The sequence below is a fragment of the Muntiacus reevesi genome, chromosome 18 (genome assembly GCF_963930625.1).
Source record: "Muntiacus reevesi chromosome 18, mMunRee1.1, whole genome shotgun sequence".
Taxonomy (NCBI): domain Eukaryota; kingdom Metazoa; phylum Chordata; class Mammalia; order Artiodactyla; family Cervidae; genus Muntiacus; species Muntiacus reevesi.
Genome location: NC_089266.1, coordinates 22,192,317 through 22,314,879, shown reverse-complemented (window position 1 = coordinate 22,314,879; position 122,563 = coordinate 22,192,317). Strand labels below are relative to the sequence as shown.

At 39.5% G+C, this 122,563-nt stretch overlaps 3 protein-coding genes and 1 pseudogene across 6 annotated transcripts in view; 1 reads left to right on the top strand and 3 right to left on the bottom strand.

Annotated features, from left to right (window-relative positions):
- Nucleotides 1-8,938: 8,938 nt before the first annotated feature.
- On the bottom strand, nt 8,939-95,780 carry IKZF3 (IKAROS family zinc finger 3). Of its 2 annotated transcripts, XM_065909020.1 has the most exons (7): nt 94,726-95,780; nt 73,242-73,295; nt 71,142-71,243; nt 32,490-32,657; nt 30,328-30,444; nt 20,719-20,835; nt 8,939-11,262 (listed from the first exon to the last, which is right to left on the bottom strand). In XM_065909020.1, exons 1-7 carry the CDS (start codon nt 94,730-94,732, stop codon nt 10,559-10,561), a joined length of 1,269 nt encoding a protein of 422 aa, XP_065765092.1. In that variant the 5' UTR covers nt 94,733-95,780; the 3' UTR covers nt 8,939-10,558. The 2 variants fall into 2 exon arrangements, with proteins under 2 accessions (XP_065765092.1, XP_065765093.1); XM_065909021.1 differs by lacking the exons at nt 30,328-30,444; nt 32,490-32,657; nt 71,142-71,243; nt 73,242-73,295; nt 94,726-95,780 and adding an exon at nt 20,950-21,080.
- LOC136150494 (U2 spliceosomal RNA) lies at nt 39,421-39,598 on the bottom strand (annotated as a pseudogene).
- Nucleotides 95,781-98,437: 2,657 nt separating the features above from the next.
- ZPBP2 (zona pellucida binding protein 2) lies at nt 98,438-107,751 on the top strand. Of its 3 annotated transcripts, none has more exons than XM_065909809.1 (8): nt 98,438-98,666; nt 98,909-98,974; nt 100,121-100,246; nt 100,894-101,055; nt 102,847-103,065; nt 103,589-103,671; nt 104,918-105,098; nt 105,814-107,751. In XM_065909809.1, exons 3-8 carry the CDS (start codon nt 100,168-100,170, stop codon nt 105,906-105,908), a joined length of 819 nt encoding a protein of 272 aa, XP_065765881.1. In that variant the 5' UTR covers nt 98,438-98,666; nt 98,909-98,974; nt 100,121-100,167; the 3' UTR covers nt 105,909-107,751. The 3 variants fall into 3 exon arrangements, with proteins under 3 accessions (XP_065765881.1, XP_065765879.1, XP_065765878.1); XM_065909807.1 differs by having other exon boundaries at nt 98,438-98,775; nt 104,918-105,025; XM_065909806.1 differs by having other exon boundaries at nt 98,438-98,775.
- A 12,926-nt stretch (nt 107,752-120,677) lies between these two features.
- Nucleotides 120,678-122,563, bottom strand: part of GSDMB (gasdermin B) — an 11,320-nt gene continuing 9,434 nt past the window's right edge. The window contains 4 exon segments of the mRNA XM_065910806.1: nt 120,678-120,967; nt 121,415-121,485; nt 121,834-121,999; nt 122,102-122,262. Of these exon segments, the coding sequence (XP_065766878.1) occupies nt 120,824-120,967; nt 121,415-121,485; nt 121,834-121,999; nt 122,102-122,262 (542 nt within the window). The 3' untranslated portion in view covers nt 120,678-120,823.

Genomic DNA, 122,563 nt, shown 5'->3' with positions numbered 1-122,563 from the left:
AGTTTCTGGGAGTCCAAGTGTTCCAGTAGGGGTTTGGGGCAGGCTGGGGGAGCTTTGGGGGGAAGCACTGTCTTTCTCTCTGGGAGTTTGGCATCATGGTGTATTTAGAAAGAGTTTTTCAAGACTGAACCATTGATCTGTTCTGGCAGGCAGAAAAGAGGACCCAGAAAGGTCAGGGGTTGGTCCAACTTGCCCAGCAGCGGGGTGGGCTGAGGGGTGGGATGAGGGGTCAGTGGCAGAACTTCAGTTTTGGGGCTGGGGTATGAGGTGTGCAGTAGTCTCTTCCCACAGAGCTTCCAGCTGGGGTGGGGAGTTGGGGGAGGAGGAAGGAGAAGGAGGAGGGGAATCTTGGGGAAGTTGGGTGTTGCAGACTGGAATCTAGGACCTCAGGGGAGTGGGTGATCCTGGGGGCTAAGTCTGGCCCCCAGGGGTCCCCCATGATCTTTATACAGGAAGGGGTGTTGGGAAGTAGGGGTACCACTTGGGCTGAGAAGTGTTGTGCTGTACCAGGCCCTAATGAGGCCTGAAATTCAACTGCATATGGGTTGAGCTGTGATGGCCTCTAGTGTCCTCTTAGAAGCCCAGGTCTGTCCCACTGAAGGGGCCAGTTTTTCTTTGCTGGGCACCTGGAGGGCCGTTTTATCGAAAACTGTGTTTTCATGGTAAGCAGTTTGTTTTTACTTGGATTGGGTTTATCCTGGGTGGTTTGGGGGAGACTGAGGGAGAGCTGGAGGTCAATGCTATTCCTTTAGGGCCACCCTGTGGATCCCTCTAGGGTCCTCGTAGTGGAGCTGGGCCCTGTGACCCCGGAGTTTGAGGCGAAGCTGTAGGCAGGGACAGAATGGGCCACCTGCACCCCACAAACCTGCAGCCAATGGACGTGTTCCTCTGCATCTAGTGCTCAACTGGTGCCCTGAGTTAGATCCACAGCAGAGTAGAAGTGGGCATTCCTATCTCAGTTTTCCAAAAGATTCCAGGGTGTCTCCTCTCTCCCAGCCTTGGCCCACCCACAACCCTCTTAAACCGATCAGATCAGTCCCATACAGGTTCCCACCTTTTGGTTACCTTCTCCCAAGCTGATCTGTCCCAAACATCCAAGGGATGAGCTGAGGGTGGGAAGGGGCGGCTGGGTGAGTAGGAGTCATCCGGGGACCCATCCGGCAGTAGCTGTGGCTCCGCAACACGTGATCTGCACCCACCGCCCGCCCTTCCTTCTCCTCCCTCCTCTGCCTCCTCTAGATCTCTGGCGCCCGACGGGCCGAACCCTCGCGGAACTGCGGGCGTCTTCAGAGAGCCACCTCCGCCTCTGTGGCGGAAAGGCCGGCCCGCCTTGCCAGGGGGCGCGCTGGATTGGGGAGGGCTGACTTTCAGCTCACCGGGCCCCGCCGAAGCCATCGAAGATGCGCCTTCGATCCCCAGCCAGCAGCAGGAGGCTCGCGCGGCGCCCCAGCAATGAAGCTATCGGTCGCGGAGCATGGGGATTATTAGTTTGTTCTTCATGGAGAGTCGGTGGGCTGGGTGAAGGCCTTTAGAGATCGGGCTGGTGGAGGGAGGTCTGAACACCGCATCCAAGCATCACTGGGCCTCTAGGGGGCGAAGGCCAGGCAAGACCCCGCGGGCGCGACAGGCTCGGGTCTTCCGGCTCCCTGGGACCCGCGCCTGGTCCTCCCGACGGCTCCAAGCAGGCTCAGCGGCGCGGCTGCAGTGACACCCAGTGGCGATGGCGGGAAGTGCAGGCGCCTGTCCCTCGGCTGCAGTTAAGATCCGCGGCTCTCGAGGTTCCCACTCGTGGTTACGAGCGGGCACCCCCAGGAGAGAAGGCCTCGCTTTGCAGACTGCCCCGTGGGGCACTTCCCTTTCCCCTCCCCCAGTTTCCTCCCCTGCAGTCGCCCAAGCGCTGGGAGATCCTGCAAGGCTGCAGTGCCCGGAAGGGCGGGGCGGGGCGCAGCGGCGGCGCTGGGCTGTGACCCGGAGCAGTTTCACTTCTGGATCCTGCTCAGGATGTGATGGGAGAGTACCTGGGCTGGGGGAGGAGGCGGGGGACACACGGCTCGCCGAGGTCCAGCGCTCAGGACCCCGAGTAAAGGATGGGTTTTTACTTCTGGGGTGTCACGCGACCCACGCCTTCCTCCATTTTCCACCCCGCCCCGCGGGTTCCACTCCGCTGTCCCCGGAGCTACGGCTCCTCCCCAGCAGCCGCCGCCTCCGCGGGGGCTGCCGACCCCCGGAGAGGCCCCGAGCGGCGTGGGCGGCAGGAGGAGCGAGCTGTGAAGCCGCAGGCAGGGGGTTAGGCTGCGGGCTGCTGAGACGCCGGGCTGTTTCTCAGAAGTGCAGTTGCCCCTCCCCTCACACCCCCCTCAGCTCCCACCTCGCACCGCACCCCTTCCCCCTGCCCCCACCCCGGCCTTACGCAGCCCTCTCCCAGGAAACCCCATCCCGGGAATCTGATGTCTGGGTTCAGGAAGATTTAAGAGGAGGTCCTGAGAGAGGACGGCGCGGGGCGGGCCGAGATTCAGACCCAACCTCACTGCTCCTATTCCGAGGCTTCCACCATGTCCCCGCACCGCCCCAGCTTGTGGGCCGGGGTTGGCATTTTATAGAACGGGTTCCTGTGACCACTTGGGAAAATCTTAGGCCTCCAGTCTCCTGCCTTCAGCGCCCAGCCTCCTTCCCAGTGCCTGAGTTTGGGGGAGAGACAGAAGAGCGGACAAAACCCTCTTTCTCTCCTATTCTTGTTTCTGGACAATGGGAAAACCCTGGCTAAGGCAGTGGGGTTGAGGCCAGGCTGAGTCTGTTGAAAAGAACTTCAGAAACCCCTGACTCCCGGGCGGGGTAGGGTGGGGGTGAAATCTAGGCGCAGAGGGAGAAACCAAAGTGCCTAGGGTGACCCAGAGAGCGGCAGGGCTGAGGTTGGAACCCAGGAGTCCAGACACTCAGCTGGGAGTCAGTGAGGCCTGCGGTCGTTTTTTGGAGACTTCAGGGCTCTGCTGGATTCAATCAATGACTCGGCCTTCTTTCGCGGGCGCCCACACAGTTTGTGAGGAGAGGGAGGTGGCGGTGCTGAGGATGTGATTCCAGTGGGGGTGGCATGGGGATGGAACCCCTGGAAGGGTGAGCCTGGGGGAGGAGGCGGCATCTGCCCCCCCCCCCCACCCAGTTCCCATCCACCAGCCGCCCCCAGGGCTGTGGTTTATTTGACTAGGCAGCCCTTCTGGGCCCGGGGGTGGGGGGCGCTGGGGGGTTGAGGGGAAAGGTGAGGTGATGGGAAAGGGCTGCTCTGGGGCTCCCTGCCCCCTCAGTCCTGGGGAAGGGGGGATGCTTGACATCACCCGCAGGCCCTCTAACCCCATTCTTTCCACTGCAGGCTCTTTCCTTGGGTATGTTCGGTTATTCTGGGGGAAGGTCTGTTATTTGGGGGGAAGGGAGGCAGCTGCCTACTTCACAGGTCAAGACAGAGTTAAAAACAAAACCGCAGCAAATTCAACACCGTGTCCTTCAGGGACTTTCCATGACACCTTCCTTCCCCCTCTCCCCCAAGCCAGGGAGTACCTCCCCAGAGGGCCTCCCCACCCCAGGTGCAGTGGCTTTTGGCTTTTATGCAAACAACTGTCTGACTGGGAATGCTCCGCAGCCTGACCTTGTGTGTCTTGCTGCAGGAGCTCCTCTGCCAGCCCTCAGCAGGCCTGGCCTTCCCAGGACTCTCACCCTTCGCCCCCAGCGCTTCCTCAGATTCTGGATTCCAGGGGGTGGGAGGGAGACCAGGAAGCTAGGTCCTTGGCCCTCTGCCTGCCCTGGGGTGGCAGTTGCCCGCAGGTGGAGGTTTGCACCGCAGCAGCCAGCCGCCAGGGTGAATGGCCTGGTTGTGTGGAGAGATGGGGGCGGGGGAGGGTGCAGGTGTGGGGTGGCCTCCAAGGCCAGGCCCACCCCGCCGCCTCTACAGCATCCACTCAGCTCCTGAGAGTTAGTAAAGGAAGCTATCCTCAGGCTGGAAGAAAGTCCATTCAGCCCCAACCCCAGCACCAGTCAGCTGCTGAGCTGGCTCCTCAGCCAGCTCCCTCCTCCCTGCCTCCCTCTTTTCTCTCTGAGCTGCTTTGGCTTTGGGAAGGGAGTGAGGATAGGGAAGGCCATCCTCTCCAAGGCTACTGAGTGGCCATTTTTTTTAAATGTATTCAATGCTCCCAAACACTTGCAGGCTGCAAAGCCATTCTTCCCTCCCTGGCCTTAGTGTTGAGACTGGAACACCAGCTGGAGAGCCTCAGGACGGTCTGGTGGTGCTGAAGGAAGGGAGATGGTGCTGAACATGGAACCATGAAAGCTGCTGCCAACCTGGCCCGTTAGCTAGTCCTGAACTTCAGCAGTGTCTTCCTCCCACCTCTTCCCCAGAGGAAGGGCAAGGTGCTCTGGGTGAGACTGAGCAGAAGGCCAGACCAGCTCTCAGACTCTTCTCTGACCTTTTCTGAGACAGAATAGAGGATACCAAGACAGGAAGAGAGCCACATGATCCTGGCACCATTCTCCTTGGAGTTACCCCCACTGCCACCCAGCTTGGGCCTCCCAAGTATCTACAGACTACATCTCAATGTGGTGGCTGAGTTCAACTGCAAATTGAGTTTCCCAGCGTGGATGTTTCTGAGACCCCAGAGATGAAAAAATCAGGAGTTGCCTATCCTTTAGGAAGGATCCCTGCTGGGAAGGGAGGGTGGGGTGGTGTCTTAGAACCGGGAGACACCATGCCCAGTGTGTCGTGCTTGCCATGTCCAGGCGCGCGACCTCCTCAGGTCCCCTTAGTGAGCTAAGGGCCAGTGGACCTAGAGTCCCACCATGGGCACACGGGACCAGCAGCAGGACACCAACGGCAGGTTCAGCAAGACATCAGGCAAGATGTTTTAGTTCAGTGATAATTCTGCTTATCTTAGTATCTGAACTTTAAGAAAGAGCCAGAGGGGCTAAGTTAAGAAAATATTCCTAGGGGCAGAAGGAATTCCATTTTCCGACAACAGCAACGACAGATGACAGGCATGCACCATGACTAATTTTAAACACACCAGTATTTTTTATTTCATTTTTCAATGTAAAAATCAAACATAACAAAGAAACTTTGAAAACTATCAGCAGGGTTGTTTTCAACGCGGGAATGCACTCATTAGGGTTCTGGCAAGGTGAGCATTGCTACATTTCAGAAGCTGAACCTGTACAGTCTTTACAGAGGAGTAGGGCGCTACAGTGCTCCGAGGGGTCAGACTCCAGGTCAAGAGGGAAGGTCACTGCTGGGCAGGGAGGGCATTTCTGAGAAACTCAGACAAGAGTGCTGTGAGCACAGGCTGTGTCAAAACCACTCGGCAAGCTCTCCTTCCCTCACTCCTGGTGGAAAGGCCACCCTGAGCCCCAAACCACGTTCCCTTCTCCCTCCCCCACCCCGTCATTCTGCAGACAAGGGTCATCCACAGACCACACGTGTGGTGGCTTTGGCAGCCAGAAATTAAAAATAAGCTACGGTTTTTCCAGTAGCCAAAATGATCCCTCACCAAAGCTTACAGACTGAGAACTTGAGCATGCAAAACCACAGTCTGGGTAAAGGGATGTCTGCTTTTCAAATGACCTGCTAATTCTTTGCAACCCACAGTAATTTGGTTTCTGTGAACCCACAGAAGCAGGCCCACTGAAAAGGGCCTTGTCTGCTAACCTGGAAAAGTCCTTGTGTAAATGAGTCACTGGCAATGGGATCAGTCATTTTTAAGGCTGCCCCATTTTCCTAACATGTCAAAAGGTCTATTCTCAGCCTTCTTAGGAGAGGAAGAAGCAAAGCTGCCCCCACATACAGAAAATGAAATAGGCCCCACAGATGTGTGACTTGGGCTTGGGAGAAGGTGGGTGACATCATGGAACTGCTCTTGGGCTTTCTGAAGTGAGGTTGATGGATGGATGGATGGTGAGGACCACTTGAGGGAACTAAATCGTTGGGAGAATTAATGGTGGAGGACTCATAAGATGGTGAGCGACCAAAGCCGGTCTGCTTAATCTGACTGCAGAGTCATGAAGTTTCTGTACCGTGTGGGTCATACCCATTGGTTCTAAGGTTCAGCATATTCTTTACTCTTAGGCATTAAAACAACATGAAGCAAACTGTGTGTTCGGGGTAAGTTGCCTCTATTGGCAGGTGAATTTCTATCATGGTCTTAGTATGATTTTTGAATATTTTCCATGTCTTTAAATCCAGATACAGATATATGTGGAAAATCTACAGCCACCCAACATAATCCACTCGCTTCCCCCCAAAAAACAAAGTAATGTTACCTAATAGACAAAATTACATAAAACCTCACAACATCCTTGGGAGGTAGATATTGTTATGTCCTTACATTTTTAAAAATCAAAACATTAACATTCCAGTTTCAAATAACAATTCAATATCAGCATATGACAGTTCACTATTGTAATGTTCAGAGGAAACTTGCATCCAGCTTCTTCAAAGTGCAAAGACCTGTTTCTCATGTTGATGACACGGTGTGGGACAGACTATATACAGCTTGGGTCAACAAAAGTACAGTCTTGCGCTAGGAGCTACACAAGTCCAAAGTCAAGACCTCTCTTGTAGGCTCTTCCAAGTCCACAGTCTCCGACCCTGGGTTCACGGATCATTCTCAGACCTTTTCAGTCATTTAGGCTTAGAGACGAGTCCTTTTCCTGGGATGGCCCAGGTTTTGGTTGGTTTTGGTTTTAGGTCAAAATTGTCCTTTTCACAGGCACTTAAATCCCCAATCATTCTGCTTTTCTGAACTCTGCCTATAGAGAGTCTCTGAATTGTACTTTCTGAGCACAAAAATAGCTCCTGATTCTTTAAAAGATGAGGAGGATCACTGCCTATCTCTTATCTTCTGCACAGCCTGAGTCCATTTTCTAAGGCAAACTTTTCATCACTCCCCTTTCTTTTCTCTTCTTTAACTCAAACTTCTAACTCTGTTTTGTCAAAGAGCCCGGACACTCCGAGGACTCAAATCTTGAGTGTTATAGAGTTTCCAAATCTCCACTAGAGACCAACGTACCTACTCATAGTGAGGTACACTTTAAAGTTACGACTTCAAACACTAAACATTTAACATTTACACTGCAGTCTTACTGCCTGTCCTGGGATATATATCAGAAGTATTGCTTTTTTCCCCTAAAAACATTCTAAACCTCACATTTAGCTGGGGGAAAAAAGCAGAGGAGGGGAATAAAACAGTGATACAGAAGCTCCTTGGAAAAAGCATTATGCAGATGCTAGATTTGTTACTAACACGGTGTTTCAACTGAATAAAATGTGTTTTTAAACATCTCTCTTTGCAGAAGAAATCTGAGGTCATTTTACTTCTGGGTCTGGTAAAATGTTAAATAAGCCTTGCCTTTAAAAGGTGAGACATTTTGTCACTGATAAAGTTGGAAGCTGAGTCAGGAACAGCTTAGAATGGATAACAAAGCATAACATTAGCTAGCTTATCTGTGTCAAGGTTAATATCTTCTTGGAAGAATGATTTAAGGAATCTAAAGACTATTTTTTTCTGGTGGTGGTGTGGAGTGTAATGGGGGAGACACTTCTACCAGGGAACTGAAGGAGGGAACACAGGCAACACTTCAAATAACAACCAAAAATGTTTGGAGAACAGCTCTCTTCCTTTTCCACTCTTTTACCACCTTGGCTGTAAGGGAATTTTTCACAGGTTTGGCTGTTCCTCAGATTTCGGCTTCCTGGGTGTGTGGTAGGGGCCTGGCTAATAAGAGGATTGGGGAAAGTGAAGGAGAAAGAAAACCTACACAGCTCACAGTCACAGGGACTCTGGCTGAGAAGAGGACTGTGCTGTCGGAAGCTGCCGAACACCTCCCTGTAAAGCAGGGTCAGATGTAAATCTTAACCTGCCCTTCTCTCTAGGCATCTTGCTAAGGTTCTTCTTCACCTCCTTCCCCACCCCAAGCAAGGGAGAGGGTTAAGTAGCATAAGGAGTGCCTGCAGAAGTGTTTACCTGTATTGTGGCAACTGCTACATTCCACCCTGTTCAATTTCAAGATAGAAGAATGTGGAGTTTCCACATACACATTTTCTCGGGACTTGACATGTCCCAATCCCAGGCTCAGAATGCAACAGTGAATATGCAGCCTGTGTGAGGGGTCACCTCACTCATAAAACTGACCTCAGAACAATGGAAATCATTCAGAAAATCCATTAGTCACAGAGAAAACCAGGGTCATAGCTACAGAGTCCCCATCTTGGTGGGAAGGGCTTTAGTTTCACTATCTTAAAGTGCAGAAGATGATGTCTTCTCTAAAGACTCTCCGGTGGAAATACTCGCTTTCCCTAGCTTTCTCTTCTGCTAATCCTTGCTTCCGAATTCTCTTCCTTTTGTCCCCTAAAGAGTCAACAGGATGTGTGATATTTCAAAAATATAACAAGCAGCTCCTCTTTCACAATGGGTGTAAACAACCTGGTGTGGCTTGGGGTCTAGGATTACAGACACACAGTGATGTTCAGAATCCCACACACTGAAATCCTTCTAGTCTTCTAGCTGAAATCTCAAACATGTTGGGACTGTTGCCATGGAATTTCACAAAATCTTTTTTTCCTGAGACAGACGCCATGCTACAAAGAAGGATAAGCCATTTGTGCAGTCTGAGGTGGAACATTTAAATTACTGGCAGCACACAGACGCGTTGAGTTTGAGCCTAATGCATAAAGCCCTTTCGAAATATCAAGGCAGATACATAAAACACTATTCTACCAGGAATTGGGGATTCTTGCCTCTGCTAGAAATGTTCACACAACTGACTCTTAATTTGTAAATAGGCTCCAGGAAGTGGTCCCTGGAAGCAGCATTTATTTTTCCTAACACAGTTACTTTCAAAGGAGAGAAAAAATAAGGCTCTGAAGCAGCTGCAGGTGCCAGTTTGTGTGCACACTCGGGGGCAAGATCAAGATACCTTCCTGTTTTTTGTTCTCCCCTTCACACTCACAACTCAGTGGTTAAAGGAAAAACTTAACAATACTATCATTTTCACACCAAAGAAATGTGAAACACATGTTCATATACACACACTCTTCTGCTTAATACCTATACATTAAGAGGTTAAAAAAAATAATAATTGTGGTTACTACACAATCACATAAATTTAAAACTGGAAAAGACCTTAAGAGAACATCAAAATCCAATCCAACCCCTAATTCTGTGGTTGAGGAAACTTAGTTTTAAGAGTTAAGTGATTTGCCCAAAGTCATTCCACTAATTAGTGGCAAACATGGAATTCAGCTAACAGATTGTGTGACCCCTATTCCAGTGCTAATTTTACAATTATCACAGCACTTTTCCTTGACAGCATGTCTCCCATAATTAATGAGAAAGATGTCCAACACATCTGCAGAACCAAGAGCAAGTTGTCAGGAAACTGTGGAATACAACAGCTCCATTTAAAATGTGTGTGGGGGGTGGAACCCCCAACCTGCCTGATGGAGGAGAACCTGCCCGCAGAGGTCCTCTCTCCTCACCCATTCGGAAGCTCAGCTCTGATCATGGTGTCTAGCCTTGATTCCTTCCTGTGGGCTGGGGGAGACTAAGTCATACACTTTGGATTCTTTGGTTTTTGGGTTTTTTTGTCAAGTCATTGGCAAGTTTGCTTTGGGTTTGTACACCAATACTCCACAAAAGGAGATGAAAAACTTCCGGTGGCTTGTTGCTCCCTCTCTCCATCCCTGGTGATGATGCTGAATCACTCCCCACTCAGAACCACGCCTGCCAATTTCCATCGTAGGAAAAGGATGCCATCATCCAAGCAGACAACCTCCTGGAGTTCCAATGACCGTCTATGTTTAAACCACTGGTTCTTCTGATACAGAGTTTCTTCTGTGCCTGGTTTAACCCAAAGCAGCTTTAATGGGAGATGGGAGGATAAAAGTAGAAGCGGAAGTATCATCGGATAACTTGGGTTTTTTTCGCTTGTGTGATAAGAGGTGGCTCTGATGCTTGGAGAGTAGGGGCTTCGGTTTTTGGTAACTTATTTTATGGCTGTTCTTTTCCTTACTGTTAGACTCTAATTTGGGATGGAGAGTTCATATTCTAACCTTTCAAACTTGTGTGAAGTGCAGATGGGCAAGGTTTTCCAGCAAGGTTAGCTGGTCAACAGTTCTTTCTGTGGACCTGAGCATAGGACTATGAGGCTTTTCCACATATGGCCGATGTATTTAGAAAACAATGTTTCACACAGCAAAACCAGGGGACTCTTCTGATTGGCAATAGACTCCAAAGAATGCCTGTCTATTGCTACAAAAGATAATGACCAAATATTTCATTGGCTTTTAAATTTCCCTGATGGGAAAACACAGGTTTCACAAAAGTAGTAACATGATATATCTGCAAACGATTTCTGAATGAGGACAGCATTTCTCTGCTGCCCACGTGAATGTGATCCTTTGGACACTAAAATGGTATAGAAAGGGGTTTGGAACTGAGTTTGAGAGTGATTTGGCAAGTGGCATTATCAGTTTTTAAAAATGATATGGAATGATCAGGTAACAATTATCTCTGGGCCTGGATGTTCATTTCAGCATGGCTCTGTGTTCTCCCCTGGCTATATGAGACGAGAACTCATAACGATCATGGCTTCGATATCCACACATGTTACACTCAAAAGGGTCACGAAAGCCGTGGCAACCCATGTGAATAGTGAACATAACGTAATCCAGGAAGAGGACTCGGCAGTGGTCACACCGGTACACATCCGTCACCTCCCCTTCTTTGTTGATCACTTTGATGGAGTCTCTTGGGCAGATGGGTGGGGGCTTGAGGAGTTCATAAGAGCGGGGGCCCTCCTTCAGAAGCGGCATCCCATTGCGGACCCGAGGAGGGACCATGGGATTTTGCTGGTAGATGTGATTCTGGCGTTCCTCGTGGTTGCTGTCAGTGTCCGTGGAGTCGTGGCCACTGTTGGTAGGGGACAGGCCTCTTTCAGAAGGCAGACTCTTCTCTGGCAGGTGGATGTTCTTCTTTTCCAGCTCCTGGGGGGCACCATTTGGCATCTCGGCGCGGGTGAGGGCTATGGGGTACATGCTGCTGATAACCGGGACCATTTCTGAGGTGGGAGCAGGTGGCGTCTGGACCAAGGGGCGCAGGGCTTCGGCCCCTAGATAGCTGATGGCGTTATTGATGGCCTGGTCCATCATTCGGGTCTGGATCATCTCGCTCTCCTTCTCGTACATGTAGCTAGGATTATAGCTGACATCAAAGCAGTGGCGCTTCTCACCTACAACAAGGGAAAGAAACGGTGACAAAAGGAACAACACAAAAGCACGGAGTTTTAAAAATGATTTTCTGGAGCCCTTGAGAAATGAGGAAGGACAAGTTGCCTGCTTAAGAACACTCAGCCCAGGCGAAATGGTCCTGCACGGTGCTGAAGTCTCAAGGGACAGTGGTTGACAGCACATGTTTGGACAGTCAAAATAACTGAAACCAGCAGGCAAGAGGGAGTCAGAGATGTCACTAAGTTGAGGCTACAATGTGAGTTGTTTTCTCTGCTCATGTCAGAGGGGAACCCTGGAGAAAAGAAGCAAGAGAACAGTAGGAGGGGGCTTAGGAGTGGGCGGGGAGTTGCCAGTGTCAGGAGCGTGGGGGCTTCTGCATCTCTACTGTTCGTGAACTCTGAAGATGCAGTCCATTCCTGAACTCTTAGTTTGCTTGTTCTTTTCTGCTTGTAATACTAGGGAGCCAGGGGGCCGGATGTGCTGCAAAAAGTGGGGATGCTCTGACCTCGGCAGTTTTTTAAATAGCTGCAGAGGCAGAAAAAATAGCCCCCAAAACTCCAACTTACCACTCCCGAAACACATCGGTCATTAGATTGACTGAGATTTAAATAAAAGCACATCAAAGGCAGGGGGTTTTAGAAAGGCTCTCTTGATGAAAGATCATGATGTTTGTCCTCATAAAGTGTGTTATTCTTCTTTTGTTTGAAAAGATGTGTCATTGATACATATGTGATCATCAGGACTTATCTCACACTTAACTGAAAAATTTATTTGTGGTCACCCTTTCCTACTTCTCATGTCAAACTGCTGAGAAATTTTGAAAACAGAGTTTAGCCACCTTCAGGGCGTGTGGGTGTTCTGGTTTGAAAACAGGCTCTTTGGCCACGGGGAAGGCAGAAGTTGGGTCTGCAGTGATGGCAGGTGAGCTCAATGGTGAGTGGCTGGTGGAGGCACAAGAAAGTGGGGAAGACATGTCAAGGGCTGGAAGTGAGGCCAAGGTTACTCCTGATGCTTTTTCATTCTGTAGACACTGGATGCTGAGTGATTTGTTAAACGATAACCTCTCTTCCCTAACATTTTCAAAGCATGTTATGATTCCAAAACTTGTCACTGCCACACAGTAAAGGCTTCAGGCAGGAAAAAACACAAAAAGACAAAAGGGACTGAAAGAACCGGCTTCTGTTCTTGAGGACTCGCCGCCAACCAAGGGAGAGAGAAGCAAGAGTTGGAGAGCTGGGACTGGAGAAAAATAAATGCTAAAAGTTTAGAAAGGGCTGCCTTGCTCTACAGAAGCTTTTATTCTAAATGCCATGTCTGAGGCATTTAAGCGGGGATGGGGGAACATGTCTTCTGTAAAAATGATTATAAGGCAAGGGCAGGGCAGTCTGGCACAAACTATCTATTTAAATGTTAAGGGAATACAAAAACTTCAGGAGTACTTTCGGAAGAGAAAGCATTCTTGGAAAATCTAAAGTTTGAGAAGGGTCTGGATGAATTGGTTGGATTTTAGATTTTCAGAGAGGCAGAAGAGACATCCTAATTGAGACATGAGTATGAATCAAGTCAGACATGAGGGACCATCCAAGACATGAGCAGGGAGGAATGAGAGAGTCTGGATACAGTATCAGGAAGTACGGCACAAAGGATTTCTCAGACTTCACTTATTCCTCCGCACCGCGCATGAGCAACGCCCCAGGGCAGTGCGGTGGTTGAGAGCAAGAGCTCCAGAGTCAGACGGTATGGATTTGCTGCTGCCTCACCATTACTAAAGGTGTGAGCAGGGGTAAGTTCCTTGACCTGTCTGTGGCTTCGTGTCCTCGTGTAAAATGGGGGTGATGATTGTATCTACCTGAACTAGTAAGAGCTTGGAACAGTACCAGGCACACTGAAGCACTCAGGAGACATTAGGGTTTTTTTAATTTGGTTTGAATTGGCTTGCGTTTTCTTTCCTTTTTTGCTAAAAGAAATTTGTTTTTTTAAGGAAACTTTATATCACCAACATAAATGGAAAACCAGAGTCACTTGCCACAAATAGAAGGTTAACTATAAAAAATAAAGACAACGAAACACAGCAGTTTATTAAAGTTTGATCAGATACTGTAAGTACCTGTAGACAAAGATCCCCTCTTTCTTTGCTAAAAATAGAGTTTACCGAGTGTGCGATTAGTGTTGAAGACAACTAACATCTATAAAGTCTAAATCTTTCTCCTTGGTATCATCAGGAAGATTCAAAGAGAACTAAAAAGAAAATAATTTTCTGACCACATAGATCAAGGTTTTCAAATGCCCTGTGAGCCTCCTAGCCTTTTGCCTCCAACATTTTGGGGAATGTTGAAAAAAGGTAACACATGGTGGGACCAAATGATGCCCACTCTGAACAATCAACAAGCAGTAGGGCTTAGATCTGGACAATGGCAAACCTCTAATGTTCTGGAGCAAGACAGGCTTGCGGTCAGAATGTTATTTTAAGGATATTAAAGTAACAGCAATGTGTAAGGTGGACCAGAACAGTGAGAAGTTGGAGACAGAAAGACTTGCTAAAAGACCTAATCAGACGGATTTGTCCTGCATCCCCCCTACCTTAAGGCCAACTTGACAGCTTCCAGACAAATACCTGAGAGAAAAAATATGCCAAGAAAATCACCGGGCCTTAACTACTCAATAAAAAGGAACAGAAACAAAGACCTTTGCCAAAGTAATCAATAGTTCTTCTTTCAAGGGCCAGACTGGCTGTGTCTCTGATCAGAGCTCTTTGGAAGAATGAGACTGGAATACTTGAAAGCTGGCTTAAGTCACAAATATTCATTCCCCTGAAAGTGACACAGAAATGATGAGCTTTGGTTTCCTGGCCTTTTCAAGGTTACTGATGATTTTCCAGTGGAGCTAACTCTACTCAGTTCCTCCAAATACTAGGAATCTCTGGAAGTCTTTTTATATTTTTGCCTATCAGAGAGGCTATAGAAACTTTCTGAGGTGGGGCAGACACATCCCAACCTCTGCTTTTATCATTTCTCCCAAGAGTTTGTTTCGCCTGCTTAGGCCAACGATTTCACAGTCTCTACCACCTGCAGCACATGTCAAAAAACAGCTGAGTGCTAAGGTTGTAAGAGGCAAAACAGCAAGAGGAAAATCAGCTCTGGATGTGGAAATATGCGACTGTGTTCTGTGGTTAACGCAGACCATTGTTCATTTTTAAGAAGATGGGAGAGCCTCAGATCTTCACGTGCACGCAACCTGCCCTCATCAGATCCCCTCATCTCCGAGTTACCGTAACTTGAGTAGTGCAGATGATTATCAGTCACCTGTAGACACGATGACTCAATGTGTATGAAACTCAGGAGGGGTAAGCTACAGTAATTGAAAAGCCAGCAGCTCACGTTTCTTTAGTAACACACTCATAAAAAAGGTTAGTCAAACCACAAGAGTGTAACTGCTCCCAAACCTGCTCAGAGCCTCCAGTCCAGCTTCTAGTCAAAATCAAACCACACCTCTGTGTGATTAATGAGAGCAGCTTCGGGCTGAAGTGGAGGTTTTCTTCCAATGAGAATACAAATGGCAACAACAAGTCCTAAGTTTAGAAACCCAGGCTGTCTCATTGGGCTGTTCCCTACCTGTGATTCCTTTTAAAGGTGTCAATCCCTACTGCCTAGTCTTCTGGTAACCCTGAACTGAGCATCTGCCCATCCTGAGTTGTGGCAATGTGGTGAGGGCATATGGTCTTTGGCTGCTAAGTGCCAACCTGAAAGTACATCCTAGCCTAGAGCTAAAAGGGACCTTAGCCGGGCATGTGGATTCAGACTTCTGCCTTGGGCATCCAGGGACAAGATCCACCCCTCTAACCTGGTTACTTCTCTGCTTCACAGTACCAAGCACTGGCCTTATGTGTAAACACTAAGAAGAATAGCTACTATTTATTGAGCCCTACTATATACCCAGTGCCGTCCTAGGTACTTAGTATATTGTCTCATTTAACCTAAGATAAATTATCATCTCGTAGTCAGATGAAGGACTTAAGGCACAAACAAGTTGACTGATTCGCACAGGATGCTCAGCTGGTAAATGGAGATGTGACCCATGGGACCATATACTTCAGTAAGTGTCTGAGCATTAACTGTTTCATGGCTGCTACCTCACCCCTGTCTCAATCCCACCACCAGCAATGACTCTGGATTCTCTGCTGGGATGGTTTCCCTAAGCATAGAAAAGCAACTATGCTTTGTTCTATATGGACCAGGACCATGCACTCAATAAAGATCTAGATGCGTAGAGCATGATGTCCATAAGTGCTTAACAGAGTCCTGGCACATGTGAGCACTCAATAAGTGGTAGATTTATTATTGTTGTTGTTGTTAGCTTCATACCATGGTAGGTGCTTTGAAGAATACAAACTTAATTGCAATCCAACAGGAGATGTAGCATGTGCACAATTTCCTTTCATATTAGTGTACTTAATACTACGTGGTGGGACAAAGTATAGAGTAGCCAAGATAGCAGAGACAGGAAAATACACACCACACCTCAAATATGCCAGATAACATGGGACAAATACTAATTTATTCTTCCTCTAAAGTCTGCTTGAAATCTGAGGTGGTGGAAGTGATGGTGGCGGAGACAGTTACATACATCACGAAAAGCAGACTGTTAAACCCGCCTGGATTGCAGGGGGAGGACAGAGAGAGGACTCAGGACAGTATGGGAATGTAGACCACGTGGAGGTTTAGGGCAGATGGGAGGGAGGGCATTCCAGACAGCGAGCATGGAAAGAATGATAACATAGAAGTGGGAGTAGTTCATTACGGCTGAATTAAAAGATTAGTTGGCTGAAATGATACATTTAGAAAAGACAACTTAGAGACAGATTGTGAAAGGCTCAGAACGCCTGGGTGGTTTAGATTTTATTCTGATGAGAAGCCATTGAAAGATTTTTTTTTTTTTTTGATGAGGAGGAGAAATGATTTTGACATTAGAAAAATAACAATTCCGATGTGATAGTCATCACAACAGGGTAATGTGAAACATCAGAGTTTTCATTAAGTCTTTAAGCGTCTTCAAATCACTTAATTGTATCTGCTGATACCTTCATACCATTTCCCACATGTATCATCGCTTACTCTTACTCCAAGCACATATCCTCCCCCTAGAAAAGGGCAGGTAAGTAGGGTAAATGGAATATCTGATGATGGTGATGGCTCTGATCTCACTCTAAGTGAGACTGAAGTGGCTAACACCCCTTCCAGGAGGAGAACAGAGGGTAGGAAGCCACAGAACAAGAAGCAGGAAGGAGGAGAGAGAAAAGAGAGAGTTGTGGGGGTGGCGGTGAGGAAAACGGAGCTGGAGACCACGTTCGGTGCTGCAGAAGCCTTTGTCCTCTGTGAGTCACCGTGAAGGGCTTCTGGTTGTCATCTGCCCTGATGGAGTCACCACAGCTCTTTTCTCAAGAAAACACACCCTTAAGAGAGAATGACTGGCCTTCGTCAAGAATTTTTCTTCCACCCGCTTTCAGGGACTAGATCCTCCCCTTTTCAAAGCCCCTGTGTAGCGCACGTGACATGGACGGCTCCGGGTGACTTTCTGCGGAAGGAAGGCCTTGCACTGTAGCACATTATAGACCCAGGCTCTGGCCCTGCTCTGTCCCCTGCTAGCTGCATCTCTCCATCCTTCCCATCCCCCTTCCTCCCTTAATGGACGAACTTCACCTACTGGTTCCTAATATTCCTTCAAGCTCAAAAAGGCTATGACTTTGGATGCTTATAGGATTAGGGATTTTGGCCCTTTGGGAAAGGACGGGAGGACATACTTTTTGCTTTTAGAAATAGGCATTAAAACTGCTTCCTGTCACCCTGTTAACCAAAGCAGACAATTTCTCATTAGTTCTTTCACAGGGAGAACCGACAGTGTTTGCTGAAGTGTCAAAACCTCATGACATGTTTACCAGGCGTGAGTGAGATCTTTTTTCATGTTCTTTTCAACGTGGAAACTTCCTTTAATAAAGTAATACATGAAATTAAAAAAAAAAAATAGGGAGATGCTATGGTAACCACTTTGGTCTGAATAACACATCTGTTTTTGGAGAAAGAATGAAAATCAGAAAAAGAAATATGCAGAAATGTAGTCATTTTCCTCCTCCCTCCAGGAGAGAAATCTGGCCTCTATTTTGAGCCAAGTATTTGAAGATGGCCTAGTTAGAAGTATAGTCAAGCAAGTCTGTAACCGGAGAATAAGATTCAGAGAAAAGACAGTCCCTAAGGGGGTTAGGTGCTAAAAGCAAGGTCTTCTTGTCCTTTGGAAAGAACAACTAAGAAGAATTATTTTGATGATGTAAAGATGCTGATTTCTAATGAATGTGTGTCAATTTATTTCCCATTTTATAGAAAGTGATACAACATTTCTTGGAGAATTAAAAAAAGGTGATTTCATTTTTCTCCTCCTTGGGTGATTTAATTTTACTCTTACTCTTCAACAGAGGCATGTTTCTGTGTTTCTAAATGCATTTAGACAATACAATCCATCCTGCTTCCTCAGTTCATCTCTAATGGGTGAACATGCTTTCTACAGGTAATTATCTCAAGCCTGTTAGGAAAGTAACAGGCTGACCTGATGGTATAATCTTCACCTTTACCCTCACAGTTCAAGAGGTCAGAGAAGCCAAGGCTGGTCTGGAAGCTGTGCAACCATCAGCCAGGATTAAAGGGAGTGACTCATTCTTCCTTCACATTTTACCCATTGCCATTTGCCTGGCAGCTGAATCCTTTCAGAAAATGGTGCCTTGGAGAGGAAATAGAGGAGAGAAAAGAGGGAGGGAAGATATTAGCTCCACATGTCTTATATCACTACATCCTGAATACTGCATGGTGTCATAATGTTCCTTTAGTTCCCCTTTGAAATTATTCTTTTCTATCAAAAAGGTTGATTAAGTTAAGTGATTCAGAGAGTTTTATTTTTTAAAAAAATCTCTTAAGGTTCAGGGTATAAGCTAATGCTAGAAGATGAGAACAGTGCTCAGGAACCAGACTATCACACACATGGCGGGAGCTCTATAGACATTTGCATGATAAATGAATGGAGAAAAAGAGTGGACGAATCAGTAGTAATATACTAAGTAAAATACATAAATGTTGAACTAATGTAGCTGTTTTATAGATACTCATGTTAAATGACATCTTTCTAAAAAAAAACCCCTAAATCATATGATATGGTTTATAACATACAACAAACATATAATAACATATCATATCTATACAATCTTGAGAAAAAAGTGATCTGAAGTTATACATATTGACTTAAAGTGGTGCTCATAATTGCTGGCTTTTATACCTCGTCTTAACCGACTTACAGAACGATGGAGCTGGGAGGGACCTTCTCCATCACTCCATCACCTGTTCAGTCTATTTATTTCACAGATGAGGAAACAGAGGCCCAGAAAGGTTATGTGATTTGTCTAAACACACACAAGTTAAGAAATGACTTAACTGGAATCAGAACCTGGTCTTCTGGCTCCTAATCCAGTGCTCTTCCTACTGCATATTATCACAATTAAAAAAAAAAAAGTTCCCCCAGATATTCAGGGCCCCAAAGTCCTGAAGTTGCTGCCTCAGCTCAAATCAAGAGCTAACTCGACTGGTTTCCTGATGCCACCACAGACAGAACATGATGGTTCAGAATATGAGAGAACATGATGGTTCAAAATATGAGAGAAATCAGTACCTACCAGATCAGCATTTCTCCTGAGTCTGGAAATGGAAGAGTGAAAACCTTCTGGTCTTAAACAAACGGAACGGATCCCTGATGCAGTAAGTAAAATGGCATGGACTTGCACATATGAAACGTGTGTTTTTAAACCCATGAAAATACCAAAACAACTTATTAAGTAGGCCTTTAGTTCAAGGACAGGTTTAAGGAAATTATATGAACTAAGTACCTTCTCTCATATTTTAATTCTCTTAGACCAACATGCATTGACCATAAGTGGATTGAAATTAAGTCACTTTACATTTTTTTCTTCCCCATTTCTCCCCACGTTCCTTCGTCTACATCAGCTGCAGCCATTTCTACAGTCAAAACATCCCCCAAATTACATTACACTCACGGCAGAGAAGAATAATTCAAGCTTCCTTTTGTACTCCACCCAGAACCTCTTTACACAAGTACAGCTCAAAAGATGTATGAGCAATATTTTAATATAATGTCATGGTGTCATGATTTGTCCACTGTGCCTAAACTCCATATGGAAATCACTGTATGTCCTCTGACACTTCCCTCCAGGAAAGGGAAGATGGTAATGAGGAAAGAGTCTCTCTAAACTGAAATGCACCAACTTTAGTCTGACATGATTTATTCTTACAATAACTAAAAGGATACAAAAACTTCTCAGCCAATCAACATAAAATAAATAAGCATAAACACCAAACTGGGTAGCTCTGAAATATATGGGTTCCTTCAATATATCTCCATAATTCACATAAAATTAAAAAACTAATCAGACCAGAATTTAGAAATTATCTAGACCAGAATAAAATTTAATCAGATTAAAAAACCAGGCAGGTGTTTGATATCTGTAAAAGCTATTGAAAAGAATAAACACAAAAGAACTGAAGTAAAAAATCAATAGTAGCAACAGCTTTGGAAAAACAGACTGACAGGGTTCTAAAATATTATTGGTGTTGAGGAAGGTCTATTTTTGTGTGATAACTATTTTTGTTCAATATCACTGACTTTCAATTTATAGCAAAACCGATACATTCAATTCAGCTGCCTACTCCACAAATACAAATCTATTTTAAATATCATAGTCACATTTATGTAAACATCTGGGAGAGTTCAACAAAATATTTTTGCCATTTGGCAGTCCTAACACTTTAACGGACATAATTATTTCTTAGCCATCTCATTCTTGCTATGTTTTTTGACAATGTGAAAACCAATGGTATAAAAATTAACTCCAGTAAGACAAGTGACTAAATCAAACCTTGTTATTTAAATCTATGCATTCTCAACCACATTCTTTTAAAACCAATTCTCAATCAAATTCAAGAAAATATAGCAATACATTTTAGAGCCTGAAAAAAGTTTGAGCATGATAAGGGAACCAACTTGTAAAATATAATTACAAAAGATTACAAAAATGCTATCTTGAACATCTTACTGGTGTAAATTGCACAAACTCTCTCATGCAACATATGTCATTCAAAATAAAGAGGAAGGAACAGCATTTCTAACACCAACTTCATTAAGATACTGGATACCAAATACTCCTCCCTTTAGTAGTTAATATTTTTTTAGTTAAAAATGTTTTATTTTATTTGCTCTAGTTATCAAAGTGAATCCCAAAGAATAAAACTTGCAAATGGAAAAATCGATTAACAGAGATTAAAGTAGGAAAGGCCTGGGTAGTAAGCATCCTATGTTATCTCATTCAAACTATCTGCTAACAACAGCAGGAAAAAGGGTTGTATTCTTACCAATGAATTTCTGAGGCATTGAGCTTTTTCGCTTTGCCACATTGCTTGCTAATCTGTCCAGAACGAGAGCTCTTTCACTTCCCATCTCTGCTTTGATGTGTCTTGCCTCCACACTTGCTGGTTTGGAAAAATGAAAAAAGAAGAGGGAAAAGAACACGATGATAAATGGAGAGAAAAAGAAATACACTGGAAGGAAAACTGTCAGAGGTCTGATGCAAACTCTGTTGTTACCTGTTATTACTGCTCAGATTCTTGCTTGGGGTACCTGCTGTGGTCAGTGAAGCCAACACCAGGGCACATTCAAATCTTGCAGTCTTATGCTGACATGGGAAAGCCCGACCCATCCCCAACCAGTACCTTCATTAGCAAGAGGAAGTATTAAATAAACAGCCTGGACGTGGTTGGTTGCAAAAAGATAGATAGATGGAGATCTTCTAACCCCCGATCAGCCTTCTTTCTGATTCTGAGTAACTGCGTGTGACACCTGCAGACTGATATAATTCTTCTTAACAACTTTGAAAAAAAAAAAAAAAGGATGGTGCCCCAGATTTACTGCTCTGTTTATGTTAATAGCACTTTTGAAAATAGATACACTTACCCAGACAGCAAGAAATCTACTCAGTGATTTGTGTATTGAAATTCTGAGTGGTTTTTTCTTTTTCTTTTTCTTTTTTTTCCAGCATGCTCCTTTCAGTTCCTATCTTTTAAATTCTATTTTTCTGGTCTCGGCATTGTCTGTTTCTTATGCTCTTCACATTTCAAAATTGTCTCGGTTAAAATTTCCCTGAGCAACACTTCTGTCTTGAAATTATAGAGCAATTTGTATAATGGATCTGTATAATATTTCTAATGAAAAATGTGAATAAAAACTGCCTAACAATATGGTCTGATTGTCAATCCACAAAGAGACCTTCAAGTGGTAGAAGTCTGTAATTCTCAGACCTGCCTGAATATTAGAATCACCTGAAAAGCATATAAGACACACTTATGCCCGGGTCCCCTTTCAGATTAGTTAAATCAGGATCTCTGGTGTAGGGGCCTAGGCAACAGTATTTTTAAAGCTTTCCAGATGATTTTTAAGATGCAGCAAGAATTGAGAAGCACTGAAATAATATATAAATAGTGCCGACATAGAATCAAACTGGAATAAATGTAGTATAATTTAGTCTGGTATAGCACGCAGTACCCAATAAGAGTTTACATCTGAAGTTCAAAGAGACACCGGCTGCTCTACATACAAGGCTTTAAATTTTAACATATAGGAGTCAGTAAACTTTTTCTATAAAGGGTCAGAGAGTATTTTAAACTTTGTGGGACACATAGAGTCTCTGTTCCTACTCTTTGGTTCTCCCTTACACTTTACAAATGTTTAGTCCTAATGTGCACAAGTAGGTTGCTGACTGCATTTGGCCTGAGGGTCATAGTTATGCACACCCCTGCCCTAAGCAAACACGTTGTGAGGCTACAAACATTTCTCTCTGTTTTATCATAAGCATTTCCGGAGGTCCAAACTAAATGAAGTATCCATACATTCCCAATGTCTCTAAGGAAGAAGAAACTGAAATCAGTTTATGGGGCTAGAGTAAAAAGCAAGTGATGAGTGCAGAGTGGAATTTCCCACCCCCCCCCCCCAAATATATAAACAGATTTAGGAATTGTCAGTACTCATTGTGCAGTTAAAAGTTTACTGTATGAAGTTTACTGTATGCAGTTAAAAGTTTACTGTATGAAGTTTACTGTATGCAGTTAAAAGTTTACTGTATGAGTTTACTGTAAGAAGAGATTCTAGGGAGATGGTGAAGGACAGGGAAGTCTGCTGTGCTGGGGTCACAAAGAGTCGGACATGACTGAGCAACTGAACAATGACAACTATATACAGAAATAATGTTCCAAGTTTCGTGGTCTCTGGGACATTCAGAACCACAAATGGACGTGCCCAGAGAGAAGAAAACTGGTCATCTCTGCAGCAAATGAAAGACAAAGAAAGACCTCAAGGGCAAGACTGTCAAGAATAGTCAGGGTGAGAGATCAGAGCCAAATCAGAAAAAAAGAATTCAAAGTATTAAATAGTTTTCATTTTACTATTGGCACCTTTTTGGTTTTGCTTTTTAAAAACTCCTTGCCAGTCATTACACAATAAATTATAAAATTCAATTCAAGAATAAAGTTCAAGAATAAAATGAAATCTGGCTCCAAAAATGAATAAGAGAAGAGATTGATGACAATGACCATATTTACTAGACTTTGTTTCTTATCAAAAATAATTCTGTGCTCTAAAGAAATAAATCCCAGCCTCCAGTTTAAGCTATAATAACACTGTTTGTATAAATGAAGATAAGAAGGATCCAAATAAGGGGGATGGGCAGCTTTGGGGCTAGTGGTAAAGCACTGTGACTTCAGCTGACAGATCGCTGTAAATAACAGGTACTTTAGTGACAGGACGCTGCTGTTGAGCGAAATGGGTCAAATTCTGTCCAGCAAAAGGATAGGTTTAAATGACCAAACAGGAAACTATTATACATATTATTTCCTTTCACACAAACCACCACCAGATGTGGCACTACCCAGAGCCCCAAGAGCAGAGAGATGAAAGACAAAGGCCTGGGATTTGAAGTAAGCTCCTGAGGCTGTTATAAGGAGGCTTTTCTTAGGAGTGTCAAAGAGGCAGCTCAGTTTGTGCTTTGACTTGGTTCCAGCAAGCTTGAGGGGATTAAATCTAGGTAAGGTCCTCCCCCACCCCACTCCTGCCCCCCGTATTTATTATCAGAAAGATTCATAGTAAAATAAGAATGAAAAACAGTACTTTGGGAATTTTAAGCTTTCTCCCCATCTCACCACTACTCTTTTTCAGTCTTTCAGTCACTCCTCTAACGGCCCCGTTATCACCCAGAGATTTGTCAGTCCCAGGACTTCCTGCAAGCATTATGCTGTCAGTTTGGTTTTCCCGTTTAGCTCTCAGGAGTCCAAAGTCACCATCAATCACCACAAGCATCTTTCTGAGGACACATATTCTATATACTCTATATCTGGGAGGCTGCAAAGGCGGGTATACAATGACCTGAATAACGTAATTGGGGCATGTCACTAAATGGCAACCTTTAGAGATAACATCATCTTTTATCCCTGGTTACTCACCAAGCTTGTCTTGACAGTCATTTCTAGGTAAATCATACTCTGGAAATCAGTGACCAAATGCCTGACATTTAAAAAGATAAAATTCTGGAGTGTTTATGGACACATAGATAATTCGAGGCAAACGGGGAGACTCTCCCATACTCCACAACTCTGATTTGATTGAAAAGAGTCCTCTGAAACTACTAATCTTCTTTTCTTTTGCCATTCCAAGAGGCCTGTGGGATCTCAGCTCCTCAACCAGGGACTGAACCCCCACCCCCTGCATTAGAAGGCAGATTCTTAACCCCTGGACCACCAGGGAAGTCCCTGAAACTCCTAATCCACAGGGCTGCCATCTACCAACACCCTCCTGCAGGGCCATTCACTCAAAATATCAGCTTCATGATGCCAAGTCTCAGTGTATATGTGCACATACTCTAGAGATTAAGGTAATCTTAACTAAATTAACTGTGTTTTCCAATTGGCAAGTTAGGCACAGGCTACAGTTTCCATTGATTATGGTATACTCTCATTTTCTTACCCCAACCTTTCAGTCTACTGCCTTGCAGTTATTGGACAACTGCTGTACTAAATGATGCACCCTGTAAAACACAAAGAACTGCTTTGGAGTCAAGACAATCTCTTTGGGATTACAAGGAGTCTAAGCAGTAGACTGAAAGGGAAAAAAAAAGGACTTGGCGTTTGGTCCTCTGCTTCAACTTTAAGACCCAACTGTCTATTTATACAAACAGTCTAGACTTGTTATCTTGCCACATCATGTCTCAGAATTTAAGTAGAGGGAAACCAGTTTGGCAAGATAGTAAGGGAACAAGATAATGGGTTTAAATGACGAAATAGGAAATCCGTTCCTGGGTGGTGTTTGGCAGTTTAATGTTGCAAGGGGTGGGTGTGGGGAATATGGGATGGTGGCAAGGAACAATTTGCACACTTGGTTCATCAGTGAGCATAGGAGTAGGACTAATTCTGGGTTAGTTCCCCTTCATGTTATTTGCTACTTGTTACTTTGACTTGGTTCCAGCAACCTTGAGGGGATTAACAGGGGAGATAACCATTTTCATTAGCAAAATGATTTTAATGACATGTTGGAAAAATAAGTAATAAAACTCATACGAAATCAAAATTATAGAATAAGTTACTGTCTTTAATCTCTGTACAAGTGTTAATAGTTCATCTGGTTTTTAGTTAACTGGTTGCATGATGTCATTTCTATTTCAAAGTGATTGTAGATTTAACTATATAATTTGTTGTGTTTTTGTTCAAAATCCTTCATTAGATCTTGAAGTGTTAAATGGAGCTCAAATAAGAGGCATTGCTTCCTGTCTCTTCTATAGTGTGGTCAGCCAGTAGCTGATGGAGAGTAGAACAAAGGGGTGATATTATGCAATAAGAATTGTCTAACAAGAGATTGCTATCAAAGACCAAGCCAGGTTCTAACAAAAATGTTGCATAAAACCGTTGCCTTTTTGAGCATGTACAATGAATACTACTTGTGAGTTAGTATTGACTTTCTAAAAAGAATAATCTGTTGGGAAAATAGACATTTAAAACATTTTCAGCTTTTTCTTTGGACTGCTATTTGGTAAAAGTACGGATTTTTTCTGAAATTCTCATGCTTGTATTATCTCAACCACAGCAATGAGGACGAAGATAAAAGGTTTTGACTTCTAGATTCATAAATAAATATAATTATTCAATTACTTTAAAAATCTTGTTATTGCTAGAACTCATTGTCATACAAAAATATGTCCCAATCCAAGTATTCATAATTTGTGTGAAATGAGGCTAAATGAATTTCTATACCAGCTGTTAGTCCCTTTCTGGAATAAGGATCAAGCTAATGAGAAAATGAAATCTGTGGTTGTCTATATTCATTCTTCTTTTCATATATACTCCATTAAGACAGCAGAATTGGGAGTATCTTGATGATGTCTGGTATAGAAACTTGAGCTGAAGTAACATTATTACATGTGTCTCTGTTAGACCTTTATATTATATTAATAGATCCAGTGCTCAATCCCTTGTTGGACTGAGTTCTTTGAGGGTAGGGGTTTAACCTCCACTCATCTTTACAAATAGCTCTGACACAGAGCCTGGCCCATGAGAATGCCACGAATGCTATCAGAACAAAAGAAAATGATCAGCAAAGGCAGGAGTCTTGTTGTCCAACAAGATCTTCTTTTGCAGACTGGTCTCCAGTCCAAGGTCTTTTCATCTGTCCTGCTTCCATGAGGGCCTGATTCCTGACTGGGGCAGGTTTGTCCCAAGGCTCAGCTCTCACAGTATGCTGCAGTTCAACTTACAAGAAGCACTTGATGAATAGTTGGATGGCATCACCAATTCAATGGACAAGAACTTGGGAGAATTCCAGGAGATGGTGAGGGACAGGGAGGCCTGATGTGCTGCAGTCCACAGGGCCGCAAAGAGTTGAACATGACTGAGCGACTGAACAACACCACTTGATGAATAAGTGCCACATCCACAGGAGAACATCATCCCTTTAAAAGCCAGTGATGGGATTTCCTCAATGCTACAGGGGGTGAGAATCCACCTGACAATGCAGGGGACACAGGTTCGATCTCTGGTCGGGGAATATTCCACAAGCTGCGGAGCAACTGCTGAGCCAGCGCTCTAGACCCACAAGCCATAACTACTGAGCCCGTGAGCTGTAACTACTGAAGCCTGCGCACTCTAGAGCCTGTGTTCCACAACAAGAGAAGTCACCACAATGAGAAGCCTGTGCATTGCAATGAAGAGTAGCCCCAGCTCACTGCAACTAGAGAAAGCCCAAGTGTGGCAATGAAAACTCAGTGCAACCATAAAAAAGAGAAAAAGGAAAAAAACCTAGAGATAAAGGAGTAAAAGGTACCACTGGTGACACTATATTGGTCAGGTTCAAAATGGAACACTATGTCCAGACCTGGACTCCCAATTCTAAGAAGGAATTGAAATAGAATATCATGTAGGGACCTGTGACAATAATCAAAGGATTGGCTTGTGTTCGATCAAAGATTCTTTATATTTTAGATTTTAGAAAAAATCATGAGAACTCTTTGAAATATCAAAGATAAACATGACAAGCAGTGTTTAACCATTCTTGATTAAACTGTGACTTTATACATTTTCTAACCTGAAACCACCATAACAATATATTTGTTTTTTTTTAAATCAAAACTTGCTGACTTAGTTAGCCTTTTATTTTTTTGCTGAGACTTTAAGTGTTTTGCATGCATTCATCAAACCAACCTATGAAATGCAAATTAACTCAACCTCTGTATTTCAGTATTTCCTGAATCACTTTATACCACTGAAGATAACAAAAAAAAATTCTTTGAACACTTTTCTTTTTTAAAATTTAATTTAATTTATTTATGTTTGGCTATGTTAGGTCTTCACTGCTGCTTGGGCTTTTCTCTAGTTATGGCAAGCAGGGACTACTCCTTAGTTGTGGTGTGTGGGCTTCTCATTGCAGTAACTTCTCTTGAGCACAGGCTCTAGGATGTGTGGGCTTTAGCGGCTGGGGCTTATGGGCCCATGCTCTAGAGCACAGGCTCCATAGTTGTGGTGCACGGGGTTAGTTGCTCTGAGGCATGTGGGAACTTCCCAGATCAGGGTTCGAACCCGTGTCTCCTGCATTGGCAGTCAGATTCTTTACCACTGAGCCACCAGGGAAGCCCCTCTATCACCATTTTTCTAATTTGAAATTCCTAAAAAGGTCATGGGGGTAGGAAGTAAGGTGGTAACCTTTCTTCAAAATCACTAATTTTGAACTTATTGTTCATAGCGGATATTTTACTCATGTTTTCCCCTACTTCCAGGACAATCAAGACATATATACATACGAAAGTGTCTATTAATTAGTATGTGTGTTATTCTACTTTTGCTAACTAAATAATATATGACCTTCAAAAACACATAACTAATACAGTCATTTTTCCAAAAGTAGAAAAAAACTAAATGCCCATTAACTAATAAATGAATGGATAAAATGCAGTGAATCCATATAATAGAATATTATTCAGCTATAAAAAGGAATGAAGTGCTACCACATGGATGAACCCTGAAAACAATATGCCGAGTGAAAGAAGGGAGATATAAAAGGCTACACAGTTTATGATTCTATTCATGTGACAAGTTCAGAATAGGCAAATTCTTAGAGACAGAAAGTAAATTAATGGTTGATGGGGGCTGAAGAGCGGGGGAACAGGAGTGACTGATAAGGGGTACAGGGTTTCTTTCGAAGTGACAAAAATGTTATGAAATTAGAGTGGTGATGGTTGTATAACTTTTTGAATACATTAAAAACCACTGAATTGTACACTTTAAAAGGGTGAATTTAATGGCATATGAATTATGTTCCAATATGTCTTTGAAAATGAAAAAATAGCTAATCATGAAAACAACAAAAGTTCTATTGATTTTTAAGCAAGTCATTGAATTTTTGATGAGTTTCGGTATTCTCAACTCTAAAATGAAGAGGTGGGATCAGATGCTCTCTTTAATTTGTCTTGCTTTAAATATTAATGATTCTACTTGGAATATAAGTTTCATAACTTGAGAATTTCTCACAGTAAGAGCTTTGTCTATTGTCTGAAATATGGAACTTCAAGTAACGATGCCCAGCTGACTAAGCTTAAGCATGTTGCTTAAAGATGTCAAAACCTAAGTTTTAGGTTTTTAAGAGTAAACATTTCTCTTTAGAAATAAGAAGGAAATACAACTCCTTGATAAAACTAAACATGCCATCAGGATAAAAAGCAGAAGCAGTGCACACCAATGGAATTCAGTTGGCCAGCTCCTACCACCATAAAATAGGCTTTATCTAAAACAAAAGTTTCCTTTCACTCAAAACGGGTACAGTTAAACTACTCAAGATTTCCACTCCATTTTTCCTGAGTTTCACATTATTTCTGTCACATTTTTGTAGTCTTTCTGTTTTAGAATTTTCAAACTATTCAATTGCAACTACTACCATCAAGCACCAGATCCCATGAGGATTGATACTTACTCTAAATAAGCAACTGGTTCAAGTAACCAAATAAAAATAGCAGGCAATCCAAGCTGCAGAACCAGTGAAATGAAAGTCGCTCAGTCATGTCCAGCAACCCTATACAGTCCATGGAAATCTCCAGGCCAGAATACTAGAGTGGGTTGCCATGCCCTCCTCCAGGGGAATCTTCCCAACCCAGGGATCGAACCCAGGTCTCCCACATTGCAGACAGATTCTTTACTGTCTGAACCACTAGGAAAGCCTAAGAATACTGGAGTGGGTAGCCTATCCCTTCTCTGAGGGATCTTTCTGACTCAGGAATTGAACCGGGGTCTTCTGCATTGTGGGCAGATTCTTTACCAACTGAGCTACCAGTGAGAAAGCCCAACCAGGTTGATGGTCAATTATATGGGTCAAAGGACAACTGCAGGGATGTTACACAAAAAGGTTTCAGGTCGTTTCAACTCAAGAATGAAAGGAAATAAAACCACAACTGATACACGGGAAGACATCTGGTGTTTCAACCAATTGCCACCAGGCATGTAATTCAAAACATGGAATAAAATATGAAATTCCCAGAGCCAACTATAAACATCACAATAAATCATATGAGTGGACAAGTACATGATTTGGGGGCCCTGTGCAAAGAAAATCCTTGTGGTTTTAATGAACTCTGCCCTAGCCACCCCTCAAGCTGCTTCTACCCTCAATCTTTGCCATTTCAGTTAATGGCAACTGCATTCTTCATCACATTGCACATCAATCTGTTAAGAAATCCTGCTGGTTCTATCTTTATACTATATAGAGTTAGAACACTTTGCACCACCTCTACAATTGCCAAGACAATTTTCTCTTGCTTGAATTATTGCAATGGCCTCCTAACTGGACTCCCCAGTTTCTAATCTTGCTCCCAATACAACCTATTCTCAGTAGCAACTAGAGTGATTTTTTTTTCAAATGAGAAGTCCAATCATGTCACCTCTCTGTTCAAAACCTTCTGAAGATTTTTAATTTCACTTAGAGTAAAAGCCAATATCTTTACAATGGCCTACAAGGCCTGGTAAGATCTGGTTTCCTATTTCCTCTCTGGCCTCACGTCCCATTACTCACTTTCTTCCAGCCACACAGGATTACTTACACTTCTTTGAATTCAAGCCCCAGGGCCTTTGCACTTGCTTTTTCCTAGTGATCTGCAGGGCTCTCCCCTCATGCTTTTAAGTCTGTTAAAAGGTCAGCTGGCTGATGGTTCTAACTCACCTTCAGCCCCCAGTACCTGCTTTATTTTTCTCAATAGCAATTACTGCCTTACAAAACATCAAACAAAACTGTATGTTACTTTTTCATTTTGTTTCTAGTCTGTTTTTCCCAATGAGAATATAAACTCCATGAGGGCAGGTTTTTTTGTATTTTGTTTACTATTGCAACCTAACACCTAGAACAGCAGGTGCTCACTAAATATGTCCAGAACAGGTGTTGCATGAACTCACCAGTCTCACCCAGGTCAGTGCTCTGAAGAAATGTACGGCAGCGCTCCTTGTGCTCCTCAAGGGAACTTCTCTGCTTGTAACTCCTTCCGCAAAACTCACATTTATAAGGTTTCTCAACTATAAGGAGAGCAACAAGGGGCACTCAGTGACCCTCAGGGGTTACAGAACAAACGGTGTATTGGGGCCCTGTGAAAACTGTCCCGTAGGAAGGAGACTGCTGAGAGAAGTCAGAGAACTTGGATACTTGTGCATCTACATTACTTTTAAATTCAGTAAACTGAAACAAGGTTATAGCCTATGATTGATTGTCATGTACTCTTTGAAAGGATAGGTTCCTTCCACAAATGAAAGGATTTAGACTTAATGACTATCCTAGAGCACAGTGTTTTGGCTCCAAATCCAATCTTGCTTCTTCAGGAAAAAAGTACAAAAAGGAATATTTTATTTTTCAAGGAGATTCGTGTGGTTTAAGAATGAAGTAGGAAAAAAAAAAAAAAAAAAAAGAATGAAGTAGGAAGAGATCCTGTATTCTGTGACATCCAGCTGGCTGTAAATAAAGAATGCTGCAGTGTGTGGGTATTAGCCACTAAAAGTCTTTTTAGAGCACTGACCTATTTCAATAAATGTAGCTTGTGGCTATAGCAAAGTCTGGGCTCAATTAATAAAAACTGACCTAACCAACTGAGGATCATTTTGAATAATAGAAATAAGAAGGAATTTCAAAAAATGACTTCATCTAAATTTATAAGACAAAGCAAAAATTTCCTCAAAAGTTCATCCATATAGTACAGACCACCTTTAATCTCCTAACTCCTCCAAATGCCTTACTGTTATAAATAATAACTTCAACTCTGTGTGCAGGGCTCACCTTTCTGACTTGTCAATAAAATGTACACCAGAAATGTTTCAGAATTTTAGGGACTGAGATTTTTTTTTTTTTCCAAGTCCTCTTGCTCTGTTTAAAATAGAGCCTTTGGGCTTAAAGCACTAAAAGATCCTTATGGAATCACAAATTAAAATAAATGCAGGTTTTCTGGGGCCAGGAACGTTAAGTTTCTACATAAAGTGAGGTCCTCTAGAATCTTAAAAATAACTGCCATTGTTGGATCTTACCTGGAAAAAGCAATAGAAAAGAACTACTCTAATTTTTAGGACCAAACTCAGCCTTAACTCACTACTTTGAACAATGAGCTTTAAGAGAAACCCTTCTTTTACCCTTTACCATCTCTCTCAGTGGGTTTTCTTGGGGCTCATTTGTTTAATCCTTAGTCTGAATTGTGACCAGTTGCGGGTTTAGGGCTGGGTTTTAGTCAAAGCAGAATGTGGATTAACATAAAAACAAGCCCTTTTTTTTTCCTTCAATTAAAATTTTGTCAGATAACATCAAGAACATGAGGTCCCAAATTTGAAAATAAACCCAGTTTTATTTTTCTAGGAGGGAAATTCTAAATGTTAGTTTAATGTGGTTAAAATAAGGAGTGAAAACATCAAGAGAGAACATAGCTTTTTATGAATTCTTATTGCTGCTCATCTTTTAGAGATTAAAAATAAATTGGGTGATCAAGAAGAAAGCTAGGTTTAAGAAATTTAGCTCATATACACCTAAAACTAATATAATGTTATATTTTTAATTATATCTATAAAAAAAAAAAAAGAAAATCTAGGCCAGAATGACCCAAACTCCCCAAATAAGCCCAGATGAGCCAAAATTTACCCTCAACAGAGATTCATACCCAGTTTACAGTTTTATACAACTTACAAACTGTACATCATTTACTTTATCCAGACTTTTGAATGAATAGTATGTGTGTATATTTTTAGAAAAATAATCTTTTAATAAAGTTTGCCATAAAAATACTGAAGGCTATAATGTTTCTGCAAAAATTAAAAAAGCATTTTTACAGTGCAGGCTTCTCCGGTCTGACTGTGTTGTTCTCTAGGGGTGCAAAGATGGTAAGGAGATGATCATCCCCATTGAGCCAGACGGAGAGCAATTAATGTCTTAATGGAAGTGTAATTAGCCCTAGAGGTCTCTGCTGTTGTAACCCTTCAGAACCGGAGTGACAGATTAAAGCCTCCATACTTAACTCTTTCTAGTTTCCTCAATGGGCAAGGAGAAACACATATTTACTAGATATGGAATGCTCATTGCTCTCACTTACCAGAATGTGTCCTAAGATGACCTGTGAGTGCATCTCTTCTCTGGCATGCGTAGTTGCAGAGGTGACACTTAAAAGGTTTTTCCCCTGTGTGCAGTTTAATGTGGCGGAGGAGGTTACCTTTCTGAGTAAAAGATGCCCCACACTGATTACACTGGAATGGGCGTTCACCTTTAAAAAGGACAAAAAGGAGATTTCTGATCACCCGGCAATTGGCGAAGCATATGCACAGATTCGATGCCTATGGCAAAAGCTCATGTTTAAGATAGTTTCTGTTCATTTTGGGATCAGATGGAAGCTGTATTTCAAGGGAAGCCTAGGACTGACTTAAGGAATCTTCCTTCTAGAAGAGAAAAAACACTCATCTGGCAAGGCTAGGTATCACCTTGCCTTGGATCAGAGCAAAAAAAATGAATAGCTTTAGAAGTGCTTTCTAGACTTAAGTTTTTGCGTTACTTAGCATTCCTTTTAAATAATCTCAATCTATAAAAAGAGTCACAGACTGAAGTCCTAATAAGGTATAGAGAGCCAGAAATGCTTTTTTTTTTTAATTGAAGAAATGCTTTTTAAAGTCTCCATATCCTACGTTAGATGAAATCTATTGGGCTTGGTGGGAGTGTTAAGTTTGCATGCATCTCTATAGACTGCCTTTTTGTTGTCTGAAAATAAATTTTTTAAACTGTTAATAAAAATTGAATCCTTTCATCTACCAAACTTGAACCCAATACAAAAAGGAGATCTGCTGTTTTAAAAGTTATGCAAAATATATGCAAGATGCTTAAAAAGCATATCACACAATTGAACTCCCACTTGTTACTGAAGAAAACTATTTGGCTGACCTAGAACACCCTGATCTCTACAGTCTTATTCATAGCATTTGTGATATGCTTGTCAAATGCATGGTGAAGCAGGAATAAAAATCACTAGGTAAATGGAAATGCAGAGAGGGAAAGAGACTTCAGAATCATATAAAAAATCAATGAAAAGTAATCAAAAGTTAAGTTCTAAATTACACCACTTCTTTTCTTATGTGGTTGAATTAGGACAGTTTTCAGAACAATGGAGAGAACAGACTATTTACCAGTATGGCTCCGCTTATGAACCATTAAGACATTGAAGCTAATGCAGGATAATCCACACACATCACAGTTCATCTTGCCACTGGTTGGCCTGCTACTATCATATGAGACAACGTGTCTTTCCAACTTAATGTTTTCATATTCATTATATTCTCTTGAATAGCTGTAAGGAATTTCAGGCTCTTCTGCATTTCCCATGGGCTCTGGCTTTAAAACATTCTCATCCCTTTCACTGTATTCATCTTTCACTTTCATTGAATCATCTGCAGGGAGGAAAATGCAAGAAATGAACAATGATTGTTTTTGCAGCTATCAAAGCAGCTGAAAGAACAGAGACCCACAACTGACAATTAAATACCAAATGAAGCTAAAAATATTGTACATCTATAAAACAAGAAAACAGCATTAGGATGATCACTGATTATTTGAATTCAGAGCCACAGTCAGGGGAAAACACAAGACACACGTGTACACACACACAAACACACACAAAATAGATGACAGCATTTTAGGCCATTCAGAAAATTAGAGATAACAGATTTTAGCTATGACTGCTCAGAGCAACTATGAAAAAAACATTTTGAGCAATTTTTCTCCAGTACCGGGGGAGAAGAAAGGTTCTCAGATTTATTACCTTTTTTGGTGGCTGCAATTACAAGGCAAGGTGATGTACTCTTTGGTTTCAAGAAGAAAATACTATTTTAATTCTTCAGTTGCATCTAATTTAAGCCACTAAGACTGAGAGTTGAACAATTAACAAGTTTTTTTTTTTTTTTCCTGATTTTAAGCCATGCCTTGCCTCTTCCCCTTCCTTGTATACAAACTGCTAAAATGAGTCTTATCTCTCTCTCTCTTGGAACTGATAAAGAGACAACGCTGAACGTAGAGGAAGCTGGCAGTACTAGTGAAATACTGTTGAGAAAGATAAAAGGAGAAGTAATCCTTTAACATAACCTTCTAAGGAGTCACTTTCATTGACACAGGTAAATGAAGCTCAACCTAAGCAAGGGGAACAGCACCAATAACCAATACCCAAGTTAGGGAGGGCTAAACTCGAAGCCCTAGAATAAAGCACTGGATAGGAGGGGTGTGGGTGGCCCAAGTAAGTTGGCGTATCAGGTACTATTTCAATAAGAGTTGCAACACTCTTAAGCTGAAGAACATAAGAAATGAAGAAGGCAAAAAATTATGTACTGATACTAAGAAAACCTAAAATATTTGCCTGATGTAATAAAAATAAATATTTATAAGGGATTTTTCATATATAAAACATGCTGCATAAATGTTCACTTTAAAAAAAATTCATTCTTAAAAACTGGAAATTGTAATACTCCATGGGAATCATAAGTCAATGGGATTTCAGGGCTGGAAGAGAATTTAGAGATCATCTGATCCAACCCTTGTTCTTCAGAAGAGGAAATCCGGGAACAGAGATGTTTTGGGGACTAGCCCACAGTTACACAGCCAGTTAATAGCAGATGAACTGGAATTAGAACAAAGAACTTGGATTTGCCCTTGCACTCTGACACATAGAGTCTAATTTGCTCCTTATATCATATTCCACACTCCCTCGTTAGTGGTGTAGATGTTAAAGACCAAAACACTTTGAAGAAAAGGTATTAAAAAAAAATGACATCCCTTCCAAACAACACCAGGAAGTGCAGCTCCTGTTGCCACACAGGAGGAAGTATAACTGCAGCTGTGCCTGGCTTGCTACCTTCTACTCAAGTTTCAATTTTCACTTCTATCAAGGTTACCTTTCATCTATATTAACTGTGTTTGCTTAATAGAGCAAGACAGGGCCTAACCACCAACAGAGGAGCCACTGCGGCAGTACTGTTCCACTGCTTCTCACCACGGTTCACGGTTCATAACCTTTTGCTCTTTGATTAGAAGAGATGCAGGGCTGCAGGAAACATCCAGCATGTTTCAAACTGGCCCATCCTATGCATCTGGATTGTATATGAATTGATATCTATTTCCTACATGGAGAGAGATTCATCCCCTTCCTTGGACACATCTTGCCTGCTTTCAGATGGAATTTGTTTCCTTAAGTGGTTTTTGTTTTTTAAATTTTTTTTTTAAAGAGAAGGATGCACCTGAAGCTTGTACCCTCCTCTTTCCTCCATCACTCCAGCTGTGGGTGATATCCCACCAAAGCTTGAGTGCTCTTCAGTTTGCATGTAGGCGTTTAAAACAACCTCAACGGAAAACTTCAGCTACTGAAAACCAAAAACAGCATATAGAAAAGGCCAGCAGAAGTGGATCCTTTTCATCTGGGTTATAAAATGTTAATATGAACAGACTCAGGCTGTTCTGTGGTCCATGATAATTAAAGTCTGGTAAGATCAATGTTTTGAGTCTTTCTGAAAACACAAGACATAAGAAGGTTGCTCCTTCTCTCAGGATTTTGGCTTTAATGGGCTTGACCTAGAACTCAGCACTGCACCGGCCTAGCTCAAAACAAATCCTTGACTTTTGTTCTTGAGGACTTAGCTGTAGAACAAGGAAGACAGTATTTGAGACTCAGGGCTCTAAGGGAACAAATCCAAGCACATGAACAGGGAATTGAGGAAGTCCCTTGGACTTACTGGACCAAGAGAGTTCCTGATTTGCTCTTGCGGTCTTACCAGTTTTAGATAAAAGATCTGGATGGCCTCTCTGCATGGTTACTGAGGATCAACAATTCACTATGGTTTACCGTGTGAAGATAAACAAAGCTGAATACTAGAATACATTAATTAGTATATAAGACACAAAAGGGATTCCTGAGAGATTGTTGGGCTTAGCACCTAGTCTCCAAATATAGTCCACCAAAACTACCAGAAGAGAAACTAGTCTGCTCTAAGGACTAAGAGATTCATTCCATTCCTTGGGAGGAAAATTTGTAGGAGCAGAGGAAAGGGAGTGGGAGGGACATTCTACTTAGTGTCCCTTGAAAACAGTAATAAATATATCTAGTGGTAAATAACCCACCTGCCAACGCAGGAGATGTAAGAGATGCAGGTTCGATCCCTGGATTGGGAAGATGCCCTGGAGGAGGGCATGGCAACCCACTCCAGTATTCTTGCCTGGAGAATCCCATGGACAAAGGAGCCTGGTGGGCCCCAGTCCATAGGGTTGCAAGGAGTCAAACACAACTGAAGCGACTTAACACATGCACACACTAAAATCGAACTTACCACTTTGAACCCCAAACTGCTTCTAATGTTTGATGTCTTTTTTTCCCATCTGTACCTGCAGCATTCAGGATCTTAGTTCCCCGACCAGGGATCGAACCTGGGCATCCTGCATTTATTGGGAGCTCGGAGTCTTAACCACTGGACCACCAGTATAGTCCCTATGACATCTCAGAGTCACACATGGCATCTTCCTTCTTCCATTCTCCAAATCTTGAAACTGGACGACTTTTCCATTCAATCTCCACATCAAGTCAGTCTCCAAGACCTACAGATTCTATGTTCTTGAGATCTCTAGACACCAACTCCTCTTTTCTATTCTCTTTGAAATTTAGTTTAGCCTCTCATTCCATCACACTTAAACTCTCTCAACATTCCCTTTCTAGATAGATTTAATACAAAAGTAACCTGTGCTTATGTCTCTACAATCTCAAAACTGATATAAAATTGCCTGTAATCTGGATTCTGTCTTCTTAATTCACTGAATCTGCTCCCCTAAAGATCTTCAATAAACTCACGATTCTTAAATCCGTGGTTTTTTTGTGTGTCATTCTCCCCAACTTCTCTGCAGCCCTTGATACTGTTGACCACCATTCCTTCTTCTGTATTCCTACTTCTTCAGTGAAACTGAAACTTCTTTTCTCACCTTCTGTGAGTGGGTATGAAAGTCGCTCAGTCGTGTCTGACTCTTTGCGATCCCATGGACCATACAGGCCAGACTCTGTATGGCCGGAATACTCCAGGCCAGAATACTGGAGTGGGTAGACTTTCCCTTCTCCAGGGGATCTCCCCAACCCAGGGATCGAACCCAGGTCTCCCGTATAGCGGGCAGATTCTTTACCAGCTGAGCCACAAAGGAAGCCCAAGAACACTGGAGTGAGTAGCCTGTCCCTTCTCCAGCTGATCTTCCCAACCCAGGAACTGAACCGGGGTCTCCTGCATTGCAGGTGGATTCTTTACCAACTGAGCTGTGAGGGAAGCCCACCTTCTGATTACTTCCTTCTAGCTCCTTTTCCCATTCTGCCTCCTAAATACTGTCCATATCCTTCTTTCTTCTTCCCTGCTAGACCTCCTTCCCTATGGCAATTTTATCCACTTTTAAGGCTTCAACTAGCACCCCAAATATATATATCTCAAGGTATAATTTCTCTCCCCTTCTTCCGTCCTCTGTTCCCAAAGGCCTCCTAGGTATCTTCACAGTTACTCAGGTTAGAATCTTTACAGTTATCTTTCCTCCCTCTTTTGCATCCCCACATTTAAACACTCACTGGTTCTGTTTCTGCACCCTCTCTCCAATCTGCTTCTCTTCTTCACTATTTTGCATGCTCATTATCCCAAATCTCAAACTCTGATTGCTCTCCTTACGATGTACTGTGGTAGCCTTCACATGGTTCTCTCTGCCTTCTTTCTCCTTTCCAGCACATCCTACGCTCTGCCACCAGATGGTTCATGTAGACGATAGCTCTGGTCACATCATGAGCCTGTCCAAGTTCTCCAATAGCTCTGCTGCCAACAACATGAAATGCAAACTCAGAAACAAAGAATTTAAAAGACCTTTCAATGTGTGGCCCCAACTATCTCTGTAATGTTGATTTGGAATATTCAGGTATCTTTAATGAAACTAAACAACTTCTGAATATTCTTCCTTTTATTATTTCCACTGCCAAAAAAATCTTTCTCTAACACTGCCAAAGGTCCAAATCCAACACATCTTTTAAGGCTAAATTAGTTTGCCATTTTCCTCTATTATGCCTTTCCTGTTTCCCCAGCTTCAAAATAATCCGTTCCTTCTTTCTCTGAGTTACTTATAAAGTCACTTCACCTCCCATATGGACACATAAGCTATCTGAGGTCAGAAGTTACACAGGTTTGGGTTTTTTTGTTTTGTTTTTTAAACTCAGTATTCCCTATGACACTGCTTGAAGGTTGTGGGTTTTAAAATACAAATTTTAGGGGTCCCAAACTTTCAGAGTGTGAAGACTGGAAACATGCATTAAAAATATGCTTTTCAGGCAAATCTTATGCACAATGGAGTTTGACAACTGCTGCTCTAGAATATGACAGAGTGTAAAGTACATACACAGTAAATACTTAGTACATGGATCTACTACTATGTTAGCCTCCTAACTGGTCTACAGTGGATATGACCTCTCTTTTGGACTATATCCTGTTATCGAATTAATCAGCCTATAGTACTAAAACCCTTGTTCAGAAACTTTCAAGGATTTCATTTTGTTTACAGAATCCAAACTCCTCAGTGAGACATTCAGGGGCCTGTCCAGAACCTGCCCCGAGCTGACCTGACCATCTCACATCTCACTAGATTCCCTGAATCACCCTTCTCTCTAGACTAGAATCTTGCCCATTCAAAGTGAGGTCCTTGGATCCGCAGTTCCAGCATGCCTCCCAGGAGCTTATTAGGAATGCAGACTCTTAGGCCTCACCCTAGACCTACTGGATCCAACTGTGCATTTCAACAAATTCTCAAGGATTCTTATACACATCAAAGTTTGAGAAGCACAGTAGTCATCTTACTAAATGCAGCTTTCCAAGCCTCTTCTCCAGTCTTTTCTTTACCTAAAATGCCCTTCCTCACATCAACATTCTATTCAAACCTGTAGATGCTGTTTAAATGCCATTTCTTCCATGAAGTTTTCCTTGATACTTTAAACTAGCAAAAAATTCTCCTGTTTCTGTTTTCATATAGCACTACACATAAAACCAATAATACTATTCCACAGATTTATATTATACATTCAGAGATGTTCATTTTTCCTTGGTTTTTCAATTGTCAGTGACTGGCAACACTGAACTGTTACTACACTTGATCTTAGCCAAAAGGCCGAGAAGCGACTGAACTGTTAATAAAGGCAGAAAATCTTAAAGATCTGGCAAGAAATACTTGAATATACTTGAGGAATAGCCCCACAGTATCCCGAAGTCTTCTGTACAGTGAACAGACCTTTCGTAATATGAATAATCTGCCATTTTGGTTTTGTAAATTCTAGTCTCTTATTATATGTATCAGGTTTCCTAGACACATGACTTTGGTCGCCACTTAAAAGACTATCAGGAATCTTCATAGGCACTAGCAATATTTTATTTCTTAAGGCAGGTGGTGGGTCCATGGATGCTTGTTATTATTCTTTATACATGTAATTATATTTGCCTTTTTGTATGTATCATATACTTCATAATAAAAAATGTTAAAGGCTCCTGAGTAAATCTTTTATAATTGAGCTTGTGGAGAAAAGAACATACCAAACCACAAATTGCTGATAAAGGTAATTGCTGAACATTCCCAGAGGGGGGAAAAAAGATGTCTAAATTGAATCTAACCCATAGAAAATTAGATTAGGTTGCACTTCTTCTAAAGGAGCTACTCTGGGGTACAATTGCTCCCATCTTTGTCTACGTTCTGGAGGCCACTTAGGAAGATGACACACACTAACACACACACACACACCCCAGAGAGAATTTTGTAGGCTGAGGAGAACAAAGGCTTGGCTCACTGGGGCTGATGCACATGGTTTCATTTCCTGGGGTGATGGTTATCACATGAAAGGCTTGCACTCCAGAGTAGACATTTTTGGTTTCACCTGAGACACTGCAAAAACAATGGGTCTTGGAAAGGATCCAACATCTAAATCCTTCAGGGGCAATAGCAGTCTCAGCCAACTGTGCCTCAGTTTGTTTTTACAGGCACATAAAATGCTCAGTTGGAGAGAAGAACCTATCAAAGATGGCAAACAGAAGAGGCAACTTGGATGTCTTGGATAGCATGTTTTTAGTATGAACTTCACAGTGTAAAAAGCAGGTTCTGAATTTCCACTCTGAACCATGAGATCTCAGAATCCAACTCAAAGAACAAAGTTTGAAATAATAGCTTCTAGTTTGCCAGAGATGTTGTGAGAAGGGACAAAACCAGATAGCGGCTTTAGACAGGGAAGACACAAAACGGGATGTTGTTTAAGTGTTTTACAAGGATTGGGGGTCATAACCATGAAATCCTCAGCACATGCAAAAGTCAACTGGATAACAAAGAAGCTTAATCATCTTAATGTGGCATTTTAATGATGCCACTGATTTGCTATGCCAATTCAGAGATAATGAGGCCCTAATGCTACAGATGTTCAGCCAGGCTAAAAGAAAAGGGGGGTGGGCTTTTCTAGCATGCCATTTTCTAACTATCCAATTAAACAAATTGTGAAAGCATCTAAATAGTTTACCAGGTTTTGACAGCTGTTAATAGGATTTAGAAGCTTGAAGCACTAAAGAGCAAAATGGGAGATACATGTACTGTAGGTATTCAGTCTATAGAGTTTGTTGCTATCACCCAATATAGCGAAAATAGATTAACTAGAACAGTTTTCCTTATAAAATTAATGTCTGTAGTCCTTTCCCACAATGACTTCTTTGTAGTACAAATAAGAACACTGAAATTATGGGTCATTTTCATTTTCTAATTTACATTTTTGTGTAAAGTGAGGAGGGAGAAAAACCAATGATATTTTGAGAAGTAGAGAATATGAAGTTTTAGTATTTTCTAACCAGAAAAATAAAATTTCAATGAAAATAAAACTTTTGGTCATTGATAAATAGTATCCACTATGTTTTTATTTTTCTCTTCCTTTAAAATTTAAAATGATAGGCATCTTGTGATTTTAAAACACCTATTTTAAAATTAGGAAAAAATTGGTATATATGAATTGGACTAAGAAGAGATAAAATATTGATATCAATAGTGATGAGATAAGAGGTAGCAGTTTAGATAATATTTGATTTAAGTTCTCATTAAAACATATTCTTATCAGACTTTAAATTTGCACTTAAAGAATCTAAACTGGTAATTAGTAAATCATGTCATTTTAAATTCAAGAGCATTAGCATGAAAACATGAAGAAAGTTTCAGCTGCAAAGGAACTACCCTTGATTTTACTAGAGACATTAATCGTTGTCTTATTATCTATCAAATAACTCATTCATTGCCATAATAGTAAAAATAATTTTGCTTAATAATTTCAGTGCAACTCTTGCTTCTCCATTAGAACAAGAGGAGATTTATTACTTTTAATAAGAATACACTACACATCAGCAGTAGATATCCAAACTGCTACCTCTTATCCCAACACTATTGATATCAATATTTTATCTCTTATTAGCCTGATTCACATTTACCAATTTTTTCCTAATTTTAAAATAGGTGTTTTACAGCCGATCAGTTGGGCTAAGTTCTTCAGCTACCATCAGGCCAGGTGAATTCTTTTTTTTTTTTTCAGGTGAATTCTTTATCTTGAATTGTTGTGAGGACTGAAAAACATGATGTGTGGAGGTTCCTTCTAACTATAAAAAAAAGTATACAAGTACATTTTTTCATATCTGTCCATTATAGCTATGAACTTTCTCTATTGATTAATCTATGTGTTTATTATTTTATATTTATATTTCTGAGAAAGAACTGCTATCCACTGAAAAATAATGATTGAAAAAATATATATTTAAAGAGGTTAAGGTTTTAGATGTTGCCTAAACATACTAGAGATAGACTGAAGTATGAACTTGGTAGATATTTCATTTATAAATCCAGAAGAAAAAGATTTCTTTTCATTCACAATTTTCTTGTGTATAGAATATTCACTTTATCTTCCTATCTTTTAAAAAATTGAACAGAGCTCAATCCTAAAAATTTGAAGTATATTAAGACATAATTCTTAGGGACTTCCCTGGGGGTCCAGTGGTTAAGAATCTACCTTCCAACATAAGAGACACAGGTTTGATCCCTGGTCGGGGAACTAAGATATGCCTCAGGGCTACTAAGCCTGTGTGCTGCAACTACTGAGCCAAATAAATAAATAAATATTAAAAAGAAACAGAATTCTTAGAAAAATTAAAAAATTGTTGTCCAAATACAACAATTGGTTGTATTTGGTTAAAATTAAATTAAATTGGTTAAAAACATCCTAACTGTCATAACACCAAACTCAGGATCATGGGTAAAAGAAGGAATGAAAATGTCTTCTAAATATATTCAGAACATAAGTAGTTCTTGTTATACATAGTACATGTGTGTGTTAACTGTACAACAGTTAACATGTTTGTTTATTGCTTATTTCCCATACAGATTAGAAATATCATCAAGGCAGAAGCCAGGTTTCAGTAATATTTGTGTCCCTAGAACCTTTCAGAGGGCTCACTTATTGAATGAAAAAATGAAAGAATGAACAAACTCCTTGGGCAGCCTGAACCAATTTAATGATAATTAAAAGGCCAGCCAAGGAAGAAGTCATAAGAGAAGAGGGTTCCATCCCTGGGTCAGGAAGATCCCCTGGAGAAGGAAATGGCAACTCGCTCCAGTATTCTTGCCTGGGGAATCCCACAGAGGAGCCTGGAGGGCTATGGTTCACAGTGTCGCAAAGAGTGGGACACGACTGAACGACTACACACAACATGAAAAGGAAGAAGTCGGTCCATCTGCTGTACCACCCCCTAGCTTGTCTACAAGCAGTCTGAAAATGAGCTGTGCTATGAAGAGTTTCTCCTCATGATACATTAGGAAAAACCCCAAGCCCCACAGTGATAATAAGTTTTCTAGTTGATTTCTTTGCCAAGTGTGGTCTGACTTCAGGCCCTCCTATTCTGCTACTTTGGAGCAGGCTGCCACTGATCAGCCCCAACTCCTTGAACCTCTTTCCTGAACTCTATTCATTCCTTCTTCTATTTCTACCTCATTTATTTTCCATGTTTACTTGTCTTTCTCTGTCTCCTAGGTGTGAATGATCTCCAGGGGTCTGTTTCTTGAACTTTTTGGTTTTTTCACTTCACATATTCTCCTGATCCAACTTTTTTTGCTAAAGACTCCCAAATTTATATTTTCAGCCAATCCTGCCTGCTGGACCCAACAGATACTGCCAATCACCTCTTGGATTTCTTATGCTTGTTTCATACTCAGTCTAATGCATTGTTTCTCTCTTCTGTACTTCCTTTCCACATCTGCTCCCCTATGTTAGTTCCCACTTTCTTCTCTGTGTAGTGGCTCCTTGATGTCAATGTCTACACCCTCAACATTTAGCACTCTGCTGGGTACAAAGTTCGCAACTGCTTACCAAATGAACAGAAGGAAGGAAAGAAAGAAGGCAAGAAGGAAGGAAGGAGCAAAAATTATTTGTTCTTTGCTTAGAGTACAAAATTAAGGCTGGAGATGTTTCCAAAATACTGCACAGATTGTAATTTTGCTTAAGGCCAGTATCTTAGGCCATGGCAGAGGAAAACAAAAAATTGTATTTCTAACTTAAGATATAGCAACCAAACACAAAGGGTATAGAGGATTCTTGAAAGAGAGAAAAATGAATATAAGGATTAAGAATGAGAAGATTCTTGCTTTTTTAAACATTAAACTAAAACAAAATATATACAAACTAATATAAAATTTACCACCTGCTACACATTATTTGGACTTTTCTTCCTCTCTGCTTCGTCCATTCCCCTATCTCTGTTTTCCAAAGAATGGAATTAGAGCACTAAGAAACACTGGAAGGAACTCAGTACTGACTTGTCCTGGGTGACTGTACATTAAAAGCACATAGGGGAATAAGCTGTTTTGTCACTGGAACATGTTAGTCCCTGAGGGTAAAGTGCAACTGCTTAACAGCTGCCCAGTGACACACTTCAATACTGCAAGCAAAAAATGCACCCTAGCTCCACCAGAAACTGTGAAGGGAATATCGCCTGGCATAATAAAACCAGGACGGAATCCAGCCAACAAACTGGAGTACAAGCCCCTTTCTATTTCAAAAGGCAACTTCCAATGATCACAAATAGAGGTTTTTAATAACAGTATTCAAATAGCACCAGAATGGGTACTAATAATCATAAAGCAAGGACAATATCATATTTCACTCTCCTTTTGCCCACTGAAAACAGATTTGAATGTCTTTTTTTTTCAAAGTTCTGATCAAAGAGCATGAACTTTGGAGTTAACACAGGATCTAGGTTCAAGTTGTACTAACTAGCCGTGTGATCTCAGCAAGTCACTTGACTTCTGTGAATTTTCTTATTTGTGCAATGAAGATAACATCTACACCTAAAAAGATAGTTACGGTAATTAAATTAGGCAAAATAATGTATATAAGGGTCTAGCATATTAGCTGACATATAATATCTTTGTGACCTTGGAATCGATTTCTTACATTTGATACCAAAAGCATGATTCATAAATGAAAATATCTTACGACTCAATAATGAGACAAATAACCCAATTTGAAAATGCGGAAAAGATCTGAATTGACATTTCACCAAAGAAATTACACAAATGAACAATAGGCAAATGAAAAGATGTTCAACATCATTAGTTATTAGGGAAATGTAAGTGAAAACCACAATAAGATACCTCTTCACACTCACAAGAATGGCTAGCATCAAAAAGACAGATAATAATGAGTGTTGGTGAACACATGGCGAAAATAGAACCCTACCTAGTACACTGTTGGTGGAAATGAAAAATGGTATAGTCATTTGGGGAAAAAAAAAACGTTTGTCAGTATAATAGGCAACCTTCTGAAACTGCTCCCAATAATCTCTGACTGCTAGTATGCATATCTTGTGTAATCTTGCCTTGCACGTGGGTTGGATATAGGTGACATGCTTCTAATTAATAAAACATGGCAAAAGTGATGGGAAATCACTTCTGTTTATTTTTTTTTTTAGATTTTTTTGATGTGGACCATTTTTTAAAGTCTTTATTGAATTTACAATATGCCTTCTGTTTTATGTTTTAGTTTTTTGGCTGCAAGCCAGGTGGGATCTTAGCTTCCTGACCAGGGATCGAACCTGCACCCCCTGCACTGGAAAGCAGTCTCAACTAGTGGATCACCAGGGAAGTCCCCCACTTCCTTTATTATACTATAAAAGAATATGACTTCCATCTTGTTCTCATTCTCTTGCTCTCTATTTCTCTCTCTGGTGCTTCTCACGAGCTTCTCTAATGAAGTAAGCCAGTCAGCTCACATGGCAAGGAACTGAGGGTAGTTTCTGGCCAAACGACAGTGAGGAAAGGAGGCCCTTGGTCCCAAAACCTTCAAGGAACTGAATTCTGACAAGCACATGAGTGAATCTGGAAGTTGATCCTTCCTTACTCAAGCCTTCAGATGAGGTTGCAGTCCAGGTCAACACTTTAATTGCTGCCTATGAGAGATTATGAAGCAGAGGAACAAGACAGCTGTGCCTCTGTTCCTGAGATAATAAATCTGTACTTTTAAGGTTCCAAGGTTTGGGATAATTTGTTATATTGCAACCAATAACTAATATAGACTGTTTCTTATAAAATTAAACATAAATTTACCATACAATCCAGCAACTCCACTCTTAGGTATCTACCCAAAAGAAATGAAAACTTATGTCTACACAAAGACTTGCACACAAAGACTTGCACACAAATGTTAATAGCAAGATTATTCATAAAAACCAAAACAAAAATGGAAACAATCAGAATATCCATCAAATGGTGAACTAATAAACAAAATGTACTTTATCAATACAACAGAATACTATTCAGAAATAAACAGAAAAAAGTAATGATACATGCAACAACATACATAAACTTAAAAACATTATGTTAAGTAAAAGCAGCAGAGCAGAAGAGTACATATTGTATTATTCCTTTTATATGAGATGTCTAGAAATGCTAAGTCTATAGAGACAAAAATCAAACTAGCAGTTGCCTAGGGCTGGGAGTCGGAGAAGGCAGTGGCACCCCACTCCAGCACTCTTGCCTGGAAAATCCCATGGATGAAGGAGCCTGGTAGGCTGCGGTCCATGGGGTCGCTAAGAGTCGGACACGACTGAGCGACTTCACTTTCACTTTTCACTTTCACACATTGGAGAAGGAAATGGTAACCCACTCCAGTGTTCTTGCCTGGAGAATCCCAGGGACAGGGGAGTCTGGTGGGCTGCCGTCTATGGGATCACACAGAGTCGGACACGACTGAAGGGACTTAGCAGCAGCAGCAGCAGGGCTGGGAGTAAGAATGGGAATTGACTGCCAACAGGTACAAGGAATTTTCTTAGGGTGACAGAAATGTTCTAAAACATGGTTGCCCAACTCTGTAAATTTACTAAAAATCACTGAATTGGACACTTAAAGGTATGGAAATTATAACCACACTATAGCTGTTTTTTTTTTTTTTTAAGAAAACCATAAGAATTTTTTACAAAATCAACAACTAATAGCTAACAACACTGATAAATACTCTCTCAAGAGAGGAGAGTTTAGCAGTTCATTTACAAAGTATTATAAGAAACATCGTGACAAGTGTAGCTTTTGAGCTATGATTAAGCTCATATGAGAAATCCTCATAAGACTATCATTAACTTCTCTTATTCTGTGCAACTAATTTCATGCCCTTTGCAAAGAATTTAATAAATTCTGTGTTTAAAAAACACAAGATGTATCTGCTAATTGGCAGTAGGAAAGAGGCTAAAACAAGCAACTGTAAGAATTGGCCTCATAGGACATTTCTACAGTACTTAATTATTTTATAATCTACTACTTTAGAGAATACCTTAGTAACTATTGATTTTTGCTTTCTAAATTGTACTAAAATCCATAAAAATCCAGACTTTCTAACTGTATTAGTTCTTTGTCACATTTTGTGTTTTTATGTCTTTTTATGTGGTTTTATGTCTCACTTTCTATTCTGCTAATGGTTGAGTATGCTTTACTAGGCTATGACTATTACTTGATTAATGAATGCGATCCCAGACCTACAAGTTAGCAGTGGTATAAAGCAAATGGGGAAGCTCTCTGAGGATTCACTCAGGAATCTGAGAATTTAGTTCTCCCATTAGAAAAGAAGAAAATAAAGAATTATCTTTTCTATATAGTCTTGAGAGAGAAAACTAGTACAACCTGAAGGACTAGAACTGGAAAATCAAGTTCATGGTGAGTAAGAGTTCATAAAAAATGTCAGAAATAGTTCTGGACTGCAAGCAATGAAGAAAGATAATAAAGGTACATTAAAGTGGATGAGCATTATGGCCAGAAGCCTAGGCTGACTTAAGAGATGCTAATAAAGAGCCTTTTCTATATTTTCCAGGGCTGCTATGAACTTCCTTGAGAAGTAACAAAGGCGTGACTGGGATTTCTGCTTCTGCAGACGCAGGTGCAGAAAAGCCTGGTCCTAACAAAACTTGTCAGCATTTTTAATGCCACCAGACTAACTAGATAGTGAAACATCTACCTCCATCCCGTTTTTACTTACTCAGTTGACATAATTAAGAAATCTATTAAGGGTAAGGCCACAAATTATTTTTAATTATTAAACTGTGGAGTTCCACATGTAATGTTTCAACAGCATCATTCACTGCAGAATACAGTTTTCAAGACTGTCATTTCTGCAGCCTCAAATCTAGATCCAACTGCAGTCGGTTAAAAGGCAGATTTCAACCAGGCAGCTGAATGAGAAAACATCTGGACCTACCAGTCAGAATGAGAAAGGTCACATGTTAAATCCAGATAATCTTGTTTATTGGTGTTTGAAGGTTATACACCAAGGGCTGGATTATCAAGGTCCTCCGTTAGGCCTGGCTCTGACATCTTCATTCATCTGCTCTGTGTGTGACACTTGAAAATTCAAAGCTTTAAAACTACTGTGTTGTCAGTCACTTCCAAATGTAATTTCCCTAACTCTAAGCCTGAATCCTGTGTCAGCCTACTGCTAGACTGCTGAATATTAAGTGCTAGGAGAAACCACATAACAGAATTGTCCGGGGCAGATGATGTCTATTCTTCTAAAAACCTGTTTTCCAAGTTGCCACTCGGGATTTTTTGTGGATGAAGCATTTCCAACATTCTCTATTAAAACTTAAAAAAAAAAAAAGGAAAGGCTTTTGAAATAGCAAGGAATACAATCAAAAGGTTGCCCTAGGGTTCAAATTGGTGATGAAGAAACAAAGAGGACTGTGCCTATTTCATGATTTTCATAATTAGTATATATCAGTATCATTTTATACACACACAGGAATGAAGAAAGCATAGAGACCATTACATATAAACTATTACAAAAACAGCAAAGTTAAGAAGCCTTAAGACCTTACACATGTTGGTCAGGGATTTTTCATCTTTTCTAGGTTGTGGATCTACCTGTGAGAACTATACTGTACATAGAAAAATGTACACATATTGATAAACAAAATTTCACATAGTTTTGAAGAGGTTTTCAAACCTTGAGGTATCAAGTCTATATTAGGCTTTTAATAAGGTCCAGTCTTAAATTGATGGCTCCTTATATTACATTGTATATATTTTACATGATAGCAGTTGGCCTTCAAATTTTTTGCTTGCATAGTCTCAAAGAATTTTGAAAAATTATATTTACCCCTGGTATATAGTAGACATTAAGTGGCTATTAAGTTGACATCTATAACTTATCATAATTTAAAAGTTTTTAGAACAAAAACACAGTTTTGTTTATTCTAAATAATAATGGTTAAAACTCACTGCACCCTTTCGAACGGGTGCATATGGAATATAAATATTAGTGATTTAATTCACTCCTTTATAAACTTAAAAATACATAAATAATCTTTAAAAAATCAGAAAATTTCTCCTTGAACTTCTATTTCCATTTTCCTTTTCCCATAGAATTTTATCTTTATGCTATTCTTTTATACTTGAGTCTTCTATTGCTCATTCTATCATATGTTTCTATAAGAAAAACAACTATAAAAAGAAAAGAAAAAAACAACTATATACAAAAATAAAATATTTTTATTACCATGAAGTGCTATGTGCTAATAAAATTTCTTTGAGACTGAGTTATCATTAAAATTATTAGCATAAAATTAATGAAAATAATATAGGTATGCTATAAATCTTGATCAATAATTATTAAACATAAAAAGTAAAATGTTGGGAATGCATCTCTAAATGAAATGGATGAAGGAGGCATGCATTTATGAAAGTTTGAGTAGAGGAATTATCTCTTGACCCCTGTTTGGTATCTTGGAAATATATATATATATATATATACATACATATATATTTTTTACTGGAGTATAGCTGCTTAACGATGTCGTGTTAGTTTCTGCCATACAGCAAAGTGGATCGATCACATGTATACATACATCCCCTCTTCCTTGGATTTTCTTCCTGTTTAGGTCACTGAATATAGCTCCCTCAGCTATACAGTCTGTTTTCATTAGTTATCTATTTTATCCATAGTAATGTATATATGTCAATCCCAATCTCCCAATCCATCCCACCTCATCTTCCCCCCTTCTTGGAAATATTTACACTTTAGGGCAAAGAATTAAGATTTGGGATGGGTGAGAGATGTGCCTTTCTCCTATAAAGTGAAGAAGGATCACTGTGAAAGGGGAGGTGGGAAAGAAGAACCTCAATGACAGCAGCCTAGTAGGGGAGATCAGTTTCAGGAAAGAGAACATGATGAAGATGAAGACATAGAAACTGATTCTCTTAAAATTACCCACATCTATGTAACCCTTGGAATGTCTCCCCATATCCTGGTTTGGGGAACACTGCTAAAAAAGACCTCAAGGCCAAAATGTACTCACATGCTCTTCTTCACTTAATCAATTGACAATTATTTAGTGAGCACTGGGGACAGTGCAGATGATGAATGCATAAATGAACAGTTGAATGGAAAGGCAAAAAGAAAAACGGATAAATATTGACCATGTACTGTCAATAAATATTGATCACTTGGCATAAAAGGAGAAAGAGACTAAAAAGACTGTCCTTGCCATGTCATCAACTCTCTGAGGTCAACGAAGTACAGTAAGACCCCACCACACTGCATCAATTTGAATATAACAGACTGGTGATTGCCTGCAGTTGTCCACTCTTCCTTTCTCCAACAGGAGCAAGCTAAAATTCTTATGTTATGAGATTAGGTAGGAAGTAACTGCTTCATGATTATTTGAGACTTTTAAAGTTTAACATATGGCCAGTAATGTCTAGTCTAAACTTCACTGTTGTTGCTTTGTGCTTTTTGTCATATTAATAGTACCTACCAAAAACCTCCTATATTTCATTAACTCTGTAAAAATGTGACCCCCATATCTTAAAGACAAAATTTCTGGATCCTGCCTACTACGCTGTGGAGATATTTCACATACTCTTCTCCGATACTATTCGCCTTCGTGCAAATTACAAAAAAAAAAGCCCCTTTGACAAGTTATGAAAAATGATGACCTAGTGAGCCAACACAGGATTTCATTCGGTCCTCAGTCCAGTGGCGTGCTGAGAAATGCTTAAAAACCCACTCAGAGGGGGGCCAGAGCTTCTTCACAGCATTTGCTGATGTCAGTGGTATAAATACCATAGCCTATTTCAAGCTATCAACATGAAGTCAGCGGCTCACTGAAAACTTAACAAGCGGTTATGAACTGCCTCTGGCACATCACTGGGACTCCTCTTACCCCTCAGCGGAGTGCATTCATGTGGTTACCACAAGGTACCAGGGCACAGAATGGCCCGGTCACCACGCCTGGTGCCAAACTCAGTTTGAGCAGCTGAACTCCCTTCGCAAGAGCAGATGCTGGGCGAGTTACTGGGCACAAATGGGTGTTTCATGCATACTGCTAACCAGCTGGACCGGAATCTACATTTCATTTCACTCCTCTTGTCTCCACTCCAAGGAGGCACCAGTATCATTGTTCCACAGTTAAAGGAAAGTCAAAGGAAGGGGAAAGAGTCTTGGAGAACCCACTAAGGACAGTGTGCAGACCTATTTTTCTGTCCATTATTACAACTGTACATTTCTGTGAATGACAAATATCTTCCTATAATTTCCTTTTAGTTCACTGTGCCACAGAGGTTGGTGAGAAAAAAAAAAAGAATCCTGGGGTGTTTTTGGTTTGAAAAAAAGTCAGGGAGGGGTGTCTGGGTTTTATCACCAACAGAACTTACCCGTTTGACACGGTACGAGCCGTGAAGCCTCTCTGCCCATTGTGAGCACTTACAGAAATCCCCTGTGAGTGAACTTCTGCAGCAAAGCACTGCTGATTTTGTAAGATAACCCCTGCATCCCATGAGCGACAGGTCTTGATCTGGGCTTGAGAGATGTAATATTTTGATAAAAAACGGCACTTCCTTTTGAAGCATGTACTTGCGTGTGCTGAGCAGTACCGCTGGAACCTCAGTGAGCGCCTAGGCGAGGCTGCCTCGGTCTCTCCCAGCTCCCTCCAGCCATAGACCCCTCCTTCACACATCTAAATGTAGCAGTAATTAGCATCCATAAACCACAAATGCGGCTTGTTGTTTTTTTTTCCCCTTTCAGAAGCATCAAAATACTTTGTACTTCTCATGAGTGCAAAAAAGTTGTACACCTCAAAAGATACTGAGACTCTGACATGGAAAACTACTGAGGACAGGAGCTCTAGCTCCTAAGGGGAGGAGAATGATTTGTTTTCAGCAAATTTCCTAACTAAAGTTCTTATCTTTGACCTAACCATAGAGAAAATTTAAGGCCTTTCGAAAAATGATCAGATTTAAGTTTTCTCATGGAATCAGTCACGATCCTAACTTTTACATAACGGAATAATTAAATAAATACACTACTTAATCACCACTGTATAATTAATTAAAAAGAAATCTATTTCACAACGAGAACCAGGTATATCCAATATTCAGTCTTAAAGATGCTGAAGATGAAGAGTGTACCCCCAAAGTTCATGTCTGTCAGAAATTTCAGAATGTGACTTTATCTGGAAATTGGGTTATTATAGGTGCAATTAGTTAAGAGGAGGTCACACTGGGTGGGCCTTTAACCCAATGACTAGTGTTCTTGTAAGAAGAGGAGAAGACACACACCAATACACTCAGAGAAGGCCCTGTGATGATTAAACTGGAGTTGTGCTAGTACAAGCCAAGGAACACCCAGGACTGCTGGAAGTCACCAGGAGCTAGAAAGAGGCAAGGAAGGATTCTTTTCTAGAGCCTTTTAGGGGGATCATGGTGGTGCTGACACTTTCATTTGGAATGTCTAGCTTCCAGAACTATTAGAGAATAAATTTCTGCTGTTTAAGCCACCCGGTTTGTGGTAATTTGTTATAGAAGCCCTAGGAAACTAATATGAAGGGTAAATGTGCCACTTAAGCAGAGTAAACAACCGAAGCTGATGGATATTGAGATATATTATGTACTTTTTGCCCAGTAGCAGCTCAAGAACAAGCTGCTAGTGTAAGTAGAAAGAGATGGCGGTTGTTAGGGGAATGCTGAAAAATGGAGGCCAGTAGTATATAAAATGCAGGGTATTGGTAGCCAAATTTATATTCCCTAATTATTCAAAGAAGAAAAACAATGCCATCAGCATATTAAAAAACTCAAGAAACATACAGATGATGGAATTTTTCCTTCCCTATTCTAAGTGGGAAATGGCAAGGGATAGGGATTCAATTTCAGAGGAAAAAGGACTGAAACAAAAAGCTGTGAGGTTCTGTGTCAGACATTCTGCCTTTAACTGCATTTCTTTTTCACAGGGCCCTGCTAGGATGACATCCCACCATCTGGGGTGTCATCTCTACCTAGCTATATCCTAGGTACACCACCGTTAAAACACATTTTACCTCTAATCCTGATCTCCAGAGGCTTTATTGTATTGTATTCTTCTGCGAACACAGGCCAGATACAAACAGTAAGAATATTTTCTCTTGTGATATGTTATGATTGCTTTAATTTCTACTTTTGACATTACAATATCTCAATGACAATTTCGATCCAATAGGAAAGTCCCAACATCCTCTGTATTCAGTGAAGTGCCTATGATACTCCCAGCACTCATCCGATGCTAAACAAAAATAAAGACTTGGGGGACCCTTGGTTATTTCTTACTGCTCAAGACCAGTTCGACGTAGGGGAGTTCAGGGGAGAATGGATACATGTATATGTATAGCTGAGTCCCCTCACCGTTCACCTGAAACTATCACAGCATTATTTGTTAATCAGCTATACTCCAAAATAAAATAAAAAGTTAAAAAAAATCAGTCTGACAACAGTTGGAGTTGGTCACTGCTAAGAAGAGAGATAATTGTTCACAGCAGTCAATGACTAGGCTGGAAAAAGAACTCTCAACCTCTTCAAAAATCCAGATGGATTATATCACTTCCTAGATGAGTATTTTGAAAAAATGTAAATGTGGGCCACGAGGGTTTTTTTTTTTTTTTCCTCAAAAAGTTTATAATGTAATGGGGTGAAAATTTGTCATGTACAAACAAATCCATATAGAGTACAATAAGGCTTAAATAAATAGTAATTAAACACACACCCAAACATCAGCTCTAAGACCATACTTGAGGAGGTGGGGGTTGGCACAGTATAAGAAGGCCTCAAGGAGGAAATAAACTTGAATTGATTTAAATATCTCTAGTGCTTCAGTCTACTAGATTTACATTTTCGGGAAGAAAGGAGGAACCAACTGAGTGGTAGACACAACACTGAATCCACAAATGGTTTTATTTGTGACCAGTTGGCTTATATAAACTATAGTTGCATAAAGTTATACCCACAGTACACGTGTGTGATGAACAGAGCTGTTAGTGATGTGTATTTTTCAAATTTAAAAAATAATCCTGTTAGACCCCACTGATGCCTTTTTGATACATGAACCCTTTTGGTTACATGAACCCTGTTCCTTTCAAGAACAATAGCTTTCTTAAGTTATCACACAATACATGCATACACTAGGCCAAGAGTCAGCAAACTGTGGCTTGCAGGCCAAATTTGACCCACTCAGTGCCTAACTTTATAAGTAAAGTTCTTGAAGGCCATGCACCTTCATTTCTGCACCTGCTACAGTTGCTTTAGATTACAACAGCAGTGTTGAGAAGCTGCAACAGAAGTTGTGTTGCCCACGAAGTGTAGGATATTCACTACCTGGCCCTTTACAGAAAACTTGCCAACTCCTGCGCTAGGGAGACAAGTATGTGAAACAACTAAATGTAAGTTAAATGTTTACACCTTTTAAAAGTTTTTCTCCCCAAATATTTTATTTTGTTTCAAACAACAATACTAGTTGGGTAAAGCCTTTTCCCTCTAAAAATTAGTCGGTATTTCCACAAGAGAAAAATAAAGTAAGTGCTTCTAATTTTTCTATAAAATAGTTTTCTAAGAGGTGGAAAATTAGAAAGAGGTACATAACACATTTAAATATGTACATCAAACATGATTACAATTATTCTGAATTTAAAACATTCCAAGATTGGTCTGGTCTTAGTGTCTAAACCTTTTTGGAGGACATTAAAATACACTTCCACAAACTTAAATAAACTAAGATCCTCTAAAGCAAACTTTTAAAATAATCATTATTACACTACAACTAAATTCTTCTAATTACCCTTTTTTTTGGCATGTGGATCTTAGTTCCTTGATTGAACCCATGCTCCCTGCAGTGGAAGTGTGGAGTCTTAACTGCTAGACCACCAGGGAGGTCCTCCTAATTCCCTTTAAAAGTATAATCCTAACTCTAGTATTAATGTTTCTCAACGATATATATATATGGGGCTTCCCTGGTTGTTCAGATGGTAAAGAATCTGCCTGCAATATGGGACACCTGGGTTCAATCCCTGGGTGGGGAAGATCCCCTGGAGGAGGACGTATTTAACCCATGCTAAATATGGCAGAAGAGCCTTAATATATTAAGATTCATTACTATATATCTTTTCTCAGGCAATGCTACTTTTCAATTCTGTTATTTCATATTTTAGCATGTATAATTTGTATATACTGATCATATGGTATCTTTATAAAAAGCAGACACCTGGTAACAATCTTTCCCAAGGTATATGACCCCAACCAAGTGCCAGCATTATGTTACATTACACTACAGTAGCCAGCTTAATCATGAAATGATGAATTAATCTTTCAATGCTAAAGGTAGCCTATTTACTTCTAAATTGGACTTAACCGAAAGAATTGTTTCTTCTCTTTCCCAAATTATTTAGAATGATTGATAATATCTTCTAGTCTCTACCAAGAACTACATGACACTCCCAGACCCCTAACAAGTGAAAAAAATAGACAGATATTCCAGTAATCCGCTGACATGTAGCTGGAGATGACAGCAGTTGGAGATGACCCTCAGAAGCACTTCTCGATCAGGGTCATAATACTGTTGCATGGACTCCTCAAGGAGTACTATACCACATGGCTTTTTATAATATTTGTTTTAAATTCCTATAGTTGAACAGAGTTATTTGGTTTCTTCTTTACATTACAATATTTAATCTTTCCCCCCCAACTATCTGAAAACATAAAACTCAAAGGCTACTTCTGAACCCAGAGCAAATTCTAACATAAATTGTAAATTCCCAGGCTGAAAGTAGTATGGGGATCGCCATTTCAATCCTAAACTGCATGGTGTTATCCACTAGACCTCAGAAACCCTAACTTGGAAAAATGCAAGCCAATGACATGATTACCATTTGCCTCGTTCTGAATGTGACTCCATGGCTGTCACCTTCAGAAAGTTGCACAAAGTTGGTAGAACACCATATGCCTTTCCTCAGCACAAATGACCACATCCTGTGCCAGGCAGCAATTTTCAGTCTCTGTGGTTAAGAACTGGTACAAATTAATGTATAGCTAGGCAGAGCTGGAATGTTAGTTGAAGCTGTGATTTGAATCTAAGAAGTTTTAGATATAGACCTTCATTTCTTGGGCCTTAAGAATCTAAGACAAAAGAAGAAGATTCAGAGAAACATTTTGTCTTTTTCTTTTCTTCCTTTAAGGAAAAAGTGTGTGTGTGTGCATGTGTGTATTTTTAACTGAACAAATATTTACTGCACATCTACTGCCAAGTACTATTCTAGGTACTGCAAATACCTAGAGCAAAAAAGAAAACTCAAGATCCTGGCTCATGAAGGGTGGAAAAAGAGACACAATAAACAAATAAAACTCCAAAATTATCCATTGCAAAGTGCCATGCAGAGAATTAAAATAGGCTACTGTGTTAAAATAACTGGGTTGTCAAGGAAAGTGTCTCTGAAGAAATGTCATTAAGATGAGATCTGAGTGATATTCACAAAGCAGTACTGATAGTATTTATCAACATAAATATTAATACAAAATGCTTGCAATGCTAACATAAATATAGTGCTCAAAAGTCACAAAAACAGTCTGGAAGTATTTCATATGCTAATAGAGACTATATTTGAGTGGTAGATCAGAAGTCGATTTTTCTTTTTCCTATGATCTTTCCAAACTGTGGTAAAACACAAAAATACATTTAGTCTTTGTCCCCAGTTCCTTACACAGAGTTACTAAAACCCTTGAAATTTCCTGAGTGATAGGAGTGTCTTTTGCTATTCATAACAAGCTCCTTTCAATCATACCTGAACTTGTGCTACTGAGGTAACTTGGGGTGCAGCCCCTAGACAGCCTCAGGATGGGTTGGTCACCAGAAACACCAAGTGATTAGAGGACTGGAATTTTCAGTGCCACCAACCAACCTCCAGGAAGGGAACTAGAGATTGAGCTCTATAAATACCTTTGAACTGTAAGATTCAGAGAACATCTGATAAGGACATCAAACTGCTGAGAAGGTGGTATGCCCAGGGAGGGCATGAAAGCTTTGTACCCCACCCCACCCCCATTCCATAGCTTGCCCTATGCACCTCTTCCATTTGACTGTTCCTGAGTTGTGTCCTTTTATGATAAACCAGTAATAATATGTAAAGTGCTTTCCTAAGTTCTGAGTCATTCTAGCAAATTATCAAACCTGGGAGTGGGGGGAAGTTGTGGGAAATCCTAAATTTGTAGTCAAATTGGACAAAAGTGTAGGTAATCTGGGGACCTGGTACTTTCAACTGGTGTTTGAAGTGAAGGTAGTCTTGAGGGACTGAGCCCTTAACCTGTGGGTTCTGTGCTAACTTAGTATCAGAATTGAATTGATGTCTGGAGAATCAGTTGTTGGTGTTGGAAAACATCTCAGAATAGGTGTCAGGAGTGGGATTTACTAGAACAGTCCTTGCTCATAGAACATATGGTTTGGGAAGAAAAAGAGGGGAATGAAAAAACTCTGATTCTTGGCCACATGGTCACTCATGTTACAGAGCAGCAGTTACACTAGGATCAGTTACTATAAAGTAAAAGTACCCAGAGTATTCAGAGGTGGATCCAACTCTTGGGAAGCTGATTCACTGGATATGTGCAGAAATGCAAACTGGTAAGAAAAAAGTGAAATGCATAATTCCTTGGTCACTGTTATCCGCAAGAGCTGAAATGAAGAGAGTTCTGGGTCAGACCTTGATGATGGATCAAGCTCAGATTTCAGTTGGATTCTGCCTCAGATACGAGGCTCAAAGTTTCCCCTAAAAAGAAAAACTATGCAGAAATGGCAAAGAGTACCTCTAAGAAGGTACTTCATGTGGTAGGAAGGCAAAACCAAGAAACTACTGAAACCAGGGGGTAGAATGTGAAGGAGTTGTCTTATTTTGTGAATCAGTACCATCAGCTTCCTGGAGAACTTTTAGTAAAACAGATTGTGAGAGTGACTAATTTAGGGGCACTGTCTTTAGTTCTGAATGTTATAGAGTGGAAGAGCATGTCTGGGTTGATAAAGGACCCACCGCTCACTATGAAACAACTGCAGATGGTTACACAAGACCCAGACACACAGCATGTTTTCCATGAGGAAATGGTCAGCCTGGTGGACTGGATAAAAGTCACCATAAGGTCTGCTTACCCTGAGAAAGAGGACCATCCAATTCCCTCTGCAAGTGCCAAGTAGAACAACCCAGATGAAGCAGCTAGTATGTTTCATATGTAAGCCAGATGAGACTGACTTTATGACAACCAAGACAGTCACTCACTGAATATGCCTATTACCCAGGTCATAGTAAATGCTGTGGATTAAGTGGGTGTTCTGATTGATTTCAAACATATACAGCAGTAAGTGGCAGCTTGCAGCAAGTAGCAGTAAGCAGCAACTAGAAGCAAGGTCTCAGTTTCCCAGATCAGGAGTCCTAACCACTGGACCACAGGGGTCAGCAGTTAGGGTCTGAGTCCCTAATCTTTGTCTGCCTAGTCAAGAACAAATTCAGGTGAGGAGGTAGAAGGTGAAGAGTAAAGCAGTAAGTTTATTAAAAAGGAAAGTACATGCAGAAAGGCACACAGGTGAACTCACAGAGAGAACTGCACCTTTGGGAAGTTTAAATTCTTTATAAGGGGGCAGTTTTTCAGGTCTTTGTCTTCCCTTAGGCCAACCATCTTTTTTTGTCCCCTCTCACCAGCCCACCAGTTAATTTGTCTTAGGACTCTCCCCTGAGGTGTGCAAGCACCCTTAGCCAAGATGAATCTGGAAGTGAAGGCTTCTTGGAAAAGCAAGACTCATTATGGCCTGGCATTAACCCCTGATTTTTGACCCCAAGGAGCCTTTCTGCGCATGTGTAGTGTCTCCGTTGTACCAAAGTGTGGGGGCGGGGGGGGGAGGTGCTGAGATCTCTTACTCTTTCACCCAAACGGGGTTTTGCCCCTCTTTGTCCTTGCCATGACTATTATCTTAAGGTTTTTACAAGAGACAAAGACTGGCTATTTACCCTGTTTCTTCTGTTACTTGCATTTTGGAGGGCAAACAGGAGGCTGATTGTAAATGCTTTAACTAGAGCCCACCCATCTCGTGTCTCAGGAAATGCAAACAGGAGGCTAATTGTAAGTATCCAGCCTGAAGCCCACTTCTTCCTGCCCCATGAAATGCAAACAGGAGGCCAGTTGTAAATGTCTAACCTGGACCCCATCTATCTCCTACCTCATAAGCATGCACATGGTAAAGTTACTGCAGCCACAGAAGGAGATGAGAATGAGGCCTGGAAAGAAGTTTATTACACTCACGTGAGCCATGGAAGGGGTCACCATATAACAAACAGGGCCACAGGGGAAAGTGCCAGTGCCAGTCAGAATACAGAAAAGAGCAAGGAAAATCTTAGGCTAAGAGCCTTCACGGGACTTTCTGAGAAAAGGCAAGGCAGGCAGGATGAACAACAGTTAAGGACTCGTTGGTTTGAATACTTACAGCAGGCTTTGTGACAAGTGGTCTCTAGTTGTCTGGTACTTGGTCCTGGATTGATTCCAGGCAAGGGAAATATTAGTTGAGTTCATGAGATTTAGATAAGGAGATAGTAGTTGGGGGATACAGACTCAAGATTTGGTTAGTTTGTACATGAAAAGCATGCTCCTGGCCAAGTCCTTTGCTATCTCTAACAGAAACAGAAGAGATTAAGAAGAGGTGGCAAAAATACACAGAAAAGTTATACAAAAAATGTCTTAACGACTTGGATAACCACGATGGTGTGATCACTCACCAAGACCCAGACATTCTGGAGTGTGAAGTCAAGTGGGCCTTAAGAACTCCAGCTAAGCTATTTCAAATCCTAAAAGACGATGCTCTTAAAGTGCTACACTCAATATGTCAGCAAATTTGGAAAACTCAGCAGTGGCCACAGGACTGGGAAAGGTCAATTTTCATTCCAGTCCCAAAGGAGAGCAATGCTAAAAAGTGTTCAAACTACCATACAGTTGCACTCATTTCATATGCTAGCAAGGTTATTCTCAAAATCCTTCAAGCTAGGCTTCATGAACAAAGAAATTCCAGATGTACAAGCTGGATTTAGAAAAGGCAGAGGAACCAGAGATCAAATTGCGAATGTCTGTTGGATCATAGAAAAAGCAAGAGAATTACAGAAAACATCTACTTTTGCTTCATTGTCTACACTAAAGCCTCTGACAGTGTGGACCACAACAAACTGTGGAAAATTCTTAAAGAGATGGGAATACCAGACCACCTCACCTGTCTCCTAAGGAACCTGTATGTGAGTCAAGAAGCAATAGTCAGAATCAGACATGGAAGAACTGACTGGTTCAAAACTGGGAAAGGAGTATGACAAGGCTGTATATTGTCACCTTGCTTATTTAACTTATATGCAGAGTACATAATGCAAAATGCCAGGCTGGATGAAGCACAAGTTGGAATCAAGACTGCTGAGAGAATTATCAACAACCTCAGATATGTAGATGATACCACTCCAATGGCTGAAAGTGTAGAGGAACTAGAGAGCCTCTCAGTGAGGGTCAAAGAGGAGAGTGGAAAAAGTTGGCTTAAAACTCAACATTCAAAAAACTAGGATGAAGGCATCTTGTCCCATCACTGCATGGCAAATAGAAGGGGAAATAGTGGAAGCAGTGACAGATTTTATTTTCCTGGGCTCCAAAATCATTGTAGATGGTGATTGCAGCCATGAAATTAAAAGACACTTGCTCCTTGGAAGGAAAGCTATGACAAACCTAGACAGCATACTAGAAAGAAGAGACATCTCTTTGCTGACAAAGATCCATATAGTCAAAGCCATGGTTTTTCTAGTAATCACGTATGGATGTGAGAGATGAACCATAAAGAAGGCTGAACGCTGAAGAATTGATGCTTTCAAATTGTGGTGCTGGAGAAGACTCATGAGAGTCCCTTGGACTGCAAGTCAGTTCTAAAGGAAATCAGCCCTGAATATTCATTGGAAGGACTGATGCTGAAACTGAAGTTCCAATACTTGGCCACCTGATGCGAAGAGCTGACTCATTAGAAAAAGACCCTGATGTTGGGAAAGATTGAGGGCAGGAGGAGAAGGGGTCAGCAGAGGATGAGATGGTTAGACAGCATCACTGACTCAATGGACTTGAATTTGAGCAACTCGGAGATAGTGAAGGATGGGGAAGCCTGATGTGCTGCAGTCCATGGGGTTGCAAAGAGTTGGACACGACTTAGTGACTGAACAACAACAACGGCTGGTTATCCCTGGAAAGTCAGTCTTATGGAAGGCTGGGTGGACCAAAGGGACCCCCTGCTAGTTCCCCTACTTTAAAGGGCCCCAAAGGGTCAGACATGACTCAATGACTAAATGACAACAAAGTCTACTCTATTCACTCCAGTGTAAAAACCAGAAGGTAAAGATTGCAGTGAGAAATCTGATCTGAAATCATCTAGGGCAACAGTCAGGCAGATTAATCTCTGTCATAACAAAAGAGCCAGGGTCCCCAGCTCAACCTGTCACTTAGGGACCCAAAGTCTTCTGCCATTCAGGAGAGGGGAGAAGAAAAGTTTCTGGAACTCCACGACATGGGTACCTCAAGCAATATGGTACCTGAACTTGTTAGTGGAGCCCTAAAGAGGGCTTCAATTAGATTGAGAGAATATAGAAATGTAAGGGTTGATAGGATTAAGGTGGTGGTTTGTATGAAAATTGGGATGTTTTAAACAGGTTTTATTTGGAGAAATTGTGCCTCCTTTACCCGAATGTTTTATAAGAATGGATATTATGTGTGATTGGGAAACATCTCCCTTACCTAATATTGTAAAATTAACCTAAAATTGTAAAAGTGGAAGAGGCTAACTTAGAGTTGTAATTTAAAAAATTGGGATGAAGACCTAAATAGACATTTCTCCAAAGAAAACATACATGCCAGTAGGCCAACAGGCACATGATAAGATGTTCAAAATCACTAATTATTAGAGAAATGCAAATCAAAACTACAATGAAGTTCCACCTCACACTGATCAGAATGGCTTTAATGAAAAAGTCTACAAACAATAAATGCTGGGAAGGGTGTGGAGAAAAGAGAACCCTCCAACACTGTTGGTGGGAATGTAAATTGGTGCAGTTACTATGGAAAACAGTAAGGAGGTTCCTCCAAAAACTAAAAATAGAGCTGTCATATGATCCAGCAATCCCACTCCTGGGCATATATCCAGACAAAACTACAGTTCAAAAAGATACGTGCACCCCAGTGTTCACTGCAGCACTATCTACAACAGCCAAGATACTGAAGCAACCTAAATATCCATCTAATGATGAATGTACAAAGAAGATGTGGTATATATATATACAAGAGGACACTTGTTATTATTGTGTAGTAGCTAAGCCGTGTCCAACTCTTTTACAATCTTATGGACTGTAGCCTGCCAGACTCCTCTGTCCCTGGGATTTCCCAGGCAAGAACACTGTAGTGGGTTGCCATTTCCTTCTCCAGGGCATCTTCCCCACCCAGGAATCGAACCCACGTCTCCTGCAAGGGCAGGTAGATTCTTTACCACTGAGTCACCAGCCTCAGACATAAAACAGAATGAAATAATGCCATTTGATGTAACATGAATGGACCTAGAGACTGTCATACTAAGTGAAGTAAGTCAGACAGGAGAAGAAAAATATCATATGATATCACTTATATGTGGAATCTAACATGTGACACAAATGAACTTATTTATGAAATGGAAATAGACTCATAGACTTAGAAAACAAACTTATAGGTTACCAAAGGGGAAGGGAGCTGAGGGAGAAATAAATTAGGATTTTGGGATTAGCAGATACAAACTACTATATATAAAATAGATAAACAACAAAGTCATAGAGAACTATATTCAATATCTTGTATAAATCATAATGGAAAAGAACATGAAAAATAGTATGTGTATATATATGTATACATATATATATATATATATGCAAAACTGAATACCAGAATACCAGACCATCTTATCTGTCTCCTGAGAAACCTGTATATGTGTCAAGAAGCAAGATTTAGAACCCTGTATGGAACAACTGACTGGTTTAAGATTGAGAAAGGAGTTCAACAGGGCTGTCTGCTGTTACCCTGTTTGTTTCATCTAAACGCTGAGCACAGTATGAAAAATATCAGGCGAGATGAGTTAAAAGCTGGAATCAAGATGGGTGGGAGCAACATCAACCACCTCAGATATGCAGATGATACCACTCTAATGGCAGAAAGTGAAGAGCCTCTTGATGAGGGTGAAGGAGGAGTGTGAAAGAGCCAGCTTAAACCTAAATATTAAAAAAACTAAGATCATGGTATCCAGCCCCATTTCTTCATGCAAATAGAGGGGGGAAAGATGGAAGTAGTGACAAACATCCTCTTCTTAGGCTCTAAAATCACTGTGGATGGTGACTGCAGTCATGAAATCAGAAGACATTAGCTTCTTGACAGGAAAGCTATGACAAACCTAGGCAGTCATTACTCTGCTGACAAAGGTCCATATTGTCAAGGCTATGGTCTTCCCAGTGGTCACATATGGTTGTGAGACCTGGACCGTAAAGAAGGTAGCGTACCAAAGAATTGATGCCTTCGAACCGTGGTGCTGGAGAAGACTCCTGAGAGTCCCATGGACAGCAAGATCAAACCAGTCAATCTTAAGGGAAATCAACCCTGAATACTTAATTGGAAGGACTGATGCTGAAGCTCAAACTCCAGTATTTTGGTCATCTGATATGATTTACAGCGGACTCATTGGAAAAGTCCCTGATGCTGGGAAAGATTCAGGGCAGAAGGAGAAGAGGGCGTCAGAGGATGAGATGGTTGGATGGCATCACCAATGCAATGCACATGAACTTAGGCAAACTTCGAGAGATGCTGAGGGACAGAGAGGCCTAACGTGCTGCAGTCCATGGAGTTGCAAAGAGTTGGACATGACTGGGCGACTGAACAACCACATGTACACCTGAATCACTCTGCTGTATACCAGAAACTAACAGAACATTGTAAATCAACTATACTTCAATTAAAAAAAAAAGAATATAAGGGTTGATGTATTAAGGTGAAAGTTTGGAGGAAAACTGGTATGTCCTAAGTGATTGCATCTCTTTTACCTGATTGCATTATGGGAATGGTTGCTGTGTCTGACCAGGGAACTCTTTTGTAGAACAGGAGGCATGAAAATCTATCCTTCAAGTAATATTAATTGGACATGCTAAATGAGGATGAATAAGATTGCCCAAGTTCACACAGGGTAGAAGAGAAGCTGGAGCACTGGCATGGACAAATTCTATGCAATAGTTCTATGTGGAGCACAGATTGGGGCTTATGGCAAAAATCTGGGAGTGCTTCCTAGTGACAACTATGGCGATGATGGAATAGAGAATTTCTACTTGAGGGGCAAGCAGTAGGCTTATATCAGACATTAATTGAAACTGCCCCAATGACTGCAGGACAAACAATAATCTCAATATCTGAAATACCCATGGTATCTTAGATGGTGTCAGAAAAATGCTCTACTGAGGAGGGCAATGCCCAGAAGAGTTTCAAAAGAAAATGGAAATGGCTTACACAGGATTATGCTACAAGAGAATGCAAGCTGGAGACACAAGCAGGGAGCCTCTTTTCTACTAGGACTGACTTTGGAACTGTGTAAGGAGCTGCCAGATTCTATCATCACTTGGACAGTGCCCTATAAACTGCTCTTTTTTTTAAAGCTTTTTATTTTTTATTGGGGTATAGCCAGTTAACAATGTTGTGATAGTTTCATGTGGACAGCAAAGGGACTCAGTCATACATATACATATATCCATTCTCCCGCAAACTCCCCTCCCATCCAACCTGCCACATAACATTGAGCAGAGTTCCATGTGCTATACAGTAGATCCCTGTTGGTTATCCACTTTAAATATAGCAGAGTATACAGGTCCATCCCAAACTATCCCTTACCAGTATCCTCTCCCTGCCCCAACCCCAGCAACCATTAATTTGTTCTCTATGTCTGTGAGTCTCTTTCCCCTATAAACAGTTCTTATGTTCAGTCGCTCAGTTGTGTCTGACTCTTTGCAGCCCCCACTAGGCTCTTCTGTTCAAGGAATTTTCCAGGCAAGAATACTGGAGTGGGCTGCCAGTACCTACTCCAGGAGATGTTCCAGACCCAGGGATTGAACCCAAGTCTCTTATGACTCCTGTATCATAAGATTCTTTACCACTAGCACCACTTGGGAAGCCCAAACAGCTCTTGACTGACCAGCAAAGGTCTGCTTGATGTATGGATGGCAGTCCAAGGTAAATAGCCAATATCCTATTTGAAAGACCTTCTTCAATCTTCTGATTGAAGAAGGTAAAAACAAATCAGTTTGGTGGGATGAATTACATGCTGCTTTCCTAGCAGTGGTGGAAGAATTGAACAATAATGAAAGCCTCTATGTTTTGGTTTTTACCTGACTCATGAGTGACGGTCAATGACCTGGCCATATTGATAGGCAGAAGGCAATAGAAATCTAGCCTATTAAAGGGATGCCCACATGGAGTAGAACCCTACAGAAATCACTGTGGAAACTGGAGAGTACATTAAAGTAGGACAGGTTGATGTTCAACAGAAGAACCTCCTTCCAGACTAGATGATGATCAGTCATCCATGGATATCGTGGTATATTAGCTTGAGATGGCAACCTGGGTCCATGAAATGAATAGACATTTGGGGACCAAAGTAGTGCAGAGGGCTGAATCAGGACATATTCCTTTTGCACCCTTTGAAGCTCAAAATGCCAACAAGAACGGTTCAGTATGCCAACAAGAGAAACAGAGGCTGCAGATGACTATGGGGGGATTCCTCAGGGGGAACACCCCAAGCATAACTGGTAAGTGGATTACACTGAACCACTGTCAGTAGACCCAGTAGGGCTACAAATGGGTTTTGACAGAATAGACATTGACTCAATACTGAGTTATGCTTACCTGGTGGTAGATGCAAAGAGTTCAAGTACTATAAAAGAATCGGAATAGAAGATATTGAACCCATTTGGATCATCAAATCACATTTTATCAGAGAAAGGAACACACTTTACAGCTCATAATGCCAAATAATGAGTAGTCAGAGAGATTCTTCTCAGAATAAGTTTCATAGAAAATTGGAACAAGCATTTGAAATACTCCTTGTTTAAAACAGGGGGAGATGGAGGCATGAAGGGTTGGTTAACGTGTTTTCAGGAGTTTAAAAAAAAAGAAGGTACAATCTGTTTGTAGGATATATACTAAGTTTTAAGTTGACCTTAAAATGCATTCCAATATACATCAGGTGCAGACAAACACTATTTGATTCCATCTACACAAGACACCTAGAATAGTCAAATTCATGGAGTCAGATAGTATGTTGGGAGACAGAAGGGGCTGGGGGGTAGAGGGTGGGGAGGGGGAACGGGGAGTTAGTATTTAATGGGGACAGAAGTCTCAATTTAGGAAGGTAAAAAATTCAGGAGATGGATGATGGTGACAGTTGCACAACAATGTGAATGCACTTGGTGCTACTAAACTGTATAATTAAATATGGTTAAAGTAGTATGTTTTATATTATGCGACTTTTACCACAACAAAAAAATTTTAATAAATTAAAACATTAAAAAAAGACACTCAACATAATAGGATCTAAGGCAGCATTGTTCCCACTAGATGGATCCCTCTGTTTTTCAGGGGAAGAGAGGGTGGTGAGAGGCTGCTGGTATGACTATGCAATTTTTTTTTCATGAGAGGAAGATGATGGTCTGACTATATGATTCTTTCCAAGGAGAGAGGATCTTGGTATGATAAATATACTTTTTCTTTTCTTCTCCATATACCTCAACTTTCTCTTTCCAATCTGACGCCCTGTGGTCACAGGACCAGGGATGTAACTACAAGTGCCAGAAACAGGGATGATTCCTAGGCAAGAAATTGTAACTATAGTTTACACATTTATGTCAGAATTGCTAAAGGCCTGGCAGGGCAGGTAGTGCCTTCATTCTATTTGACAAAATCAAGGTTAACACTTGAAAGTAGCTATTGGCTGGTGGTAAAAAAAAAAATAGCCCAGTAGTTATGCAGCTAAGTAATTCTACCCTATATGAATAGAAATGAACTGAAGGGGAGGCACTTACTACACTAGTATGTTGCCTGAAATCTAGAACAGCACAGTTGCTAAATCTAAAGTTCCTTCCAAATGTGGAAAAGTTTAGGTATAAATAAATGGAGAGAAGGAAGAACAGTAGTTCAGGGTAAAGGAATGAATCAATGGGCTATGCAAACAAAGGAAATCTAATATCATATTACAATTTCAACAGAGGCTCAGAGTAAGGGAATACTACTATCTTTTAGCTCAATTGTGGGCTTCCCTGGTGGCTCAGAAGGTAAAGAATCCGCCTGCAATGCGGGACAGCTGAGTTCAATACCTGGGTTGCAAAGATCCCCGGAGAAGGTAACTCACTCCAGTATTCTAGCCTGGAGAATTCCATGGACAGAGGAGCCTGGCAGGCTACAGACCATGGGGTCACAAAGAGTCGGACTCAACTGAGCAACTTTCACTTTAGCTCAATTACACCAGATGCTTGAAAAGATGAAACCATGTATTGCTGAGACTACTTGTGCCTTTGGGACTTGACAAGATCAAATGGAAGCACACAAATCTGAGTGGTCTCACCCTTGAAGACATTTTCATATGATAGGATGATGGACTAGACTAATTAATGACTGAATGTGACTCTAGTGATGTACCAGTATCTTTCAACTTATATGATGCTTTTGCTATAAGAGATTAGTGAGGGTGACAAAATATACATTTGGTCTTTGTCCCAGGTTCCTGGTATGAAGTTCCTAGTTCAGTTGAGTTAAGTCACTCAGTCATGTCTGTCTCTTTGGGACCCCTGGACTGCAGCACACCAGGCCTCCCTGTCCATCACCAACTCCCAGAGTTTACTCAAACTCATGTCCATTGAGTCGATGGTGCCATCCAACCATCTCATCCTCTGTTGTCCCCTTCTCCTCCTGCCTTCAATCTTTACCAGCATCAGGGTCTTTTCAAATGAGTCAGTTCTTCCCATCAGGTGGCCAAAGTATTGGAATTTCAGCTTCAGCATCAGTCCTTCTAATAAATATTCAGGACTGATTTCCTTTAGGATGGGTTGGTTGGATCTCCTAGCTGTCCAAGGGACTCTCAAGAGCCTTCTCCAGCACCACAGTTCAAAAGCATCAATTCTTCCGTGCTCAGCTTTCTTTATAGTCCAACTATCACATCCGTACATGACTACTGGAAAACCACAGCTTTGACTAGATGGACCTTTGTTGGCAAAGTAACGTCTCTGTTTTTTAGTAGGCAGTCTAGGTTAGTCATAACTTTTCTTTCAAGGAGCAAGCGTCTTTTAATGTCATGGCTGCAGTCACCATCTGCAGTGATTTTGGAGCCCCCCCAAATAAATTCTCTCACTGTTTCCATTGTTTCCCCATCTATTTGAAGTTCCTAAAACCCTTGGAATTCCCTGAGTGATAAGAATGTCTTTTGTTATTCATAATAAGCCCCTTTCAATAACACCTGAGTTTATGCTACTGAAGTAACTTAGGTTGCAGCCCCTAAATAGCCTAAGGATGGGTTGGTCACCAGAAACACCAAGTGATTAGAGGACTGGAACTTTCAATGTCACCCACCAACCTCCAGGAAGGGAACTGGAGATTGAGCTCTACAATACTTTTGAACTGTACGATTCAGAGAGTGTCTGGTGATGACATCAAGCTGTTGAGAGGGTGGTTTGCCTAGGGAGGGCATGGAAGCTTTGCACTCCCCACCACATAACTTGCCCTATGTACCTCTTCCATTTGGCTATTCCTGAGTTGTGTTCTTTATGATAAACCAGTAATAGTATGTAAAGTGTTTTCCTAAGTTCTGTGAGTCATTCTAGCAAAGGATCAAACCTGAAGGGAGGGTGGTGTGGGAAATCCTAAATTTGTAGTCAAGTTGGACAGAAGGGCAGGTAACCTGGGGACCTGGAACTTTCAACTGAAGTCTGAGTGAGGGCAGTCTTGTGGGACTGAGTTCTATGAGTTCTGTGATAATTCTAGAAATTAGCATAAAAATTGAATTGAATTGTTGGATGACTAGTTGGTACCTAGAGAACTAGTGGAAAACATCCTAGACAAACTTTCTATCATGAACATGTATTACTTTAATAACAGAAAAGAGTAAAATAAACATGTTATTTTTAAAAATGAAATATGAAAAGACAACCAACAGAATGGGAAAAGTATTTGCAAAGTGACCAACGAGAGATTAATCTCCAATATATACAAACAGCTCATGCAGCTCAATATCAAAAAAGCAATTAATTCAATCAAAATAAGGGCTAAAGATCTAAGTAGACATTTCTCCAAAGAAGACATACAGGTGACCAAAAAAGCACATGAAGAGATGCTCAACATCACTGATTATTAGAGAAACGCAAATCAAAACTACAATAAGGTACCACCTCACACTGGTCAGAATGGCCATCATTAAAAAACCTACAAACAATAAATGCTAGAGAGGGTGTGGAAAAAAGGGATACCTCTTACGCTATTGGTGGGAATATAAATAGGTACAGTCACTATAAAAAAGACTATGGAAGTTCCTCAAAAAAACAAAAAATATAGCTACTATATGATATAGCAATCTCATTCCCAGGCATATACTCAGAGAAAACCATAAATTATAAAGATACACGAAACCCAAAGTTCATTGCAGCACTATTTATAATAGTTAGGACATGGAAGCAAGCTAAATGACCATCACAGATGAATGAATAAAGAAGATATGGTGCATATATACAATGGAATATTACTCAGCCATAAAAAGGAATGAAATAATGCCATTTGCAACAACATGGATGGACCTGGAGATTGTCATACTGAGTGAAATAAGTCAGATAGAAAGACAAATATCATATGATATCACTTATATGTGAAATCTTAAAAATGTTACAAATGAATTTATTTACAAATCAGAAACAGAGTCACAAACATAGAAAACAAACTTATGGTTACTGAGGGGAAAGAGGGGAGGGATAAATTGGGAGATTGAGATTTACATATGCACACTACTAGATATAAAATAGATAACTAATAAGAACGTACTGTTAGCACAGGGAACTCTACTAAATACTCTGCAATGACTTATATGGGAAAAGAATCTAAAAGAGCAAATATATATTTATATTTAACTGATTCACTTTGCTGTACAGTAGAAACTAACACAACATTGTAAATTAACTATACCCCAATAAAAGTAGTTTTTTTTCTTTTAATTTATTTTAATTGGAGGCTAATTACTTTACAATATTGTGGTGGTTTTTGCCATACATTCACATGAGTCAGCCATGGGTGTACATGTGTTCCCCATCCTGACCCTCCCTCCCACCTCCCTCCCCATCCCATCCCTCAGGGTCATCCCAGTGCACCAGCCCTGAGCACCCTGTCTCATGCATCAAATCTGGTGATCTATTTCACACATAATATACATGTTTCAATGCTATTCTCTCAAATCATCCCAGCCTCGCCTTCTCCCACAGAGTCCAAAAGTCTGTTCTTTACATCTGTGTCTCTTTTGCTGTTATACCCCAATAAAAGTAATTTTAAAAAATTTAAAAATGAAGTTATTATAGCTTGAACACTGAATAAACACCTTAACTTCTCAAAATCTTCTGAATCCTACTGCAAATTATTAAATGCAAATATTTGTAAAGTGAATAAAACTGAATTCCTCCCAATTCAATCCACACATATAAGTTTTCTTGATTTCTTCTCCATACTGAGCCTCAACCATTTCTTTAGTTCTGGTCTGTACACTATGGCTCACCTCCTATGTCTTCATCCTCATTGGCTGGGCCTTCTGTACCATCCACATTTTCTGTTTCATGAGCTTTGGTTAAATCGTAGTCATTCAAAAGCTCTGAACCTTCTAGGAGATAAAAAGAATTTTAACTATGAAGTAACTTTAAAGGATTTTTATAAACCTGTATTAAGTAAGCCTCCCATTTCAGCTTTATCCAATCCCTAAGTGATAGACAATATCCTTTCACAAACACCCAAGCAAGATATATGTGAAATTTTAGAAATATGCCCAAGGTTTATTTGCCTTTCAATTAGACATCATTTTCTTGAACAGTTCTTTCACTTTAAATTCCACTCAAGTTCCTTCTGGATAGAAATCCTCTCTTCTTTGGTGTATTTCAGGACATTGAGTAAGATGTTAAGACTAAGAATATTAACATATAGTGATGAGAAATATTGAGCCTGAGACTACTGGCAAAGCTCAATTTGGGAAAGATGCTTTCCTGAGAGGAAGCCTATAAGCTTCTGTATACCAAATTGTATTTTCCCTTTCTGTTCACATTATAAATATAATTTTATGGAGAGCATATTGGCCCCCAAATTCTTTTATTTCTTCAAACATTTACTAAATGTTGACAAGGCTACAGATATGAATAGGTCATAATTCCTGTATTCAAAGAGCTGGTAACTTACAGATGTAGATAAAACAAACCCACAAATACAATGCAAGATTCAGACAAGAGATAAGTCTAAAATGTAGACTCGGACAAGAGATTAAGGGAAATACAAAGTGCTATGGGAGTTCCTAAGTAAAAGGCAGTAGATATGATAAAAGCATGGTTAAATAAACAACAAACTTGCTAATAATTAAGTTTAACAAAAACACAATTTTTTGCAATAAATATCGATAATAACAGAAGTAAGGAAGAAGGCATGACATAGCTGGAATTTTTTCACATATAAGCACAGTAGTTTAATAAAAAAAATGATAACAAAAGAAATGAACAGAAAAGACCCACTTGCCATCAAACTCCTTCCTAATATTAAAAAAAAATTTGCTGAGAACCTACTATATGCAACAAATAGTCAAAAAACACTGAATCCTGCAGCACTAAGAAGGCGTTGAAATAGGAGAGGAGATGGAAACTCTGCAGTGGCTTGCTTTCTGCTCCAAGCATGACTGAACATGTGGAACAGGACATTTTACTGGAATACAGGAGCAAAATGGAAACATATCACACAAGATACAGGACTAAGAGGTCGTGAAAATGTAGTCGTCATGGATTCAGGCAAAGTTTTTCATTTCTGCATATCATATACTCTTAGACACTAATATACTGCTCTAAACAATAGTTTTCTTTTCTCAAGACTGAAATGATAGATATACAGTGCACGTCTGAACAACTGATATGAGGAACATGTTCAATTAAAACATAAGGTTACAAACTTGGAGTAAAATAAAGACACCTGTGTGATAAATTTTGTAATATAGTAAAAGCTTTGATTCAAACAAAGTGAGTATACCATTAGAGAAAACACAATTTATTTTTAGGAAATAGATTATTTTAAGTTTTTATAGTTTATTATGGACTAAGGGTCAGCAAATCATGGCCTAAGGCCAAATCTAGCCATGGCCTGTTTTTATCAATATATAGACCCAGGAGGTAGGAATGGTTTTACAGTTTTAAAGATTGTAAAAAATATAAAGAAGAATACACAACAGAGACTATATACGGCCCACAAATAAATAAAATATTTATTCTCCGGCTCTTTACAAAAAAAGTTTGCTGACCACTCTTGCTGAATGAAAAGCACAAATTTTATAAGCTGTGATATTATTCAACAAAAGCTGTCTTAATTCAAATGAGTCAGCTGAAAAAAAATTTTAAAGAAAATAAAAAAAACAGTGAAAAAATAAAAAAATATTGAGTGGGGTGGTTTGGCACTGTGATGTCAAATAATTATATGATCTAAACGGATGCATTATTTTTTTGTCAGGAAGACACAACTTCATCTTTTCCACAACACATTTCCATAGCATTTTTATTGCAATCAGAATATTCCTCTTCATTTGAATTATTCAGTAAAGGTACATTTTTAGAGAGGAAAGACCTGATGTTGTTACCTGTGGGCACAGACTGCTCTTGAGTGCTCTTCAGTTCCACATTTGGTTTTATATCTGAAACAAAAAGGATTATAAATATTAGCTTTTTAGAGTAAATTTTTTTCAGATCTGAGCATTCTAAATTTAATAAGGATACCACTTTGGAAGACTTAGTTGCTGATTTCCTCTTCAGAGCAGGACTATTCTCTACATCCTTCCTAAAAAGTATCTCAAGGAGAATAAAAGAATCCATGCAGAAATTATATTTTAAAGAGATTAAGAGGAAAAAATTACTATTTTGCATTTATTCTGGTTCTTTTATTTTTTCATAAAGACCTGAGTTCCTATCTGGTATTGTCTTGCTTCAGTCTAAAGATCTTTCTTCAGCACATCTACTAATGCAACTGTATGAATGACTTTTCTCAACTTTCCATTTATTTGGAAATATCTTTATTTTGCCTTAAATTTTAAAGGATATTTTTACTTGACATAGAATTATGGGTTGACAGTTTTCTTCTGTTACTTTAAGGATGGCATTCCACTATCTTCTTATCCTCTATTGCTTTTGATGAGAAGAATATTTTCAATCATTGTTTTCCTTTATATATTCCTTTTCTATGAATGCTTTCGATTTTCTCCTTAGTCTTTAGCAGTTTAACTGCTATATGCCTAGGTGTGATTTTATCTGCATTTATCTCACATGGGTCCACTGAACTCCTTATCTGTAACATTGTGTTTTTCACCAAACCTGATAATTTTTCAGCTATTATTTCTTCAAATTCCTTTTCTCTCCATTCTTTTGCCCTTTTTCTTCAAGGACTTCATCTACATGCGTGTTAGATTTTTTCATATTCCTACATTTTCTTGAGGTCCTGTTCTTTTCCCCTTAAAGTTCTTTTCTCTGTTGCTCAGATTGAATACTTTCATTAATGAAACTTCATTATCCTTTCTTCTGTCATCTTAATGTGCTATCAAGCCTATCCAGTGAGTTTTATATTTCAGATACTGTAATTTTTAGTTCTAGAATTCTATTTTGATCTTTTTTATAGTCTCTCTCTAGAGTAGGAAATGGCAACCCACTCCAGTACTCTTGCCTGGAGAATCCCATGGACAGAGAAGCCTTGTGGGCTACAGTCCATGGGGTCGCAAAAAGTTGGACACGATTGCCTGACTGAGCACACTACACAGTCTCTCTGCTAGATTTCCTATTTGTTAATTCATTACAAGCACATTTTCCTTTGCATCTGAGCATAATTATTACACTTGTTTAAGAACCTTGTCCTCCAATTCTAATATCTATATCATTTTGGGGTTAGTCACCTATGACTTCCTTTTCTCTTGAGTATGTGACACATTTTCCTGCTTATTCAAATAACCTAAGAATTCTGGATTGTACCCTGAAAATTATAAAGATATGTTACAGAATTTCTGGAGTCTGTTATGTTCCTTTGAAGGATATAGGAGATTTTCTTTATTTTACTTTTTAAAGCATGTAGTTAAACTCATATTCTGTTTCATTTGTGGTGGGAAGCATCTAGGGTAATCAGTTGTCCCAGTATACCAGGGATTGAAGGTTTTCCAAGACTACAGAACTTTCACAGCCTCAGGAAAACTGGCACAAGTTGGTCACTCTTGCAGAAGTGTAAATCTCTGTTCAGTTACTTTCACCTCAGATGGACTGCGAAGGGTGTGACCCATACAAGTATAGTTCAAGGATTAGCTAAAGATTTGGTCCAGCTAGAGCATTTATACACAAAAGGCCCTCTCTACCCTCTCCACTCTAGGATTTCCCCATTTGTTTCCTGTGATTGTTTGTGATTTCTATGTTTTTTAAACCAGTAAAACTGTGGATTATCTATTCAAGTTTTGGTCACTCAGATGCTAAAACTGGGACCTGCCTTTGAGCAAAACAGCCTTAAAGACAGGTTGGTTTTGATTATTTTCCAATGCCTGCAGGTAATAGATTTTTCATATTTTGTCCAGAACTATAATTGTTCTCTGCTGGAAGGTTGGTTCAACAGGACCAACCTCCTCTACTACTAGAACTCTCCATTTTTTGGTTGTTCTTCATTTCAACGGTCATTTGGGATCATATACCCATAACTGCTCCAGATACCACTGATTTCAAATAATCTATATTTCAGACGTATTTCAATTTTTGTTTTGAAAAATACAGTCACCGCACTTACATTCTATCCTAATATTAAAAGTTTAACACACCACCCACTAGATGTTAGCAGCAAAGCCTAAGTGCAGGAAGAATACAAATATTTTTAAAATAAGCAAGCATTAGTCAGTCAGTCAGTCATGGCCGACTCTTTACGACCCCATGGACTGTAGCTCACTAGGCTCCTGTGTTCATGGAATTCTTCAGGCAAGAATACTGGAGTGGGTTGCTTTCCTACTCGAGGGGATCTTCCTAGCCAGGGATTGAACCCAGGTCTCTTGCACTGCAGACGGATTCTTTACCATCTGAGCCACCAGGGAAGCCTTTTGTAAAATAAGCAAAGGGGCAGCCTAATAGTAGTGTTAAAACCCAAGATGGGTGAAAGAAACGTCCATACAACAAATAGGGACAGGCCAGGGTAGGCTGTTGGAGACCAACCAGTATGAAAAGTGTGCCTGTGTGGGGTGCACATTTAGCATGAGATGAGGAGGGATTCTACATGAAGAGCAGACAGATTGGCAAGTCAGAGCCTAAGCAGGATGAGAAGGGCAGGAGAATTACCTGGGCTGGAGTGATGAAGAAAGTATCCAAGTAAGGGATGACCTAGCATGAGGAGTCAGAGCCTGAGCATAGAAAAGAGGCCATCTATGCCTGGGGGTGCTCTCATTTCAGGGAGTAGACAGGGTGAGCAAGGCACCCACATAGGGACAGTGGGGGCGCCAAAGAGCCCAAATGCAGTGAGGAGTTTCTCTGGGAGTACCCAAGACAAAGTGTCAGAACTTGCCCGGGATGAAGAGGGCATCCACACATTAAGGGCAGCTCTGCTTAGTTGCTCAGTTGTGTCTGACTCTTTGCGACCCCACGGACTGCAGCCCACCAGGCTCTTCTGCCCATGGGGATTCTCCAGGCAAGAATACTGGAGTGGACTGCCATGCCCTCCTCCAGGGGATCTTTCAAACCCAGGTCTCCTGCATTGCAGGAGGATTCTTTACCATATGAGCCACCAGGGAAGCCCAAGAATACTGGAATGGTTAGCCTATCCCTTCGTCAGGGGATCTTTCTGACCCAGGAATCGAACCGGGTTTCCTGCATTGCAGGTAGATGTTTTTACCAGTTGAGCTATCTGGGAAGCCCGTCAGACCCCAATAGTTAAAAAGGGTATCCACGTAGATCAGTGCTTGCAGTACAGGATGTCAGAAACCAAATGAGGCAAGGTAAGAATCTTCACTGAAGAGGAAATGGCAGTGGCAGTGAATGACTGTTTATACAAAGGAGGATTGATCAAGTAGGGAAAATATAATGAGGATCATGAGACCCAGGTTTTTCTCTGTCAGAGAAGGGAGTTATAAATATGGAAACCTGTGGTCCTATATTGGAAATGGAAGTACTGGCAGGAACACATGGCTTCTACTATATATAAATTGATACAAAATATAGATGGAAACGTGTGTATATGTATGGTATAACACACATGGTCTCTAGCTCTGTCCACTGAGAGCCCCTGGGAGCAGAGACACCACAACAGCTTTCAGAATACGGATATTAACTTCTAAGTATCATTCTCAACTCATAGAAACCATATTCCATGGAGAAATGGCTGACTCCAGCACTGGGGGAGGGAAAGTACAGATGAGTCTGAAACATTTTGCTGTGTCAGAAAGCAAGGAAGTGCTCACAGAAACAAGAGCATATATTAAAAGGATATGGAAATTATATTGAAGGGGTTCCCACTGGCCAAATCTGAGACAAGGGAGCATCAAAATTATAATGATAGTATTGGATTATAACCTATTAAAAAAACATAAATTCATGAGTCCATATTGACATTAATAAGTAGTTGATAAATTTAAAGTCCAGTAACAAATGAAAATTTTACATAGTTTCAAAATGCTTCTTCTCAAAATATTATTACAAAGATGAAAAGAGAAACTATATAGTGAAGAACCTGTAGACAACCACTGTACTGAGTAAAGTGATCATTATTGGTAATGGGACAAATGAAAACTATGTGTCCACTGATAATGAAAAGAATACAGCTTCACTTCTGTGATATACCTGCCAGACATGCACAATCTAAATCTAACCATGAGAAAACTAACTCTAACTGAGGGACAATTTACAAAATAACTGGCTTGTAATTCTCAAAAGTGTCAAAGTCATGACTGACTGAGGAACTATTCCAGACTGAAGAACAGGGAAGAGATGTGACAACTAAATGCATATGTGATTCTGAGCTGAATTCTCCTGAGGTGAAGGGCATTATAGAAGCTACTGGAGAAATCTGAGTGGGGTTGGAGGATTAAATTGTAGTAATGCATCAATGTTAATTTCCTGATTTTGATAGTTATTTCCTGGTTATGTCGGAGAGGGTAGAACACACACTAAAGTAGTCAAGGGTGGATAGGGCTTTATGTCAGCAACTTAATCTCAAAATTTCCGGAAAAAAAAAAATAATTTTTTGTACTGTATTGCAACTTTTCTGTAAGTTTGATAGTGGGAGTTTTTTTAAAGCTTTTTTTTTTTTCTTCTTCAGCTAACTGTGAAACTTTTAACTGCACACTAAAGGGATTCTGAACAAAAAAAAAGAAAGAAAAGTAGCTCAAACGTTTCACACGAACAATCTTCATGTGAAAACACCTTTTAGTTATTACAGAGCAAGATGGCTTTTGATTTGGTGACCTAAAGAAAAAAGGTCCTAGTCCCCTGAGCCTTTTAAACTCTCTGACAGTGACATTTAAATAGCTCTCAATATTTTTTTCAAGCAGCCTTTGTGTGGTGTAAACAACACCAGAAGGAACTGAGTACAGTTTCCAAGAAAAAAAGGAGATTTGACTATCTGAGTATTCAAAATTTGAAGGAGACATTTAAACCATCTAAGACTTCCCTGGAAGTCCAGTGGTTAAGGCTCACGTTTCCACTGCAGGGGACACAGGTTCAATCCCTGGTCAGGGAACTAAGATCCCACATGCTGTGGCCCAGCCAAAAAGAAAAAAGAAAACCATCTATAATCAGGCTACATGGATGTTCTTAGGTGCTAAAAAATACTTAAAATACAGGAACAAAGCAGACTGAAGTGTATTTTCCCTTCTTGAATGTAAACATCTTTATAAAAATGTGAAGTCTAGTAGTGAATAGATGATAAAGGAATTCCCATCTGAAGACCAGAAACCTATTAAATATTTATAAGTGCAGCAAAAGTTTTACAGTTTTTAATGGATAATTTTGTAGTTCCTTCATACTTCAGTCCAAAAAAGACTTCCAAAAATTTCCATGGTGGGGTCCACTTGGGTATTTTTAATGTGTTGGCAGTCAATATAGTTTTAAACTATTTTTTAAAAAAAAAGTGCTCTAGAAAGCTAAGAAGGAAAGGTCCCTATACTTCTTTTGACAAAAGTATTAATTCCCTTTACTGATATTAATATATATGGTGCAAATGATGGAAGAATTCCAAAGTGGATTAATTCTGTTGAAATATAATTCCTGTCAATTTTCTACATCTCTCCTATCATTTGAATTGGGTAAAGCATGTTCCTGCCTCAGGACTTTTGCTTTTACTCTTCCCTCTGACCAAAATGCTCTTCCCTCAGATAGCTACCTGCCCTACCTCCTTTCTTCATTCAGGTGTGTGCTCAAAAGTCACCTTATCAAACCAGCTTTACCTAACTACTCTATAATAAGATGTCACCCTTCATTGTCACTTTTTTCTCTTACTTTACAAAATTTTCTTCATACAATTTCTTCATTTTCACCACCTGATGTATATTTTTTCATTTTTTAAAAAGTATTTATTCATTTGGCCATGCCAGCTCTTAGTTGTGACATGCAGAACCTTTGATCTTCATTGCAGCATGCAGGATCTTTAGTTGTGACATGTGAACTCTCAGTTGTGGCAGGTAGGATCTAGTTCCCTGACCAGGGATTGAACCCAGGCCCCCTGCATTGGGAGCACAGAATCTTAGCTACTGGACCACCAGGGAAGTCCCTATTTGTTCACTTTTAAAATGTCTCCTCCCCACCCCACCAGAATGTAAACTTAATGAAAGCATGGATGTTGGCTGTAATTTTTATTGCTTTTTGCTATATTTTCAGCTCTCAAAATAGTACCCATTGTGACAGTCACTCAATAAATATTTGTTAAATTAATACATGAACTTTTACATGTCTATCTTTGCTACTTATAAATACTCTAGGTCAAGGTTCTACAAACTACAGCTTATCGCCTGTTTTTGTATGACTTGTGAACTAAGAATGAGTTTTACATTTTTTAACGGTTGAAAAAAATCAGAAAGATGCATTTCATGCAACTTGAAAATTGTGTAGAATTCTAACATCAGTGTTCATAAATAAAGTTTTATTGGAGCACAGCCAAATCCATGTTGTCTACGGCTGCTTCTGTATTCCAAGAGTAGAGTTGAGTACTTGCAACAGAGACTATATGACTTGCAAAGCCAAAAACATTCACTATCTGGTAACCTTTTAGAAAAAGTTTGCCAAGACCTGGTCAAATATACTATTAATACTAACACTAATACTGCACTGTCCAATACAGTAGCCACTAGCTACATGTGCCAATTTTAGTTTAAGTTAATTAAAGTTAAAAATTTAGTTTCTCAGATACCCAACCACATTTCAAGTACTCAACAGAACATGTAACTAAGGGTCTTTCATATTGGAGAACATAGACAAAGAATATTTCCATCCCCGTAGAAAGTGTTACTGAAGAGCACAGTTGTAGAATTTAGAATATCTCATTGCCGCTTGGGATACCAGTCACTGCAAAGTTGTTTATTTAAAGCAAACATTAAAACTTTGGGTCATGAAAGAAACCATGTGTACAAATTAAATCAATGAAAATTCTAAAGAAATTATACTAGGAAACAGCTTAACAATGATCATATTCTATCAATGTTTTCTAAACTCCTGCAATTGGAATTTCAGGGGAAAGCACTTCCTACTAATTCAGTAATCAAAAAGGTAAAGGATATAGACAGCACTTTCATACAAAGAACTTTATAAACGTCACTGATTAAAAAAATTAACGTGACTCTTCAAAGGGTTAAAAAAGAAAACCCACAGGATGCCAAACATCCAGATAAAATATTTCTAAACGTACCTATATGGGGCTTCCCAGGTGGCACAGTGGAAAAACAATCTGCCTGTAAATTCAGGGGACATAGGTTTAATCCCTGGCCTGGGGAGATTCCACATTCTGTGGAGCAACTAAGTCCATGTGGCACAACTACTGAACCCACACCCTAGGGCCCATGAGCCACTACTGAGCTTGTGCTCCGCAACAAGAGAAGCCACCACAATGAGAAGCCCACGCACCACAACCAAGAGTAGTCCCCCACTCACCATAAGTAGAGATAGCTGAGCAAAAGCAACAGAGACCCAGTGCAACCAAATATAAAGTACTTATATATGTGCATACAAAATAAACTCAGCATGTACATTAGAATTTTTGTATCATTAGATAAAATCATTTTCCTTACCTCATTTAGAAGCCAAAATTACCATCCCTACTTAACACTCTTTGATATCAATTTCCCCCCTGCTCTTGCCATAACTAAATAATCTCCTGATATATTTTTTAATTAAATAATTACTGTTTTCCATTGACACTGGTGTTGTACTATGTTTTCCAATGACATTTTACCTCTTAAACAATAAATCTTATGGACAGATTCTTAGAAAAGTTCAATCTTCCAAGACTGGACCAGGAATAAATAGAAATTATGAACAACCCAATTACAAGCACTGAAATTGAAGCTGTGATCAAAAATCTCCCAAAAAACAAAAGCCCAGGACCAGATGGCTTCACAGGAGAATTCTACCAAACATTTAGAGAAGAGCTAATGCCTATCCTTCTAAAACTCTTAAAAAATTGCAGAGAAAGGAACACTTCCAAACTCATTCTATAAGGCCACCATCACCCTGATACCAAAACCAGACAAAGACAACATAAACAATAAATCTTATAAAAGATACATAGCTTCTGTAACTGATAGAGTTCACAAATATATTGGACTGTTAAAGGTTATTTCTTTTGTAGTTTTCCAAGCACTCTACAAATTCAAAGCTTTATTAGCAATCTCAAATTGTTTTCTACCAGAATTGAAAACAAGCCTCATCATATGCTTGCTGAGAGATGACAATTTCAAATTTGTTTTTACTCCTTCAGATTCTCTCTTTGACAAAGATGCTGTTTAAAAAATTTCATGAGTTAGAATTTTTATTAAATACACCAAGATTTTTCTCTGAGATTCTAGCATTTTATGTGCTACAAAATGAAAAGGGGTAGATTACAAATAAAATTTAAAGTTGAAAATGATAAGGATCTGGTTGAGATTTCATCAAAATTCACACGTGAATAATATGTTATCTATGAACAAAATCAAATATTTACATTAGTAACAAAAGAGGCAACCATATTTTTCATTTGAATGATTATAAACTTGTTTCCAGTTTGTTACTTTAAGTAATTATCATTCAGTAAAGGATATCCACTAATAAACATGGAACTCTGCTCAATGTTATGTGGCAACCTGGTTGGGAGGGGACTTTGTGGGAGAATGGATACATGCATATGTATGGCTGAGTCCCTCCAATGTTCTCTTGAAACCATCACAACACTGTTAACTGGCTATGCGCCAATACAAAATAAAAGTTAAAAAAAAAAGAATACCAGCTAATATAATTCTATTCTTAATTTCAGAGATCAGATTTCCACTTGCTGGTCTGTCTTTCCAGCATAGGTAGAAGTTAGAGGAGAGCAAAACGTCAGTCTCAGAAAGAGCCCCGCACTGAGTCTGCCAGCTCTCCTCAGCACTGGTGCCTGACAGCAGCCAGAAAGTTGTCTTTCAGTGTCAGCATTTCCCTTTACCTTCGTAACAATAAACTGATTTCTCTATCCCCATACCTCTTTCTTAACTTTAAAATGTCCACTTTTACTTTTTAACAAAAAGCTTTGGAAACTGAGTCATGGACTACAAAATGATCCTTATAAAATGAAATTAGAAACGTTGGAATTGAAGTAGATACCTTACCTACCTTATCTCTTCTTTCCCTGCCACTTGATATTTAAATTTTCTCCAATATCCAGCTATTTGGATTATGAAGTCTCTGCTTAGACACTTCCAAGAATACAGAAGTTATACTTTTCCTTTTCAGAAAAATTCTAATGGTTTAAAAAGTTCCTCCTTAAATACAGTGGAACTCAAAATTTCCTGAACTGTCCATTTCAGGTCCTAGTTCAGCTTTCTGGGAACATCCAGAACAAATTATTATACAAGTGCTACCACTCAGTTCCCTAGCCACGGTGAGAGCTTTCTTCTGAACCTGGTTTTGTCTGCCTATGGTCCTCCAAATATGTGGCATCAAGCACTAAGCCAAGGAGTGCAAATGAGACTTCATATTATCTCACAGCATCTCTGGAAAATAAACAGGTGCAATGGCATTTATTATTCTTCCCATTTTACAAACAAAATTTAAGACAAAAGAATGACAAAAAATATTAAGTCATGTAATTGTCCAAACAATGTCAGTGGCACATTATGAAGAGAAGCAGGATTCCTCTCTTGAGTTTCAACCTTTGTTTCAAAGAATTTAAATAATGTTTTAAGGTGCTTTCCTATATAGATTATAAATATTGGAAGAAGGCCAGAACTAGAAGACATTTTAGACCCAATTAATTTCAAATACCTCAAGTGAGAGGAAAAGAAGATATTAAAGGCGGGTGGCATACCTTAAAATGAGAATAGTCTCTCCAGTCATGAAACCCTACCTTTCCTTCCTCTCTGGACCAAGGTAAAGGTTAAGAGACATCAAGAATATTTCTCTAAGAACATCAGATCAATACAGCCCACGTTACCCTCTTTTTTTAAACAAAATATTCCATTTTCCCTAGATTAAATGTGAAGAAATTATAGACTGCAGGGCACAGGTCCTAAACAGCAAATTCAATATCTAGTGTTATTTTCCTTGAAAGGTCAGTTACTCTAAAGCTGTAGAAAAATATACTTATATTTTACCATGGATATCAGGTGCCAATAAACACGCAGAGAGAAAAGGAAGAATGAGCATTTCATGTCATTGATACTTTTAAAAATTGTCTGTGCTAAAATGATTGAATCCAACATATTGCAAGTAAGATTTTCATTTTGTAACTGTAAAATGCCTAGTTGGTTATAAAATAACTGAAGTTAAAAACAGAATATCAATTGAAGATGGGTGACAGACTTAAATGTGAAAGCTTCTAGAGAAAACTATAGGAGAATATTTTCATGGCCTTGGATAGGCAAAGACTTCTTAAGCAGGACATAAGGTTCCATTAATCCCAAAAGGAAAAAAAAATGATAATTTAGTCTTCATTAAAATTAAGAATTCTGTTTACCATAGATGAAGAAAATAAATAAGCAAGTTACGGACCCAGAGAAAATATTTGCAATACACATCTGATGAAGTTCATGCTTCTAAATTTTAAATGCCTACAAAATCAATAAGAAAAATATAAACAATCCAATTTTTTTAAAATGTACAGAAGACTTTTAGCACTTCAAGAAAAAGAATATGCAAATAGCCAATAAACATACAAAAAGGTACTCAACATCATTATTCATCAGGAAAATACAAATTAAAACCACAATGAAACACCGCTACACACCCAACAGAATAGCTAAAATTTAAAAGACTGACAACAGCAAGTGTTGACAAGATGTGGAACAACTGGGGATGACCAGTGAGAGGGTAACAAGTCCAACCACTTCAGAAACTGTTTGGCAGTATGCACCAGAACTAAGAACACACCCACACTATGACCTAGAAATGCTAGTCCTAGATATATATCCAAGAGAAATGAATGTATATGTCCACCAAAAGACATGTACAAGAATATACACCATATAGATAAACAATGGAAACAAATCAAATGTCCATCAACAGTACAATGAATAAACAAGTTGTATATTCATACTACTCAGTAATAGAAAAGAATGAACTATTAATAAATGTAACAATATGGATGAATCTCAAAGGTATGTTGAGTAAAAGAAACCAGATACCCAAAAAGTACCTACTGTATGATTTATGCAAAATTCAAGAACAAGAAAACTGATCTGTGGTTACAGAAGTCTGAACAGTGCTTTACTTGGCATGCATGCTCAGTCACTTCAGTCATGTCCGACATTTTGCAATCCTACAAACTGTAGCCCATCAGGCTCCTCTGTCCATGGAGAATCTCCAGGCAAAAATACTGAACTGGGTTGCCACGCCCTCCTTCAGGGGATCTTTCTAACCCAGAGATTAAACCCACCTCACTTATGTCTCCTGCATTGGCAGGAGGGTTCTTTACCACTAGTGCCACCTGAGAAACCCTTTTTACTTGGTGTAAAGGGAGGTTTTGTAAATGGACACAGAGGTAATCTTCTGGAGTGATGCAAATGTCCTGTATCTTTTTCTAAATTTTATTTTACTGAAGTATAATTGATTTAAATGCTATGTTTCTGGTATAAAATGTTTCCTATCTTGACTTTGAAGGAATGCATATAGATAAAAATTAATCAACCTGTATATGTAAGAAACGTATACCTCACTGTATAAATTATTCCTTAATTAAAAATAAATCTATTGAACACAATCATTTTCAAATATCTAAAATACCAAAGGAGTTCCTGGATGTCCAGTGGTTAGGATTTGGCACTGTCACTGTTGAGATTCTGGGTTCAATCCCTGGTCAGAAAACTAAGATCCTACAAGCCACACAGTTCAGCCAAAAGAGAGCCCAAACCTTAAAAATGCAATTATAGCAGTATCTTCTCTCTTTTAAAAAATGTTTGAATTTGGGGAGATTTTCATGACTTTTCTATAGTCTTTATGGACTGTATCTATACCAACCATCCTCTGAATGGGCACCATGTAAAAATTCTTATGGTGAGGAAATTTATTTACATGTTATGTACCACCTAAATATGAAGATATTTTCAGTGATAGCTAATTCTCCAATCAAATTTTCCTGAGGATTGAGATTTCAAGATTTGTTTTAGTTTTGATCTTTGATTTTTTTTCTTTTTTCACTAAGCTTAGGCTACAGATAATTTGTGTCATTCATCTTTGGAAAACAAAAACAAGCAAACAAAATCTCTTGATCCATATCTATGCTTCTCTCCAGCAATAGTCCCACTTATTTCTCTGCTTCACTTCCCAGCTAAACTTCTGGAGACTATGACCTGTATCCAGTGATTCTACTTCTAGTCCCGTTCCTGCTTTAACCATCTCAGTCTGGTTTCCATCCCCACAACTCCACAAAAACCACTTCTGTTAAGGTCACTAGCAAGTTCTACATTGCCCCAAACCAGCCCACACTATTTGGCCCCACTTTACTTGATTTTCCAGCAACAGTGAACATAGCTGTTCACTCTCTCTCAATTCCGTTACACCACACTCTGTTGGTTTTTTTATTTGTCTCGCCATGCTGTTTCTCTTATGTTAGCCCCTCCCCCTCTACATGACCACCTAAATAGGATGCTTCTCAGGGCTTGATCCCGAGCCCTCTTCTCACAATAGGTGGCCCCAATCCCATGGCGCTTTCCCATGGCGCTAAAGATCATCTACATGCTGAGGATGATCAAATTTCTATCTCTAGCCAGACTTTTTATTCAGAGGAGGGGTGCACCAACCCTGCCCTGACCATTATTCTTCCTTTTAGCCTTTTAGTTTCTTGTATAACACTTCAAATAATTCAAATCTTTTCATTGGGGATTTATTTGTTTGGGAGCCCACCTTCTTCATCTGACTGTAAATTCCAAGCAGGCAAAAGCACTGTTGTCTTCTTCACCATTGTATTGCCAACATTTTGCATACAAGACACATAACAGTCAGTGAATAGTTTTTGAATGAAGAATGAATGAATAAAGATTTCTGACTTTTGAATTACATTGCTATTAATATAAATGCTATATTACAAGGTAAGTCAAAATCAAATGTTATAAAAACTTTCATTGCTCAGCTATCTTTTAAAACCAGCAAATAAACAATAAAAATACATTCTAAAACAACGGGAATACCAGACCACCTGATCTGCCTCTTGAGAAACCTGTATGCAGGTCAAGAAGCAACAGTTAGAACTGGACATGGAACAACAGACTGGTTCCAAATCGGGAAAGGAGTACATCAAGGCTGTATATTGTCACCCTGCTTATTTAACTTATATGCAGAGAACATCATGAGAAACGCTGGGCTGGAGGAAGCACAAGCTGGAATCAAGATTGCCAGGAGAAATATCAAAGACTTCAGATATGCAGATGACACCACCCTTATGGCAGAAAGTGAAGAAGAACTAAAGAGCCTCTTGATAAAGTGGAAGAGGAGAGTGAAAAAGTTGGCTTAAAGCTCAACATTCAGAAAACTAAGATCATGACATCTGGTCCCATCACTTCATGGCAAATAGATGGGGAAACAGTGGTTGACTTTATTTTTTGGGCTTCAAAATCACTGCAGATGGTGATTGCAGTCATGAAATTAAAAGACGCTTACTCCTTGGAAGGAAATTATGACCAACCTAAATAGCATATTAAAAAGCAGAAACATTACTTTGCCAACAAAGGTCCGTCTAGTCAAGGCTATGGTTTTTTCCAGTGGTCATGTATGGATGTGAGAGTTGGACTATAAAGAAAGCTGAGCATGGAAGAATTGATGCTTTTGAACTGTGGTGTTGGAGAAGACTCTTGAGAGTCCCTTGGACTGCAAGGAGATCCAACCAGTCCATCCTAAAGGAGATCAGTCCTGGGTGTTCATTGGAAGGACTGATGTTGAAGCTGAAACTCCAATACTTTGGCCACCTAATGCAAAGAGCTGACTCATTTGAATAAGACCATGATGTTGGGAAAGATTGAGGGCAGGAGAAGGGAATGACAGAGGATGAGATGGTTAGATGGTATCACCGACTCAATGGACATGGATTTCGGTGGACTCCGGGAGTTGGTGATAGACAGGGAGGCCTGGTGTGCTGCGGTTCATGGGGTCGCAAAGAGTCGACACAACTGAGTGACTGAACCGAACTGAACTGAACTGAAAGATATAAAGATGATCTATTATTAACCCAGTATGTGCTATGAAAGTGATGTTTCACTAATACTTTTCAAACTGTGGGCCATGTTTATCAGATTTTAGTCTGCACAAGAATGCCCTAGGAATCTCATTAAAATGCAGATTTTGATTCAGCATGTCTGGCCTGAGATTCTGCATCTGTAACATGTCCCAGCTGTTGCCAGTGCTACTGGTCCACACACCATACTTAGATTAACAGGTGTCTAAAGGATCTTTGTAAATGAATTATGAATTAAACTGAACATTTGCTGGATCCTAGCTTTACCTCTAGTAGAATGCAAGGTGGTTTTTGTCCACATCATCTTACTCAGACTTGCTGGTCTCTTGCAGTATTACAAACTTAGAGAGGTTCTCAACCTTATCAAGACCAAGTGACTCCTCTTTTAGAAAAAGTATTTTATAACACCTCTTTACCCCAGGTCAACCCCTGGGTTGGGAAGATCCCCTGGAGAAGGGAATGACAACCCACTCCAGTATTCTTGCCAAGAGAATTCCATGGACACTGTAGCCTGGCAGACTACAGTCCATGGGATAACAAAGAGTCGGACACAACTGAACGACTCACACAGACACACCATCATAAATTAAATATAACCTATCCACACATCGAAGTTTTCTAAAAATAAAAACCTAACTGTAACATAAATGTGGAATAAATTAATAAAATAATTTGTGTTTTAATATGTAAAGTACTAGTAAATTATTATAGAATACAAAATAAGAAGGTAGTCAGATATGTTTATAGAATCATCATGAATGCAAGAGACAAAATATGTAAGATATAGCTTGCATCAATAATGGCAAAAGTCTTGGCTCCAAACTAAAGAAAGAATTATCTTCCTTTAATTTATTGGATTGGTCAAAAGGAACCCAAACAAACTTTTTGGCCAACCCAGTAGACGGTAGTTTCATTCTTAAACAATTTAGATTGCATTAAAACCATGCAAGAATACTTTATGCATAAAATATAGTTAGGTTCTAGCAGTCATTAGATGACATAAAATATTACTAAGTTTCAGAAAAGCAAGAGATTCCAACCTAGAATAAGGAACAGCTTCCTAAAAGACTGCCAGGTGCTGATCTGTGGCAGAGGGACAGGGTCAATAGCTAAGAAGATCTAGCAGTGGTCCCTATAGTGATATACTTACCTAAATAACTTTACATGAGCACATATGCAGAGGAAAAAAAATATTCTGTGGATAAAAAAATGAGCATTCTCAATAATCAACTTTTTTATGAATGTGGAGCTATATCATAGCTGATGCAAAATATAATAGCTCCACTCTGAAAAAACGATTTTTGTAATATTTAACAACTAATCATTTCTGCCATCATCACCTTTATCTCTGCAATTGAAGATCATTTGTTATACACTTGTGCACAGTGTAGACAATAGCACAAATGTATATCAGAGGCTTGATTTGACTTTCATGTGTATCATTTACCAAATATTAATGCATAGAAGATTATCCCTGTAAAATTTATATTCTGACCTCAAAATAAAACCTTTTAACCAGCTCTTTGAAAATATTAAAAATTTATAAATGTGACACGAGTAAGATTGTGGTTGTGCACTGGAATTTTTTTCCTGTGCATATTTGCTCATATAAAATTGTTCTGATGTTCTAAATATTCTGCTATGTTAACAATCTCTCAAAGAGATAATACTTTGCAAATAAACTGATCGTGGTGTGTTAGAGAAATCAAATGAAGTAAAATATGGTATTCTCAACTTTAAAAAGCAAAACATTTGTTGTGAAGAATTAGTTTATTGTGGCTTTCTGCAACACTGCAAAAAATGTAGCAAAGCCAAGGATTAGATTTCACTACATTATTTTGCCCAAAGTTAAGCCAGTATTGGATTAGAAAAAAATAATAGTATTCATCCTGTTGAATTCAGCCAACATTTGAAGCTCTTCTGTCAAACCTTTAATAGCAACTCTGACAAATTAACCAGCAAAATTAACAAGCTTTCATGTCACTATTTTCTTTACTATCTTTACCATAAAAGTTGAACAAATAAATAGTCAAATGACCAAACACAGGCAGTTTATTAGTTGATTTATTTAATAAACATGACTGCAGTCCTACTATGTGCTAGGGACTAGGCTGGGTACTAGTTATCACTGGTGATAAAAAAGATCCCTACACTTTGGAATCTGACAGTTTAGACGGGGCAACAGGTGTACTAATGACCAAAATATGCAAGAAATCTAGTTAAATAACCTTTAAGAGTTAAGAGTAAAAAACAGTTTTGCACTGCTTCATCAGTGATACTATTGAAATGTTTTCCATTTCTCTTATTTAAAAAAGTTTCCTTTATAAATCCACAAATAACCTGATGTACCAAAAATGTTATCTCTAAGAACAGTTGCTAATAAATACAATTTGTGATATGTTGCCAATTCCATTGATATAATAAGTCAGGAGGTAAGCTGCTTTTGAATTTTTGATGCATAAAAAGCACTGCTTCATAAATGCTTTTATTCTGTTTCATATCTATTATTAAACATTTAGTTTTTTCTGTCTTCTAGATGGGCTACAAGTCCAATATAATACAGTATCGACTCCAAATTATATTGATTTATTCTACATCACTTTGTACTCTAAGAACTTTAATTCTGGATGCAAAAGCAGATTTCAATTAAGGCTGAAAAAATTATCTCATTCAGGATCATTAGGGATTATTTTGACAGATTTTACAGCAATAATAATTAACAGTTATATATATATGCCACTTTTCAAATAATCCCCCTATAATAGAAATATAATCATTGTTTCATTATTTCCTCTTTTTTTTAAAAAGTGATTCAGAAGGCCTTAGGGTCATCCTTATGATTTCTAATTATTATGAATGTGCCAGTTAATGGGAGAGTTGTATTTTCAAAAGGCTTAACAGCAGCCTACTCGATGTTCTTGTGATGCTTAGAATATTTTTCCACAATAATCAATGAATGTTTAACACATTCAAAAAGCATTTATTGGGTACTTACTACAGGCAGCTTCTGTGTTAATCACTCCTTTCTCACACATTGTCTAGAACTACAGCTTGACTTAGGAGCCAATTCATACTGGTTATCTGATAAAAGACCTACTGATAGTCTTTTAGTCATAAGTGTAACTGTATACACTGATGACAAACTTATAACAACATATTAAGGTATCACCAGGAAAATGTATGATAATTTTATGGTACCATCCATGTATCTTACTGACTGAGAAAGTAAATTTCCCCTCATATTTGATCTATATTTTAATGGACTAATAGTGATCCTGAAATCTGCTCATGTAAAGTTAAAAGGTAAGGTTTAGTATTAAGTAATATGCTAGTCAAAAAACCAATAACATTTCTGTTTTCTAAGTTTTCCTTTCTGTTATACCGCTTTAAATACTTTAAAATTTTTCTGAGTTCTAACAAGGAATTTGCTAGCACCAATCCCTTACTCACAAAGAGTAATTAATAAAAGGCATCATAATAAAGTTAATGAAAATGAGTTTTCGGCACCATTTTTTCAAAGTTTCTTTATGTGGACCATTTTCTTAAATTCTTTTTTAGATTTGTTACAATAATGCTTCTGTTTCATGTTTTGGTTTTTTGACTGTGAGGCATATGGGATCTTAGCTCCCTGACCAGGAATCAAACCTGCACCCCTGCACTGGAAGGCAAAGTCTTAACCACTGGACCACCACCAGGGAAGTCCCTTTTTGGCACCATTTTGAAACTTGAGTGCAACAAACTTTAAGGATCTTTTATGAACCAGGAACTGTTCTTTGCACTGAGTATACAAAAATAAGACATAGTTTCTGCCTTCAGAAGCTTAAAGACCAGTGGGGGAATAAACACTTAAATCGGTAAATAGTTTCAATATAATTGGGAGAAGTACGCATAGTAAGGAAAGGTCTTAGCCCAGCTGGATGAAGGTGAGGGACTGGATAGAACGACCACCAGAAAGCACCAGGGAGAGTCATGAGAAGGAGGCCCTTCATGGTGACAAGGCATGAAAAGATGAGTAGGCATAACAAGGTAAAGAATGGGATGAAAATTTCAGCAAAGACATGGAAGTGTGAAACAGCGTATGAGATTGTAGGAAACACAACCAGAAATTTTCTAAAATTATGTTCTACCAGGACCCCATGACCTTTCTGTGGCTTTTGTTCCTTTAAATTTTATCAGTTCAACCTTCACATGTTCATAAAATGGAAGGCTAGTAAACCACCATCTGGAGGCTGCATCTATGTAAATACCATCCATCCAGAACACAGAAAGGAAGCTAGAAATGAAAAAAATAGCTACCACAAAAGCCATGTGGTGGGAAGCTGACATCAAGGAGACAAAAATTACACAATAACCTGGGAATATTTAGTGTAGGGGCATTCAGCTCTGCACAGTTCAAAACCCCATGAGAATACACTACAGAACAATACATTATCTGATGGTCACAATACTGAGCCTGGGTTCCTAAGATAAAGTTTTCTCTTGTGGACCTCACTTATAAGGGGTCTGTGCAACAAATACTGTGTAACAAATATTCTTAGAACGATTTCTACCCAATAATGTTGACATAAAAAAGGTTTTTTAAAATATTTATTTATTTAGCTGCACTGGGTCTCAGTTGTGGCACATGGGCTTTTCTCATGGTATGTGGGATCTTCATTTCCAGACCTGGGATCGAACCTGCATTGCCTGCATTTGAAGGGGGATTCTTAGCCACGAGACCACCATGGAAATCCCAAAAGTTTTATATTAAATAAGAAATATGCCAATACTTGTAAAATTCATATTTGTGAACCACCCATTTCTCAACCATCAGACAGAAGGGATATTATTACAGCACAAATAACAAAATTCAGTAACATAAAGAATCTTTGTGTAGAAAATATTCAGGATCACAAACTGGGAGAAAAGAAAACGATTTTATTTCTTGATTTATTACATGCGTTAACTCTTCATCTTTATATGACAAACTTTCTATTTCAAAAGCTTATTTCATCTGACATCTTCACACATAGAAATTCTCAATAAGTGTCTGGTAATCAATGAAAAAATGAATAACTTTTTAAAAAGATTTTATATGTTGAAGAAATATTGACCATATAGTTTCACATTTCACAATAAACCATAGCATATTAATTTGACCCCCAAAATAGGCAGAAAATAAAAGCACTTCATCAAGTACTCTACTTGCTTGCAGTGCCAAGACATGAGAGGTATACACTATAGGTCAAATTCTAAACTGGGACCAAAATACCAAAATGGTATAAAAGTACTTTATTTAAATATCAAACACATGGGCCAGATTAGCCAATCTTGAGTGGCTGTAATAAACCAGATATTTTACTACACCAAATACTCTGATCCTCAGGGACGTGATGTTAGAATAGCCAAATTTACATCACTAACCTTTCTGTTAATCTTAGTTTTTTATTTAAGTGTGAAATCTTTGCATTAAGCATACCATATAACATCCATCTCCACGGATTATGAATGTAACCTATTCGTCTTAACTCACCTAGTGATTCAATTCTGTATTCTCTTTCCATTTATAGCCTGTACATTCCAAATAAAATTCTACACAGGTTTTCATTCCCTTTTTATTCAGCTTATCAAAAAGTCACTGTTAGGGCTTTAATATCCTAAATTATGCTACTTAGTTAATAATTTCTTTATTTCACATTAAATAAATGAATTCAGGAGTATTAGCATTTATAGAGAAACATCACAGTTTCCACTGTCTTACACTAATTCATATGTTATTATTGAGAAAGAAATGATTAAGACTAGGAAAAAATAGTGTTGTAGTACTGATCTATCACTTCACAAAAATAAACTCAGGAATTCATTTGAAATAATTAAAGACTGAGTGTTTTTTAAATTATTTTTTCTAGTGTACAACAACCTAATTTTTTCCTGTTCTTGGCCAATGAAATCTTTACATGATAAAAATTACACATCATAAACCATTTTTCAAATATTCAAAGTGTAAATTTTTAGGTTGACTTTTAAACCTTGATAATTTTTATAAATTTAAAGCAAAAAGTTTTTCATAAGAGAAAACACTTGAAATATTTTTCAATAATGATCCTCAAATTTTTTTTTTTTTACAGAATAGTAAATATGTACTGTGCACTGACTTATCATTTGGCGCTCTTCTTAGAGGAAAAAAAACACGTACAAGCGCCAAGTCAGTTTAAAATTATAAACATACTCATGTGTAAATTAAAGATTTACAACCACAGTACTGTGCTCAATTATACATGAAACAAAATTTATTTTGTTTTCTGACATATTTAATCAAGTTTTAATAACTTCATAGACCCTAGACCTAAAGCTGCCAAAGATCAAGGTATACTGGCAATAAGAGAGCCTTCAATCATTATGAAGAAAATATCCAGGCTATTGATAATTATTTATCAAATTAACATTTCAATCAGGTGTCAGTATCTCATTTACTAATAGAATGAATACATTTCTCACAAATTCTGATTTTCTATCACCACCTCCTCCAACTTGAGATGCACCTGCCATTTTCAAGGTTTTAGAAACACTTGTTGAAAAGACTGTTGAAAAGTTTGAAATAATACTGTGAAATTTTAGTTATCCCAAGGAAGTATATATATCCCAATAATACTGAAAATTTGGGGGGAAGTGAGGATAGTTTAATGACTTTCAAAATTAATTCAAATGGAACTCTTCATGTGAGCCTGATTTTTTGCTTTGAGAAAATAAGTTATTAGAAGACTGAGTACCAAGGGAAGCACAAATGCCATTACTTAAAAATTTACCTTGCCATATGACAGCATTTACCCTTGAGGGGGTAAAAGTCAGCTTTCATCCTAAAGAAGTCACTCAGGTTAGCCCAATTCCAATGGACATTGAAGCCATGGACGAAAAAATCACGCAAAAGGATTAGTTATTCCACCTTAGGTTTGCTGCCATTTCAGGGACACCCCATAAGTACTCCTCCCCTGCAGAATCAGAGTTGACCCCTGACAACCCCTAAAAGGTAAAAGTGCGGAGAAATTATCACTGTCCAAAGTTAGGTTGGGGGTGGGGGGTAAGGTAGCAAATGAGAGATGTATGAAAACCGACACGCTTTGCCCTCTGAAATGCCTATTTACTTTTGACAAAAGAAATAAATAGAAGCAAAACCGAGATTCAGAAGGAACTCTCTCTGCTGCGTGCACCGGTTGAGCATTTCAAAGACCCCTTAGAAAAGAAGCAGGCTGGAGGCTCACCTTCCATCTCGCCGCCGGGCTGGGCTGGAGCTGCCGCTCTGGATAACCAGCCGCTCCACGTGCTCCTGCCGTCGCCGGGACGCAGCGCGCAGCTGGCGGGAGATTCCCAGCGCGGGGAGTCCCCGGGATCCGGCCGCCGCGTCGGCGCAGATTGAAAGGGGCAGGAGCCAGCGACCGGACGGTGCGCGGGGTTACAGCGGCGCTGGCTGGCGGCGGCTTTAAAGGACGCTCACCGCCGAGGTATCTACCGCGCCTCCAGCCGCCTTTTGAATGTCAAAGCCGAGAACCCCAATAGGAAGGAAATGGCAAGACAGTAAATTGACTCCAAATGTCTATTTTAGAAGGATAGTGGATAAGACAGTAATATCACATGGCGGGAAGGAGGATCTGGATTGCTTTCTTGCAAGTCTAAGTTCAAAGGAGGTTTGTCTTGAGCAAAATCTGGAACTTCTGGTCTAGATTCAGGGATGATAGCCATGAATGCCATCAATGAGCACTCCATTAAATATGTTTTTCTTCCTCAACTTTTCATTTCATGTAATAAAAGTTCCTGATCCAAGTCTTCAGGAAGTTCTAAGACAGTTCCAAAGAGTGTTGGCACTTAAATCAACTCAACTTTTTCAACTGGAAGCAATATTCTCACTTTATTTTCCCTTTTGGAAACTGCTTGATTTGCCACCACTCACAAAACACTACACACTGTATTTATGGGTGTTTATTTTCTACTACCTTACCTTCTTCCAAATAGGATCTGAGACAGCTTACAAAAATACATATATAATGTAAAGTGCTAAGAGATTGGGGTGGGAAGGGGAAGATACACTAAGACAGTAAAATTGACTCAAAGATGTTAGTTGTACACAGAGTGAACATCTTTTCCCAACATCCTTCCCACGTTATAGAGATCAAGCACACATTTGACTATAGGGAGAGGGAAGGGGAAGTGAACATATAATTTTTAAAAAACAGAATTTTTCTTCACACTGAGGTTGAAGGGACATTGTTCAGGTGAGTCCTCTTAAAGTTACCCAGTATGTTAAATATGTAAATGATTCTCAAAAAGACCATTTTTGCCTTTGTGAGAGACATATGTTGTTGGTATATACAAGTATATTTGAGACTTAACGTTGGGAGTTCATGCATCAGAAGGCCATACCAGAGTAAACCCGCTCTTATCAAGTTAAAGAATACATATTGTAATTTTATGAATTTTAGTTTATTTTAAATATGCCTTGGTATAGGAGATATAGATATAGATATAGATATAGGTATATAATTTTTAAATGAGTTAATAACTTGTAATGACTTTGTTTTACGATTATGGCACCATGACAGCATCTCTATAACTTGTATGGGTTGGAGTTCTACAGGATAATAACAATTTCGGAGAAATACTCTAAACACTAGGTCTAATTTTAGTATCGAAAGGGGAAATTTGTTGTTTGTTAGTTTCTAAAGGCAAAAATAGCACATCAAAAGTAGCAGAAGAGGAACTGTAAAATTTCACAGGGATGGTGTAAGGATGAATAGTTATTTGGTTATTATAAGTTTTAGAAGGTGTTTAGCTTCCATTACAATGTTCTTTATACTTATCAATGGAATGTGTTACTACTCTGCGAATAATTAGCTCAGTATTGAGTATCTCAGACTCAAGAACGTGATACTTAACGGGATAGATCAAAAGTAACTGGGTAAAATAATTCATGCAGCTATTTCACCCTCAAGGAGGTAGAGCATAAATCCCCACTCCTTAAGTGTGCAATTCACTTATGCATGTTTCTAGTGGCCTAGTGATTAGGATTCTGGGCTTTCACTGCCATGGCCTGGGTTCACTCCCTGGTCAGGGAACTGAGATCCCACAAGTCACACAAAGGACCCCACCCCCCAAAAAAGTTTTTTTTTTTAAATGAATGGGATTCACATAGTAACATCCTTCCAAAGATTACAGTATGAAAAGGTATTTATATCACAGAAACCAGACAAATACTACCTCAGGTAGATGATCAAGTTAACAACAACGATATAAGGCATGTGACAGTATGTGCCCGTGATATATACTTGAATATGGTACTTCACCTCCATAGCCTTCTATCCATAAACCCTAACCTAGAAGGTTAACTTAGACTGGTTAAGCTCCAGTCTAACCTAGAGGCATTCTGCAAAGGGCCTGACCAATTCAGATCAAGTCAATGTCATCTCAAAACTCATTAACTGTCAAGATCATCAAAACCAAGAAATGTCTGAGAAACTGTCACTGCTAAGGAGATTTAATGACTAAATATAACAAGGGATCCTGATTGGGATCCTGGAGCAGAAAAAGGCCATTAGGTAAAAACAAAGGAAAACTGAATCAAGTAGGGGCTTTATTTAACAAGGTATCAATATTGGTCATTACTTGTGAGAAAGATATCATAACAAATGTAAGGTGTTAATTGTCAGGAAATAGGAAATACACGAGAACTCAGTACTACCTTCACATTTTTTTTGTAAATCTAAAACTATTCTAAAATTAAGTTTGTTTTAAAAGGGTAGATGGATTCTTGAACAAATCACTACTCATTTGGTTAAGTCTCTTCTTATAGTATTCAAAGTTGATCAAAGGGTTTACAAGGATCAATTATTTATAACTGGGAAGCTAATAAAACACTGTGGATTTAATGATAAACTTCCAGGGAATCAGAGATAATGCCTAAATTTGTCTTCATTATCATTACTTTAAGAAGGTAACAGTTGAGACTAAACCATGAATCTAGACATGGTAACTGACAAGGGTGGATCTGACTCACTAAATCACATTTCATGGCTTATGCTATGTAGGTAAAATTAACAGTGACTAAAACTGAAATCACTGACAAAGGCTGCTCCTGGACCATATGAGATAGTCCAAGTACTGACTCGGCTCAAAGGAAATAAAACCGAAAACTCTTGATCTCACCCCCAAATAATCATTCTGCACCCTGTCTGAACCTTGGGCTCTCTACCCACCAGCCTACTCAAAACCACGACTGAGGGTGTCCCGCTGCTAAGAAACAGACAATACACAGGGCTTTCCAGGCCACTAAATGAGTAGCCAAGAAGCAACCATGAAAGACACTAGCCTGGTCTCTTTTGGAGCTCGCTGATCTTGACTGAGCATCCACCCTGCAAAAAAAGCATTTGGAGATCTTGCCTTTCAACTGGGCCCGTGTTTTTGTTTTTGTTAAAGCAGGCTTACTTCACAACCCTGGATACATTTGCAAGTGGAGTCTCTCAACATCGTATGATACTGGAAGTTGAAAATGAAGGTTAAACGTTCCTCTGGAGTGCAAAGGCCTGGAGACGCCTCGTTGGTACACTAGTTCTTCAGGTTCTTCATTCTGTGGGTTAGAACACAGTTGGGTGAAAACTGGAAGTTAAGAATTTGATAAAGATTGTGCAGTTCCAGACAATTCATAAGAAAGGCATAGGGAATTCACACGCAGGGCTCTCTGCTTCCTGTGAAGTGCAAGCTTCTCCTTCCTCAGATCCTAATGTAACCTCATCCCCTATCCGCCCTATCCCATTGTGCCCACCGTGTTCCTCTTGTCGATCTCTTCAGCTCCTAGACTAAGGAAATGACTAAAACGCCAAGGCTTTTCTTCTCTCACCGACTGCCCAGAGAAGTAAGCGGACAAGTGCGAGAGAAAATGGCGCCAGACTCGAGGCGCGAAGCACCGGAAGCATCCACATGACGGCGACCGCGTGCGCGCGAGGGGCGGGGCGCTCGCCTCCAGTGCACCTGTCAGGGCCCGGCCCTCTGCACACGCCCCGCCCCCAGCCCCACCCACGCGCGACAGGCCGCGGAGCACGCTCGCGCTCTCCTGCGCGTCCGCTCCCTTTGTAGCTACGCACGGTAGGGGAGCGGACCCTGGCGGTTTGCTCCGCTCGGTGGAGAGATGGGGAGGCGTGGCGCTGGGGCTGAGGTAGGAAGGAGCCCGCCCCTCGACGCCTAACCCTCCCGCGACGCTAGCCCCTGAGTCGTGATGCGAGCGTGGGTCCTACTCTCCGCGGTGCTCTGGTACCTCACAGGAGGTGGGGCTCCTCCCGCCCGGTCCCCAGGCTTTCCCGCAGCTTCCCGGTCCAGCCTCCCCGCTTTGCCCCGCCCCGCCCCAGTCTGAGCTCGGCTCCTCTTCCACTTGGTCAGTGGGTTTTTTTCCCTCCGCAGTTGGATGGCAGCGTAATTCCGAACGCACTGAGAAAGGCTTCATTTATGGCAAGCCGGGACACCCAGGTAATGAGGATCTCTTCACCCGCAGAGTCCATCCGAAGAGCCGGGGGCCCCGTTGTCTCTGCCGAGGTTTTTCCCGAACAAGGAAATGGAGCAAAAGTTTATAGAACGTCAACTGTGTGCTCTGCACTTCCTGGAGGTTGTTGCATCGTTTCATCCTTAGAGCGACGCCACTGCGCCTCAGTTGCGTAAAGAAGAATCTTGCCTAAAGAAGCACGGCTCGTGAGGAGCTAAGATTCAATTTATAGGTCTTTTTCTGATACCAACTCTCTTCAGAATGTCCCGGCTGCTTTGCAACCTGCGAGGCCAGCTCAGAGGAGTGATTTCCGGGGCTGGAAGTCCCTCTGTTTGGAATGTCCTTACCCCTTCATTAACTAGAACCCCTACACATCATTTCCGGCTCAGCTCAAATGTCATTTGTCCCTGTGATAAAACTTTCACACACTCCCCAAGGAAGATTAGTCACACAGTTAACTTTAGATGACTTTGGGCCGGTTCGTAGCATTGGTTAGATTTGGAATCGCTCCGTTTTTGGAGCCCCTCCCCCTGCCTGCCACCGCCGAACTGTGATACAGTATCTTCTTTATAGGTTCAGAGCCTGGTGTTCAGCAGGCTTTAAAATTAGTATCTTGTGGGACAGAATTGTTCCAAGCACATTGTTGCTGCTTCCATCAAATCCGAAATAGACTAGGAATTGCAGAAAATCTTCCTTATGTGTCCCACATAGACTGAATTATTGTTCCTAACAGAGGACACTTGCAGCTAAATATCACATTTGCCTTGGGGATGATAATGATCATCTTTAAAATAGTTTTGCAAGCAAACAGATCCTTTTCTGATCTTTAAATTGATTCTACCAACGCTTCAATTTTTTTTTTGATTCTACTTCTGAATCTGTACACTAAATGTATTATGTACATTATTATAAACACTATACTATTACAGAAAAAAAATAATGACTCTTGGGTAGTCTAGAGTTTTAAAAGTCTATGAGAAGTAAAAAGGACTTTAATTTTCCAAATGTTATAATGATATGCTGATTTTTAAAACCGTGAAATACAAAGAGAACTAATCAAAGTAACTTTGGGACACAATGGTAAGAAGTGTGTTAAATTTTGGTATATAATGTACTGTTTTATTTTGTCATAGTGAAAGTATATGTAAAATTACATCACAACAGCCCAGTCCTTGTCTGTATGGACTTTAAACGCGCTGAAAAAGAAACGGTGGACCCCACCTACTTATGGGTTGGGCCTAATGAAAAGCCATTAACAGGTAAGTTATTTGATTTTAATATCTTATTTTTTTAATGATGCAAACTTTTTTTTAGAAAAGCACTATTATTTATGAGAATGAAAAAGTTGTAATTTAAACTGCAGTTTCACTTACTCAGTATTTAGACAATCATAACTTAGTCTGTACCTTATTTTCTTCTTATGCAAAAAACTGAAGCAATAATTTTTGTACCTTTCCTCCCAAAGCCTTATTAGTTCAGAAGTTTTTATAAAACCTAAAATTTATCTTTGCATTATCTGTGATAGGAAATGAGGTAACTAATTTGTAATTTTTCATGACGTTAGAAGGGTGTCTTAGAATGTAAGGATTATTAATTTCTGTCTTATGTGAAGAAATTGCATTGTACTATAAGGTACTATAATCTCATTTACTGAATTACTGGTATAAATCAATTGAAATTAGATGCCAGAATTGAATTAAAGAAAACCAAAATATATTTCAAAAGTATACTTATCATGTGGTTTTCCATTGACTAATACAGCAGAATTAATACTTTGTTGAATTCTTGAAGTTAAAATTGTCTATTAATTTATAAATTTTTGTATGTATTTGTAACCCCAAGTTTACCAAATAGTGTTTGAATTGTTACATGTTAAATAACCAACTCATTTACTCTTTCTGTTTAGGAAGTAATAGAATAAATATAACTAATACAGGAAAGCTGACAGTGAAAGACTTTTTGGAGCCTTTGTCTGGACTTTATACATGCAGTTTTTCTTATAAGACTATCAAAGCAGAAACCCAAGAAGAAAAGGTAGTAAAGCAGAGATATGACTTTATGATCTTTGGTAAGAATATAGGCACATTTTCACTTATACATTTAGTTTGGATCAGAATTAAGTATATGATTTCTTCATTTAGTGTAAATGAATCTGTTATATATAATCGGTATGGCTTGTAGAGTATTTTAAATGTGGCTGGTTCCAAATAGGAAAAGGAGTATGTCAAGGTTGTATATTGTCACCCTGCTTATTTAACTTATATGCAGAGTACATCATGAGAAACGCTGGGCTGGAGGAAGCACAAGCTGGAATCAAGATTGCCAGGAGAAATATCAAAGACTTCAGATATGCAGATGACACCACCCTTATGGCAGAAAGTGAAGAAGAACTAAAGAGCCTCTTGATGAAAGAGGAGAGTGAAAAAGTTGGCTTAAAACTCAGCATTCTGAAAACTAAGATCATGGCATCCAGTCCCATCACTTCATGGCTAATAGATGGGGAAACAGTGGAAACAGTGGCTGACTTTATTTTTTGGGCTCCAAAATCACTGCAGATGGTGACTGCAGCCATGAGATTAAAAGACGCTTACTCCTTGGAAGGAAATTATGACCAACCTAAGCAGCATATTAAAAAGTAGAGACATTACTTTGTCAACAAAGGTCCATCTAGTCAAGGCTATGGTTTTTCCAGTGGTCATGTATGGATGTGAGAGTTGGACTATAAAGAAAGCTGAGCATGGAAGAATTGATGCTTTTGAACTGTGGTGTTGGAGAAGACTCTTGAGAGTCCCTTGGACTGCAAGGAGATCCAACCAGTCCATCCTAAAGGAGATCAGTCCTGGGTCCTGATCTCCTGATTGGAAGGACTGATGTTGAAGCTGAAACTCCAATACTTTGGCCACCTGATGTGAAAAACTGACTCATTTGAAAAGACCCTGATGCTGGGAAAGATTGAGGGCAGGAGGAGAAGGGGACGACAGAGGATTAGATGGTTAGAAGGCATCACCGACTCAATGGACATGGGTTTGGGTGAACTCTGGGAGTTGGTGATGGACAGGGAGGCCTGGTGTGCTGCAGTTCATGGGGTCGCAAAGAGTCGGACACAACTGAGCGACTGAACTGAATTGAAATGTGACCAAGGAACCTCAAATTGACATCAAAATAGTGTGTCCTAAATAATCCTCTTTCAGCCTCCCACTTCTCACTGTATAGATATGCAGGCACAATCTGCATTATCACAGTTTTGCTAGGTAATTTAAAAATTGATGTTTAATTCCATAAAAGCAAATTAGTGATCCTTTTCACTGTACTGTGCTAACACCAGTGATACTTCTATAAACTAAAACTCTCCCCACCAGAATCTTATTTTTTTCTTGATACTTTTAATTACCTATATAGGGCACCCACAGAAGCTATATCTTCTCTTGTACTGAGTAAATAATGTATCAGACAAAATAACCTTTTTCATTAAAGTCATTAGTTTTACATCTTTTCATGAGGACAAATTGTTAAAACATTTTGTGCTCAGTTGCTCAGTCATGTCTGACCCTTGGACATCCCATTGACTGTAGCCCACCAGGCTCCTCTGTCCATGGGATTCTCTAGGCAAGAATACTGGAGTGGGTTGCCATTTCCCTCTCCAGGGGAATCTTCCTTACCCAGGGATCGGACCTGCATCTTCTTGTGTCTCTCACATTGGCCACTCCTGCACTGTGCCACCTGAGAAGCTCTTAAAACGTTTTATTAGATAAATTAAGTTTCTGTGGTGGTTTGCAAAAATTGATGGTATTTAATATTACATGGTATTTGGAAATTGATGCTAGGCACAATTGTTTTATTCTCATCTTTTTTTTTAAAGCCTATCGGGAACCTGACTATTCATATCAGATGGCTGTACGTTTCACCACAAAATCTTGTGTAGGAAAATATAATGATCTGCTTTTTCGAGTCCTGAAGAAAATCTTGGATAATTTAATCTTTGATTTGTCATGCCATATAATAGAACCATCATATAAATGCCATTTTGTTAAAGTTCCAAAACATGGCCTCATTCATGAGCTATTTATAGCCTTTCAAGGTAAAAAATGTTAATATTCTTTAAATTTATGAGTTTAATCTTATTACAGAATTAATTGCCATATTAATATGAGAAATAAGTAGTAGGCTTTAAATGCTTGTTAGGGACTAAAATATGTTGTTCTTAGCCTGACTGTGGTTTTAAAAATTGACACATTAACTATTTGCCTTGCCTATTTTTGAGAAGTCAATAGCATTTTATAAATATGGCCTTTAACTATGCAGCTAGTATTTAAGTTATAACTTCCTATAGAATTTTAAATTGTACTTTTGAGAACTTAACAAAAGGGGGAAACCAAACCAAATTTATTTCTATTCATTTTAAAGCCTTGTAGTTACCTCCATTAGCCCCCAGATGGAGTGAAATCATAATGTATAAATTATTCAAATTGCGCACCTTTCTAGGATTACATAAATTAAACACATGCACACATGTATACTGAATTCAGCATTTGGAACTTTATTGGAATGTTTGGAACTTTTTGGAATCGTTTTGTGAAGATGTCATTTTTCCCCCCCTCCAGTTAATCCTTTTGCACCAGGGTGGAAAGGTACATGCAATGAGTCTATTGACTGTGAAGATACCACTAATCATAATATCCTCCAGGTGAGAATTTCAGTGTAGGGGGAATGTATTTGAATAGTAAACAAAGCTGTTTAAAACTTAAGCATGAAATATTACTGATATTGGTTTCAGTTTTATAAACTGAGATTGTGAAAGTCTGAGCTATTTTAAAATGTTTTGTCTTGGAATAGTATGTTTGGAATATCATATAACTCCCCGGGTTAATACTATGTATTTTACCTGTGATAGAAGAAGGGCGGATCACTGGTCTTTGTTCTCCAAATGTAACCAAGCAGCAGCTTGAAAAACAGCCTTATAGGGCTCCCTTGGTGTCTCACTGGTAAAGAATTCACCTGCCAATAGTGGAGACACAGGTTTGATCTTTGATCCAGGAAGACCCCCACATGCTGTGGAGCAACTAGGCCTCCGCACCACAATTACTGAGCCTGTGCTCTAGAGCTTAGGAGCCGCAACTACTTAGCTGACTTGCTGCAACTACTGGAGCCCGTGCGCCCTCGAGCCCAAGCACTGCAACAAGACAAGCCACCACAATGAGAAACCCATGCCCTGCAACTAGAGAGTAGCCTCCACTCTCTGCAGCTGGAGAAAAGACTGCCCAGCAATGAGAACCCGGCACAGCCAAAAATAAATTAATTCATTTTAAAAAATGAAAACAGCCTTATAAAAATTAATAAATAATGAACAGCCTTATAATCATGTCATTCTAGGTTAAAACATTGATTTTTCCAGAACTGTGTCTTTACTGATCATAATAGTTGCTCTCTCCTCTGCCTTATTTGAGGCTCAGGGCATCATTTAAAAAAATACCTTCATTCTCCTTCTCTAGTCCCTAAGCCCATACCCTTAACATTGTGCATGGTTTATGGGTTATTATTAGTTACTATTTAAGCCCTGTGCTCAAAAAATAAAATTTACACCATTAGTCTGTAATGCTAATTAAAGTTTTGGTTTCCATCTTGCTTGGCTCCTTAGAGTTAGAAACAATCAACTCCCAGTTATCTACATATGGAATAGACATGTTGCAAATAATTCAAAACAAGTGCTTTTTAACCTCATTTTAATTCTTAACTGTTGTACATAAAAATTGACAATAATTGATAAGTTCAGGCTAAACTAATTTTGGTATTAACATGCAACTTTTCAGGAATTCATCTGTTGTATAAAGCAGGGCCATGCTTGTGTTACATTTCATTGCCTCTGATATAGGAGAAGAAATTTGGTTCACAGTTTAGTAATTATACTTCTCTCTGGTGTTTTAAAATCTTAGGCAAGAAATCGAATAGAAGAATTTTTCCGGAGCCAAGCATATATTTTCAACCATGATCTAAATAAAACTCTACCAGCCATGCATTTTGTGGATCACAGTTTTCAAATAGTACGTATGGATAGCTGTCGTCCAGGCTTTGGAAAAAATGAAGGTCTACACAGCAATTGCGCTACCTGTTGTGGTAATTATAAAATACACGTATCTAGTTATTTAGGTTATCTAGTCAGAATTCTCTTAGCATAATTGAATTGAATATTTATAGTGATTTTCTTAACCAAAAAAATGTATTTAGTTAAAGGGAAGTAAAAATTCGAAGCTCAAATTTCTAAACATAGTTATCTTCATGTATATTAATTCTGCCTAGTATAATCTTTTGTATTACAAAATATCTCTATAGTGTTCTGACTTGAGATACTATACTATGAAAGGAAACAAAATGGTCCTGCCTAGAAATTAGAAATAGGAACTAGAAAACAAGAAATAGGAACTCATAAATGGAGCAATGCAGAAGTTACTGGAAGATGCTATTAAAGGGAAAAGTAGCTAAGATTCTAACTTTCTTTTACAGTGCTATCTAAGATCTTCAGATAACAATATTTCAAACTCATAAATGGGGAGTTCCCTGGCAGTCCAGTGGTTAGGACTCCACTTTCACTGCCATGGCTCCAGGTTTAATCCGTGGCTGGGGAACTAAGATCCTGCAACCTACTCAACGGAGCCAAGAAAAAAAACAACTCATAAATAATCTTCCACAGTTTAATTGGTTGAACATTACTGGTAGTAGAACATAGATATAGAATGTCAGTGGTGTGACATTGATGGCAATTTGTATTATTGGTATAAAATACCTTTAACTGAAATTATAATAATCTACTCCATTGTATTTTCCTCTGCAGTGGTTTGTAGTCCTGGGACTTTTAGTCCTGATGTTGATGTTACATGTCAGACCTGCATTTCCGTCCAAATCTACGGAGCTAAATCATGCCAGTAAATTTCAACATGAAGACTAGGGGTGAAAGCATCATTACTTGCTTGTGGAGGTGGAGGACATAAGATGATTTGTTCACATCCCAAAGTGTCATAGATATTTTCATTAAGGAAGATCAGTAAGACCAAAACATTGGAAAACATACATTTTAAAAACCATAAAAAGATAGTCAACATGGTATTTCTAAGAAGGCATTTAATCTCAGTGGATGATTTTTAATGAAATATGTTTTGTTGCTTACAAACAATCTTGTTTCTTTGTACCTAAAAACTATGTTAAGGTCAAGAAGAGTAGGCAAGTATAATATAATAAAATTTTATACTTTCCATATATTATTTTGTTTGATATCACTCATATGATATATCATAATATATTACCTTTATAATTAGACCAAAAAAGTTGTTTCTTTTAGTCTCTTTGCTTTTAGTTTATTTATTTTAGAATAATATGCTTTATTTTTTAGTATAGTTTTAGGGTTACAGAAAAATTGAGCAGCTATTACACAGAGTTCCATATACCCACTTCAGCCCACACCCTCACCCCCCCGAGTTTCCCCTACTAGTATCATCTTGCATTAGCGTGATACATTTGTTATCATTAATGAACCAATGTTGATACATTATTATTAACTACAGTTAATAGTTTATATTAAGGTTCATTCTGCGTGTTGTAGTTCTGTGGGTTTTGACGAGTGCATATTGACATGCGTCCACCCCTACAGTTCATACAGAATAGTTTCACCACCCTTAAAATGTTCTCTCTCTCTTACCCCACAGCCCTTGACAACCACTAATCTTGTTACTGTCTCTACAGTTTTGCCTTTCCCAAAGTGGATTAAACTTGGAACCATACAGTATGTAGACTTTCTAGACTGGCTTCTTTCACTTACCAATATTCATTTAAGATTCCTCCATGTCACTGTATGGCTTTGATAGATCATTTTTTATTGCTGACTAATATTCCATATCATGGGTGTATAAAGGACATCTTGATTGCTTCCAGTTTTTGATGATCATGAGTAAAATTGCTATAACTATTTGTGTACAGGTTTTTGTATGGACATGAGTTTTCAAATCAATGGCGTAAATCCTAGGAGCATGATTTCTGGGTTGTGTGGTAAGATAATGTCTAGTTTTGTAAGAAATTTCCAACCTGTGTCCCAAATTGGTTTACCATTTTACATTCCCACCGCAATGGATGTGTTTCTTGTTGTTCCTCATCTTCACCAGCTTTTGGTATTTTAAGTTTTTTTTTTTTATTTTGGCTATTCTATTAGGTATATAGTGATAGCTCGTTACTGTTTTAATTTTAAATCCCCTAATGACTTCTGGTCTGTGCATTATTTCATGTGTTTATTTGCCATCTGTGTATCTGTCATTTAGATCTTTCTCCTTGTTTTTATTGAATTTTTCATTCATATTGTTGAGTTCCAAAAGTTCTTTGTATATTTTAGGTACAGATTCTTATCAGATATGTGTTTTGCAAACATTTTCTCCAATTTTGTGGTATGTCTCTACTTCTCACAATGTCTTTCGCTAAGCAGAAGTTTTTAATTGTAGTAAAATCCAGTTTACCAATTTTGGGCTTCCCTGGTAGCTCACTGGTAAAGAATCCCCCTGCCAATGCAGGAGACACTGGTTCAGCCCCTAGTCTGGGAAGATCCTCCATGCTGTGGAGCAACTAAGCGCATGCACCCCAACTGTTGAGCCTGTGCTCCAGAGCCCAGGGACCTGGAACTGCTGAGCCCTCGAGTTGCACCTACAGAAGCCTGTGCGCCCTGGAGCCCACGTTCAGCAACAGGAGAAGCCACTGCAATGAGAAGCCTACACACTGCAACTGGAGAGCAGCCCCCACTTACCACAACTAGAAGAAAGCCTGGGCAACAAGGAAGACCCAGTGTAGCCAAAAATAAATAAATAAAATTATAGTTTACCAGTACTTTTCCATGGATCATGCTTTTTATGTCTTCAAACTCATCACCAAGCCCAAAGTCATGTAGTTTGCTCCTGTTGTATTCAAGAAGTTATTTAGTTTCATGATTTACATTTAGTCTAAGATGAATTAGTTTTTGTGAAAAATGTAAGTTGTATGTTTAGATTCTTTTTATTTTTTTTTTTGCCTATGGATGGTTCCAGCACCATTTGTTGAAAAGACTGTCCTTCCACCATTGAATTGCCTTTGCTCCTTTGCCAAAGGTCAGTTGACTACATTTGTGTGGGTCTATGTCTGGGTTCCCTATTTTTTTTTTTTTGGTTCCCTATTTATTAATTCATGTAATCTTTCCTCAGTATGGTACTACCTTGATTACTGTATAGTAAGGCTTACATTTGGTTGGTATCAGTCCCCTGACTTAGTTCTTTTTCAGTATGGTGTTAGTTATCCTGGGTCTTTTGCCTTTTTATATAAACTTAAAAAAATTTTTTTTATTATTTGGCTGTGCTGGATCTTCTTTGCTTCACACAGGTTTTCTCTAGTTGCAGCGAGTGGGGGCTGCTCGCCAGTTGTGATGCTTGGGCTTCTCATTGCAGTGGCTTCTCTTGTTGCAAAGCACAGGCTCCGGGCACACAGGTGTAGTTGCTCTGTGGCTTGTGGGATCTTCTTGGACCAGGGATTGAACCCCTGTCCCCTGCCTGCGCAGGTGGATTCTTAACCACTGGACCACAAGGGAATTCTATGGTCTTGCATTTTTAATTTCAAATTCCAAATGTCTAATTGCTGGTATTTAGGAAGGCAATTAACTTTTGTATATTAACCTTACATCCTGTGATCTTTCTCTAATTGCTATTAATTCCAGGAGGCATTTTTGCAGATTCTTTGAGATTTTCTACTTAGACAACCATGTCATCTGCAAACAAAAGAGTTTTATTTCTTCCTTCCAATCTGTATATCTATTATTTCCTGATCTAGTCTTACTGTAATAGCTAGCACTTCCAGTATGACATTGAATAGTAACAGTGAGTGGGCACATCCTTGTCTTGTTTCTAATCTTAGAGAGAAAGCATCTAGTTTCTCAGTGTTACATGTGATGTTAGGTACAGTTTTTTTTTAATATATGTTCTTTGTTAAGGAAATTCTCTATTCCTCTATTTGATTGATACGATCATATGATATTTTCATCTTTAGTCTGTTGTTGTGATAGATAAATTGATTTTCAAATGTTGGAACTATTCTTCTATATTCAGAATAAATTGTTTTTAGCCATCACTTTAGTTCAATGTTCAGTCGTGTCCGACTCTCTGTGACCCCATGGACTGCAGAATGCCAGGCCTCCCTGTCCATCACCAACTCCCGGAGTTTACTCAAACTCATGTCCATTGAGCCGGTGATGCCATCCAACCATCTCATCTTCTGTCATCCCCTTCTCCTCCTGCCTTCAATCTTTCCCAGCATCAGGATGTTTTCCACTGAGTCAGTTCTTTGCATCACGTGGCCAAAGTATTGGACTTTCAGCTTCAACATCAGTCCTTTCAGTGAATATTCAGGACTGATTTCCTTTAGGATTGACTGGTTTAATCTCCTTCAGTCCAAGGACTCTCACGAGTCTTCTCCAACACCACAGTTCAAAAGCATCAATTTTTAGTCATAATGTACAGTTATCTTATACATTGTTGAATTTGATTGGCTAATATTCTGTTGAGGAATTTTGCATTTATTTTATGAGACATATTAATCTGCAGTTTTCCTTCCTTATGATATCATTATCTGTGTTTTAGTATTAGGGTTATTTTTTTAGTGTTAACATTGTAAGTATGTGTGTCAGTCGGGTCCAAACAGACAGAAAACATGAAGCATTTTGAACAGGGAAATTTTAATATAAAGAATTGTTAACCATCACGGGATTAGAATAATAAGGAATTGGATAATAGGATGTAGAGAACCCTAAAGACTCTGCTACAAAACCACACAAGGAAGAAGGGTTGCTGGTGAAGCTGCTGGCCCCCATGCACTGCGGGGTGTGGCCAGGGGAGACATCGCACATGCTGCAGGGGCCTGTCAAGGGAACAACCTCCTGCTGTTTGATGTCAGCTCAGCTTGGCTTTTCCTTCCCTCTCCTTAGAAAATCCTGCAGTGTGTAGGCACTGCTCTTGCGTTTGTGAATTTCTTTTTTTTCCTAAGCCAGAAAGCAGTTTTCTCTTTTATATTTTGTTTTACATCCTCCAGTGCCCCTGTACTCTTCAGGTTGCTGCTGTATTCGTTTCTTAACTGTGTTCACCGTTAGCAGGCTTCCCTTACCCCATAGTTCATGCATCTGATAAATGTTTCTCAGGCACTTCTTGATTTCCTCCTTCAGTTTCAGAAGCTTCTTCATCCCCTCGAAAGGAAGAACAAAGATAAACTGACAGATTAGTATGATTACCTCTATGAGTAGAAATAGTTTAATAGTCAAAAGCAAAACCTGATCTCAAGAAACGTTAATTTTTAAATTACAGTAATGGGGGAAAACATATCCCTACCAGGTTTGTGCAGGTGTCAGTGGCCTAGAGTGGAAGTTATTTTCTATCACAGCAGGCTTATTATTTGACCAATAACCCATTCCTCAGAATTGAAAATTAAGTAGCCAAAGAAAGAATTTTTGTATTTCCTACTGGGCCAGAGATTTTAACTATCACAAAGTAATATAACTTGCTCTTGCACAGTAATGAATTATGTAGGTCTGAAGGACCCTAAGGTTGCAGAAACATGATTGGTGCCAAAGTATGGTTGCCGAGTAGCAGTGTTTGTTTTGTAGACTGCTAGATATGTGAGTTGAAGTTTGGATAAACAGATACAGTACTGCCACTTTGGGTCATCCCCGGGTAACACATTGATACCTAGTATCAGAATCTGGAAACAAATAGACCACAGTGAGGGTATTTGGAAAACAGACAGTAAGGAAATTGGGAAGCAAAAAGAAAAGAAAGTGGCTTTAAGCACAAAACTTGGACTGGAGAGCTCTAATTTCGGCACCTCGACCCTACCTCATTTCTGTGGGAGTTATCTAGAATGTGACTCAAGCAGAAGAAAGTCAACCAAATTTGTAAATGCAGAGGAAAGACGAAACTGAGGATGGAGGTATATGTGTCTGCCTCCCTCTTCTTTCTTATGGCCCAGCTGATGAAGTCTAATATCCAATCTCCAAAGCATCTTGCAAACTATGTCTCCCTTGAGGGACAGAAAGCAAGTGAGAAAGATGTCTACAGGCTACAATGGAAAGACCCTGACTTTTTGATTCTAGTCCTGACTCTTATCATTTTGTATCTTGGTAAAGACCGTTTTCTCATCCCTGCTGTGGGGAAATTAATACCAGGTTCAGCCTCTCTTAAAATATAACTTTATGTAATCTTATTATTTATATGAAACAGCTATGTAGACCATAAACACCAACAGTTTTAAGGCTCTGTATTAGCTTTGTGGTGGTGGTTGTTGCTTCATCACTCCTGTGGGCCTGTGATAAACAATGAAGTAATTCCACACAGCTAGGAATCTAGAGCTTTCACCATAATTTGCATTATTGTTGTTCAGTCACTCAGTTGTGTCCGATTCTTTGTGACACCACGGACTGCAGCACGCCAGGCTTCCATGTCCTTCACCGTCTCCAGGAGTTTGCTCAAACTCATGTCCATAGAGTCAGTGATGCCATCCAACCATCTCATCCTCTGTTGTCCCCTTCTTCTCCTGCCTTCAATCTTTCCCAGCATCAGAGTCTTTTCCAATGAGTCAGCTTTTTGCATCAGGGGGCCAAAGTATTGAAGCTTCAGCTTCAGCATCAGTCCTTCCAATGAATATTCAGGGTTGATTTCCTTTAGCATTGACTGGTAATTTGCACACATTCTATCAATAAGCTTTTATTTACTACAGGTCCAGTGTTCAGTAGTCTTGGTCTCTATCACCAGGGAGGGCACAGACCAGTGTCTGAGATGAAAAGCACTGCAATTAAGTGCCGTTGTGACTTAGATAGCAGCTGTATCCTTTGGATGTTTAGGTGGTAGCTTTGAGGGAAGATTTCAGAAGACAGGCAGAGGAAGGATTATACTGCCTCAACACACAAAAAGCTTAAAAAGAAACAAGCATCACCATTCTCTTTTTTTTTCACCACTGTCACTGTGAAATATAACATGCATACAGAAAAGTGCATTAAACACTAATTTACTGTTTAACATAATTATCAAATAAACATCTGAACTACCCACCACCCAGTGAAGAAATAAAATATTTCTACCATCCTCGAAACCCACCCCTTTCCTATGTGCCTGTCCCTGATCTTATCATCCCTCCTCCAAAGAGGATGAATGATAATAATTATTTCCTGCCTTTTCTTAGAGTTTTATCACCAAAGTTGGATCCCTAAACCATAAAGTTTCTCTGTTTTTGAACATAATGGAATCATAACGGATATACTCCTTTATGCCTTGATTCTTTCTGAAGATTACTCTCACATAGAGTTAGTTCATTTATACTCATTGCTGTGTAATATACCCATTATATACCACAGTTTGTTTATCCATTCTATTCTTGGGGAACACTCAAGTTGTTTCTGGTTTTGACTGTTACAACATCTTACTAAGTAAAATTCTTTAGAGTACATACCATGTGATGCATATGTGCACAAGTTTTTCTAGAGTTTATACCTAGCAGTCAAATTTGGGGGTTATAGGATATGTCAGTGTTCCATTTGTAATGAACTGTTATTCGAAGAGTTTGTACTAATTTATCTTCCCAATGGTAGTGTGTCGAAGTTCTCATTGTTTCAGATACTCACCAACATTTGGTATTGTCAGACCTTTAATCCTTTTCCAGACTGGTAATTGAGTAATAGTATCTCCTGGAGGTTTTAATTTATGTTTCCTGATTACTAATCAGGTTAATCATCATTTCATGCTTGTTAGCCATTAGGATTCTTTTTCCAAATATTCTTTAGAACACTTTTGACTCTCTTTGTATTGAGTCGTCTTTTTTATTGATTGGTACAAGCTCCTTATACTGGATCTTATTATTTTGTAAGTTACATGTTTTAAATATCTTCTCCATGATAGAGTTTGTCTTTTTACCTCTTTATGATATCTTTTGATAAACAAATGTTTTTGTTTTGTTTGTTTGGGGTTTTGATTTTTTTTTTTTTTTTTTTTTTTTGGCTGTGCTGCACAGATCAACTTGTGGGATCTTAATTCCCTGACCAGGAATTGAACCTGTGCCATTGGCAGTCAAAGTGCAGAGTCCTAACCATTGGACTGCCAGGGAATTCCCGTGAACAAGCATTTTTAATGTTAATATAGTTATAGACTTGCCTTGGATCTAAATTCTATTTAGATCTATTTATCTAAATTCACATTTAGATCTAAGTTCTAACTGGAATTAATTTTATATATGCTATGTGCTAGGCATAGTTTGCAGTTTTTTATCTATGTGGTTACTCAATTGTACTGACACCACTTACTGAAAAATCTAGCCTTTCCCCAGTACTCTGGAATGATACTTCTCTCATATAGCAGGTGTCTGTTGATGCATGAGAATCTGAGATGTCTCTTCTGTTTTTCTATTTGTCTCTCCCTGCTCTAATGCTACACCAAAATATTACAGTTTTTATCTGGTAGAGCAAGTTTTTCCACTTGTTCTTCAAGAGTATCATGGCTATATGTGCCTCTTTGCACTTCCATATAAGTGGAAGTGGATAACTTATTAAGTTATATGCACAGAAATGTTGGGATTTTTGTTGAGATTGCATTGAATCCATAAATTATTTGGGAAGATTTCACATTTTTACAATATAGTGGCTTCTAACTGTTCAACATAGTATTCCTTCTTAAAGTCCCCTAGGTCTCTCAATAAGAGTTTATAACTTAATGTGTCTTTCAGGCTTTTTGTTAGATATATTCCTAGGTATTTCACATTTTTGGTGCTATTATATTGGTATTTTAAAATTTGGTGTCTTTTGTTGCTGATATAGATAAGAATACAATTGGTTTATATATATTTTAGCAAATTACTAAATTATCTTACTCCTTTTAATAATCTACAGACTCTTTTGGACTTACTATATACAAATTAGATCATCTGCAAGTAATACAATTTTCTTTTTTGGCAATTTTCTTTTTAAAACAATAACCTTACATATTTTGTTTCTCTTTTGGCTTCCTATACTTGCTAGACCATCTATGTAATGTCAAATCAATAAAGGCAGTGGCAGTAGGCATTCTTGTCCTTCTGATTGACAGAGAAAACTTATAACATTTCACTCCATTAAATATGATATTTACTGTAGGTATTTTATATGTGTATCAGATTAAAAACATCTGTTTTATTCTTGTTTTTCTAGTAGGAATTTTTTGCACTTTTTTCCTTCAAAACAAACAACTTTTTAAAAATTTTATTCAAGTATAGTTGACTTACAGTGTTGTATTAATTTCTGGCATACAGCAAAGGGATTCAGTTATATATATACATATGTATATATACATATGTATATATATACACACACACATATGTACATCCTTTTTCATATGCTTTCCTATTATGGGTTATCGCAGGATATTGAATATAGTTCCCTATGCTATAGAGTAGGACCTTGTCGTTCATTCATTCTCTATATAACTGTTTGCATCTGCTAATCCCAAACTCCCAACCTATCCCTCTCCTATCCCTTCCTCCCCCTTGGCAACCACCAAGTCTGTCCTCTGTGTCCATGAATATTTCGTAGGTAAGTTCACTTGTGTCATATTTCAGAGTCCACATATAAGTGATAGTATATGGTGTTAAAGCAAACAACTTTTTATTGAAGTCTAGTTGATATGCAATATTATATTAGTTTCAGATATACAGGAAAGTGATTCAGTTATATATATTCCAGAAATATATATCTACTCTTTACAGATTCTCTCCCATTATAGGTTATTACAAAATATTGAATATAGTTCCCTGTGCTATATAGTAGGTCCTTGTTGTTTATTTGTTTTATATGTAGTAGTATGTATCTACTCCTAATCCCAAACTCCTAATTTATCCTCCCCCACTCCTTCCTCCTTTGGTAACCATAAATTTATTTCCTATGTGTGTGAGTGTATTTCTGTTTTGTAAATTACTTCATTTGTATCATTTTTTTAGAATCCACATATAAGTGATAGTATATGATATCTGTCTTTGTCTGACTTACTTCACTTTGATAATCTCTAGGTCCATTGTAGGAATTTTTATCAAGAATGAAAATTGAATTTTATCAAGTGCTTTTTATGTATCTATTGAGGTGGTCATGTCATCTTTCTTTTTAAGCTTTTAATGTGATGATTACATAAATTGATTTCTTACTGTTAAGCTAACCTTGAAGTCCTAGATAAACCTAACTTAGTCTTAATGTAGTCTTCTTTTTTTTATTTCTTGATTTGGTTTGCTATTCATTTTCTATTTTTGCATCTAAGTTTATGTGTGAGACTGGCCTGCATTTTTCTTTGTCTTGTTCTTGTTAGATTTTGCTAGCATTGTAAATGATTTGGAAAGTGTTGCCTCTTTTTTAATTCTCTGGAAGAGTGTATATGTTGGAATTATTCTTGAATGCTTCGTTGAATTTACTGGAGAAAGCGTCTGGACTTAGAATTTTTTATGGGAAGATATTTTACTGTTGATATAATGTCCTTATAGGATTTTTTGTATTTCCTATTTCTTCTTGGGTTAGTTTTAGCAGTTATACTTTTCTAGGATAGTTCTTATTTAATATAAAATCTTAAATTTATTGGCATAATGTTGTTCTAATATCCTTTTATCTGTTTAATGCCTGTAGCATCTATAGGGGGCTTCCCTGGTGGCTCAGATGGTAAAGAATCTGTTGCAATGCAGGAGACCCAGGTTCGATCCCTGGGTTGGGAAGATCCCCTGGAGAAGGGAATAGCAACTCCAGTATTCTTGCCTGGAGAATTCCATGGACAGAGGAGCCTGTTGGATCAGGGATCACAGTCCATGGGGTCACAAAGAGTCAGACATGATTGAGCGACTCACACACACAGCATCTATAGTGCTGTCTCCTTTTCGTTTTTGAAATTGATTGTAGGTGCTCTTTCTCCCTTTTTCTTTTTATCACTCTTCTCAGAGGTTTATTTTATTACTGATATCAAGGATCCAATATCTGTCTTTATTGGACCTCTTTATTATTTATTTACTACTTTATATTTGCTGTGCCCTTTATTTTCTTTCCTTCCATTTATTTGGATTTATTTTGCTAATATTTTTTTTTTAGCTCCTTGACATACATACTCTTTGATTTTTTCTTTTAAGTGTTTCTTCTTTCACATAAACAATTAAGGTTATACATAGATAATCTGTTCTCTAAAATATCAGCTTTAGGTAATCTTACAAGTTTTAGGGTTTTTTCTTTAGCTGCCCTGGGTCTTTATTGCTGCACTTGGGCTTTCTCTAGTGGTGCGTGGGCTTCTCGTTGTGGTGACTTCTCTTGTTGCAGGGCACATGCTGTCAGGCACATGGACCGAAACGCTTGTGGCCCGCAAGCTCAGTGGTTGCGGTTTGAGGGCTCGAGAGCACCAGCTTAATAGTTGTGGTGCACAGGCTTAGTCGCCCCGAGGCATGTAGGATCTTAGTTCCTGGACTGGGGATCCAGTTGATGTCCCTTGCACTTGCAGGAGAACTCTCAACCCCTGGGCCACCAGGGAAGTCACCTTACAAGTTTGATATGTATATTTTTATTCCTAAAAGTTTTATTCTTCAGTTATTGTTGGGTATAGCTTTCTAAATATGTCCATTAGATCAAGTTTGTTAATTATGTTGTTCAAAGTATCTGTATTACTGACATTTTAGCTGCTTATTCTATAAATTACTAAGAGGAGTGTGTTAAAATCTTCACTGTAGTTTTGTACTTGACTATTTTGTTGTCTGTCAATGTTTGCTTTCTATATTTTGAGATTATATTATTATGTATATAGCAATTCAAAATTGTTGTATCTTCTTGGTAAATTGAAATTTTTATCATCTTGAAGTGGCCTTCTTTGCCACTAATAATGCTTAATGCCTCAAGTTTATTTTGCCTAATATTAATGTAACTATCACCTCATGGGAAATAGATGGGGAGACAGTGGAAACAGTGTCGGACTTTATTTTTCGGGGCTCCCAAATCACTGCAGATGGTGATATCAGCCATGAAATTAAAAGACGCTTACTCCTTGGAAGGAAAGTTATGACCAACCTAGACAGCATATTAAAAAGCAGAGACATTACTTTGCCAACAAAGGTCCATCTAGTCAAGGCTATAGTTTTTCCAGTGGTCATGTATGGATGTGAGAGTTGAACTGTGAAGAAAGCTGAGCGCTGAAGAATTGATGCTTTTGAACTTTGGTGTTGAAGAAGACTTTTGAGAGTCCCTTGGACTGCAAGGAGATCCAACCAGTCCATTCTAAAGGAGATCAGTCCTGGGTGTTCATCGGAAGGACTGATGTTGAAGCTGAAACTCCAATACTTTGGCCACCTCATGCAAAGAGTTGACTCATTGGAAAAGACCCTGATGCTGGGAGGGATTGGGGGCAGGAGGAGGAGGGGATGACAGAGGATGAGATGGCTGGATGGCATCACCAACTCGATGGGCATGAGTTTGAGTCAACTCCAGGAGTTGGTAATGGACAGGGAGGCCGGGCGTGCTGCAATTCATGGAGTCGCAAAGAGTCGGACACGACTGAGCGACTGAACTGAACTGAAGTGAAGGTAACTATGCCAGTTTCTTCTTGGCTAGTATTTACAAAGCTAATGTTTTTCCATCACTTTATTTTCAATATTTTATATCTGTATGTTATTTAGATGTCTTATAAACTGTAAATAGATAAATTTATCCATTCTGACAATATTACATTGTCGCTGCATCATTGAGCCTCATACATGTAATTTCTAATACATTTGGATTTCATTCCACCATTTTCTTTTGGGTTTTTTGTTTCACCTGTTTAAGGTCTCATTTTCTCTTGTTTCCTGTATTCTTTTTGTTGATAATCTTTTTATCACTCTGCTTTTGTGCCTCCATTCATCTGTTCCCTAGTCTTTTGATGGTTACCTTAAAAATTATAGAATATATACTATATTAAAGAAAAGTAAAACTTAAAGTAAACCCTTTTCTCCAGAAGCTTTCACATCAGTGGAACAGACATATGTGTTAATAATTTTGGTACGGTATAATGAGTCCTTAGTAGAAATGTATTCAACATGCTCTGGGTCGATCAGAGGAAGAAGTAACCAAATTCTTTGGGAAACTGGGATAACTATTGAAGAAGAGATATTTGAGCCTTAGCTTAAGATGTGGATAAGGTAGGGGAAGGTAATCCAGGCAGAGGAAGAATGCAACCTGTATTAAAAAAGCAGAGCATTGTAGAAGTGCGTGTCATGTTCAAATAGAAGACCAATAGTTTGGCATGGCTAGAATCAGCATTTAAGGAAAAGGGAAAAGGACTGTCAGCGGTAAGATGGGACCACCCTGTTACCTTTTATTAAACACTCTCATGGTACCCTGTATTTTTTTTATGACACTTTCCTACTTTGAACTCCCTGTTCAGTGTCTGTTTTTTTCACATTCATCCTTAATCCTGGATAATCAATAGATACTACCCATGGCTCAGATGATAATCTGCCTGCAATGCAGGAGACGTGGGTTTGATCCCTGGGTCAGGAAGATCTCTTGGAGAAGGGAATGGCAACTCACTCCAGTTTTCTTACCTGGAGAACTCCATGGACAGAGGAGCCTGGTGGACTACAATCTCAAAGGGTCTCAAAGAGTCGGACACAACTGAGCAACTAACACTTTCACTTTCTTTCAAAATTAATAAATCAAGAATAAATGCAAGAATATCATTTTTAGCTGTAATAAACACTAAAATTGTTAATATGGCTATCACAAGGAAGTAGGACTAGGTGATAGGGTTAGGGGGTTTGAGAGGAAACTTTTACTTAATTTGTTTATATTCCTCTGTATTGCTCAAATCTGTTCTCGTGTGTTCTCATTACATTTTTAGAGTTTTTATTGAGATAAAAATTCACAGTAAAGTATGCAGATCTTGTGTTTAGCTTAATAAACATTTACACATGTAAACGTGGTTACACATCCATGTAACCACTATCTGGATCAAGATATAAGATATGTCCAGTGCTCCAGAAGATTCTCTCAGTACTGCCCCTTTCCAGACAGACTGCACCCCCCCAGATCACCACTGTGGTGACTTCTTCCACTATGGTGTAGTTTTGCTTGTCTTTCACCTCATTTACATGGAGCTATATAATATGCACTTTTCCAAGCCTTTCTTACTGATGTATAATACACTTCCATTAAAATATACTGATCTTAAATGTTAGCTCAGTAAATCCTGATGCATTTCCAGCACTCCAGAAGACTCCCTAATGCCTCTTCCCAGTCAATAATGTCCCCACTAAGATAATCACTATTTTGACTTCTACCAACATTGCTTTGTTTTGCCTGTTCTTGAGCATCACATAAATGGAATCATACAGTCTCATGGAGGGCACCACCCAGATATTCTTTAGGAGAACCTGCTGTAGGAAGCAGCTTGACGAAGGACCTCCAACCCACCCTACCATAGCTCTCCTCCTGAGCCTCTCCTGAGCAGCTCTCTGCTGAAGGCTGAGCATGGGGTCCCAGAGCCTGGCCCTCCTGCCTGATGGGGAGCCCTCTGGCAGATCGCCTTTGCTCTGGCTGGCTTGGCAGAGCCCCTCAGACTGTGCTGTCGTCTGAGACTCCTCCTACTCAGTCTCGCCCTCCTCCTCTCCTTTCACAGGCTTTAGATCATGTGACTTGAAGTTTTGCCATACCTATTCCTGTTCCCTCTCCCTTTATTCTTCTTGAGCTTTCCCCCTAATAAGTCTCTTGCATATCTGCTCCCATTTTGGCACCTACTTCTCAGAGGACCCAAACACAAATATGCACTTTTGTGCTGACTTCATTTGCTCAGCATTCTGTCTGTGAGAGCCATCCATGTTGTTACGTGTAATTCGTTCTCTTCTGTTGCATGAGTATAGCACAATATATGGATCCATCCTAATGGTACTGGGCATTTGAATAGTTTTCAGCTTAGTGCTCTTATTTTGATGTTTTTATACATGCAAGTATTTTGGTGAACACGGGCACTCATTTCTCTTGGGTATATGCCAAGGAAGTGGAGTTGCTGAGTCATAGGCATATGTTTAGCTTTAGTAGATATTGTTAAAGTTTTCCAAATTAGTGGACCAAGCTACACTTCAAGAGCACTTAGAAGAGTTCCTGTTGCATATAATATTTTTAAAATGTAAATGTAAAAATAAATAGTTCAAAAGATAGATACAAACCAGATGTATGCTATCTCATTCTGTTTCATGTTTAAGTTACCATTTTTAAAACTGCCCAATAGAAAAAAAATGTTCACATACCCTAAAATGTACATAGTGGTTATATTAAAGGGAGAAAAGAGATCACGGGGTACCTTTACCTTTGACTTTGAGAAATATCTGAAATGCTTTACAGCAAGTACATATTTCTTTTAATTATTGTCTTCAAAAATATTAACTAGAACTAAAAGGTTTATGATGAAACCCAGCAGGCTCATCCTATACTCCTCCACACCCCTCAGTCACGAGGCTCCTAGCTTACCACTCCTTTAACTGCTTCCAAAGATGTGTTGAAATCCCTTATCAGCTGCCTAATTCTCTTTATTCCTTGTGGGTTTCTATCATTCCCATCACTTTATTGTCATTTAGTGAAATCTGAAGAGAGAGAGAGGTAATTAATATGATCAGTCTGCCATTTTTAATCAGAAGTTCATGCCTACAATCTAACTGATTTTTGGACATTATCATAGTGAATGGGATGTATCAAAGAATAGCAGTGTGTTTTGAAGACATCATTCTGGTGACTTGGATTAGGGATGATGAGGACGGACTGCGGAGGGGAGCACTCAGGCTGGTGGGGAGAATGCTTAGGAAGACACAGAGGTGGGCTTCTCACCCAGCTGTAGCAGGATGGAGACAACAACATAGAGGGCACAGGCAGTCCTTGCCTCAGGATCACAGCTCACATCTAGGGGCCCCTCACCCCAGTTCTTCTCCAGGACAGGCTCCACCTGGAAGGAAACCCACCGGACTGTAAAAGCTGAGAACAAGGAAATATACCAAAAATGGCAACTATGTGGCCATACCCCTTAGTCCCCAGTCCATAGCAGAGGTTGTAATCCACCTCCGCACACTTTCCTGCAGAGCCTGGGGAGCCTCATACTCTCAAATGGTAATAGACACTAGTGATGCGTCAACATGGGGCCAATTGCCCTCCCAGAACTAATAGTTTCCCACTCCCTCTCCAGCCCACAGGCAAACAGCAGAGCCTAAAAACCCCATCCTGAATTGTCCTGAAAACTACATGTCCAAGGAATTGCCACAAACTGGCTGCGTAGATGTGAGCTGGCAGTGGACTATGAAGTAGGAAGCGACTGGTCAATGAGGTTTCTGGGTCCCTTGAGAGCATGGGCAGTCACTTCCACTAGGACCTGGGCCCTCAGCTCAGGCTATCTTACCTTGTCCTTCATGAGGGGCAAGGTCCCCTTATCTAGGGCCTCAGCAACAAACTGCCGGACCTCAGACAGCTCTGGGGACAAGAGAGAGGGTGGTCAGCAGAGAGGCAGGGCACATAGTGGGACAGGGCTTCGCTGTCTGATCAGACCCCGGACAAGCATCACAGAAGGTTCCAGAGAACCCCAGAGTGGCTAGACGGAGATTATTTCCACTGGGTTTCTGCTTTCCTCTTAGCCTGCAGGAGGTCAGAGACTGCACCATGGGGAAAGAGGAGGCAGTCCCTCCATCCCTGTCCTGGGGAAGATGGCTGGTTTGTGAAGTGTGAAGTCTGTGCCTCACAAAATGTAAAAGGCAGTGATACCCAAGAGTTGACTCCCAAGAGTTGACTCCCCACAGGTCCCTCTGCTCACATGCCCTCCACGCCAGCTTATATCCAAGCCCCTCCTCACCCTTCAGGGCATCAGGATATCCCAAATGGTTTCTGCACGTGCCTCTATCAAGACCCCAGCATCATTGAAAAGACTGCTTATGAGAGAATTCACCGCATTGTTCATCTGTAGCTCCCCGGAGCACTGGACCTCAGACACCTAGGACCAGGAGATGGGAGAGAGGAGCCCGGTCCCATTAGAGTGGATTGTCTCCCCACGGTCCTTCCCTCTCTCTGCCCTCTTCTTCCTTGGGCCTCTTACTCTTCGCTCTAGATCCTGCAGCTCTTCATCACTGCGGAGGCACTTAGTCAAGCAGTTTAGCACCTCTTTTTGCTCCTCTGGAGTCAGATCCTGGAGGACTCGCACCATGTCCTGAACCCTCTCTGTTATGCTTTGGAAACTCTCCAAACTCAAAGACTCCCCTGTAGAGGCAGAAATTAAAAACCCAATCCCTTCAGCCTAGCAAGCTCCATTTCCAAGGCCCCCCAGACCCCATTCTTGATCTATCTTTCTTCTGGAGACCACTTCTCTGTAACTTCCCTTCTTCTAGTCTTTTTCTGTTAACATGAGGCAGATAGATACCCATCATCACTGCCTTCTGCTGTCCCCACTTCCACCTCCCAGCTCACCCTCAATTCTTCTCCACCTCCAGGAAATCAAAGCTTATGTAGTTCTTGCCATTCAAAGTGCAAGTTTTGGACCACAGTAGGAGTGATGAGGATT

What these genes read in the sequence shown, in the direction of transcription:
- IKZF3 (XM_065909020.1), bottom strand. An exon ending in CACTGACCTGGGTGAGACTG is followed by an intron (nt 20,836 to 30,327) that starts GTGAGTTCATGC and finishes TTTCCAAACCAG; the next exon opens with CAAGTGTGGAGGCAAGACAC. An exon ending in AATGCCTCAGAAATTCATTG is followed by an intron (nt 11,263 to 20,718) that starts GTAAGAATACAA and finishes CCCTTGTTGTAG; the next exon opens with GTGAGAAGCGCCACTGCTTT.
- ZPBP2 (XM_065909806.1), top strand. Translation starts at nt 98,727, where the DNA reads ATGCGAGCGTGGGTCCTACTCTCCGCGGTGCTCTGGTACCTCACAGGA. An exon ending in GCTATTTATAGCCTTTCAAG is followed by an intron (nt 103,066 to 103,588) that starts GTAAAAAATGTT and finishes CCCCCCCTCCAG; the next exon opens with TTAATCCTTTTGCACCAGGG. An exon ending in CTAATCATAATATCCTCCAG is followed by an intron (nt 103,672 to 104,917) that starts GTGAGAATTTCA and finishes TTAAAATCTTAG; the next exon opens with GCAAGAAATCGAATAGAAGA.